Genomic DNA, 144,179 nt, shown 5'->3' with positions numbered 1-144,179 from the left:
GTCTCTCTGCTAATCCCTTAAATACCATTCTTTTAGGTTTTTCCAGAATTTCATACTTTGGTTCAGTTTTTCTTCCTCTTCTGTCCATGAATGATTTTGATGCCTTTCCTAGCTTCCAGTAGTAGCTGTGTGATGATTACCCTCAGATCTCCATTTCAGGCTCTGACCCTCACCTGAGCTTTAAAGTTAAATATCTAACTGTACATCTCACACGTAGTAGATCCAATACTGAAGTTCTTTCCTCTCTAATCCACTTCCTCCTCCTCTAGATGCAGTCTTATTTGGTGATAGTACTAATGACCTAATCACCCATTCTCAAAACCTGGGAGTCATCACTGACTTCTCTCTGATTTATCACCTTCTCCAACAAGCTAATACTGACAGTGGTGTCATGTACCATTTCTTGTTTGCTCCAAAATACTCTGTGCCTATAACCGTAATTGTACTAACCTCGTTTTTTTAATTGTCACCTTAGATTTAAATCCTAGGACCTAGCATAGTATCTGTCCCAAAGCAGATAGGCAATAATGTATGATAACTAATTGAATAGATGCATTTGTACAGAGCCACCTTTGACTCCTCCCTCTTCTTCATTTCATTTACCAATTTCTGTATTCAGTTTCCCTTGACTCCGTCATCACCCTAGTTCAGGATTACTTGGACTCCTACAAAAACATTTACTGTTACTCATTTAGCCTCCAGTCAACTAATCTTTCTTTCTTCTTTTATCTTGTCATTTCTCCTGTTCAGACAGAGTTTTTAATTTCAATTCCACTGCCTTTTGTAGTTTCTTTTCCATTTAATTTATTTTTTTTCTAAAATTATATTCCTGTCTTTGGAGTGGCACCAAAAAACTAACTTATGGGCAAGTCTGATGAGCGATTGGATGGGGTGAGTAGTGGTTGGTAGTGAAAATCAAAAAGAGAGTGGAAATAGTAAGTCAGTCACTTACAAATAATCCTGAACTAGGATTTGAAATCTAAATTCCAAGAAAATAGCTTGTGTTTTACTGTGGTAGGCCTTTATGAAGTAGTATGTGTTAAAGGTCACAATAGAAAACAACGAAGTAAAATATTTTATATATTACAGTGGTTGGAATAAAAACAGGGTTGAATGAGTTCCAGAAAGCAGGGTTCTCAAACTCGTGGACAACAATCTGCAGAAGAAGACAACTTCAAAAAACCAACTAGAAGCAATATGCAGAGAAGTAAGATGAGAGGGGCCTCCTCAGGAAAGAAGACTGCTGGTCCACAGCAGAAGAATCTGGAACCAGCTCTCCCAGGCAGATGGGGGGGTCGCTCTGCAGAGAACCCCCCTTCAGGATCAGTGAGGAAGACCAGAAAGAACAAACAGAAGACACCTGGAAATGGTGATGGTGGCAGTACCAGTGAAGCACCCCAGCCACCTCGGAAGAAAAGGGCCAGGGCAGACCCCACTGTTGAAAGTGAGGAGGCATTTAAGAATAGAATGGAAGTTAAAGTGAAGATTCCTGAAGAATTAAAACCATGGCTTGTTGAGGACTGGGACTTAGTTACCAGGCAGAAGCAGCTGTTTCAACTCCCTGCTAAGAAAAATGTAGATGCTATTCTGGAAGAGTATGCAAATTGTAAGAAGTCGCAGGGAAATGTTGATAATAAGGAGTATGCAGTTAATGAAGTTGTGGCAGGAATAAAAGAATATTTCAATGTGATGTTGGGCACTCAGCTGCTCTACAAATTTGAGAGGCCCCAGTATGCTGAAATTCTCTTGGCTCACCCTGATGCACCAATGTCCCAGGTTTATGGAGCCCCACACCTACTGAGATTATTTGTAAGAATTGGAGCAATGTTGGCATATACGCCCCTTGATGAGAAGAGCCTTGCATTATTGTTGGGCTATTTGCATGATTTCCTAAAATATCTGGCAAAGAATGCTACATCTCTGTTTACTGCCAGTGATTACAAAGTGGCTTCGGCTGAGTACCACCGCAAAGCCCTGTGAGGGTCTACTGACCACTCACTGTTATGTCTGGTATCTGTAAACACTCTTTTTGTTCTTAGTCTTTTTCTTGTATAATTGATGTTCTTTAAAATTGTTAATGTATAACAGGGCTTATGTTTCAGTTTGTTTTCTGTTGTGTTTTTAAACAGAAAATGAAAGGAGTACAAGCTCCTTTTCTCATTTCAAAGTTGCTACCAGTGTACGCAGTAATTAGACGAAGAAGAAACATTCAGTAGAACATTTTATTGCCTAGTTGACAACATTGCTTGAATGCTGGTGGTTCTATCCCTTTGACACTACACAATTTTCTAATATGTGTTAATGCTATGTGACAAAATGCCCTGATTCCTAGTGCCAAAGGTTCAACTTAATGTATATACCTGAAAACCCATGCATTTGTGCTCTTTTTTTTTATGGTGCTTGAAGTAAAACAGCCCATCCTCTGCAAGTCCATCTATGTTGTTCCTTAGGCATTCTATCTTTGCTCAAATTGTTGAAGGATGGTGATTTGTTTCATGGTTTTTGTATTTGAGTCTAATGCACGTTCTAACATGATAGAGGCAATGCATTATTGTGTAGCCACGGTTTTCTGGAGAAGTTGATATTTTAGGAATTGTATTTCAGATCTTAAATAAAATTTGTTTCTAAATTTCAAAGCAAGTATTTTGCAGCATGCCTTTAATATTATTTGAGGCTGACTAGTCGCGGGCTCAGGAAAGATCTAGGTGGTATCAGAGAGTTCTGACTCCCAGTAAAAGAATTCCTTTTTCTGTTGGGTGTGGCAGCCAGGAGTATGCTGTCATTGCCAGTTCCCCTCCTCTTCCCTCATTGTGGCTTCTCAGAGTGACTGCTTTCTAGTGCTGCTTATAAGAACTCCTTGCCCCTGTGAATTGGGCTGGCATAACAAAATATTTAGTGGATACTATAATAGTTCCTTACACTTACGCAGAGCTTTGCTCTTGCCCACAAAAGAAAATATGGGCAGCCACCTTCAGAAATACTTAACAGATTTTGGACCAAGGATGGCCACTTTACCTAGTTCCAACATTGAGGTCATGTTCTGTTTTTGTAATCCCTTAGACATAATAGTGGGAATCTAGAGTAGGGGATTTGTGGAGGAGGGTTGATGGATGTCTATGATTATAAATCCATTCTATAAGGAAATTTACCAAACCAAGTTTTGTTTCATGACAGTTTTTTTTTACTTCTATAGCAAAAACATAAATTATCATGGTTACTGGAGAGATTTTAGAAAATACAGTAAGAACAAATCTGGAAATGAGTCCTGTATGATCCTCCTAGATCAGTCAGGGTCCCAGCAGGAAATAAATTTTATTCAAAATCGATTTGAGAAGTTTAATAGAGAATTTTTTCCCAAGTTGTCAACAGAGGAGTAAAGTCATGGTGTGTATTAGTTTGCTAGGGCTGCCACATCAAGGTATCATAAACTAGGTGGCTTAAACAACAGAAATTTATTTTCTCATAGTTACAGAGTCTAGAAGTCCAAAATTAAGATGCTGGCAAGGTTGGTTTCTTCTGAGGCCTCTCCTTGGCTTGTAGATGGCTGTCTTCCTGTGACTTCACATGGTCCTTAACCTGTGTACCTGTCTGCCCCAATCTCTTCTAAGGAGGCCTAATGACCCCGTTTTAACTTAACTACCTGTAAAGATTCCAACTCCAAACACAGTCCCATTCTGAGGTATTGGGGGGTTAAGATTTCACAATACGAATTTAGAGGTCACACAATTCAGCCTGCATGCAATATGGTGTTACCTATAAGCAAAGAGTAGAGTAGGAGGGGAGGAGGGAGTGATTACTGGTTGGTAGCTGTATAGAAAGGGCCACCTGACAGTAGCTATGATCTGGAGGATGCACTTAGTTCACAAAGACCTCAAAGAATCCAGGATGGCATATAAAATACCTGAATTCACTCTTCTTGGTATTGCCCTTTAACCAAAATGGAAGCCAAAGGAAGTAAAGTCTTTGATGTGATCTATATTGGTAAGCTTGGTGGACATAGCACAGAGGAAAAATGGATCAGAGGGGACAATTAAAGATTTCTAGCACACGCATACCTGAAATAACCATAGTTCATATTTTGCCATAGTCTTAGAACTATTATATCCTCTGAGGGACCTAGGGCCTAGCCAACTAGAAGATTTCTTAAGGACTTGTAACATTTAGAGGACAGTTGTGTAATAGTTTATAACACTCACAAAACACTGTTTCCTTCGTTACTGAAACTTTGAATAGGAGGCATAGCAAACAGATGGATCTTAGCTCACACACTTGAACATGTTAGAAATACCACATTTTAAAGTTGCCTTTAGGGGTGCCTGGGTGGCTCAGTTGGTTAAGTGTCCAACTCTTGGTTTTGACCCGTCATGATCTTATGGGTTGTGGGATCGAGCCCTACATTATACTCTGCACTCAGAGTCTGAAGATTCTCACCCTCTGACCCTCCCCTGTGCACATGCATGTGCATGCATTCACATTCTCTCAAGTCTTTTAAAGATACTATTCACCAATTCATGAGACACACAGACATAGGCAGAGAGAGAAGCAGGCTCCCGGTGGAGAGCCCAATGTGGGACTCGATCCCAAGACCCAGGGATCATGCCCTGAGCTGAAGGCAGACACTCAACCACTGAGCCACCCAGGTGTCCCCAAATAAATCTTTAAAAAAATGAATTGCCTTCAAATGAACATAAATAAAATCCTGACATTCAACTGTAGCATGTTGATGAGATGTCCGCTTCAGTTGTTATTAGGGATTCCCTATCTCCGTTAGTTGTATAGACATCCGTACAACTGATCTAGCACCAAAGCTTTCGATTCCCAGAAGCTTTAAATTCCCACTGTCAGATGTCTGTACTGGTGAGGGATCAGATATTTATTTACTGAATTAGCATGATTTCTTCAGATCCCCTGCTTCTATCCAACCCTCTGGATTATGGGAAGACTAGGTCCCCAGCTTTCCTGAGCCCACCATAGTCTTCCTTGGATCCTGATATGGAAAAATACTCATGTCTCCACTACTGGAAGGACCCCAAACCCTGACCTCTCCTCTTGTTGCCTTCAGATGCCCTCCATTCCCATTCAGGGACATCTGGCTTGATTTTATCAAGTAATATAATCCTTTTCAAGACATAAAGGCCACCAGCTTCAAGCAGCTTCTACTTCCAGCTCTGCCACAAATCTCCCTCTCCTGGATCTCTGTAGGAAATGGGGTGAGAGAAAAACTTAAGATCACAATACATGTTAATATTCCAATGACTGAAAATTCAGTAATTTCCAGTTAAGTTCATATGTGATTTCTTTTTACCTTAGCTGATTTCTAATTAACTGCTTTATTTTTTAAAGGCACCACCTTAGGCATATTCAAGAGAGGCCTAAAGTACTTGATTAGGACCTAAACCAGGCCATCGCGTTTTACTGATAAAAGAGGGCGAAAAGAATTATAATAAATGTATGCAAACTATTATCAGAATCTGTTGATTTAGTGTTTCTATTTTGAAACTACACAGGTGATATAGTTTCATCTAGCCATCTTTTTTTTTTAAGATTTTATTTATTTATTCATGAGAGAGGCAGAGGCAGAGGCATAGGCAGAGGGAGAAGCAAACTCCCTATAGGCAGCCTGATGCAAGACTCGATCCCAGGACCCCAGGATCACGACCTGAGCCAAAGGCAGACTCTCAACTACTGAGTGACCCAGGTGCCCCTCATCTAGACATCTTGATGACTAAATGGCCTCCCTTCTAAAACTGAAGGGTGGATCTGAGAGTTTATCCCATGAGATTCAGCACTTAGCTAACATGGTGGTTCCATAATAGTTCTAAATGTTACTTATTTTCATCAGTATTATTATCAACATAAATAAGCCCATTTTCCATCCAGGGGAATGTATGTGGATTGGTATAGAAGCATGTTGTGAAATAACTCTCATGACACCCATAAAACACTTAGAAAGCATTGAAGGTAGCCATTATATAGAAGGCTTGTTTTGCCTAAGTCAAATTTCTGGCACAGAATAATTGTCTTTCCTTTCTCCCTTCCCAAAAGAAAAGGGTGAAGACTATATTCCTAAGATCTGTGGTTCTTAACCTGAGGTCTCTAGATATTTAAGGGACTTTAAGGATACCATTAAGAATTGAAGAGCTCATGGGCTGCCTAGGTGGTTCAGTCCACTAAGCATCTGACTCTTGATTTTAGCTCAGGTCATGGTCTTAGGGTCTTAGCATGGAGTCTGCTTAAGACTCTCTCCCTCTCTGCCCTTCCCCCTGCTCTTTCAAAAAAAAAAAGAATTGGAGAGCTGTTTTCTTGACTTTCTTCTTTTTTTCTTAATTTGTTAATTCATTATGAAGGTAACACTGAGCTTTTTCTAGAATCAAATGAAATAATATATTTAAATATGCATCATGAGCTATGAACAATAATAATGGTTAACAGTTTGTGTATAGAAATTCCAGTTATCAGAATTTGTGCCTATGTTTTTTTGAAAAAAAATTCAAAATATACAAGTGTATAAGGAAAAGGATAGAAGTTGGAGATAGTCTATATTTTGCTTAAAAATATAGTTAATTTAGAAAAAAGGTTAGGATACACACTAAAAAGTAGAATGTGCTTATCAAATTAAAAAAAATAGAATGTGTAAATTCCAAATTTCCAGAGAAAACTCCCTTGGTCCAACACAAGGCAGAAAAAGAGAGGAAGGGGGAACTGCAAAGAAAAAACATGATAAACAGAAAACACAAAATAGGAAGGCAGAAATATAACTATATCAATAATAATAATGTAAAAATAATAAATGTAGATAGATTAAACTCATAGTAAAAGAAAATCTCAGATTGGATTTTTTTCAAGGCACAGAATGTAGTTTCATGCTATTTCTCAAAGATGCCCTTAAAATTATCCAGAAAAGTTCAAAATAAAAGGATGAATATATATTAGGTAAATACTAAGCAAAAGAAAGCTAGTGTAGCAAAATTAATGCAAAAAAAACAGTAGCATGACACATCACAAACATCATACCAAGCAGTGGTAGTCAATCTACTGAGCAAGAACAACTGGTGAGATACAACCAAAATGCAACTTTACTTCTGTCTAGTACTTTAAGTTTTACCCAGGCCCCGTGGTTTTGCTGCTCACTCCAAAGAGCCCTACAGTCACTTTAAATAACAAATCAAGCTTCATTTCAGTGACTATAACCCCCAGCCTCTAATAAAAAAGAGTCCTCTGAACTCAGTTTAGGGTTAAACCTCTCCTCCCTCAGCTGGCACCAAATTCAGATGGACCTCCCACCTTGGGGTAAGGTATGTGCTCATTTTCTTTTCTTTCCCCATCCTCCCCAGCTTGTTAATTTTGACCTCAGACCTGACTAGGGTTGAAGGGAGGGAGTAGACCGCTCTTTACAGTTGTGTAGTAAGTTTGGCTTTGTGCTTTCTGGGTCTAGCTGACATTTAAAGCAGACTTACCTGAGGATCCTCCATTGCAACTCTTGTCTCAAAAGCTAAACATTCTATTGCTCTTTTCTCTTCAACTCTGGGTTTTCCAGCTGTCCATTCCATATAGTTTCTCTGGTAGAATCCATATCATCCCCAAATAATTCTCTTCAGCTGGCCCCCTAATACCAAACAGATTGTTCTGCAAGACCCACTTTTGGTATATGAGAAACACTCATATATCTTTTGCCCCCAATAAATTGGGAATATAGACATCCCAATACAGCCACCTCTCCTTTGCTCCCACCATCACAGTTGCATTATCTAGCACATAAGATTTCTCATGCTGCTAGGAGCCTGGGTGGCCCAGTCGGTTAAGCATCTGCCTTTTGCTCAGGTCATGATCTCGGGGTCCTGAGATCAAGCCCCCCATTGGGCTCTCTGCTCTGCGTGGAGCCTTCTTCTTCCTGTGCTGCTCCCCCTGCTTGTGCTCTCTCTCAAAAATAATTTTTAAAAAATAAAAATACATAAAAATAAAATCTTTAGAAAAAAAAGATTTTTCATGCTGGATTCAGATCCCATTTCACAGTGCCTCCAAACTCCACGAGATACATATCAAGTTTCTTGGGGTCCAGCTGAAGGCTGGGGTAAAGGAGAAAGCACCCCAGCTCTCCCTCTTTGGATACCCACTCCAAAGAAATCCTCACAAAAACTCCTCTTTATCTCTTCTCTCTTGACCCTTTTAGTCCTCCTTGTAAGTTTTAGAGCTGCTTAGTTATTTCCTCTGAAAATCTGGCTTTAGAATTTCTTATCTGTTAATTCTTGGTACAAAAGAGGAAACTTAAAATTTAACATCCTTCATGCATATTTAAACCAACCAATCTCCCAGTCCTGGAAGGTTAAAGGTTTAAAAAAACATAAGTGATATGAATATGGGTTTGGGAGCATGACAAACCTAGGTTAGAGTACAGACTTACTAGATTCAGGGCGTTGGAAAATATACTCCTTAAGTTGTTTCTTCTTCATGTGAGGAAATACTGCTACCTGCCTTACAGGGTTCTTATGGTTGTTGTTTTTTTAAAGATTTTATTTATTTATTTATTTATTTATTTATTTATTTATTTATTTAAGAGAGAACACAAGCTGGGGTGGGGGACAAAGTGAGAGAGAGAGAAGGAGACTCCCTACTGAGCAGGGAGTCACAACACGGGGCTTGATCCCAGGACCCTGAGATCATGACCCGAGCTGAAGGCATACATTCAACTGACTGAGCCACGCAGGTGCCCCCCTTAGTGGGTTTTAAGAGACTCAACCCAAAATACCAAACACTGCATCTGGCTCTTAGTGGGCACTCAAGCAAATGTTAGGTTTCTTCCCATCTTGCCTTTTCCCTTCCTTGAAAAACATGCCTTTGACACTCTCTACCATAAAGAACATTTGTAAATGTAACAAGGGGAGATACAGGTATGCTCTTCAGTGCCATCTCTGTAGTCCAAAATAAGGTGTCTAATGTATACAGTATAGGAAAAGGGATGATATTATCATACCACTTTCATTTTGGGAGTTATCTATCTAATGGAGTTGGAGGTAGGGGACACAATCATCATGCCATTGAACTGGATCATATGTTTTCCTGAACCTGAATTTTAACTTCTAGGTTAAAAATCAATAAAACATTCATACTCAGAGCTCCAGAACTTCACATTGAGAGTTGCCAAACTCATCAACAGCTACAGGACCTGGTAATATACTTCCCCTCTTCTGACTTCATCTATCAAAGATGGTAAAACTACTGATGTTATTTAATGTGTGAGACACTAAGTGGTCTGTATAATAGTTCACATAAACCCCACAACAACCCTAAGGAAAAGTAATGTGATTATACCCTTTTAAGAAAAGGGACACAGAAGCTAAAGACACAGAGCTAAAAGTGGTAGACCTGGGACTTGAACACAGTTAGTTAAACTCTTTATTATACTAGCCTGCATCTTGGGAAAAAAAAGGTAACTATTAAGAAATGTGAAACTTAGCAGCTCATCTATGAAAGTACTCTGACACTATTATCAGTTCAGGCCCTCCTAAAGCAAATGCCAAGACAAGAGTAGACATACAAGAGATTTATTGGGGAAACATTATGAAAGATAAAAGAGGAGGGAGCAGGAGATGGGGAGAGCCTTTAGATTGTAATCCATGTCTCACACTGGTGAAAAGAGAGGTAAGGAGGGAGGATTAGTCAGGAAGAGTACCAGACTGCAGTGCAATCATGAGAAAGTCTGTACCAGGCCAATAGAGAGTACAAGCAAAGATTAAGGAGTCCACCAATGAGCAGCAATGATCCAGCTCTAGATGTACAACTGTGCTCAGTTATAGTGTGGGATCAATCTGCAGAAAGTGTGGCCTTAGCATAAATGTCAGGGAAGCTCCAAAGGTTCTTTTGAGGAAATAGCTGTATGACTCTATGGCTATCACAGACCTGGTGAGTTTTTCCTGGTGGTCATCCACATACCTCCTACTGATTGGAGCCTGAATTTTTGCAAGGTGCCTGAAGCTGATCCCTTCTACACTAAGCCACCAGAGGGGCTGCCACTCTCAAGCACTGTCACCTAAAAGCCTGGGTATCCTGGTTAGCAGAAGGCTCTATCCAGGGTCTGGGACCCTCAATGCTTTCCTTTCTGGAGTTGGCTAGGCAAGCTGCTTCTTGGACATGTGATGGGAATACCAGCCTTCTGTGTGAGCAGGAAGTGGAAAGAACCCCGGAGAACCAGGCTGTGGAGGCTGCTGGCCATATACCACCAAGGCCCCTGGCCCCCAAATCATGGACACAGCCTGCAATGCATAGGGATGTTCACAAAGGAGGTGAAACCCCTTTTCTCCTAAGTTGTTGGACCACGTGTCTTTGCAAGTTCCCTTTACCTGGAGTCTCCTCTGATTCTGGGTCTGGGCTGACACATACATCAGAGGCACTGCATGCACAGAGCAATGTTCATTGCAGAATCACCAAAACAGGCTGGGGCACATCTGAGCCCTTCGGAGTGTCTACACAAGGTGGGTAGTAGAGGGATGGGTGAGGTCTTGTCTGATCTGAGGTCTAACTCCATTTGTGGAAAAGCTAATTCATTAAACTCAGAAAAGAGCCAGCTCCTACTTCAGCCCCAAGCTACCTGGTCAGACCCAGGTCAGACATCAGCCTACTCAAAGACTATCCCAACCAATGTTTCCAGTTAGGAATCCTTGAGACTTTTTTCTCCTCCCTACAGAAAAGGAGGGAAAGGCAAGTGCTCTGACCTGCAATGGGGACAGTTGTTGCCTCCAGGTAAGTGTGTCCAGGATAATCTGGCCATCAGTCTCAGAGGGTTTGGTGCCTGCTGCAGGCTGGAGCAGAAACCAAAATCAGAACCCCCCCTGGAGAGGAGTGTGACTTGGGTGAGCCTTTCTACATCCTACCTGAGCACCACCATTCTGAGCACCAGGGGAGTGGATTCTTCCTATCTTGTCAAACTGGCACAGTGAGCCTCTGGAAATTTATCTCACTCCAACTGGAAGCTAGCCTGACCAGCATCCATCAGGCTGCCATGACCTTGAAGAACGGTCTGGAGACATGAAGGTCCCCCCAGATGGCATCACAGTGAACATCAAAAGCCAAGGGCACATTCATTTTTCTTACTTTGCTTCACAGATAATTTTCTTATATTACACGTGTCACTTTTTCTTTACAACTTGTTATTTTTTGTTTCAGTGATTTAGAAAAGCATTCCCCCTTGAATTCTTATGAGTATTTTCTTTTAGTTTCTTTTCCTCACTTTATAGTTTACATCCTCTCTAGGCACACAGAAAACCATACTTTATATTCCCATAGCACCCCCAGCCTCTTGCTGTTGAATAAGGCCACACGACCAGTCTCAGCCAATTAGCTCTGCACAGCAGTGATTTATATTACTTCTAGACCACTATTTTAAAGAGGAGTGAGAGATATCCATGACACTCTCCACTTGCCAATGACCAGCGATGTTCCAGGTAGTGAAGCCTCTGTCACCTGGGATCCCTGACAGACTGGGAAGCAGAACCGTCTCTCGACCTTCACCAACATATGTTGGGCATTTATTGTGTGCTTGAAATAAACCTTTGCTGTGTTAAGCCACAGGGGTTTGGCATTGTTACCCCAGGATAAGTTTAGCTTAATCTGACAAACACAGCAATGGCTCTCAAAATTTAGAGTGCAATGGTCACTTGTGAAACTTGTTAAAATGCCTGTTATGTCACAAAAAAATATACTGGGGGACAGACTTATGGCTTAGTGATGATTACTTATTTAGCTGATTTAATAGATCCTTTAAAATTGTGTACATTTTCATTTTAATCTTATAGTATTTGTTACCCAGGTAGTAGAGATTCTCTTCAGAAAAACAGAAGACACAAGCAAAAAGGAAAATTAACATAAGTATCCAGAATTCTAACACACAGAAACATTGCTAACCTTCCGATGTTAACATGTCAGGAATTTTCCTGTGAAAATAGACTATTTTAGGAATGAAAAAAGAATCCATAGTACTCCTTTCAAGAGAGCTCTATCCACTCTCCTAAACAACCCCCACCCCTAAGGCGCGCGCGCGCGCGCACACACACACACAAACGGCGCAGAACACAAACACACGCACGCGCAGAAGTGTACACTTCAGGGCAAGAGTGTAGGGAATGCAGTCCCAGAAAGGATTGTCCGCCCGCCCCACCCCTGGGGGCTACATGTACCAGCCATACTCGCGCCCATCTGCTGGGATCTGGGGTGCTTACCTCACTTTCTCCATCTTTCGCTGGACAAGTCCACATCCTCCGCACTAGGAAGGTGGCACCCATGCAGGGTTCCCGCCCACCTCCCCAGCATTCCCCATTGGCCACCATTTTCTGAATCTAAATGGGTAGAGGGCGTGGCTGCGGTGTCAGAAGTGCAGAACTGGACCTGCGGGGGGGGGGGGGGCAGGAGGGATTGGTCCTCTGACCTTCCTTTTACCTTTCCAGTGACTTGCAGGTGGCTCCCACCTTCACACTGACTTGCGGGGAACCTGGGCATTTTCCTTCCCATCCTCTACCTGGGCCAGAGACCAGCTTGCTTTCAATGCAACAGGGAGTTGGTACCTAAACCTGACCGCCCATTTCCTCCCCGGAAGCCTCCCCCAAGCCCCTTATACTAGCTTTTTTTTTTTTTTAAGATTTATTTATTTATTTATTTATTTATTTATTTATTTATTTATTTATTTATTTATTTATGAGAGGGAGAAGCAGGCTCCATGCCGGGAGCCCGACGCGGGACTCGATCCCGGAACTCCAGGATCGTGCCCTGGGCCAAAGGCAGGCGCCAAACCGCTGAGCCACTCAGGGATCCCCCCTTATACTAGTTTTTAAAAATTATGTATCAGGGGGTGCCTGGGTGGCTCAGCTGTTGAGCGTCTGAACTTCGGCTGGGGGCATGATCCTGGAATCTGTATTGAGTCCTGCATCCGGCTCCCTGTGGGGAGCCTCCTTCGCCCACCGCCTGTGTCTCTGCCTCTCTGTGTCTCTCATGAATAAACAAATAAAATCCTTTAAAAAATTGTCAGTTTTGTCCTATACGATTATTATTATTACTGATAGTAATATCCACCTACATCCAGTTTGTCATTAGAAAATAGAAAAGAGGGATCCCTGGGTGGCGCAGCGGTTTGGTGCCTGCCTTTGGCCCAGGGCGCGATCCTGGAGACCCGGGATCGAATCCTACATCGGGCTCCCAGTGCATGGAGCCTGCTTCTCCCTCTGCCTATGTCTCTGCCTCTCTCTCTTTCTCTCCCTGTGACTATCATAAATAAATAAAAAAATTTTTAAAAATAATAAAAAAATAAAAAGAAAATAGAAAAGAGCTATCTGTTGTCATTTGGGAAACAGGCAGTAGATTGGACTGTGTGTGGGGGTAAACAATCCAGCCACCTGTTTTCCCTGTTCAGTAATAACACAAATATAGATCCTTTAGGCACCCACTTATTTGGAAGTTTGAAATGTACAGAGCAGCTGGAGGCTCCTCTTGTGGGGGAGGGGAGGTTGGTTTTCCATAAAGTCAGGCTCTGAGGTCATATAATCTCATAATACCAAGGACACCTTGGAATTTCAGATTTTAAAAGCTGGTCACAATGTTCTGCTCTTCAAAATTATTATTATTCAACCTCCACAGTTGATCTATCTCCCATTTCTCCACCACAATTCACATCCTTATTAACCCTTTCCAATTACAACCCAAAATGTCCTACTACTTACCACCCCAGGGATAGATCTAGGTTGTGGAGTTTGAAACTTACAATTTGAGGACCGTCTTTAAGAAAAGAAGCATTAAAAAGGCATGTGAGATGCAGGCAATTAGGTACCAAAATTAATACTTATTTGTAATGGGGATCCCTGGGTGGCGCAGCGGTTTGGCGCCTGCCTTTGGCCCAGGGCGCGATCCTGGAGACCCGGGATCGAATCCCACGTCGGGCTCCTGGTGCATGGAGCCTGCTTCTCCCTCTGCCTATGTCTCTGCTCTCTCTCTCTCTCTCTCTCTCTCTGTGTGTGTGACTATCATAAATAAATAAAAATTTAAAAAAATACTTATTTGTAATGAACAAAGAAATTATAAAATTTGGGCAGCTGACATATACGAAACATCCCAATTTCTATAGAAATGTTGACACAAAATGAACAAACGTTTTACAATTTTTAAAAGTAAAAAGTGTCTTATTCAAGCCCAAGTTAGGACAGCTGCCTGGGAAACATGTTCTTCATAGGAAAGAAAGCATTCAGGAGAATGAATAGTTTTTACAGGGTTATATACATTTTACATCTTAGAAAAACTCAAAAGACTATATCATATCGGCAGGAAATCACAAGTTTTATTGTAAAGGAATGCAGGGAGTAGGAACAATGATCAATATCTCAAGGACAAGATGGTTTTCCTTTAGGTCACTCATCCACAAAGTAGATATACAATGCATGCATGGTGGGCCATAAATCAGACTTTTGGTTTGAACAAAGTTTGTATACAGTCATGTTGACTTAGAAAGAAATCTAAAATGACTTCCCTTGTTTATCCGGCCTTTAGAACTTTTCTCTCATCCCAAATAACATTTTTATTAACTGCCTGGTACACCTCTGATTTTTCCCCCCACAATTTTTTGGCTATAAACCCTTCGATCCTCTCTTCATATGACATCTTCATAATATCATTTTTTCCTAGTGAAAATGTTAAGATAATTCAACCTTTCCTTTGCATGATTAATCAATTTATTATGATTATTGATAAAAGTTTGAACTTCACTACTTATTGTTGATAGGCAAATTTTTAGTATTGTCAAATTTCAGTAAACTGCTGTCAACTTCTATCAAGTTTCTTTCTTATGTGGGCTTAAGATTTATTTTAAATTTTATTGTGCAAATTTTTATCTTAAATATTCTTAATAATGACACAGTGCCATGTCAATGTCCTAAAGGGAGCAGAATTTGCCACCCCAAAATATGTCTCTTTGGCATATTTGGCAAGAGTTTATTTTAGGCTGATCCTCCTTTAAAAAAAAAACAACAACATCCACAGGAAAAGTTCTGAAAGCTGAATACAAGTTACCCTTTTGAAAGAAGAATTTGTGTTTATAAGGGAAATCTGAATTCGTAAGGGATCTCCCTCCATTTGCCAGGGGGAAAAAAGGATGACTAATTCTCTAGAAATTCTTGGGGTATGTCTCTGGCTGAGTTGGTGGAGCATGATCTAGGTGTCATGAGTTCGAGCTCCCTATAGCATGCAGAGACTACTAAAACACACACACACACTCTCTCTCTCTCTCTCTCTCTCTCTCTCAACTCTTAACAATGGGAAAGGCAAAGACCTAAATCTGCATAACAACCTTACGCTAGTTTACTGTGCTTTGCCTTGTAATCTCCCTTAACTGACTCCCAACATCTTCCTTTGTGTTTATCTGGAGTTGGTATATAAGATGGTGACTTGGGCCATTTTGGGGAGTTACTCAGTTTTCCTGGGTTTCTCCCATGTTATTAAACTTATTTCATTTTCTCTTGTTAATCATTTATTACAGGGAGTAGCGGAGGTCTCAGCCAAGAACCCAGAAGAGTGAAGGGAAAATTATTTTTCTTCCCCTACCCTTCAAGTTCATCCAGCTGTACTAAGAATTAGATTTACTTGAGACAGGTTAGCAGGGGTGGGGGAAGCTTTATTATGTGCATACAGAGGCCCAGTAATGAAATTGAGACCTAAAGAAATGAACAAAGCTGCTACTTTTTAGACAAAAAGATGGAATAAATCTGTGAGGAATTGATAAGACAATGAAAACTTAGCATTGGGCTTCAAATCAGCAAAGAATTCTAAACAGAATTTGGTCTGGGATAGTAAATTAGTAAAAAAAAAATAACAAGAATTGTTTCTACAGCTTTCTCAGCCATGCATTCCCTATCTCTGGTGATAAGGATGTTTCTTTTTACCTCCTGGAACAGGGAGGGTATATTTCACCTAGGAGATTTATTTTCTGATTTTAGGAGGACATAGGAGGATCTGAACATTCTTCCTGCACAGGCTGTCTCTTAAGTAACTTTTACTTAAAATAATCATATGCCAAAAATGCCTGGCTGGCTCAGTTGGTAGAGCATGCGATTCTTGATCTTAAGGTCTTGAGTTCCAGCACCATGTTGGGAGTAGAAAAATGAAATAGATAAATAAATAATAATATGCCAAAGTAGCACATTTTGGGGCAGCCTGCCCTTGGCCCCTACAACGGTATCTTGTCAATGTCAGTGTTTCATGCTGAATAACCAAGAAATTAATATTAACCTGTGTAGATATGATTGGGCAAAACCACAAGCATGGTTGGTGTAACAAAGGCAGGAATCCATTTTTGATCAATCATATTGTGCATATAGGACAGCATAGAAGTCAATACTAAAAAAATTCTTGGAATCAGGAAATGAAGTAGGAAATAGTGTCAAATGCTAGCAAGTGGCTAGTGTTAAACAATCATGCTTTTAATTTGAGCTATAAGATTTGTTCATGGTTCACTAAGCATGCGAAATGCATTAAGAATGCAGCATTAGGCTCATTAGCCTTCAACTCGCACAACCCTAGTTTGAATCCTAGAGTTTCTACTCACCACCTTATGAAGCTTACTAGTATTTACTTAATTATACCTAGAAGGCTGAGAAGCACATGGATAAATTATCCAATTAAACCTAAACTAAATTTAATTCCAAATAAACTTCCTCTTAGCTGATCCAAAACACGTCCACATTCATCTCACCAGTAAAAATGTGACAGGAAGTAGGAGTGGAAGAAGACAAAAGTCTTAAGTTGTAGTCAATATTCTTGTTTAACCTAACTTTACAAAAATATGTGGCATCTAGCATGGCCTCTATATTAATTTTCTATTGCCATGTAACAAAATACCAAACTTAGCTGTTTAAATTAACACCTATTTATTTGGCTCACAGATTGGTAAGTCGGAAGTCTAGATGTGTTATGACTGGGTTCCCTGCTCAGGATCTCTTAAGGCTGAAATCAAGGTGTCAGCCAGGCTGCATTCTCATATGGATCTTAGAGCCCTTTTGCAAGCTTACATGATTGTGGCAGAATTCAGTTTCTTGTGTTTGTAGGATTGAGATCATACTTTGCTCTTAGTAGCTGGAGCCATTCTCAGTTTAGATGTTACCCACATTCCTTGCCACATGGCCCCTCTATCTTCAAAGCCAAAAGTGGAAAAGTCCCCTGATGTTGAATTCCTTTCATGCTTCAAATCTCTCTGATATGAGGAAGGGTAATCTCTTTAAGGGTTCATCCAATTAGGTTATGTCCACTTAGTGACTGCCATTTTGATTAACTCAATGATTTGAGACTCTGATAACATCTGTAAAATCTCTTCTGCCATGTAATGTAACATAATCACAGGTGTGATACCTCATATTCACAGATTCCATCTAAAACCAAGAGGAAGGAATTTGGGAATTATATAAGTGTTAGGGTCACTGAGGGGACCATATTAGAATTTTGCCAACTATAACCCTTCCCAGAGGCTTATATGGTGCCCATATGAATCCAAGGGCCATGAAACGTAAGCTTCATTAGCTTCAAGGTGAATTCACCTCTGCATTACCTCCACACATTCTGAGTTTTTCAGTTCACCTATACAATTTTCTTCTGCTGATGGGACCCCTCAACCTCACAACCATACACAATTGTGAATCAGATACTGCTTACAGTTCTAACAGAAGTTATAAACTAAATTGGCCAACAATGATTTTGCATTTACCTAGATTGGGGATAATAGCCTTACATCTTGGGCATACAGTGAAAGGCCATCATGATTTCTTATTTATCCACCAGAGTATGTCAGATTGAGGCTAGATAGGTTGGAAGAGACACAAAGAAATGGTACTTGTTCTTTAGAGACCTTTGGGAACCTCATTACTTTGCCTGCTATGTACCCCACATGAGAATGGTTGCTTTGCATAGGATAGTGGGCTATTCCACACATGCCCTCTCAGCAGTCTGTGAGGTAGGGATTATTAGCAAGACTTCAAATAAGAATTTGGAGAGAACAATGTCCAGTGTGGATCAGAGTTATTAGAGAAAAATTTAAAAAGTAAGTGACCAAATTAATCTGCCTTATTTTCTGATTTCATGTTGTCATTCTCAAGTACTCTGGATGGTAATCCCACAATCCATTGAATAATCTTACATTCTATATCTTGACATTCAAGGCTCTTCAGGACACAACCTGAGTCACATATTCTCAGCTTTCCCAACAATTTTTCCCCTGCTACAGCCAAAAGAAACCCCAAATCAGTGTGACCCAAACATGCTTTATACTTCTCCACTTTGTGCTCTTGCTGTGTCATTATCCTAAAACAAGAAATTCCCTTATACCTGACAGTATAAAGGAATAGGAATGGCACCCAGTGCTCATCCCATCAAGTGCTGGAGAGGATGTGGAGAAAAGGGAACCCACTTGCACTGTTGGTGGGAATGTGAACTGGTGCAGCCACTCTGGAAAACTGTGTGGAGGTTCCTCAGAGTTAAAAATAGATCTGCCCTACGACCCAGCAATTGCACTGCTGGGGATTTACCCCAAAGATTCAGAAGCAATGAAACGCCGGGACACCTGCACCCCGATGTTTCTAGCAGCAATGTCCACAATAGCCAAACTGTGGAAGGAGCCTCGGTGTCCATCAATAAATGAATGGATAAAGAGAATGTGGTCAAAAAAAAAAAAGAAGATGTGGTCTATGTATACAATGGCATATTACCCAGCCATTAGAAACGACAAATACCCACCATTTGCTTCGACGTGGATGGAACTGGAGGGTATTATGCTGAGTGAAATAAGTCAATCGCAGAAGGACAAACATTACATGATCTCATTCATTTGGGGAGTATAAAAAATAGTGAAAGGGAATAAAGGGGAAAGGAGAAAAAATGAGTGGGAAATATCAGTGAGGAAAAAAAAAAAAAAAAAAAGGAAATATCAGTGAGGGTGACAAAACATGAGAGACTCCTAGCTCTGGGAAACAAACAAGGGGTAGTGGAAAGGGAGGTGCGTGGGGGATGGGGTGACTGGGTGACGGGCTGAGGGGGGCACTTGATGGAATGAGCACTGGGTGTTATACTATATGTTGGCAAATCAAACTCCAATCAAATAAATATACAAAAGAAGAAAAAGGAATAGGAATAGCAATATAAAGGAAAGTATATCTCATGAAGGAATTGTTTCTTATAGTTATGTTTCAGGAACACACAAGTAGAGTACAGGTGCTGAGAGCCATGAGAATCCAGCCCTATGACAGCAAAGCTTTCATGCCACCATTACTTCTAGAGAAAACCAAATAGTTTAGTTCGATCTAGAAAAAAGGGATTCTTTCAGAGCGCTATTTACCCATTGCTTGGTTTGTAGTCTTATGTTTGGTTTCATCACTTATGGTACATACATATTTCCTTCACTTTGAACACTTTTGATCCCTTCCTCCATCCTTTCTCATGCCTCCCCTTTTGCTATAAGTTCCTCAATTTGTTTCCATGCACTCTTTGAATAAATATTATAGAACTTTCCCTCTACCAAACTGAATGTAGTTGGAAATATTCTCCTCCCAGTGAAGTAGATCTTTAACAGCCTTGCTCTCTCTCTCTCTCTCTCTCTCTCTCTCTCTCTTTCTCTCTCTCTCACACACACCCACACCAAAAAGCCCTTAAGTGGACTTCATTGAAAACTCCTCTCAAGAGAGGCATTCTGAGTGCAATCATAGAGAAAATGTCAAAGTTTACAGCCTGGGGCACCGAGGTGGCACAGTCAGTTAAGCATTTGACTCTTGGTTTCGGGTTCAGGGCTATAAGATCAAGCTCTGTATCAGGTATGCTTAAGACTCTCCTTTCTTTCTTCCTCTGCCCCTCTGCACAGTGCACTCGCATACTGTCTCTCTCTCTCTCTCTCTCTCTCTCTCAAATAACTAAATCTTAAAAAAAAAAAAAAAAAAGCTTACAGCTTGGACATTAGGTCTTGGTGAAGTGGTTCACTGAGTAACAGATGTGTTGCCCTGTAGGTTAGTCCAAAATTCTCTCTGAAAGCTGACAGGATTGGGAGATTAAAAAGCAGTGTACCCACAGTTCTGTGCTCCTTTGACTTGGTGAGCATTTCATATTACCGATGAACACCACCAAGCTTTGGCCATACCACCATGATATACAAGGCACAGAATGGGTTGCTGCATTCACTCACATGCACTATCATCCCTTTTATATCCTTTGCATGGTATATTTGCTATCTTAGTAGTACCCAACCCCACACTACTTTGAACCAAACCCAAATCTTCCTTCTTGCACATCTCTGAATTTAGACTAGACTAAAAATTTAGAAATAAAAATTTGTAAATGCTGGGCAGCCTGGGTGGCTCAGCGGTTTGGCGCTTGCCTTTGGCCCAGGGTGTTATCCTGAAGACCTGGGATTGAGTCCCGCATCGGGCTCCCTGCATGGAGCCTGCTCCTCCCTCTGCCTGTGTTTCTGCCTCTCTCTCTCTCTCTCTCTCTCTCTCTCTCTCTTTCTCTCTGTGTGTGTGTGTGTCTCTCATGAATAAATAAATAAATAATCTTTCTAAAAGATTTGTAAATGCTATATGGATACAATTTTATAAATCTGTTTTTGACCTCATTTGCAGATGAGAAAATAGAAACAGAAGAAGATTAAATATATGGCTAAGTTCATCTAGCAAGCCAAGAAAGAGATTGGCCCTGGAACCATGTCTGTGGAATCCCAACTATTCTTACTAGATTCCTTGACTAGCCTATATAATTCAGGAGAGACTTGTTCCCCACATCTCACCTTCCAGAGTTTTTCAGAATACATTATAGGAATCTTCCCCTGGTGAAACCTGCTAACAGAAAAGTGGGCTCCGGGCGCATTTACAGGCAGCCAGGGTGGACAGTACAGGCCTTTTCACGTGGCAGGAGCTGAAGGTATCAGAAAGCAGGCAGGGCAGCCATGCAGGCAAGGGGGAGGGCAGTCAGCCCCTGGCAGCTGCTGCCATGACAGCAGTCTCCAGGGGCATGGCCTTTCTCTGGGGAATCTGAGGAAGCCAAGGGTGGGTTTCTGGGATTCCTGTTCTCTGGTGAGGCTGCACTTCTGTGGCAGAAACACAGCCCCCCTCCCTCAGAGCCTCTCTACAGCACAGATTCCATGGAGGTCAGGTTTCACTTTGCAGGGCCTGTCTGCATGGAGTTGAGGAGTAATGCCCTCTCCAGCTCAGAGGTTCCCCCTCGCCTCTGCATTCTTTCCTAATGACACCCACAGCAGTATTTTGGTCTCAAGACTAGCTGCTGTGGATTGCAGCAGGCCCCTTCTAGCCTGTAGCTCTCAGGCTCTCCCCTACTCTTGCCCCAGGGGAAATAACCAAGTGGGAAGTGCAATGACAAGAGCCTTCTCTTTTCTGCTTCTGGCCTCATCCTAACTGGGGCTTCTCTGTCTCTCTCTCTCTCTCTCTCATCTCTCTCTCACTCTCTATCTATCTCCGTCCCTCTCATCTCTCTCTCTCTCTCTCTCTCTCTCTATCTCCTCCCCCCTTCTCTGCTTATGCTCAGAGAAACAAGGAAGGGGCTCTGAGGAAAGGTAGGGTAGCAACCCAAGATACTGGGAAACACTCAGAGACTGGGAAAGCAGGTCCAACTTGGGCCAGAGGGAGGCAGTACCGGGCCCTGGGCTGGGCAGGACCCAGGCTGTCACTTGCTGGAGGGCTCTGGAGGCCTAGGAGACTTCTACCCCTCTTCAGGCCTGTGTTCATGTCCTTCTTCTCCTTAAAAGGTGGAGGAAGGAGTTATGGTACAACAATGCAGGATGTCCCTTCCAGCTCCAGGATGCTAGGAGTTCAATGCTGCCTACCATGGTGAGGAGGAGCAGTGGGGACCTCTTCAGATTGTGGGTGTGCTGTTGCTTTTCCCGGAAGCCAGACAAGGTCAGAGCCCAGAACTTGTCCTATGCTGGCCTTCCCTGCTGGGCCCCAACATATACACTCACAGCCTTACTCTTGGCCTCCAGGACTCTCAGAAGGGCCCAAGATAACCCAAGTCTGAGATATGGATGACAGGGGTTGGAATAGAGCAGATAGATTCATAATATTGGATATTTGGTCCAAAGAAATGTATATTTAATTATTGTTTTTCTGTCTTCTGTCCTGTATATGCTGATTAATAAGACACAAATGTCCCTGAGGAGTTTATTGACTTATAGGGTAGATAGATGTCTAAATGTAGTTTTAACTCATGATGATAATAAAGTCTGAGTCACCTGGTGATTTAGGAGCACCAGGAAAGGACACCTAACTCAGCTTGCTCTGGTAACTGTCAGGGAAGTCCTCTAGGAGCAAGTGATACTTTAGTTGAGTTTTAATGATTAAATAGGATTTTGCTTAACAGAGAAGGAAAGGTCAGTCTAAATAGAAGTGGCAGGAAAAGGTTTGAGGCAAAGGCATGGAGGCTTGGCCACAGAGGTCTAATTGGACCAGACTAGTCAATGTGTGACAAGAATTCAGATGACAAATGTCCATTACAGAGGCCAGTTTGGCAGTGTACCCTAAATGTACCATATAACCACACAGTCTCCTTCTCGACACTGAGAAATACTCGTACATATGCACAGGGAAGAATGCAGAAAAAAGATAGCATATTTCTTTTCTTTTTTTTTTTTTTACTTTTCTTATTATTTTATTTATTTATTTATTTATTTATTTATTTATTTATTTATTTATTTTATTGGAGTTCAATTTGCCAACATATAGCATAACACCCAATGCTCATCCCATCAAGTGCCCCCCTCAGTGCCCCATCCCCCCCCCGCCCACTTGCCTTTCCATCCCTTGTTCGTTTTCCAGAGTTAGGAGTCTCTCATGTTCTGTCTCCCTTTCTGATATTTCCCACTCATTTTTTCTCCTTTCCCCTTTATTCTCTTTCACTATATTTTATATTCCCCAAAAGAATGAGACCATATAATGTTTGTCCTTCTCCGATTGAATTATTTCACTCAGCATAATACCCTCCAGTTCCATCCACGTTGAAGCAAATGGTGGGTATTTGTCGTTTCTAATGGCTGAGTAATATTCCATTGTATACATAGACCACATCTTCTTTATCCATTCATCTGTTGATGGACACTGAGGCTCCTTCCACAGTTTGGCTATTGTGGATATTGCTGCTATAAACATCGGGGTGCAGGTGTCCTGGCGTTTCACCGTATCTGTAAAAGATAGCATATTTCTAATAGCAAAGCATTGGAAACCATCTCAATCTCTATCACTAAGGAATAAACTACAGTATGTTCGTTCATACTATGCAATATATGCAGCAGTTACATATGACCTAAATCTATAGATCTAGCATTTTTTTTGAGCACAGGACATAATGAACTCAGTTCTGACACTGAAGGAGTGTCAGATCCCACAGGTTAAGGGCTCAGTCCCACAAGACTGCACCCCACCCCCTTCAGATGCCAACCTTAAGTCCAGGTTATCATTAGTGCTTCTGACCTACTAGATCAGAGGTTCCTACGACTCCACTCCATCCTGGGATTCAATTAACTTGCTAGATTGATTCATATTTACTTATGTTTTATAGTTTATTACAAAGGATATTATAAAGGATACAGATGAATAACTGGATGTAAAGGTATAAAGGGTGAGGTCCAAAAGGGTCCCAAATGGAGGAGCTTCTGTCCTCATAGACTTGGGGTGCGCCACCTTCCCAGGATGTGGAAGCATTCACCAACAAGGAAGCTCATCAAATCTTGTTGTTCAAAACCTTTCATATAGCTTAGTCTGCAGCCTTCCCCACCTTCCCCTTCCCAGAAGTTGGTGAGAGGGACTGAAAGTTCAAGTTGGTCTTTCTAGTAACCAGTGCAATCTTGAGGCTACCAAAGGGCCCAATCCTAGATCAATTTATGAGAATAAACTCAAAAGGAGGTCTTCATGAATAACAAAAGACATTCTTTTTTTTAAGACATTCTTATCACTCCGGAAATTATAAGGGTTTGAGGAGTTTTATGCCAGGAACTGGGGACAAAAACCAAATGTATTTCTTATTATATATATCACAGTAGGTAACAACATGGATAGATTTCCAAGACACAGTTGAGAAAAAAAAAGAAAAGAAAAGAAAAGAAAGAAAAGAAAAGAAAAGAAAAGAAAAGAAAAGAAAAGAAAAGAAAAGAAAAGAAAAGAAAAGAAAAGAAAAAGAACACTTGATAGACGTTTGGGGACACCAAGGTGGCTCAGCGGTTGAGAGGGTCTTCCTTCAACTCAGGGCATGATCCCGGGAGTCTGGAATCTCCCTGTGAGGAGCCTGCTTTTCCCTCTGCCTGTCTCTGCCTCTTTCTGTGTGTCTCTCATGAATAAATAAAATCTTTTTTAAAAAAAGAACATTTGATGAATGAAATGTAAGGTACAATGCCATTTATATAATGTCATTTAGATTCTATGAACATATATATATGTGTGTACATCTGTGTGTCATTAGATTCTATGTACAATGCCATTTATATAATATCATTTAGATTCTATGAACATATATATATATATGTGTGTACATCTGTGTACAAGCATGTGTGTATGTGATTTGTGTCCTCTCATGTGAATTACCTCTTTACATACTTTGCTCATCTTCCATTGGGTGAGTAGAGATTTGTATTTTTCAAAGACATCTATAAATCTGTAATATGTTTTAAATATTTCATCCCAATTTCTCTTGTGCCATTTAATATTATTTGAGATTTTTCTTAAAAGATTTTGAAAGACATAATTCCTTATTATTTTTTAGTTGCAAAAGCATGCTTGTAGGGGCAGCTGGCTGGCTCAGTTGGAAAAGCATGCAACTCTGGATTTTGGGGTCGTGAGTTCCAGCCCCACATTGTGTGTAGAAATTACTAAAAACAAAACAAAACAAAAAACCTTAATTTTTTTTTTTAAAGCATGCTTGTAGCAAAAAATTCAAGCTCAACAAGAGTGGGGCGTGAGGATGGAGGAGTGTTCCCAACTTCTCTGAACTCCAAAGATGAATATCCTTATACTCAACAATAAGAAAGAAGGTATGAAATTTTAGAAATAAGGCATAATGGTTAAGAGTTCTGACTTAGGAGTCAGACAAATTTGAGTTCAAATCCAAATTCCTCCACTTACTGGCTGTGTGATACTGTACAAGAAACCCAGATTTTTTTAGCTTCAGTTTCCTCATATATATTAAGGATATATACTAAAGTAATAATGCCTTCCTCAATGAGTTGTAATGATTAAAGAAGATCCTAAATATAAAGTACTCGGCCAAAAGTAGTTTCTTGATCATTTTGAATTTCTTTCCCCAACTCCGAACAAAGCTGGTGTTCTTTCCTCAATCTTCTGTTCTTTGGGGGATCTGTCCATTCATGTGGCCTTCAGACATAGGCCTCTGAGATCAAAGAGAACAAGTTTTTCTTCACTATAGACATCACCATCAAGGGGTATGGTTGATGGAATACCCATATAGAAGAATGTCATGGCATATGTGCTAAGAAAAATAAATAATAAATAAGAATAAATAAAATATATGCTATAAGATATAACTACAAATATATAAATAACACACAAAAGTATTTGAATATATGTTTTATTAACATAAAAGGAGATATACACACAATGCTAAGCACATACATGTCAATATTAACAATTATCTTCTCTAGGTAGAGGAACTATAGGTAATTTAAATGTATTATACCTTCATACATATGCTGATTTTTCTGGTAGAAACATAACTTCCACAATCAGAAAAAATTCAAAATAGTATAAGACCTTTCAGTTTAAACATACACACATAGGCACACACATACTTATCTTGACTTTAGACAGGGAAAAATCCTCTAAGTATACTTCGCTTCTTGTGCTGTCTCAACCCCCAAGAAGAGATTGATACTGTGTCAGTCCAATGTGAGTCAGGGTTGAGGTATTCTCCCCAGTATCAAGTCGTCTTCTTCCCCCACCCTCCCGTAGTTTCACTACTTTCCTTTGTTAGCTGTGTTCAAATCATAGTTCTGGCTCTGGTCACCAGATGGCGTGCTTACTTCTAGTTTCTAAATACTATTTATGTATTTATTTATGTATTTATGTATTTTTATTTTCTTTTTTTTAAGTTACTAGCTTTTTATTTCCAGCAGCTGAAACAACTTCTTTGTACTCCAGTTTCCTCATCTTGTTAGAAGCGAAAACTCCTCTCTGTAGCATTCCAGCTGTTCTCTCTTTAAATCTCCGTCGGATTCGTAGGTTTTCAGGATGATTTGAAAGTTATCTAGGTAAGTTGGTGGGGATGGATGACTTGGGGACCCTACTCCTCTGCCATATTAACCCGCCTCCACTATTTTTTATTTTCTAAACACTATTTAAAAACCACTATTGTCTTGGTAAACAAGTTTAAAGAAAAACTTAATTTTTTTACACATAGGTTATGAATCAGTACATTTAGTACAGTCCCACTTTTGTTTGAAAAATACATATTCATAGAAAAGGGTAGAAGGGTATACAGTTGGATTCTTCATTCATTTAATTCAATAAGTATTCAAAGGGTCCTTCCCACATGTCAGATACCACCAGCCACAATACATATTTTCATGCCAATCTCTTTTCCCAACTCTAGATGCTTAAATTGAACAGCCTACCAGACATCTCTGTCTGGAGAAAAATATGTAAAAACTCACCCAAATGCACAAACCAACAAGGACATAATACATCATGAGTCTAAATCAATTGTTCCCTAAGACCCAAAAATCTACAATCTAAATTGGAGGCAAAATAAATAAATAAATAAATAAATCAAACAAATAAATAAATAAATAAATGTGGAGGCAATGTGGGATGCCTAGCTGGCTCAGTCTGGGAGCATATGACTCTTGACCCCAGAATTGTGAGGTTGAGCCCCAGGTTGGGTATAGAGCTTACTTTTAATTAATTAGTTAAATAAATAAATTGGAGTGTGTAGAGTGGGGAGAACCCAAAATCTGATTCAGACAAATCTGAATTAGAACACATGATGTGTGTCTTATTTATCTGTATAATTTTATTCTTTATTCATGAAAATAATTGAGTTTGGGTTAGTATTTCTGAATGGGAGAGGAAGGAATCTCAGGGTATTTTATTTTATAAGGAGCCAGAACCTGATCTCTCAGGTATGCTACCTCATACTGAGTGGCTCTCACTCTCAAGCACTGTCACCTAAAAGCCAGATCATTCTGGTTAAAAGAGGGCTTTCTTCAGGGTCTGGGACCCCAAATGCTTTTTGCTCTGGCATTGACGAGGCAAGCTGCTTCTTAGACATGTGATGGGAATACCAGCCTTCTGTGTGAGCAGGAAGTGGTAAGAGCCCCAGAGAACCAGGCTGTAGAGGCTGCTGGCCATATACCACCAAGGTCCCTGGCCCCCAAATCATGGACACAGCCTGCAATGCATAGGGATGTTCACAAAGGAGGTGAAACCCCTTTTCTCCTAAGTTGTTGGACCATGTGTCTTTGCAAGTTCCCTTTACCTGGAGTCTCCTCTGACTCTGGGTCTGGGCTGACACATACATCAGAGGCACTGCATGCACAGAGCAATGTTCATTGCAGAATCACCAAAACAGGCTGGGGCACATCTGAGCCCTTCGGGGTGTCTACACAAGGTGGGTAGTAGAGGGATGGGTGAGGTCTTGTCTGATCTGAGGTCTAACTCCATTTGTGGAAAAGCTAATTCATTAAACTCAGAAAAGAGCCAGCTCCTACTTCAGCCCCAAGCTACCTGGTCAGACCCAGGTCAGACATCAGCCTACTCAAAGACTATCCCAACCAATGTTTCCAGTTAGGAATCCTTGAGACTTTTTTCTCCTCCCTACAGAAAAGGAGGGAAAGGCAAGTGCTCTGACCTGCAATGGGGACAGTTGTTGCCTCCAGGTAAGTGTGTCCAGGATAATCTGGCCATCAGTCTCAGAGGGTTTGGTGCCTGCTGCAGGCTGGAGCAGAAACCAAAATCAGAACCTCCCCCCCTGGAGAGGAGTGTGACTTGGGTGAGCCTTTCTACATCCTACCTGAGCACCACTACTCTGAGCACCAGGGGAGTGGATTCTTCCTATCTTGTCAAACTGGCACAGTGAGCCTCTGGAAATTTATCTCACTCCAACTGGAAGCTAGCCTGACCAGCATCCATCAGGCTGCCATGACTTTGAAGAATGGTCTGGAGACATGGAGATCCCCCAAAATGGCATCATACAGTGGAAATTAAAAAAATATATAGGTCAAGAGCACAGGACTGGCTTACAATTTTGTGAGATGATTACTAAAAGACTTTAAATTTATTTCTGATCCATTTTACTAACTGGAAGGAAGGAATGAAAAGCATTACATAATATTAGTTGTGGAAAATGTATCTTGCTTATTTTATTATCCTCTTAGCTTTTTATTCTGTGTATGGTCTTGCTTCACTGCAAGAAATCTAAATTTTATGTAGTAAAATGGATGACATTTTTAGTTTCTTATAAATGTGCTTGGACAAGACTTTCACTTTTTAAAAAAGATTTTATTTATTTATTCATGAGAGAGAGAGAGAGAGAGGCAGAGACATAGGCAGAGGGAGAAGCAGGCTCCCTGTGGGGAGCCCGATGTGGAACTCAATTCCAGGACCCCAGGATCACTACCTGAGGTAAAGGCAGACGCTCAACCACTGAACCACCCAGGCATCCCAGACTTTCACTTTTTTAAAAAAGTTAATTCTACACCCAGTGTAGAGGTTGAACTCAGAATGCCCAGGATCAAGAGTTGCATGCTTTATGGACTGAGCCAGCCAGGTGACCCAAGCCTTTCACTCTTTTAAATTCTGATACAGTCATCTGCATCTTCTTCGATTTATGTCACAATTTGTTTTTACTAAAACCAGAAGTATACTTAATATAGCAGTGGATGTCTAACTTGTGTGCTAATTGACAGAAAAGGAAATTTAATGGGTTTGGGGTAGAGCCCAGGTCTTTGCATTTTTTATAAGACAAATGCTGATATAGAGAATTTGTAAATAATTTTAATGTTGAATTTGGGGAAACAATTCCTCCCCCCAGTAATCCTGAAATCGCAAATCATACATTTTAGAGAGGTAAACACACTGAAGCTACATAGTTAATCAAACAAACTCACGGTTCATGACTGGGTCATAATTTCCAAAATCATTAATCACTATCCATGTTTCTAGAATTAATAGGATAAATAAAACAAAATCTTAGGTGTTATAGGTGTATTTTGAGAAACCATAATATCTGATACACACATACATATGTATGTATGTGTATATACATACATAGTAGTTTCATGACTTATAAAGTACTTTTGAATGTTTCTTGGTGATGAGGGGCAGGGTAAAGAGAAATGTCCTAGCTTGATCTAAGTCTGACTTTCCTCTTTAATTTATACAGGGTGAGCAAATATGCCAGAAAACCCTTGGGAGAGAATTCACCCTAAGGCAAATATTAGGCACCTAAAACCATAGCCATTTTTTGAAATTGTTTGGTTGGGAGGTTCCAATCCTGAATACACAGCATTATAGCTGGCCACAGATCTGTCTTGTAGCCCAGATCTCAGTGAATTCATGTTTGAATCCAGTGGGGGAAAGATGAGGCCTTCAGGAAAAAGGGGACTATTTTGCCAAGAATTCTTTAAGACATTGAGGTTTAAGCAGCACTGGGATGATATGCACCTGGGTAAGTATAATATTAAAACTGACGGAGAGGCATTCTCCATTTATCTGTAGGAGACACAGTTCAGCTTTGGTCCAGAAGGGACTCCAGAGCAATCAGTGAAGCTTTGCAACTGGAGGACCCAGGCACCTTGGCTGTGGGGAGTGGGCATGGAAAGAACAGGACCCAGAAGAAGGGGCTGCTGTGCCCAGCAGATGTGCCAGTATCCAAGAGAAGAGAATAGCAGGATAGAAATAGAATGTGGCAGTCACCTGGAATCTCACAGCAATTATTTGTGAGTTTAAGTGAAACCTCCTTTGGGTTCTAACCCCTGTATTTGAAAGGTATCTATAGGGGTTGTGAGTCCTATGTGTACAAGTGGGGGAAACAAGGCAGCTCTAGGATCTTCACTTTATTAGGCTCCACAGCAGCTTTTAAGTCAAACATTATTCCTCTTTAAACGGGAAAAGAGTGACTATTAAATATAAGTACCAAGTTTGTTTCTCTGCATGAGATTTAAAAGAATCATGGAATTAGGGCATGCATTAAGCATGTAGCTCTGGATCTTAGCTTAGATCTTGATTTCAGGGTCTTGAGTTCAAGCTCCCATTGGGTTCCATCCTGGGCATGGAGCCTACTTAAAAACAAACAAACATGAGATTTACTTTTCTTTAAAGTTCTGACAAGTATTTATTAAGTGCCACATTGTCTTTATAAGCTGATTGACAGGTTTTTGTTTTTCCCATTATATTTTTTGCAATGAAAGTAACATGTTTGTCTTTAAAAATTAGTTCTGATGAAGCAAAAATGAAAAAACAAACCAAAACACCTATTACCGCATAGATAGCCACTGTTAAGCCATTTAAGTATATACTTTTTCTTTGCATATTAATATATAAATATACATTTTTTTACAAAAATGAGATGCAACATATACTTTTTGAAAATTGTTTTTTTCACTTCACAATATATAATGTACATCTTTTCATGCAAATGGGTGAGACTCATGATTGAAAAAGGGAGACTTGCAGCTTGTGGGTGGGGAAAACCCAATTTTATGCCAGTTACAAGTGAAATACCTAAACTAAAGACACACGAAAAGTTAAAAATGAGATGGGGAAAGGTATACGAGAAAATGCAACGTTCAGGTGGCAATACTTGTATCAGGCAAAACAGAATTAAAGCTGAACACATTAAATAGGATAAGGACGGTTCCGTCTTGCCTTCCAATGCATGACCATCAGTTTGTTCCGTACTCTTTTCATTTCTTCCATCTCCTCTGCTACCTTTATCATCTCCTCATTGCTTAAATTTCTGCCATGTATGTCCCCTCTAAATTGCGGGCGAGAGCGAGCCAGCCTCTCTTTAAAGCTTCCTTCTTCTAGCTTATGTTTTCCCACTCCACAAGGAGGCTGCTCCATGGGAGGGCGCTCCTCAAAAAGGTCCCTTCTAGAAAGGCGCTCCTGAGGAGGGCGCTCTTCGGACACGAGCAGCTCGGGAAGGAGCTCGGGAAGGAGCTCCTCAGGAAAGAACTCCTCCTCCGACGACTGCTCCTCGGAAGACGGTTCCTCCGGAGACTGCTTTTCAGGAGAGAGCTCCACAGGAGGTCGCTCCTCATCAGTCTTGGGTGCGCTCTGTGGCTGTTCATTTTCTTTGCAGGGTTTTTCCATGTTGAGGATGGTCTTTATCTACAGTTATTCATAGAAGACAAGGAAGGCAGAGTCGAGTCAACACACTTGGCGGCTGCATCAAAACCCCAGCCCCGGGTTCTCATACCTGCCTTTTCCCGAGTCGAGGCCCAGGTTCCCCCACCCTACGCTGGTCGAGGGGCTCTCCGGCCCTGGAGACCCCGCTGCGTCCCACCCTGCCCTCAGCCTCCCTAGCCCCCAGCCTCCCTCGCCCCTCCTTTCCGAAAGCCCACCATTTTCCCAGCAGGCCTTGCCACAGGCCTCTCCCGCAGTGGCAGGGGCGGGGCGCGCGGGCGGTGCTGCCGACTCGGTTCCCTTCAGCGTCCTCCCACACACCCCATCCCAGGTCACTGCCCAGCCCTTCCCCGACCTGGACCTCTCCTGGCGGTTTTTTCTAGGCGCCCTCTTCTCGAGGCGCGCCCCTGTGACCTGCAGACCTGCAGACAGACGCCAAGACAGGGTAGGGGGCGGGGAGTGGGGAGGAGGGAAGGACTGACTGACACACCGTCCCTTTCCGGCCACTAGCCGCCGCTCCCACGCCAGCCCCCTCTGTTTCCCCTCCCCCATGCTCCACCTTAAGCTTCGTCCTCCGAGCCCCACCACCCCGCAGTGCTCGTCATTTCTTTTCCAAGCGGCAAGTGAAAGCCAAAGATTACTTAGAAACTGTTTCTAGATATCTGTGTCTCCCAGGGCCCCCCCACTCATCTCTCCACCTCACCCCAAGACCACCATTTTCTGCACCGAAATGTGGGCGCGGCGGGGCGGGGCTGGATATAGGGAAAGGCCTGGTACTCTCTGCCATCCCGATCCCAGAGGTTACTGGGCAGCACCGACACATACCGATTTCAGAAGACCAAGGGGACTTACTTCCTTCTGCTTTTCCCCTCAATCAAAGGGCAGTAGGCAGACGGTGTCTGGACAGGCAAAAAGGACCAGGAGAGAGGGACTTGGGCAGACATAGGCTCCTGGTCACGTGAGGGCCTCGCGTCACCGCCGAGCTCAGATCCCCAGTTACCACTTTGACCGCCGGCGGCCGTGCTGCAGCCTTGCCAGTATTTTCCTAGCTCATAACACATCAGGCATCGTCACTCACCTCTTTGTTTATATTTGCTTTTTCCTGGTTACCAGAGACAGCATCCAGTCTTGGGAGTTACTGCCTTTTCTTCTCTGCCGCTTACTCTGATATCACCTCTCTCCCTTATTCCATATTCTCCCGTTGTCAGCCACCAAGGTCCAGTATTTCCCCTGTAGTCCAGATCCTGCACTGAAATTTGACTATTTTCCCCTAATGAATTCCACCTTTCCCAGCTTTAATCCACATCCCTAACTCCATCATGTCCATGTAAGCTCTATGAACATGATTTACATCTCTTGTCACTTTTATGGATGATATGCTTTCACTTTGCCATGACTTTAAGGATTTTTTAAAAAGATTTTATTTATTTCACTCAGCATAATACTCTCCAGTTTATTAATGAGAGAGGCAGAGACCCAGGTAGAGGGAGAAGTAGGCTCCATGAAAGGACTCTGACATGGGACTGGATCCTGAGTCTCCAGGATCAGGCCCTGGGCTGAAGGCGGCGCTAAACTGCTGAGCCACCGGGGCTGCCCAACTTTAAGGATTTTTTTGAGCCCCCCCCAAACTTGCATCACAGATAGAGGCTCCAGTCTAAATTAGTATTCAGTTCTAGAACTTTGCTTGTGAAGTATGTAAATTAAAAACATGATTTTCGTAAGTCAAATTATACATTTGTCCATCTAAGTACAAATAATTTAAAAACTTATCTGTAATGGAAGCATTTTTTGTGGAGAGTGTGGCATTATTATATATGTGTATATATATATATACACACACTATTTTTCTAAAAAATTAAGTAAACTCTGCACCACATATGGGGCTTGAACTCATGATCTCAAGGTCAAGTGTCACATGCTCCACTGACTGAGGCAGCCAGGCACCTCTATATACATTATTATGTGTGTGTGTGTATACACACATGCACACATATATAGCATATATATGTATACATATGTGTATTCTGTGTGTATATATATATATATATATATGCTCTTCAGTAGTTATTCATAATAAAGAGATTTTTCTGGTACTCTAAATTCTTACTTAACCAGCCACCTCTTGGTGTTGCTGGTTAAGAAAGTGTATCTTAATTCATTAAATCAGCAAATACCTGGATCCTGGGACTGCTGTACCCAAAAGATTCAGTACAGAAGATATTCATATCCAACTATGCATTAATTCTGTTGACCACACACTGAGTAACAGGATTAAAATCATATTAATATACTCAATTGTCATTACAAGTATGTATGTTTGGATCTAATGGTGTTTTATTATCTTCAACCTCATGCCTGCATCTTCTCTACTCATATCAGCCTGGATGCTACTTTCTCATGCAGGTGTCTTTTCTTCCAGAGAGCAGACTATACCTCTCCTCTCTGTATTTTATACTTTTAGGGTTAGTGGCTATCAGATCTGTAAGGATTATGGGATCTTTTTTTTTTCAAACCCAGGCTGTCTAGTAAGTTTCCAAACAGAAATTCATATGGGAATTTTCCTCTTTTAAGAGCTTTCTGTCACTTTTCTCCAACATCTAATTTACTTTGTGTTGAGATAGCAGCAAGACAAATATTAGTTCACTTTTGTATCTTTTCCTTAACTGTTTTACATTTCAGTTTTTCAGTGTGTCTTTTAAAATCCAAGTTTCACTATACCGTCTTTATTCTTTTTACCAAAGGTTGGCTTCATCATTTGTATAGTTTCTTTCCAAGAGAGGACCCCCATTTTATTCGTTTCTTCATTTCTATCCTTTTCCCCCCTTACATCCTGTGATGGAGAACTCACTACCTTAAAAGACAACATTGAAATTTCATTCAGTTTTAATCATTCAGAGTAGTTTTTTCTTTTTAAATTTTTAATGTATTTTTTAGGAACGCCTGGGTAGCTCAGTGGTTGAGCGTCTGCCTTCAGTTCACAGCGTGATCATGTGATCATGAGAGGCAAAGAGAGGCAGAGACATACGCAGAGGGAGAAGCAGGCTCCCCACGAGGAGCTTGATGGGGGACTTGATCCCAGGACCCCAGGCTTACAACCTGAGCCAAAGGCATATTCTCAACCACTGAGCCACCCAGGTGTTCCCAAAGTAGTTTTTTCCTTTTATTGAGCTGATACCTGCCTCCCAGTAGTTTACATATATTGGTATTGGTTCTGCCCTCTGGAGTAGTATGAAACAAAAATAAAGTAACAAAAGTGCCCTTTATCCTTGATAGTCTGACACTGCCAGAGTTAATATTCTAGTTCTTTCCCCTTTCCAGCTGTGAGACACACTGGGCAATCTACTAGAACTTTCTGTGACTTAATTTCCTCTTCTGCAAAATTGGATACATGATAGTACCTACCTCATGCGATTGGTAAAATGAGTAAATGAGTCTATATGAAAAGGACTTGGAAAGGTGCCAGTACATAAAAAGCACTCTATAAGCATTAACTATAATAATAGAAATAGTAATAATAATAATGCTAGTATGACTTAATGCTAATAATACTAATTATTGTTTTTTAATTTTTTAAAAAATTAACGTTGATTGAGCACTTATGCCAGCTATTGTGCTAAGCATTTTCAATATGCTGTCTCATTTAATCCTTAAGCAATTATGTTCTCACCAAGATTTTCTTATTTAGGCTTTAACCTCCCCAGTTATTTCAGTTCTTTCTGATATGGTATACTTTATCACAGTCTCTCACCATCCTACGTGTTCCTGAATTTGTAAATGCCTCTGAAAATACTGACTGTTCTGCCTAGTGTAGAATGGAATGGTCTTATCACACCTTAATTCTAGGATAGCCATTATACATCTGTAGATGCATCCTAAGATCATAGATTTTGTGGATGCCATATCACATGGTTGAATCCACTTTAATTGCAATCACCTGACACCCCCAAATCTGTTCCACACATCCCTGTTAATAAACTTATATAAATCATTTTAATTTAAAAGACTTTAATTTAAAAAAAAGACTAATTTAGTAAACATTCAGTGTAAAATTACTTTCAGCTGTACAACATAGTGATTCAACAATTCTATTACTCAGTGCTCATCAAGATAAATATACTCTTAATCTCTTTCACCTATTTCAACCATCCCTTCACCCACTTCCCCTTGTTTATTCTCTATAAGAAGAGTGTGTTTAAGAGTGTGTTTTTTGGTTTATGTTTTTTTCTTTGTTCATTTGTTTCTTAAGTTCTACATATGAATTAAATCATATGATATTTGTCTTTCTCTGACTGGCTTGTTTCACTTAGCATAATACTCTCTAGTTCCATCCATGTTGCAAATGGCAAGAACTAATTTTTTTTTATGGCTGAATAATACACACACACACACACACACCATGTCTTCTATATCCATTAATCTATTGATGGACACTTGGGCTGCTTCCATAGTTTGGCTATTGTAAATGATGCTGCAAAAATACATAAGGGTGTATATATGTAAATGATTTTAATTTTATCCCAAATATAGAAACTTCTGTTTTTCTGGGTTAAATGTTGTCTATTAGATTCACTCTCTAATTCTTTGAATCTAAATTTTATCATTCAGTACATTAGCTACAAAATATTAATTTAAAGTATGCCATTAGTACTGAATAGGATGATAAATTCAGCAAGGAGATCTAACTACAAATGAAAAAATTACTTTCCTCTGTTGGGTTTGGCAGCCAGGAGTGTCCCTGCCAGCCATCTTTCCTCTCTCAGTGTGACTTTGTAGGTGGGATTACTTTCTAGTGCTGCTGATAGAAGACACAGTTGCCCCTGAAAGCTCCCCAACTGGTATAAATTAAACCTTGTTGAGGATTTGGTAAACATGGGGGTCAGACAAGGGAGGTATAGAGAACTAGAATGAGGAACGGAAGGAAGAATGAAGACAGTGTCTGCATTGGCTCTAAGTCTCTGTCTGACAGTAACTGATTTTGGTTCCCTTGAGAAGAAGGGCACTCAATAGGAAATAGAGTGAAGGTGGTTCTGCCATGGTGGCAACCATTTGTTCCAAAGGAATGTGGTCTGCTCTTTGTGTGTGGTTGGGGTGGGTGCTATGAAATAACCCTTCTTATGGATTTGATTTGATACTGCTGACATAGGGTCCTATGAGGACATGTTGCTTGGCTCACAACTGCTAGAAAGGAGTTAAGTCCAAGAAATGCCATTTTAAAGGTGAGATAATAAATACTCTGGGAGATTACAAATTATTCCGATGGAAACGCAGATGGTAGTTGCCAAGATAGGACTGAAATCCTGGCAGTATGATGTAAGAGATGGAACCTTTAAACACCTTGTAAAACTGCGCCTGGTCAGTGGGCTTCAGGCGCATTTACATGTAGCCAGGGTGGACAGTACAGGCCTTTTTGTGTAGCAGGAGCTGAAGGTATCAGAAAGCAGGCAGGGCAGCCATGCAGGCAAGGGGGAGGGCAGTCAGCCCCTGGCAGCTGCTGCCATGACAGCAGTCTCCAGGGGCATGGCCTTTCTCTGGGGGATCTGAGGAAGCCAAGGGTGAGTTTCTGGGATTCCTGTTCTCTGGTGAGGCTGCACTTCTGTGGCAGAAACACAGCCCCCCTCCCTCAGAGCCTCTCTACAGCACAGATTCCATGGAGGTCTGGTTTCACTTTGCAGGGCCTGTCTGCATGGAGTTGAGGAGTAATGCCCTCTCCAGCTCAGAGGTTCCCCCTCGCCTCTGCATTCTTTCCTAATGACACCCACAGCAGTATTTTGGTCTCAAGACTAGCTGCTGTGGACTGCAGCAGGCCCCTTCTAGCCTGTAGCTCTCAGGCTCTCCCCTACTCTTGCCCCAGGGGAAATAACCAAGTGGGAAGTGCAATGACAAGAGCCTTCTCTTTTCTGCTTCTGGCCTCATCCTAACTGGGGCTTCTCTGTCTCTCTCTCTCTCTCTCTCTCTCATCTCTCTCTCACTCTCTATCTCCGTCCCTCTCATCTCTCTCTCTCTCTCTCTCTCTCTCTATCTCCTCCCCCCTTCTCTGCTTATGCTCAGAGAAACAAGGAAGGGGCTCTGAGGAAAGGTAGGGTAGCAACCCAAGATGCTGGGAAACACTCAGAGACTGGGAAAGCAGGTCCAACTTGGGCCAGAGGGAGGCAGTACCGGGCCCTGGGCTGGGCAGGACCCAGGCTGTCACTTGCTGGAGGGCTCTGGAGGCCTAGGAGACTTCTACCCCTCTTCAGGCCTGTGTTCATGTCCTTCTTCTCCTTAAAAGGTGGAGGAAGGAGTTATGGTACAACAATGCAGGATGTCCCTTCCAGCTCCAGGATGCTAGGAGTTCAATGCTGCCTACCTTGGTGAGGAGGAGCAGTGGGGACCTCTTCAGATTGTGGGTGTGCTGTTGCTTTTCCTGGAAGCCAGACAAGGTCAGAGCCCAGAACTTGTCCTATGCTGGCCTTCCCTGCTGGGCCCCAACATATACACTCACAGCCTTACTCTTGGCCTCCAGGACTCTCAGAAGGGCCCAGGACAACCCCAGTCTGAGGTCTGGATGACAGAGATTGGGGTGGAGGCACGGTAGGCTACATAATTTGTGAGGCCCTTATTCAAAGAGCAAGGGAAAAAGTACCTTTAAAGGGACTAAAATATAAGGCTTTTCTTTCTCCTGTGGTCTCTCTTTTGACTTTTCCTTTATTTTCAATAGATTTCACTTTTTAGAACAATTTTAGATTTGCAGAGAAATTAAGAAGATATAGAAAATTCCAATATATTCACACCCAATAGCACCTTACATTAATACGGTACATTTGTTATAACTAATGAACCAATATTGACATATTATCATTAGTTGAAGTTTATACTTTATTAAAATTTCCTTTGTTTTTTACCTAATGCCCTTTTTCTACTTCTGGGCCCCATCCAGAATGTCACATTACTTTTAGCTGTCATATCTCCTTGGGCTCCCCTTGGCTATAACAGTTTCTCAGACTTTCTCTGATTTTGATGCTATTTACAATATCTAATGGGATTTGGCTAATGGTTTTCTCTTGGTTACACTGGGATTATGGGTTTGGGGGAGGAACATCACAGAGAGAAAGTACGATTTCATCACATCATATCAAGGCTACATGCTGTCAATAGGATTTATGACCATGGATATTGACCTTGACATGGTGCTTTGTATTTATTATATACAATTTTGGGGATGCCTAGGTGGCTCAGTGGTTGAGTGTCTGCCTTTGGCTCAGGGCATGATCCCGGAGTCCTGGGATTGAGTCCTGCATCAGGTTCCCTGCATGGAGCCTGCTTCTCTCTCTGCCTGTGTCTCTGCCTCTCTGTGTGTGTCTCTCACGAATATATAAATGAAGTCTTTTTTTTTTTAAAGAATTCTATAGTTCATCATTGTATTCTTTAATGTCAGTTTTTTTAAAAGATTTTATTTATTCATGAGAGGAGAGAGAGAGACAGGCACAGAGACACAGGCAGAGAGAGAAGCAGGCTCCATGCAGGGGGAGCGTGACGCGGGGCTCGATCCTGGTCTCCAGGATCACACTCTGGGCCAAAGGTAGCGCCAAACCACTGAGCCACTTGGGCTGCCCTAATGCCAGTTTTAAATGCAAGCACAAGAGCATTTCACTCATATACAGAATCACCAAAATAGCACAATTCATCTTTTATAGTTTGTACATGCATATGTATTTGCTTCTTACCAGAATAATGGAAATGCACGAAACTAAACTTTTTATTTCTTTTCTTGATGCATGCATGTATGCACATTCTCTGAAAGGACTGAAGGGAGAAGGAGCTCTGGGTTGCTTTTCTGTTTTAAATATTTTTTTAAATTTATGTACTCTGTACAACCAACATGGGGCTTGAACTCACAACCGTGAGATCAAGAGTTGCAGGCTCTTCTGACTGAACAAAACAGATGCCCCTCCCTTTCCTTCTTTGTTATCATTTTCAATAGAAGTGGTTGGCAGATAACAGAGAAGTTACACATGCAAAAATGAATGTGATTGGGTTTCTTTTTTTTTTTTTTTTAATTAATTTTTATTGGTGTTCAATTTACCAACATACAGAAAAACACCCAGTGCTCATCCCGTCAAGTGTCCACCTCAGTGCCCGTCACCCATTCCCCTCCAACACCCACCCTCCTCCCCCTCCACCACCCCTAGTTCGTTTCCCCGAGTTAGGAGTCTTTATGTTCTGTCTCCCTTCCTGATATTTCCCAACATTTCTTCTCCCTTCCTTTATATTCCCTTTCACTATTATTCATATTCCCCAAATGAATGAGATGGAATATTACTCAGCGATTAGAAACGACAAATACCCACCATTTGCTTCAACGTGGATGGAACTGGAGGGTATTATGCTGAGTGAAATAAGTCAGTCGGAGAAGGACAAACAGTGTATGTTCTCATTCATTTGGGGAATATGAATAATTGTGATTGGGTTTCTTAGTCATTTGTGTTTCTTAGAATGTATTCTGTGTTGGAAGTAAGTTCTGAATGAACCAAAAGGATAGCCTCTCTTGGCAATTAGCAGTCATAGAATTGACGTGCTCACCATTTACTTGTTCCAATGCATCACGGAATATCTTTGTATGGTTTTGGTAACAGGATAATAGTGGCCTCATAGAATAAGTGGGGAGGTATTCACTTCTATTTTTTGGAAAAGTTTGTGAAGCAGTGGTACTCATTTTTGTCTTTATATGTTTGTTAGAATTCACCAGTGAATTCTGGAACTAGTCTTTTCCATATCAGTAGCTTTTTGTTTACTAATTAGTTCTCTTATTATAGGTGTGTTCATATTTGCTATTTCATTTGGAGTGCGTTTTGGTAGTTTGTGTCTTTCTAAGAATTTGTCCATGTCATCTAAATTAATGTATTGGCATACAGTTATTCATAGTATTCCTTCATAGTCCTTTTATTTCTATAAAGTCAATAGTAATGTCCTCTCTTTCATTTCTGACTCTAGTAATTTGAGTTTTCTTTCTTTCTTTTTTCCCCTGAGTAATTATTCTAAAGGTTTGTCGATTTTGTTGATATTTATAGAGAATCAGTTTTTGGTTCTATTGATTTTCTCTATTTTTTTTTCTATTCTTTGTTTCATTATCTCTCTAGTTTTTTTTAATGTCCTCCTTCTATTCACTATAGTTTTAATGTTTTCCTTCTATTTGCTTTAGGTTTAGTTTGCTCTTTTTCAGAGTGTTTAAGGTAGAAGGTTAGGTTATTGATTTATGATGGTTCTCTTAATTTTTTTTATTTTTTTAAAGATTTTATTTATTTATTCATGAGAGACACACAGAGAAAGAGGCAGAAACACAGGCAAGGAAGAAGCAGGCTCCATGCAAGGAGCCCGATGTGTGACTTGAACCCAGGAATCCGAAATCACACCCTGAGCCAAAGGCAGGCACTCAACTGCTGAGCCACCCAGGTGTCCTGGTTCTCTTCTTTTAAAATATTTTATTTATTTGACGGAGAGAGAGAGCACAAGTGGGGGGAGTGGCAGGCACAGGAAGAGGGAGAAGCAGGCTCCCAACAGAGCAGGAAGCCCAATGCAAGACTTGATCTCAGGAACCTTGGATTATGACCTGCACCAAAGGCAGACACTTAAAGATCAGGAGCCCAAGATATTTCTTTTTCTTTTTTTTTAATATTTTATTTATGTATTCATGAGAGACCCAGAGAGAGAGAGAGAGAGAGAGAGAGAGAGAGAGAGAGAGAGGCAGAGACACACACAGGCAGAGGAAGAAGCAAGCTCCATGCAGGAAGCCCGGCGTGGGACTGGATCCTGGGTCTCCAGGATCACACTGGAGTGATCAGTGTGAAGGCGGCACTAAACCACTGAGCCACCCGGGCTGCCCGATATTTCTTTTTCTTTAAGATTTTATTTATTTATTTGAGAAAGAGAGAGTGAGTGAGTGAGAGAGAGAGTGCATGCACATGAGTGGGTGAGGGACAGAGGGACAAGCAGACTTTCCACTGAGCATGGATCCTGATGTGGCGCTTGATCCTAGGACTCTGAGATTGTGACCTGAGCTGAAGTCAGATGCTTAACTAACTGAGCCACCCAGACACCGTTTTCTTTTTTTAATAGGTATTTACAGCAATAAGTGTTCATCTAAGCATGCTTTGGAGGCATCCCATAAGTTTTGGCATATTGTATCTTCAGTTGCATTCATCTCAATATATTTTGTAATTTCCCTTTTGATTTCTTCTTTGACACATTGGTTATTTAGGAGTAGTTGTTTAATTTCCACATATTTGTGATTTTCCTAAATTTCATTCTGTTTTTGTTTCTACTTTTATTCTGTATTAGCAGAAAACATATTTAGTATTATTTCTAATCTTTCAAATTTATGGTGGTTTGTTTTGTTGCCTAGCATATGGTCTATTCTGGAGTATGTTGTTCCATGTGCACTTGAGAAGAATATATATCCTCTTACTAGTGGGTGGGGTATTCTATAGATGGTGATTAGTTCTAGTTGGTTTATAATGTTGTTCAAGTCTTCTATTTTCAGGGCAGCTGGGTGGCTCAGTCAGTTGAGCCTTTGGCTCAGGTCATGATCCCAGGCCCTGCATCAGGCTCCCTGATCAGTGGTTAGCTCCCCCTGCTTGTGCACTCATTGTGTGTGTCTCTCTCTGTCAAATAAATAAAGTCTTTTTTTTAAGTCTTCTATTTTCTTTCTTAAAAAGTAATCTCTGCCCTCAATGTGACTTTGACCTCATGACCCTGAGATCAAGAGTCTTATGCTCTATCACCTTAGCCAGCCATGAGCCCCAAGTCTTCTATTTTCTTGTTGATCTTCTGCCTAATTGTTTTATCCATTATTAAAAGTTGAAAGGTGAATGGGTGACTCAATGGGTTAAGCATCTGCCTTCTGCTCAGGTCATGTTTCTGGGGTCCTGGGATGGTGTCCTGCATCAAGCTCCCAGCTCCATGGGGAGGCTGCTTCTCCCCCTCCCTACCACTCCCCCTGCTTGTACTCTCTTTCTCTGTCAAATAAATAAATAAAATCTTTAAAAAAATAAAATAAAAATTGAAAGTTTCCAATTTTTATCATTGAATTGTCTATTTCTCCCTTCATTTTTGTCAGTTTTTCTTCATGTATTTTGATGTATTAAGTGCATATATATTTATAGCTATTATAGCTTTCTAATATATTGATCCTTTTATTATTATTATACATCTCTCTATAAAATTTTTTTTGTTCTAAAGTCTATTTTGTCTGATTATTGCTATAGCTACTCTAGCTTACTTGTGGTTGCTGTTTGTATATCATTTTTATCCTTTTACTTTCAATCTATTTGTATTTTTTAATTTAAAATGTGCCTCCTGTAAATAGCATATTATTAGGTTTTGGGTTTTTTATATTCAATCTGACAACGCTGCCTTTTTTTTTTTTTTGATAGTTCAATCATACTTCATTATCAGTTAAATAGTTGAATTTACATCTGCAATTTTACTTTTTGTTATCTATATGTCACATACCTTTTTGTCCCTTTATTCTTCTTTTCCATTAAGTGAATGCTTTCTAATGTTGCATTTTAGTTTTATTAATGATTTATATATATATATATATATATATATATATATGTTGTCTTTAGTGTTTACTGTTGTGCTTACCATATACATATCAAATTATCAAAATCAGCTTCAGATTTATACTAATTTAATTCTAGTGAGATCCGGAAATATTACTTCCATGTAACTCTATTCCACTGATTTTATTGTTATGTATAATACACCTATACATCTTGTAAACCCAACAATACACTGTTATAATTATTACTTTGTGTAATTTTATATATTTTAAAGACTCACAAAGAAGAAAAGAAAGCAAGTATATATTTATAACTTTTTTTGTGTTAACCTTATATATAATTTCTGGATCTCTTCACTTGGTTCCTAGGGATTTGAGTTACCATTGGGAGTCATTTTCTTAGCCAATATAGCACTTAATTGTATGTCACATTTCTCTGAGGCTTTGTATATTTTTCTTCAGCCCTTTTCTGTCTGTTGTTCAGATTGCTTAATCTCTATCAGTCTATCTTCAAAGTCACTATTTACTCTTCCAGTTCAAATATACTGTTGAATTTTTCACTTCAGTCATTGTATATTTTAACTCCTGAATTTCCACTTGTACTTATTTAAAAAATAATTTTTTATTGATATTCTATATTTGATTACACATTGTCATATCTTCCTTTCTTCAATCTGGAATCACATTTATAGTGGCTGCTTTATTTTTTAAATATTTTATTTATTTATTCATTTATTTATTTATTCAGACAGAGAGAGAGAGGCAAAGACAGAGGAAGAAGCAGGCTCCTGATGGGGAGCCCAATGCGAGACTCATCCCAGGACCCTGGGATCACACCTGAGCCAAAGGCAGATACCCCACCACTGAGCCAACCAGGCGCCCCTTAGTGGCTACTTTAAAGTCTTTTAAAATATGATATCTGAATTAAAAAAAATATATATGATATCTGGTCACTCTTACAGGCAGTTTCTGTTGCCTAATTTTTTTCTGATATATGGGTCATACTTTCCTGTTTCTTTGTAGATCTCATAATATTTTGTTGGAAACTGGACATTTTAGATAATATTTTGTAGCAGCTCTGGATATCGGCTCCTCCTCCTCCCCATTTGGGGCTTTTTTGTTGTTGTTGTTATTTTTATGTTTGTTTAGTGGCTAGCTGGATTATTTTAGATAACTTATCTTAGATAATTCAGCTAGTAGCTAAACAAATAATGCCTGTGTCCACACAGTGTGAAACCTCTAACATTGTTCCTTAGTGGGCATAGTTTAAGGTATGCTACAGTCACCGTGGGATGACAGTGGTTTTCACAGGGCTCTCTTTGTCTATTTCCCTGACCACACAAACCTGTCAAGCACCACTAATTGTGTGCTGATTGCTCTATTGTTTTCAACAATGCCCTGAGGCATAAATTGTTCTACAGACTGAGATTAGTTCTGCTTCCAGGTCTTCTCCTAGCTCTCTCTTTCACAGGTTTTCTCTGGTAAATGAGCTGACCTACAGTTTAGTCTCTATCTCCGATGAATCTACCATGTCCTCTCAATTGCTTTTCACCATATGTGGTGTTACCTGGCACTACTTCTGACACCAAAGGCAATGTGTTTTTCAACACTAACGGATTCTGTGATTCTTCAACACCAACTGACTTTCCTACAATTCAATCCAGTTCTCGCACTAAGTCACCATTAAGCACAGACCTCATAGGTTAAGGGCTCAATTTTGTAAGAATGCCCCCACTTAGACACTAGCCATAAATAGGGTGCCCAGGCTACCCACACTTCTGCCCCGCCAACTACAAATTTGTAGATTCCCATGAACCCCTCTTCAGTTTCAGTACTTACTAGAACAACTCACGGATCTCAAGAAAGTGCTTTAGTTGCTGGTACTGGTTTATTTTAAAGGGTACAACTCTGAAACAGCTAAAGGGAAGAGAAAGAGAGGACGAGGTATTGGGGGGTAGGGAGTGGTGCAGGATTTCCATGCCCTCTCCAAGTACACCATTTCCCAGCACATTGATGTGTTCACCAACCTGGAAGCTCCCCAGACCCTGTCATTTAGGGAAGTTTGTGGATATTTCATTATGTAGGCATGATTGAATAAATCATTGGTCATTGGTAATTGAATTCAATCTCTAGCCTCTCTCCCAAGGAAGTGGGGAGGTAGGACTGAACATTCCAACCTTTTAATAATTTGTTTGGTCTTTCTGGTGACCAGCCCCATTCTGAAGATATCTAGGGGCCTGTGAGTCAGCTTTAGGCTTGATCTCCACACACTGTTGCAAATGAAGTCATCTCTTTTGGGAAGAGATTTAAAGTTCTCTGTTAGACAGCCTGCTTCTCCCCCCAGATAAAATACCTGAGCCATGGCTCTGGAGTTTGCAGTGTTTATTTATTTTATATTAACACAAAATATACCTTCAAATAATATTATATGACTTCATGGATAATGGAAGAAGTTTACAACCATGTATTCCCCCCTCATCCTTTTCTCTATTGTCTTATTTTTACTTCTACATATGAGTACACAGTACATTGTTATTTTTATTGTATAATCATTTCTCATTAACAGTGTGCTTGAGATATAGTTTATATGCTATATAATTCACTCATGTAAAGTGTGCAAATCAGTGGTTTTCAGTGTATGCATAGGGTTAGCAACCATCATCTGATCTAATTTTACAATGTATTTATTTTCTCAGGGCACCTGAGTGGCTCAGTTGGTTAAGTATCTGCCTTCAGCTCAGGTCATGATGGGATAGAGCCTTACAGCTCTGCATCCTTGGGCCCTCTGCTCAGTGGGGAGCCTGCTGCTCTCTCTCTCCCTCTGCTGCTCCCCTGCTTGTGCTCTTGCACTCTCTCTGTCAAATAAATAAATAAAATCTTTAAAAAGAACATTTTTATTATTCCTAAAAGAAACCTGGTATTCATCACCGATCATTTTCTTTCACTACCCTACTGCCAGCCCCAAGCAACCACTAATCTACTTTCTATCTCTACAGATTTGCTGATATGGCAATTTCTTAGAAATTGAATAATACAATACAGGGCTTTTTGTGACTGACTTCTTTCACTAACATATTGTTTTCAGGGTTTATCCATGTGGTAGCATGTATTAGTACTTCTTCCTTTTATTGTCAAATATATTCTATTATATGATATACCATATATTTAATCCACTCATCAATTGATAGACATTTGCGGTTTTTCTAATTTTCCTCTTGGCTGTTATAAACAATGCTGCTATGAACAGTTGTGTTCATGTTTTATGTAACCATATATTTTTATTTTTCTGGGGTATATACCAAGAACTAGAATTGCTGGGTCATATGATAAGTCCATATTTAACATTTTGAAGTATTACCAATCTGTTTTCTAAATTGGGTGCAGCATTTTACATTCCCATCAGCAGTGTTTAAGGGATCCAGTTTCTCATCATCCTTGCCAAAACTTTTCATTTTGCCATCATGTTGTAAATGAATTGTAATCTCCTTTTGGTTTTGATTTGCATTTCCCTAATGATTAATGATATTGAGCTTTTTTTTAATGTACCTATTAGTTATCTATATATCTTTGGAGAAATGTCTATTCAAATAATTTGCCCGTTTTTAAATTGTGTCATTTGTCTTCTTATGGTTGAATTTCCAGAGTTCTTTATATATTCTGGAAATTAGTTCTTTATCAAATATATGATTTGCAAGTACTCTTTCCCATTCTTTGGGTTGTCTTTTCACTGTCTTAATGGTATTATTGGAAGCACAAAACTTTTTTTTTTTAAGATTTTATTTATTTATTCATGAGAGACACACAGAGAGAAAGGCAGAGACATAGGCAGAGGGAGAAGCAGGCTCCCCACAAGGAGCCCAATGTGGGACTCGATTCCAGACGCCAGGATCATGACCTGAGCTGAAGGCAGATGCAACCACTAAGTCACCCAGGCATCCCAAGCACAAAACTCTTTTATTTTGATAATGTCTAATATATCCCATCTTTTGTCACACATACTACAAACATTATGAAACCCAAGGTCATGAAGATTTCCTCCTATGTTATTTTAAGAGTTTTATCATTTTAGCTCTCGTATAAATATTTATGACCCAGATTGAGCGAATTTTTGTATATCTGTGATGTAGTGGTCTAAATTAAATCTGTGGCATGTGGCTATCCAATTGTCCCACCACTTTAGTTTCAAACTATTCTTTCCCTTTCAATTATTTGGCATATTTGTCAAACACTAATTGACCTGCTTTTCCCTCTCTCTCCCCTCTCCTCCCCTCCCCAACTTGTTCTCTCTATCAAATAAATAAATAAATAAATAAATAAAATCTTTTAAAAAAAACCAATTGACCTTCAGTATGAGGGCTTATTCTTAGGCTCTTGGTTCTTTTTCATTGATCTACATATCTGTAGTACCTCATTGCAGTACCACACCATCTTAATTACTGTTATTTTGTCATAAGTTTTGAAATTAGGAAGTGTGAGCTAGCCAATGTTATTTTTTCTTAGGTTATTTTGTCTGTTCTGGATCCCATGAATTTGGAATTATTTTGTCATTTTCTACATAGAAGCCAGATGGGATTATGATAGATTGCACTGAACCCGTAGATAAATTAGAGAATATTGCCGTCTAAACAATACTGTCTTTCAGTCCTTGAACATGGGATTTCCCTTCATTTAGGTCTTCTTTATTTTTTTAGTTTTTAAAAGATTTATTTATTTGAGAGTGAGAGAGCCTGAGACAATCCTGGGCAGATTCCCTGTTGAGCGTGACCCCCGTGCCCACCACCCCTCTCCCACACCCTGAGATCATGACCTGAGCCAAATCGAGTTGGACACTTAACTGACTGAGCCACCCAGGCACAGTTCTTTATTTTCTTTTAACAACATTTTGTGTTTTCAGTTTGTAAGTCTGGCATTTCTTTTGTTAGATACATTCCTAACAATGTTTTGTTTTGTTTTTGATGCCACTGTAAATGGAATTATTTTCTCAAATTCACTTTCAGATTGTTAATTTCTAATGTAAAGAGATGCAATTGACTTTTATATATTGATATTGTATCCTGCCACAGTGTTCCTCTAATATATTCATTCTAATAGTTTTTTTAATGGATTCCTTAGGATTTGCTATATATGATTATGTTAGACATTTGGGGTTTTTCTAATTATTCTCTTCAAATAGGGATCCTTTTACTTATTTCCTAACTGGATGCCTTTTTTTTAATAAAGTTTTTATTTATTTATTCATGAGAGACAGAGAGAGAGAGAGGCAGAGGGAGAAGCAAGCTCCATGCAGGGAGCCTGACGTGGGTCTCCACTCGATTCTGGGTCTCCAGGATCATGCCCGAGGCGGAAGGCAGCGCTAAACCACTGAGCCACCCGGGCTGCCCCTGGATGCTTTTTTATTTCTTTTTCTTGACTAATTGCCCTGGCTATAATTTGTAGTACAATCTGTAGAAATGGCAAGAGAGGACATCCTCATCGTTTCTGTTCTTATAAGGAACATTTTTAGTCTTTCTCCCTTAAGTGCGATGTAAGCAGCATGTTTTTGTTAGATGTCCTTTATGAAGTTGAAGTTCTTTTGTATTCCTAGTTTGTTAAATATTTTTAACATGACAGGGTGCTGGATTTTGTCAAATATTTTTTCTGCATCTATTGAGATGATCTTGTGGTTTTTGGCTTTCATTCTGTTAATATGGTGACTTGTATTGACTTTTGTGCATTATACTAAATTTACATTTCTGGGATAAATTCCACTTGGTCATTGGGTATAATAATTTTTATATATTGCTAGATTCAGTTTGCTAGTAATTTGTTGAAGATTTTACATCTAATTTATGAAAGGTATTGGTCTGTAGTTTTCTTATTATATCTAGTCTTGTTTTGATATCAGAGTGCTACTAGTCTCACAGAATTAATTGGAAAATGTTTCTCCCTCTTCTGTATCATTACTGTAATCATAATCATATTGAAAAATTTACTATGAGGAAGAATACATGTCTAGAAATTATGAAATATATTTATAAACTTCCCAATCCATTACAGTGTTAGTGTAATAAGCAGTCTACAATTGCTTCTTAATTTTTATTAGAAATTACTGTTTCTGGGGCACTTAGCTAGCTCAGTTGGTTAAGCATATGCTTTGCACTCAGGTTATGATCTATGGGTCCTGGGATTGAGCCCCACATCAGGCTCCCTGCTCAGTGGGTACTCTGCCTCTCTCTCTAACCCTCCTCCTGCTCGTGCTCTCTCTCTTGCTCTTTCAAATAAGTAAAAATATTTTAAAAATTACTAAAAAGAGAAATTATAATTTCTAAGGATTAAGAATGCTAATCAATATATGTAAATTAAAACTACTAGAAATATTAAGGGTGAAAGGAAACAACTGTGTATGAAAAGTAAGTAAGGAAAATAGAGTGTTTTTAAAATTTTTTATTTAAATTCAGGTCATCTGGGTGGCTCAGTGATTGAGCATCTGCCTTTGGCTCCGGGGTCCTAGGATAGATCCCTTCCCTGTAGGAAGCCTTCTCCTCTCTCTGCCTATGTTTCTGCCTCTCTATCTGGGTCTCTCATGAATAAATAAATAAAATCTTTAAAAAAATTTTTTATTTGTATTCAATTTAGTTAACATATAGTGTATTATTAATTTTGGGGGTAGAATTTATGGATTCATAAGTTGCATATGACACCCAGTGCCCATTATATCAAGTGCCTTCCTTAATGCCCATCACTCATTTACCCCATCCCCCCTTCCACCTCCCCTCTAGCAACTCTGTTTGTTTCCAATAGTTAAGAGTCTCTTCTGATTTGCCTCCCTCTCTATTCTTATTTTATTTTTCCTTCCCTTCCCCTAAGTTCATCTTTTTTGTTTCTTAAATTCTATATACAAGTGAAATTGATGGGGGAACAGAGGACTAGCTGAGGACAAAGCAGGAGCCCTGGGGCGGGGGGGGGGGGGGGGGGCGGGCAGCATATTGACAAGTTCTTGAAATGGGCAAAGGGACATTCCTCTACAATGTTAATACTTTGCTAAGGGCAAAAGGCAATCTTAGCCTGACCTCCAGGATCCTGTAAGTCTACTTTAACACATAAAAATTCCTTTAGAAATTTCCCTTTATCTCTAAACCACCAAGATACATGTTGGCAAACATCCTCCAAGCACATGGCCCACTGATATATATCTGAAGGGTCTAATGACTCAGGTTTTATTAGATGCTGATAAGTTTCCTTTTCCCAACAATAGCTAGCCCCTTCAACGTCCTGGAAACCTTGCTTCCAAAATTCCTTACACAGTACGCTATCCTCAAACCCCTCCCAACTCCCAGGTTTATTATCAACCACCCCTCACAGGCCCAGGGCCGTAGCTTTTCCTGTCCACAGGTCTTGTCCTGCGTGCTTTAATAAAACCACAATTTTGCACCAAAGACATCTCAAGAATTCTTTCTTGGTCGTTGGCTCTGGACCTCACCCCACCAAACCTCACCTATATTCCAAAACTTCATCAAAATCATTTGGTATTTGACTTTTTCTCTGACTTATTTATTTCACTTAGCATAATATAGGGTGTGTTTTTCGATTAAGGAAAGGTATGAAGGACTTGTTTTTGCTAAGGGAAAAAAGAGAGTAATTTTGTCCTAAAGTAGAATGACTGGTGGTTCCAGAATGAGAAAGAGGAAAATACAGGACAAAAACTGAATGGATAGGTTTGTGCAAAAGGAATCTTGAGAAACAAATTTTATGTGTGGTCAAGCTGGCTAAGATTAGAATAGATTTATTTATAGGTTTTTAAAGAATGAGCCTTAATATCAAAAGTACACTGGTGCAAAATTAGAGTTTGTTTTTCTCTCTGTTAAAAAGATAAAGTTTTCTGGACTATTGGCTGGCTCTTGATAAGAGATTGTGAAATGTTTTTCTTTACCTTTTGGGTAACCTGCCTGGGAAGCTAAGATTTTGTCTTGCCAAAATAATTTCTGTTGTCTTTATCAAGGTCTTTGATTACAGGAGAGAACTGAGTCTTCTCAATATGAAAAAGAATTATATTTTATTTTTACATTGTAACCTTCTGTATTTGCCTTGGAAATCTCTTATTGTCACTTTGATTAAATAAATAAATATGGTTTCATAATGATCTGTAATCCTATTTAATAAAATTTTCAAATATTTTTACATTTCTTTTTGTTTTTAAAGATTTTATTTATTTCTGAGAATGCACAGAGAGGAGAGAGAGAAGCAGAGACACAGGCAGAGGGAGAAGCAGGCGCCATGCAAGGAGCCCGACGTGGGACTCGATCCCAGGTCTCCAGGATCAGGTCCTGGGCCGAAGGCGGCGCTAAACCACTTGAGCCACCTGGGCTGCCCTATTTTTACATTTCTGACAACTTTTCAAAATAAAATGTTAAATAGAATCTTTTTTACCTCAAGCTTACTTTGAGATTTCCTAGAGGTCCCTGGAAAAATCTCAAAATATTTTTCTCTCATCTTGTAAAAGAGAGATGTTAAACTAATTAGGCTTATTTGGTATGTTAAGTTACATGGACAGCATTGCCAAATAAGAAGGGATGATAAGCCCTCTATATATATAACTATTATAAATATTCTAGAATTGTTTGAAGTTCGTAGAAATTTGTCAATATGGTCATTGTTCAGTTTTTATCTTAAATTGCCATATGCCACAGAAAAAACTAAATTTCCTTTTCAAATAAACTCTCATCAGATCTTTGACCATAGTCATTTTTTAAGTCATTTTATCATTTGCAGACAATTATTATTTTACTCTGATGCTTTTGCAGAAGTGTTTCATCCTCAGAGAGATTCAGGATAGGACTCTGACAAGTACCCTAGAATACATTGTAAGATCATACCACTAACTAGATAAGAATTTCTAGACTCTAATGGAAAAATTAGATCCAAGTAGAACAAGAATTAACATGGTATTTAATGAGCTGGTGAGGATTATAATTTTTATGACTTTTTGTTTGAAACAATTCTGGTTCTTTAATGTTTTGTTTTCCAGATTTTTATGTTTTCTTTTAAGCTCCATAATTTGGTAAATTATTCTTTTATAAACAGAATAAAAATATTTATCTTTTCTCCCTACTTGACTGATCCTTCCAGAAATTGGAAATGCTTAGTGGGTTTTTTGTGTTTTGTTTTGTTTTGTTTTGTTTTACTTCTGTGGCAATAAAACAACTTGCATACGTTCAACAAAAATCTGTTTTCCTTGTAACAGAACACAATTGAAAACATTGGTTATATTACCAAGGCTTTGACTAGAATGTCATAGTTGAGAATGATCTGCACAAAACCAGATATGACCAAACAGCTTCAAAAAACCAGATATGACCAGACAGTTTTAAGAAACTAAGATTGACTTTATGGACCCAATGAAGCCCCTTGGAAAGACTGCCTGATACCTTCCTTACAGGGTTCCTAGCTATATCAGGTAATAAAGATCACATCTTGAGGCTCCAGAAATACCAGGATATTTAAGGGACCTTTAGGGAAGAGAGGAATTCACCCAAATCTATAGGTTATTTCAGATGACATCTGGCAAATACTTGGTTTGGCTTTCTAACCTTGAGAGGCTTTTAAAAGTTCAATCTAATCCAGCAATTGCACTATTAGATATTTACCCAAAGAGTACAAGAATACTAATTCAAGGGATACATGCATCCTGATATTTATAGCAGCATTATCTACAACAGCCAAATTATGAAAACAACTCAAGTGTCCATCAACTAATGAATGGATAAAGAAGATACGTTAATACATATACAATGGAATATTAGCCATAAAAAAGAATGAAATCTTGCCATTTGCAATGTCATGGATGAAGCTAGAGAGTATTATGTTAAGCGAAATAAGTCAGAGAAACACAAATACCATAAGATTTCACTTATATGTGGAATTTAAGAAATAAAACAAATGAGCAAAGGGAAAAAAGGAGAGGCAAACCAAGAAACAGGCTCTTAACTATAGAGAACAAATTGGTGGTTGCCAGAGGGAATGTGGGTGGGGGAATGGGTTAAATAGGTGATAGGTATTAAAGAGAGCACTTGTGTGTTGTATGGAAGTGTTGAATCACTATATTGTACAGCTGAAACTAGTATTACACTGTATGTTAACTAACTGGAATTTAAATAAGAACTTTTTAAAAAGTCCAATCTGAGATTCATTATTTTTAAGTTTTTATTTATTTATTTATTTATTTATTTATTTATTTATTTATTTATTTAAAAGAGAGAGAGAGAGAGCATGAGCAGAGCATAGGAGAAGCAGACTCCCTGTTGGCCAGGGAGCCTGATGTGGGGCTTCATTCCAGGACCTTGAGATCATGGCCTGAGCTGAAGGCAGACATTTACCCAACTGAGCCACCCAGGTGCCCCTGAAGTTCCTTACAAATAGTTTTAGCAGGGAGACTTAAAAATAGCCTATATGGTCAATCACTATTCTTGCTGTACTTCTATAAATAATCAGGCCAATTTTAATAAGACTAGACTTATTTTTGAAACAAATTATTCTGTGATTATCTTTCCTAGAAATATTGGTAAATGTAGAGAGAAAAGTTTTGTTTCATAGAAAACTATAACATTTTTGTGAATATTAGATTCTAGTTTTATTTATCTTTTTTGAGGTTTTGTTATCAATCTGTAAACTGACTAATTGATGAATTTTTCTAATTTTTCTAAATATCTGGCTACAGTTCACCAAACTAATGTTTACAACTTTCTCCCATCTTTCTGACCTGGAATCACTAAGAACAGAGTGCCCTGGATTCTTGTTGAAAGAGATCATACTAGGTCTTCTTCACTACCCACATGGCACCAACTTCAGGGCTTTGAACCTTAGGTCAACATTTCCCAATTAAAAAGATCTCTTCCAGGAGCTTCGTGGTTGCTCAGTTGGTTAAGCGGCCGAATATTGTTGGTCTTGGCTCAGGTTGTAATCCCAGGGTCATGAGATTCACCCCAGTGGAGGACTCTGCACTCAATGTGCAGTCTGCTTGGGATTCTATCCCTCTTCCTCTCTCTCTCCCCACTCTCTCTCTCTCTCTCAAACAAATAAAATTAAATAAATAAATAGGATATCTATAGACTTTTTCAATTGCACACCAGCTGGAGATCTAAAATTAACTAGGGAAGTTCTCCCCAGAAGCACATGGCATCTTGAGGTGGACAACTCTCCCAATATCATGGATCAAGATATTATTTTATTTTTTAATACCTCTTTTTTTAAGATTTTATTTTATTTATCTGTCAGAGAGAGAATGCAGGCAGAGGGAGAAGCAGGCTCCCCGCTGAGCAAGGAGCCTGATGCAGGACTTTTTTTTTTAAGATTTTATTTATTCATGAGAGACACATAGAAAGAGGCAGAGACATAGGCAGAGGGAGAAGCAGGCTTCTTGTGGGGAGTCCGAGGCAGGACTCGATTCCAGGAGCCCGGGATCAGGACCTGAGCGAAAGGTAGATGCTCAACCACTGAGCCTCCCAGGTTCCCCCTGCTGCAGGACTTAATCCCAGGACCCCAGGATCATGGCCTGAGCTGAAGGCAGACACTTAACTGACTGAGCCACCCAGGTGCCTGCTTTGGTAGTTTTAGATAATAGATTTGCTTTAGATTACTTGTTGTCTGAATAAGGAGGAGTTTGTGCCATAGCAAATGAAGTGGCACTAATGACTTGGTAGCCTAATTAACCAAACTAAAACCTAAACCAGAGTCAATTCCTATAAATACCTCAAGATTAAGAACAACCAATCACAAATAGCCAATTAGGCTTCCCAGATAATGCAACCACTTAAGATATCCAATTAAATAATTTCCTCACTTTGCTTCTGCATCTTCTCTAAAAATCCTGCCCCTAGCTCATGTCTGTGGAGTACTCCTAACCTCTTCCAATTTGGCACTGTTTGATTTGAGTTGATGTGTTCTCAAACTTTTAAAGATGTGTTCTCAAGCTTTTAAAAAATGTTACTATGCCTCAGTTTATCTTTTAACGATACATTGGGAGGTTTGTAAAGTATTGGCATTTACTGTTCTTTAATCGTTGTTAGATGTAAAGAAAAAAATGCATTCTTGTGTGTCTCCTCTACTCTCAGTATTCCACTATGACACTATTTCACTCTGACATATGCGTGGGTTTCTATGCATCAAGCAGTTCTGCAACAGCTGCTGGGTGCCCTATGTGTTAACTACTCAATTCTGACACTGTCTACCAGGAGATAGCATCATATCCCACAGGTAGTGTAGTTCTACAACCCTGCACCCATCCCCACTTCAGATGCCAGTTCCAAGTCCAAGATACCATGCTTCTGACTGACTGGCTATAGATTGGAGGCTCCCATGACCCCCACCTCAGGTTTAATGAATTTGCTAGAGCAGCTCATAGAACTCAGGAAACCATTTTACTTACTAGATTACCATTTTATTAAAAAAGGATATAACTCGGGCAGCCCCAGTGGCTCAGTGGTTTAGCGCTGCCTTCTGCCCAGGGCCTGAGCCTGGGGACCCGGGATCAAGTCCCATGTCAGGCTCCCAGCATGGAGCCTGCTTCTCCCTCTGCCTGTGTCTCTGTGTCTCTCTTTCTCTATGTCTCTCGTGAATAAATGGATAAAAAATAAAATCTTTTTAAAAAAGGATATAACTCAGGAACAGCCAAATAGAAGAGATGCATAGGGCAAGGTATGTGGGAAAGGATGTATAGCTTCCATGCCTTCTCTGGGAAGAGACTCTACCAGAACCTCCATGTGTTTGCCAACTGGAAAGCTTCTTGAATCCCATATTCAGGTATTTGTTTGGAGGCTTCGTTACAAAGGCATGATTGATTAAATTATCAGCCATTGGCAATTAACTCAACCTCTAGCCCCCTTTCCTTCCCCTGAAGTGAGATAGGGAGAGGATGAGCTGAAAGTTCCACCCCTCTAATTACAGTTGGTTCTCTTGGCAACTAGCCTCCATCCTTAGGTTACCTAGGGACTTTTCAAAGGTCGCCTCATTAATATAAACTGATATGGTTGAAAAGGACTTGTTATGAATAATAAGACACCTTTATCGTTCTCATCACTTAGGAAGTTCAAAGGGTTTTAGGAGCTCTGTGCCAGGGGCAGGATAGAGACCTGCTATATTTATTTCTTATTATAAACCACAATATCACAGTAGAGTTCCCCAGTACAGCTTTCTGATCCTGGGCTTTTCTTTGAAGGAAGTTTTTGGAGTTTTGCTTTGTTTTTTTAAATAACAAATTCCATCTCTTGTTATAGGTCTATTCAGTCTTTGTATTTCTTCTTGACTTGGTTTTGGTAGTTTAAGTCCTTCTAGGAATGTCCAGTTCATCTAGGTTATGTAATTCATTTTCATACAATTATTTGAAATATTGCCTTACAATCTTTTTCAGTTGTACTAGGTTGATAGTGGTGTCCTTTCTTTCATTCCTGATTTTATTAATGTGAATCTTCTCACTCTTCTCTTTTTGTTGTTCAGTGCAGTTAATAATTTGTTGCTTTTGTTCTTTTCAAAGAACCAAATTTTGGATTCATTGATTTTCTTTACTGTTTTTGTGTCCACTATCTCATTAATTTCTACTCTAATCTTTTAATTCCCTGCCTTCAACTTGCTTTGTATTCAGTTTGGTATTCTTTTCATAGCTTCTTAAGGTGGAAGATTAAGTTATTGAGATTTTTCTTCTTTTAAAAATATGAGTGTTTATAGCTACAATTTTTTTCTCTAGGTTTTGCTTTAGCTGCATCTCATAAGTTTTGGTATCTCGTGTTTTCATTTTCTTTCATCTCAGATTATTGTGTAATCCCCTCCCTTTTTGACCTATTGGTTTTCTAGGAGTGTGTTTTTTATTCCTGAATATTTGTGAACTCCCCACATGTACTCATGTTATTGATTTCTAATTTCATGCCATTTTGGTCATAGAACATGTTTGTATGATTTTAATACATTAAAATATTTTGAGACTTATCCTATGGTTTAACATAAATATTGGGATAAAAGTAGAACTAAACCAAAGCAAACAGAAGGAAGGAAATGATAAAGATTAGTGTGAAAATAAATGTAATAGAGTACAGGAAAATAAAGATGATGAAACCAAAATTAATTCTTTAAAAAGATCAACAAAATTAACAAACTGTTAGCTACACTTACTAAGAAAAAACAAGAAGTTTCTCATTACTAAAATCAGGAACATTTTTAAGTAGGAACATCATTGCTGACTTTACAGAAATGAAGAGGATTATAAGGGAAATCTATGAACAATTACAAGTCAACAAACTAGATAATCTATAAGAAATAATCTATAAGAAATAATCTATAATCTATAAGAAATGAACATTTTTCTAAAAAGATATACTGTACTGAAATTGATTCAAGAAGAATTAGAAAATCTGAATAGACCTATATCAACTAAAGACCTTGAATTAGTAATACAAATAACTTCACAAAGAAAAGTCCAGGCTGAAACAGCTTCCTCGGTTTATTCTACAAATTTTTAAAGAAAAACTAATAATAAACCTTTAATATTCTTCCAAAAATAGGAGAGAGGACACTTTTCAGCACATTCAATAATGTAGGGATTACCCTGATACCAAACCAGATAAAAGTATCAAAAAAGACAACTATAAATCAATATCCCTTATGGATATAGACACTAAATACTAAAAAAATAATCCAGCATCGTATACAAAGGTTACCATGACCAAGTGGAATTCACCCCAGGAATGCAAGCTCATTTGACATGTGAAAATCAATCAACATAAAATGCCATATCAATACATTAAAGAAAAAAATCACGTGTCATCTCACTAGACACAGAAAAAGCATTTGACAAAATGAGAACTCCTCAACCTGATAAAGATATAATGTAATTACATCTTACATTATACTTATGGTGAAAGATTTAATGTGGGGCTCCATCTCAGGACCCTGAGATCATAACCTGACCTGAAACCAAGAGTTGGATCCTTAGCCGTCTGAGCCACCTGGGTGCTCTGAGTCTGATCTTTTCCTATGCTGCCTCTGACAAATAATATTTTCCTAAGAGCCTGTGAAAACTGGTTAGCATAAGGCACTCTCTCTCCAGGTCCTGAACCCTAAATTTCTTTGGTGTTAGATGGACAAGTCCCTCCTTGAAAAAGTAATTGAGATAACTAGAATTCTGTACAGACAAGGAGGGGCTCAGAGAGTCAAGATTCGAACAATTTTGACCATGTGCCAATGAGTAACAATCAGGATGCTATAACCTTGAAGAACAGTCAGCAGGCATAAGTAGTCCAGAAAATAAAACCAAAAGCAAAAAAATAATTGTTTTAGAAATGAAGCTTTTAAAATTTATTTAATTTTAAAGAGGGAGAGAAAAAGAGAATTCATGCACGCGCTTGGGGGAGAGGAAGAGGGAGAGAATTTTTCACGCAGACCCCTCGCTGAGTGAAGAGCCCCACTCCAGGCTTGATCCCACAACCCATGAGATCATGACCTGAGTCAAAACCAAGAGTCAGATACTTAACTGACTGAGCCACCCAAGTGCCCCCTCCCAAAAATTTTTAATGAGGGCACAGTTTGGCTCAATCTTTTTGTGAGTTGATCACAGAAAAAGAACTTCGAATTTCAGACAAATTTCAGTAAAATTGTATGGAGGGAATGCAAGGCATTAGATGTTCAGTTACTTAGTTACAAGCTACAGAAAGCAACTCTGGCTAACTTAAGCAGAAAGAGAATTTATTAAAGGGTGTTGGGCCTTGGGATGGGGATGGAGCTAGAAGAGACAAATGATAAGGCTTAAAGTTCCTATAACTAGGAACAACATCCAGAAAAACATGTGAGAATCAATCTGATTACCATCTCTATAGTTTTGTTTTTTCCAGAATGTCTTATAAATGGAAGAAAACTAGAGTATAGCCTTTTTTTGGTCTGGCTTCTTTCACTTAGCCTAATGAATTTGAGTCATTCATGTTTTTGCATGAACCAGTAGTTTTTCCTTGTTATCCATTCACCATTTGGGGGATATCTGGATTGTTTCCAGTTTTGAGCTCTTATGAATAAAGTTACTAAAGTTTTTATTTCTCTTAGGTAAATACCTAGTAGTGAGATTACTGGGTCATATGGAAAAATGTATGGCTGTCAAACTTTTCCAAAGTGGCCATACCATTTTTTTTTTCAATTTAAAAAATAAACTCTAGAGCCAACATGGGGCTCAAACTCATGACCCCAAGATCAAGAGTGCCATACTCTACTGCCTTGAGCCAGCAATGCTCCCCAGGCCATGCCATTTTGTATTCCCACTAACAGTGAGAATTTCAGTTGCTCCATATCCTTGCTAGGAAGTTTTAATAACAGCTTATTTTGTTTTTGGTTTTGTTTAGTTTAGCCACTCCAAGAGGTGAGTAGAGATATCTCATTATGGTGTTAATTTTCATTTCCCTGAAAATTAATGTTGAACATATTTTATCTTCTCACTTGCCATCTTCATATTTTCCTTGGTGAAGTGTCTATTCAAATCTTTTGGCTATTTTTAAATTGTATTATTTTCTCGTTATTTGTCTTATTACTGAATTGTAAGAGTTTTTTGTATATTCTGAAGACAGATACTTTATCAATTATCTTCCTCCAAGTGGAAGCTTGTCATTTCATTTTCCTAACATTTTGGTGGCTTTTGAGGAGTTGTTTAAAAATATTTTAATATTTATGTGGTCCAGGGGCACCAAGTTGGCTCAGTCGGTTAAGTGTTTGCCTTTCGGCTCAGCTCATGATCCCAGGGTCCTGGTATGGTGCCCCACATCAGGCTTCCTGCTCAACGGGGAGTCTGCTTCTCCCTCTCCTTTTGCCTGCGACTTCCCCTGTTTGTCCTTGCTTGCACTCTTTGTCAAATAAATACATAAAAACTTTAAAAATATATGTATTTATGTGGTCCAATTTATAAACTTTTTTGTTAGCACTTACATCCTCTTATGAAAAGTTTGCCTAACCCAAGATAACCCCTTTATTCCTATTTTTGTAACAATATTTTATTTAAAATATATTTTACATAGTCTCCACACTCATTGTGGGGCTTGAATTCACAACCCCTTGGGCTCTGGATCCCAAGATCAAGAGTTGCATGCTTCACTGACTTAGCCAGCTTGACACCCCTCTACCAATATTTTAAGTTTTATTGTCTACATTTAAATGTTTTATCATTAGCGTTTGATTTTTCCATTTCTTAGTAGGAAAAACTGGAACTTATTAAGTAGGTGGTGGCAGAAAAATAATACCAAAGTATATAAACCATTACAACATTAAATAAGCAATATTTTATTTTGCAACTACAGATTATTCCATATTTTTTACTATTTTTAAATGAAGCTTTAATAATTTTTGTTTTTGCATTTTGATTTATGAGCCATTTTGAATTCATATTTTGCATATGGTGTGAGGCAAGGGTACTTTTTTTATATAGATGTCGGCTATAGACTGAATGTATAATCCCAAAATTCATATGTTAAAAATTCTAACATCCAATGGTATCTGGAGGTGGGATCTTTGGGGAGTGATTAGGCCATGTGGTGGAGCTGTCATGAATGGGATTAGTTCTATTATAAAAGAGACCCCAGAAAGCTCCTTTGCCCTTTTTGTCATGTGAATATATCTCTTTATGAACCAGGAATCAGGCCTCACCAGACCCCAAATTCATTAGTGCCTTGATCTTATACTTCACAGATTCCAGAACTGTGAGAAATAAATGTGTGTTGTTTAAGTCACACAGTCCATGTACCAGAACTAAAACAACATCTAATTGTTCCAGAATCATTGTTGAAAAGTCTATTTTTCTCCATTAAATTACTTTCGGATCTTTAAAAAAAATGAATTGATTATATACCTGTACACCTATTTCTGGAATGTCTGTTTTATTCCATTGATCTATATATCTGTCCTTATGCCAATACTACACAGTCTTGATTACTGTAGCTTTATAGTTAAAGTCAGGCAGTGAGTCCCCCAACTTTGTTCTTCATTTTCAATATATTTTGGCTATCTTATGTCCTTTGCTTTTCCATGTAATTTAGAATCCCAGTTTGCTGAGATTTCTATTGGGATGGCATTGAATTTATAGATCAATTTTGGAGAGAATTACCATATTAACTTTATTGAGTCTTCTAATCCATGAACAATTATCCTCTAAATTCAAGGATCCTGATTCAGTCATAATTTATTAAGTATATGTGTCAAGGACAGTGTAAGGTATATCAGGATGAATAAGAAAGTGCTTTGATAAAGGAAAATACTAGTGGGTTAAATAAAATGCCTAACATCAAGTTAATATTTTTAAGAGCACCCTTTTCAGTTGGAATTGGCTTGCAATGGAAAGGGGTATTTTCAGCTTGAAACTCAGTTGTGTAACCTTCTGTGATTACGTGTAGACAGGTCCCTTGATTTTGTATGGCAAGCCAGCCAAGGTACTTTAGAAAATTCACACTAAGAAAGGTATATAAATTGGGGTGCCTGAGTGGCCCAGTCAGTTAAGCATCTGCCTTCATCTGCCTTCAGATCAAGTCATGATCCCAGAGTCCTGGGATCTGAGCCCTAGTCTGGCTCTCTGCTTGGTGGGAAGCCTGCTTCTCTCTCTCCCTCTGCCTGCTGCTCTGCGTACTTGTGCTTTCTCCCTCTCTATATCAAATAAATAAATAAAATCTTAAAAAAGAAAGATATGTAAATTTATATATGGTTTCCTTGGGGTACTGTGGTGTAGTGTTCAATTCAAATCACCATCCATTGTCTGGTCCATAGATTAGTCTCAGGACAGACCCCAGTGTACCCCAAATATCCGAGTCCTCTGAAGAGAAAACAAACTATAAGCAAATATAAAATGAACTAAAAGTGGTAATGCCTATACTAAGAACTATGGAATACAGGACAGCCCAAACAGCTGTGGGGCAATACCACCTGAGTAGCACAACGTTGAGGCTGGGAGAGGCTTTATCCACACTCCTATTGCAGTCAAGTAGGGGCTTTGGCCCTCTAGGGATGATAGGGAATCAGAGGGTCTTTGTCATGACTCCATATCAATAACTGTTAGTAGAGGATACAGGGCAGAGCTTGAACAGGAATGCCCAGCAGATATGGTAGTACCCAGAGAAAGGTGGCACCCTCTTCTCAGCTGCTTGATCTTGTTCCTAGGCACTGATGAGACCTACCTTCAGTCTTCCCCTGGGTATTTGACTGTCTAGGGTCCTAGCAAAGGTGCCAGCCCAACATAACCCACATACTCAGTATCCCATCTGATCCACTCAGCAGTATGTGAAGTTAAGTTTTATTCCCATTTCACAGATGACAAGACTGATGCTTACAGCACTGGATCTGTTGTTATAACCACCGGGTCGATTTCTCTAGCTATGAGTCCCAGAGATAATGTGAGTTTTATGTATCATTTTACATTCGGGCAACAGGAATTTTAAGTGTCTTCATTGCCCTCATAAATTCACTGAACATTTCAGTTTATCATGTATTGATTTCTAGATTTTTTTTATTATGACAAACAACCATCCTTTAGGAAGAAGTGGTTAGTGAGCAAAGCAAATAAAAAGAATCACACATGGTGGGAACCATAAGATGGTATTGGACTCTGAAGGAGTGGCAGTGCCCACTGACATGATTATAGCTAGGGGGAGGCATGGGAATGAGTAACATTCAGAGGAATGGCACGGAGGTACCTAACCATCAGGTGATTGGACTCCTGTTTGAATACAAATGAGACCTTTTTTGGCTACCATACAGGAAAAACCATCATTTACTTCTTTTTTTTTTTTTTTTTTTATTTATGATAGTCACAGAGAGAGAGAGAGAGGCAGAGACACAGGCGGAGGGAGAAGCAGGCTCCATGCACCGGGAGCCTGACGTGGGATTCGATCCCGGGTCTCCAGAATCGCGCCCTGGGCCAAAGGCAGGCGCCAAACCGCTGCGCCACCCAGGGATCCCCATCATTTACTTTTTAGTGTATACATTTTCAGAGCTTTCTCTGTGCACAAATGCATTATGCAAACATATTTCTACAAAAATGTTCTGATACTGTATATGTGGTTCTGAAAACTTTTTTTATTGTTATTTTACAGTGTACCATGAATAGTTCTTCCATGCACATGGGTTAAAATCCCCTACTGAAAGACAGAGAACACTGTAATTGGATCAAAAGGCTGCTGGTAACAAAAGTGACACCTAAAGCAAAGTATCAGCTTAAGGTTAAAGCACATAGCCTGGCAAATGCCTGCCAGGGAAAGCAGGGTCAGCAATATTCTCATTAGAGAAGTTAGAATTGAAGGCCAAATGCATTAAAGATATGGGATATCATGTAAACCCCTTTGGCCTCTACCTCCGCCCCTCACTCCCCTGACACCTCGTTGCCCCCTTGGGGCAAACGGATCCTGTACATCTCTTTGCATCCAATGAAAACCACCCATTCTCTGTTTTTTCCTTAATTCTTCCTGAGCCCTTGACATATCTCCACATTCTCTCATCATCTCCTCACTTCCCAGGTGCTTTTCCTGTAAGTCCTCTTGATAGTCCTTGGGGGAATCGTCCGTCCCCCTGTCCGTTTTTCTTTTTGCTTTCCTCGGCACATAATCTTCAGCTGGGCGCTTTTCGGCAGCCCGTGGCTCACCCTCAGGCTTTGCCTGGGATCCTGGCTTGCCCTCACCATGTGGTTTTCCCTCATTTTCAGACTTGCCCTGCTTTTCTTGCTTTCCCTCATCATCTGGCTGTCCCTTATTCTGGAGCTTTCCCTCATGCCCTGGCTTCCCTTCCTCTTCCAGCTTTTCTTCCTCATCTGATTTTCCTTCATCTTCAGGCTCTACTTCATCTTCTGGCTGTCCCTTGATTTCCAGCTTTCCTTCATTTTCATTGTAGAGTTTTTCCATGTTGAGATTTCCCCTTCTTTTCCTTGTCCTAGGGGGTGGGGTGGGGTGGGGTAGGAGGGGCAAGAGAAGACAAAGGAGACAAGGGAGACTGAGGGCTTGGAGGTGGAATGCAGGTGCTGATAGTATTAGCATCCTTCCCTTGGCTGGGTTCTCTTGACCTGGCCAAGCCGTCCAAGTGTGCCTTCTGCCCACCTTTTACCCTACAATTCCTCCCACATGTGAGAGCCAACCATTTCCCTGGCAGGCCCTACCACCTTCTGTACCATCCTTCAGCGTGGTATGGAGGATGGGCAGTGGGGACCTCAAATTCTGCATTCGGTGTGCCCTCAACACCCTCCCCACACTGTTTCTGTCCAGTGCCCTTCCTCCCTTTCACTCACCTGCAGGGATTCTGGACAGGTTCCTCCTCCTTTTCTAGCCTTGTAGAGTGCTGGGGATAGACACACAGACCTGCAGATAGACAGGAAACAGGGGCAGGGCCTGTGCACTCATCCAACTGAAGTTTCTTTCCTGAATCAGCCCTACTCAAGGAACATTTCCCTCTCCTACCTCCCCTGCCTCCCAGCCGCCATTACTTTTCAGGCCTCAGGATCCAGACCAGGATGCTTTCCAAACTGTTTAGGTCTGGGTCCCCCTCCCCTGCAGGCAAGCCACCCACTCCCACCCCCTTTCCGCTGAGGTCAGTATTTCATTTTAGGTACAGAGTGTGAGAAGGGGTTATTTCTAGAATATGTCTACATTTCACTGTCGCACTGCGGGGCGCTCCCCCCCCCCCCCCATTTCAGGTTCAAAAACGGATGGAGGGCGCAGAGGAGGGGCTTGGAGGAGGCAGCAGTGGGGCCTGCTATGGGGTGCTCCTCCCCACCTGCCCACATCTGCGCTGCGCCCCTCCTCCTCACCAACCTCCCGGACCCCTTCCTGCTCCGTGCTGCTCCCGGTTTGTACTCCCATCCACCTCCACCCTTGCTCAGGGTTGCCCGCAGCGCCCACCTTCACACTGACCTGCCGGGCCCGGGCAGGCCTGCGCCTCCTCGGGCTCGCCGAAGCCCGCTCGCCCCTCGTCAGCCGCCCGGGCAGCTTAGGTAGCTGGTTCCACACGGGCGACGCGAGCGGACAGAGCAGGGACCGGACCGCGGGGCGAGCAGGCGAGCGGGCGGGAGCGGGGGCTGCTGCCCACGTCGGCGCCCGGTTGGTCACGTGAGCGCCGCGTCAGCCGAGCTCAGTCCCCCAAACCGCCCCCTCACCCCCATCCCCAAGGGAATGAGCAACCACACACGGTGGGGGTCGGGGTGGCAAAGAGAGAATCAAGAAGAGCCAGGCGGCTTCCCAACGGCAGGTGCTTTACCTGGCGCATCGCAGGTCCTCGTACAGCATCCCTCTGAGATGCACGTCATTGCTAGGTGTGACTGCTGATCACAGGGAGGGTACGGGACTTTGCCAGGAGCGCTGAGCAACTGCGTCCCACAAGCAGCTTTCAAGACCCGTTATGACTCCAGAGCCCAGGTAGTAGTGCCGGCCAGGAAGCAGCCCTGCCACCTTGAGTAGCTGTGTTCCTGGGCCTCCTATCTCCTCAGTCCACAAGTTCTCTCTCCTGAGAGATTTCTGTTCATTTCCCTTTAAGCACAGATGATTCTCAAATCTCCATCGCCAGGATGTTCCCTCTCCTTGAGCCCTTTTGGTTTCCCATTGGCAGTATAAGAGAGTGCTGGTCTCTTCACACCTTTCCTGTTCACACCTGTTCCCTCTCCTTGAGCCTTTTGGTTTCCAATTGGCAGTATAAGAGAGTGCTGGTCTCTTCACACCTTTCCCAGCATGGGTTGAAATACTTTTTAATTTTCATTAACATGATAGGTAAGTAGTAGTGTCTCAATGGCATTTTATTTTGCATGTTTTTGGGACAAATTTAATACCATTGTAAATTGTTCATGTCTTTCCACATTTTTGTTGGGTTATTGGTCCTTCTCCCTCATCTTTCAGTATTCTTTATACATTAACTATATTAGGATTTTATGTTACAAATACTTCCAGATTGTTAGTTGCTTTTCTACTTTGTATATAGTGTATTTCTATCATGCATTAAAACGAATAGTCAAAATTTTTAATAGTTTTATTTTTAGGATTGTATTTATTTATGAGAGAGAGAGAGACAGACACAGGCAGAGAGGCAGGCTCCACGCTCCCTGTGCGACGCTGGATCCGGGGTCTCCAGGATCTCGCCCAGGGGCTGAAGGCGGCGCTAAACCGCTGAGCCACCCGGGCTGCCCACGAGTAGTCCAATTCATCAAACTTTTATTTTATTGCATCTAGATTTTGATTCATAGTCAATAATGCTTTTCCTACTTGAGGTCAAAGAGGAATTTACCCATGTTTTCTTGTAGTATTCATATGATTAACTATTTGTCCCGAAGGCATCTGTGATTAGGAATAGAGGTTAAGTAATACACCAATGCCAAACTGAGTTGAATCTACAGCTGACTCAAAGCAGCAAATCAAAGCCCAAGACTCATTACAAGGGGAGAGATTTCCTAACAAACCATCACCCATAGGATGCTGGGAACCTCAAATGTTTCAACTTAAGTGTAATTATAAACTGGAAGTAAACTAGCTCTCACAAAATCTTTTACTTTGGCCTTGCAACATCTAGGTGAACTAGTAAACTTTAAACTTTGAACATAGATTATGGTGTTTCCAGACAGGAAGAACCCTTATAAACCCTGACCAATGCAAGCAAAATCTTCTCTGGAGTTAAGTGTCCATTATCTTAAGCCCCAAATTATTTCAACAAACAACTGTTCATGTACAATGCCCACACAAAAAGATAACCAGGAATACAAATAAAAAAGACATCAAAAGTAAGTAGTAGACAAAACAGTAAACGCAAACAGGTCCATTAACTTTGAATTATCTGAATCATCAGATTGTTAAACTACAATGCTTAGTATATTCAGATAAATAAAATCCAATCTTGAAAATTTCAACAGGGTGCTAAAAATCAGAAACGAGTGAAAAAAAATGGGAATTCTAAATTTTTTTTTTAATTTTTATTTATTTATGATAGTCAGAGAGAGAGAGAGAGAGAGAGAGAGAGAGGGAGAGGCAGAGACATAGGCAGAGGGAGAAGCAGGCTCCATGCACCGGGAGCCCGATGTGGGATTCGATCCCGGGTCTCCAGGATCGCGCCCTGGGCCAAAGGCAGGCACCAAACCACTGCGCCACCCAGGGATCCCAAAAAATGGGAATTCTAAAACTACAAAAAACTCAGCTGAAATTAAACTCAATGGATAGCTTTAACAGATTAGATGCAGCTCAAAAGAGAACTAAAGAACTACAAATTATGTTCAGATGAAACTATCTATAAGGCTGCACAGGTAGTCAAAAAGATGGAAAACTCTGATAGGAGGGCATGATAAAATCTAACAAATGTTTACTTGGAGTTCTAAAAGAAAAGAGAAATGGAAGTGTTCAGAGGCAACCTTTGAAGATACAACTGAGGATTTTTCAGAACTGATGAAAGACACTGATCCATAGATCCATGAAGTCCAAGGTATCCCAAACAGAGTAAAAAGAAACACACATAGATGCATAATAGTGACCTTGCAGAGAATCAAAGAGAAAAAGAAAATCATAAAAGTGGCCAGAAAAATAAGAGTATGCCTTGAAAGGAACAAAAGTTAGGTTGATTGATGGCTTCTCAATAGCAACAATGGAGATATGAAGACAGTAGAATGCTATCTTTAGTAACTTGAAAGAAAATAACCGCCAGCCAAAAAAATTGACAACCAACATAAATACCCTTCAAAATTAATGGTGAAATAAAGACCTTTGCAAATAAAATGAGAGCTTTCCATCAGCAGGGAAGAACCAAAGGAAATAGTGAATGCTAAAGGGCATTTTTCAGATAACAGGAAAATGATCCCAGATGGAATACTGGATATAAGAAAGGGAAAAACAACAATTAAAAAGATAAATATGTATGCAAACTTGAATCAATACACTACATAAAACTAGTAATATCTTGTTAATTCATATCAACAAATAACATGAGTCAAGAGGGCTGGAGTAAAAGTATTTAAAGTTCTGGCATGGAACACCTGGGTGACTCAGTAGTTTAGCATTTGCCTTTGGCTCACGTTGTGATCCTGGAGTCCTATGATCAAGTCCCATATCAGGCTCCAGCAGGGAGCCTGATTCTCCCTCTGCCTAGGTCTCTGCCTCTCTAAAAGTGGGTCTCTCATGAATAAATAAATATAATCTTAAAAAAATTAAGTTCTGGCATTATCAGGGGAGTCTGTGAAAGTACAGAATTAGTATTAGCCTTTGATAAGTCGACTGTATGCTCTAATTGCCAGAAAACCATTAAGGCAGAGTAAAAGTGTAAAACTTCTAAACAGAGGGGGAAAATAAAATAATCCTAAAGAAGAGAAAACTAACATAGATCAGATGGGACACAGAGAAGGAACTTGATAAAATGGTTAACATATCTATTAATATCAGTAAGTACATTAAATGTAAATGATTTATATGAAGCAATTAAAAGACAATGATTTTCAGACTGAAAACACACAATGTTATATTGTTTATAAGACAAATATAAAAATAAAGACTGAAAGTAAAAGTATAGAAAAAAATTATAAAATGAAAACAGTAACCAAAAAATCCATTATGGCAAAACAACAAAATAGACTTCAAAGCTAAAAACATTACAAAACCTAAGGAGTGTCACTTTATGGTATTTTACAATTTGTATGCACTTATGAAATTGACCTCAAAATAAATAAATCAAAATTCGACAGAACTATAAGGAGAAATAACTAATCTTCCATTTCAGCATTAACAGTCCTATCTATGCAACTGTGGAAATAAAGTGTTGAAAGAAAAAACTCCATCAAATTAAAATTTTTATAACCAGCAAAATTATCCTTCAAAGGTGGAGAAATAAAAATTTTCTCAGACAAGCAAAAACTAATGACTAGCAAACCTTCCCTTAAAGAAATGTTAAATGATTTTCTCCAGGCAGAAGAAAATTGATCACCAACTCAAAATAGGTCAGCAACTCCAATCTTCATAAAGAGAAGCGGAAGTGGAATAACTGAAACTACAATGAAATTTTTTTTCTTATGCTTAAATGATACAAAAGACAAATGTCTAAAATAATAATATTAACAATATAGTGATTATAGCATATGGATAAGTGAAATGAATGATGAATACCCTGTAATAAGGTACCTATACTACATATCAGTGAAGCAGAAGAATGCTCTTTGAAAGTGATCCTAGTTAAAATTATGTATTGTAAACTTGAGGGATATCACTAAAATTTTTTTAAAGAAATATAACTGATACACTAAAAGAAGACAAATGGAATCACGTAAAATACTCAAAACTAGAGAAGGCAGAAGCAGCAGCCAGCCTTGGAAATAAATAGAAAAGTTATAAACATGGTTGATATTAATCTAAATATATATCAAAAATTATTTTTAGTATGAATGCTCCTAATAGACCTATTCAAGACAGAAATAGTCAGAATGATCAAATAAAATCGTTTTTGGACAAAAGGCCCACTTTAAAAATAAAGACTTTGAACGGTTACAACTAAAGCAATGGAGAAAGATTTATACCACCATATATACTAATCAAAAGAACAATGAACAAAAAAGGATGCTGGAGTTCAGTGGGTAGAGTATTTGGCTCTTCTTGGGGCCATGAGTTCAAGCCCCACAGTGAGCGTAGAGCCTACAAAACCAACCAACCAACCAACCAACAATGCTGGAATAGCTATATAACTTCAGATAAAGCAGACTTGAGAACAATTAAAGTTTCAGAGATTAAAAAAAAAAGGCACTACATAATAATAAAGGGATTAATTCTGGAAAAAAAACAAACATATAATAATCCTAAATATGTATGCATCTAACAAAAGTGTCAAAATATAAGAGGCAAAAACTGACAAAACTGAAAGGAGAAACAAATCTATTATTAGAATTACAGACTTCAAACACCCCCAGTCAGTAATTGACAGATTAGGCAGGCAAAATATCTACAAGGATATATTGACCTGAACAGCACTATCAATCAATATGATCTAAAATGTCATTTATAGAACATTCCATCCAATATCAGAACATGATTATTTCAAGTTCACAGAGAACATTCACCAAGAATCCATATTCTAGACCATTAAATACACCTTAACAAATTTAAAAGAATAGAAATCCCAAAGATATGCTCTCAATGGAATTAAAGTAGAAATCAACAGAAAAATGGAAAAACACAAACATTTGGAAATTAACACATAACTAAACATTCTAAACATGAGTCAATGAAGAAGTCTCAATAGAAATACAAAAATATTTTGAACTAAATAAAAATAAAATATAACCTATCAAAATTTGGGGGTGTAGAAAAAGCAATGCTTAGACGGAAATTTCTTATGTGAGAAAAATGAAAAAGATCTAATATTGATTAACATAAGTTTTCTCCTCAGGAAAGTAAACAAAGAAGAGTCATTTTAAGCATAGTGCATGCAGAAGAAAAGAAATTAATAATTAGGAATCAATACAAGTAAAAAAGGAAGAAAGTAGAAAAAAAAACAAAACCAAAAGGTGATTCTTTGAAAAGATTTTAAAAAATTGTTAAATCTCTTGCCAGGATAATCAAGAAAAAAGATCCAAATTAACAAAATCAGAAATGAAAGTAAGGTTATCACTAGTGATTACATGAACATTAAGAAGATAATGAAGAAATCCTATGAACTCTATGCCTACAAATTTGATAACTTAGATACAATGAACCAATTACCTTCAATAAGGCAAACTGCTAAAACTCACACAAGGAGAAAAAGATAACCTGAATAAGTCCTGTATCTATTAAAGAAATTAAATCAATAATCCATAACCTTCCAAAGATACAAATAACCAAGACCAAATTCTACCAAAGTTTAAAGGATCACCAGTGAACATTTAGAGGTCATCAGGGAATTCTACCACACTTCTGAGTAAGAAATAATACCAATTCTCCACAATGTCTTCCATAAAACAGAGAAGTAGAGAGGGATGCTTGGGTGGCTCAGCAGTTGAGCATCTGCCTCTGGCTCAGGCATGATCCTGGTCCCAGGATCAAGATCCATACTGGGCTCCTTACAGGGAGCCTGCTTCTCCCTCTGCCTATGTCTCTGCCTCTCTCTGTGTGTGTCTCATGAATAAATAAATAAAATCTTAAAAGAAAACAGAAGTAGAGAGAATGCTTGATGTACTCTCTGAAGTAAATTCACTATTACTCTAATTCCAAAAACACACAGAAGACATTACAAGTAAGGAAAACTACAGACCAGTATCTCTCATGAACACAGACACAAAATCCTCAATAAAGTATCAGAAAATTGAATGCAACAATGTTTTAAAAATTATGTACCTAAAAAGTGGAATTTATTGTAGGCATGCAAAACTGATTTAACATTTGAAAATCAATTAGTATAATCCACCACAAACACAGGCTAAATAAGATATATGATCTTATCACTTGATACAGGAAAAGTATATGACAGAATCCAACATCCATTTATCATAAAGGTTCTCAGAAGGGAACACCTCAATTTGAGTATCTATAAGAAATCTGTAACATCATACTTAATGGTGAGGAGAACACTTCACTCTAATATCAGGAACAAGGCTAGGTACTCTTTTCTCATTGCTCCTATTAAACATCTGGAAGTCTTAGCTAGTGCAGTAACACAAAAAAGGAACTAAAACATATACAGATAGGAACAGAGGAAATAATACTGTCTCTTTACAGATGACATGATGGTCTATGTAGAAATGCCACAGCACTGACAAACTGGCTACAAGGTCTGTAAAGCTGTAAAACTAATATACAGAAGTATTCAGAAGTCAATTGCTTTCCTATATACTGGCCAATGAACAACTGGAATTTTAAATTTAAAGATACCATAAATTACAGGACTCTCAAAATGCAGAATGTGCCTACAGAAACTAAGTGTATTACAAATGTATGAAACAACCCCACTGAAAGGGATGGGGGAATAAGGTGTTGACACAGATAACTTTGTAGGTGAGTGGAGTCTATAAAACTAAGGGAAATTTTTTCTCTATATATAAATAAATATATAAAAATAATTAAAGATGGAAACATATATAAACACGCATCTATACATATGGGTTATTTCTTATTAACAGATCTCTTTGCTCTGTCAGCTGTGAGGGCCTAGAAGCAATGATACCCCAATAGTAATGAGTACTCTTGGCACCCAGATCTTGGTTTTGATACCATTCTCTAACCAAAGGTATCAAGGCCCCTTGGAGAAATGGCTTGGACAAAAAATATACAGGACTACACCATCTCGTAGTGCCAGAAAGTGTTAAACACTCACATATATGGGCACACATGCACACACACAGTGATGGAAGGAGGTACATTAAATAAACACAAGAGCCAAGTGAAAGAGCTCCCAATGGCCAAAGTTGGAAAATATGTGTAGTATTAGATTATAATACAAAATTATAAAATACTGATTACTGGACCATAAGGTAGTTATATTTTTAACTTTTTGAGGGACAGTGGAATATTATTTAGCCATAAAAAACAATAAAATCTTGCCATTTGCCACCTAGAGTATAATGCTAAGTGAAATAAGTCAATCAGAGACAAATACCATATGCTTTCACTCATATTTGGAACTTAAGAAACCAAAAAAATAAGAGAGAGACATAGCAAGAAACAGACTTTTAATTATAGAGAACAATCTAATGGTTACCAGAGGGGAGGGTGCTGTAGGGATGAGTGAAATAGGTGATGGGGATTAAAGAGTGCATTTGTCATGATGAGCACAGCGTGATGTATCAAACTGTTCAATCACTATATTTGTACACCTGAACTAATATTACGCTGTATGTTAACTAGAATTAAAATAAAACCTTTTTTAAAAAGAGTCCATACTGATATAAATAAAATACATTAATAGGTGGGAGAATAGTCAAATACTTTATAAATTACAAATAAATCTGTAGATACTTCACCCTCAGGTAGGTGTAACCTAACATCACTCAGTCCTTAAGTGTGGACTATGCAGTGACTTTCTTCTAAAGAGTACAGTATGGAAAGGGAGAAATAAGAGTAATTTTGCCATAGAAAATACTAAAACTACCTCACCCAGGTGATTAAAGTTAACATCAACAGTGTAATATTGATAGTTTTGATAGTATGTACTTTTTTTTAAAACACCCAACATGGGGCTTAAACTCATGACCTCGAGATCAAGAATTTCATATTTTTTTACTATGCCAGCCATGCACCCTGTAACATGTACCCTTTACATGATGTGGTGAGTATGGCACTTCCTTCCTGGTGTTCTTCCCAAAAAGCATTTAATGCTTATGTAACCACAAGAAAAAAATCAAGCAAACCAAAACTGTGGGACATTATACAAAATGCCTGACCAGTACTTCTCATAAGTGTCAAGGGCATCAAAAACAAGGAAAGTCTGAGAAACTGTCACAGCCAAGAGGAGCCTATGGACAAGATGACTAAATGTAAGGTGGTAACCTGTATAGGATCCTAGAACAGAAAAAGGACATTAAATAAGATGTATCAATATTGGTTCATTGTAACAAATGCACCATGCTAACATAAGATGTGAATAGATACTGGGTATGAAGTATACAGAAATTCTGTACTATTATTGCAATAATTCTGTAAATCTCTAACTCCTAAAATGAAAGTTTATTTAAAAAACACTAAAAGTAAAAGGCTAATGAAGAGTTGGAGGTGGGGCAGGGATCACATAGATAGATGGATCTGTTGAAATGGTAAGGCAGGGCTTAATACAAACTTCTTGAGACCATTCCTCCTAAGAGAAGTATCAGTAGACAAGAGATTAACAGGTGAGAACAGTACAGCATCTGGTCAGATTTTTCTGGCTCAATCTCCAGTATCTAAATCCAGTGGAGATGGCTATATGCAAAAGCACACACAAATCAACAAAAAGTCTGGAAAGGAATGTTTTCTAAAAACTTTATAAAACAATCAGGTAATACCCACCTGGGTTAGGATAACTGTTGTAGGTAGAGAATTCTCCATCTTTCTGTTGAGACACCGTTGCTTTAGTCCATTGTGGTCTCCAGCCCACCAGTAGCAGCTGGGGCTTCAGGAGGGTACAGAGCCCCTGAGAAGGAGCACAGTGCCCAAGAGACATGGCATTACCCTGGGGACAGTGATACCCACTTTTGATCTGACTTACTCCTGGACACAAGTGAGATGTCTTTTATAGCTCCCCCAAATATATGACAGAGTTCTGGTTCTGCTACTGCAAGGTGAAGGGTTGGAGCCAGATCAACACAGCTCCTATTATTACCTCATCTGATCTTCTCTACAGCCCTGGAAGGCAAGTATTATCCCATTTGATAAGATGACAAGACTGTTACAGCAATGGATCTGTAGTAACGGCCAGGTTGAGTCTTCCAGCTTCCAATCTCAAACATGAATTTTACAAAACATTTTATATCCTGACCAAGGATTTTTGGTGTCTCCACTGTATTCATAAGCTAAACAAACAGTTATTTTGATTGCTTGGTATATATTGTTTTCATAATGAAAGTAATCTATGTTTTTTAGGAGAAAATATACAATGAACAAAAAAGAACAGAAAAAAAAATCAGCCACAGATAACCAGGACACAGCTTTCAGTTTCCTCTGTACATAAATCACTAAGTAAATACCTTTGTAGTTTACAAAAATGGACTGATGCCATATATATGGTTCATCAAACTCTTCTTTTTAATTTTACAATATGCCATAAACATTTTCCCATGCAATGGACAAAAATCTACTGAAACATCAAGGGTTGCAGTTGGATAACAGAGTGATAGCTAAAGCAAGTATTAGCATAAGGTTAAAGCACAGGGCAAATGCCTGCCAAGGGCACTACACAAAAGGAATGTCTTCAAAGCCCCTCTGTGGGGCCCTGCACCCACCCCTCAGTTCCCTTGGGCCCCTCGGGTGGAAGGGGTCCTGTAAACTTTTTTGCATCCACATAAACCCCCCCAATTTCTGTCTGGTTTTCTTCACCTCATCCTCTACCCTAGCCATCTCATCAAATTCTCTTATCATCTCCTCATTGCTCAAATGCATATCGTGTATGGCCTCCTTATATTCCTTGAGGCACTGAGCCAGCCCCTTGTTGGTTTTTCTTTTGGCCTTCCTGGGTACATCATCCCCAGCTGGGCGCTTTCCTGCAGCCCTTGGTTCGATGGCTGGCTTTTCTTCTTTTGGCTTTTCCTCATTCACTGGCTTTCCCTTACTCTCTAAGTTTTCTTCTTTTGGCTTTCCCTCACTCACTAGCTTTCCTTCTTTTGGCTTTCCCTCACTCACTGGTTTTCCTTCTTTTGGCTTTCTCTCACTCACTGGTTTTCCTTCTTCTTTTGGCTTTCCCTCGCTCTCCGCTGGCTTTCCTTCTTCTTTTGGCTTTCCCTCGCTCTCCGCTGGCTTTCCCTCGCTCTCCGCTGGCTTTCCCTGGCTCTCCGCTGGCTTTCCCTCGCTCTCCGCTGGCTTTCCCTCGCTCTCCGCTGGCTTTCCTTCTTCTTTTGGCTTTCCCTCGCTCTCTGCTGGCTTTCCCTGGCTCTCCGCTGGCTTTCCCTCGCTCTCCGCTGGCTTTCCCTCGCTCTCCACTGGCCTTCCCTCGTTCTCCGCTGGCTTTCCATCCTTTGGCTTTGTCATACTTTCTGACTTTTCTTTATCCTTTAGTATTTCCTCATCTTCTGTCTTTCTCTCATTTTCTAACTTTTCCTGGTCTTCCAGAGTACAATCTACTTTGGGCTCTTCCACATCCTGTGGCTGTTCTTTGTATTCCATCTTTCCTTGGTTCTCAGTCATTCCTTCATTTTCATTGCAGAGTTTTTCCATGTTGAGACTTCCCCTCCTTTTCCTGTCCTAGGGTGGGGAGGAAGAGGAGACAAAGAGGAGACAAGGAAACAGGGCTTGGGGGTGGAATGCAGGTCTGGATAGTACTGGCATCTTTCCCCTTGTCAGGGTTCCCCTGACCTGGCCTGGCCTTTCCATGTGCCTTCTGCCCACCCTCTCCCCTCACACACATGAGCCAACCATTTCTCTGGCAAGCCCAGCCATTTTCTCTATGCTTGTTCAGCACAGCAGCGTGTATAAATGTGTTAGGAGGTGGGCAGTGGTGCCCCATATTCTGCTGGTGCTCTACCCTCCACACTCCTCACCCCCCTGGATCCCTGCCCAGAGACCCCTTTCTTCACTGACCTGCAGGAATTCTGAACAGATTCGTCCTTTTCTAGCCTTGCAGAGTGCTGAGAACAGACACGCAGACCTGCAGATAAGACAGGACACAGGGGCTGCGCATTCGGGTGGATGCACAGGGACTCAGAGCCCCTTTCCAGAATCCCGGCCCTTCTCATCCAACGTTTCCCTCCCCCACCTCCTCCGCCCCCCACACCCCAGCCGCCATTTCTTTTCACGCCTCCGGCGCCAGACCAGGATGTTTTCCAAACTAATTTTGTATCTCTGTGTCCTTCTTCCCCGGAGGCAACTCGCCTCCCCACTCTCGAGGTCAACTTTTTTTCTCTACGCATGGAGTGGGAAAGGGGGTTTATTTTTACTGTCTCACTGGCGGGGCGCCCCCAAGCTCACCAGCTCCGGCTCCAAAATGGACGGAGGGCAGCGAGGAAGTGAGGAGAAAGGGGACACGGGTACTAGGGGTGTCCGCTCTTCCGACCCTCCGCCGATTGGTCGCTAGCTCACCCTTTAGCCATTTTCCCACCGCCATCTCTACCTACACTCTCGCCAGCTTCCCTCAACACGGACCCCATTCCCACCCTTTTTCTTCTCCGTGTCCGTGCCTCACCCCCCCCCCCCCCCCACCAATCCAGGGTTCCGCAGGCAGCGACGAAGGCCCTCACACTGACCTGAAAGAACCTGGAGCAACAATTAAGAGCTAGCAAACCGCTCCGGATCCGACCGCAAGGAAGAGGGCGGGCCCCCGGACTGGTGCCCAGATCAGCGCCGGGTTGGTCACGTGAGTGTCGCGTCACCGGAGCTCGCCCCCCTCCCCCCTGCCGCCCCGCCCAGCAGCCAGGGCGGGGGGCGTTGCGGGTCACCCCGCCCTTCTCTGGAGCGCTTTCCTTCTCACCTCTTTGGACAGTTTTGTCCTTTTTCTCTTCTTGAGGTGATCCAAGGAATAAATTTAATAAAAACCTCAGAGGCTTTTTTAATGGCTTGAGAGGTGCGGGGGAGGAGTCTTGACCAAATTGCTCTTAATTTCCATTGAAAGAACTAGAGCCAACCAATGAAATCGTATGAATGTGAACTTTAATGTCGTACATAGAATATTGCACTTTTATTTTCTAAAGATTTATTTTTTTATTTTAGAGAAATAAAGGGGAGAGGGGCATCCAGCGACTCCCATTTGAGCTCGGAGCCCCTACTGGGCTCCATCCCAGGACCCTGAGATCCTGACCTGAGGGGAAATCAAGAGTCTGAGGCTCAACCGACAGAGCCACCCACGTGCCCAGAATATTGCACTTTAGAAAAAAATTAGGAAACTGTTCCCCTCAAAATGAAATTATTCCTTTTTCCTGACATGCGCACATACATTTTCTAATTATTGAAATCTAAAAATAAAATTATATTTGAAGCAGAATAAAAGAACAATTTTTTTTTCTAAGTGAGAGACTAAATATACAACAATGACCTGATCGTACATGACAATAGAACTGAGAACCGCAACCTCTGCAGAAAGCAGCCCTTCAGGAAGCCAAACCACAGCCTCTGATCAACGATTGACAACCTCCCTATTTTTTGAACCCCTCTCAACAAGAGAAATCCACATATGCTCCCCAAACCAATCACATAAGATGTCCTCTTAGCCTGCTTCTAGCAACCCTATGCCAACAATCTCCAATCCGAGAATAATACTTAGTCTTCTCTTTTGTTTGAGCTAAAGTTTTTCCACTCTCTAGAGACTTCCAGTCTCTGCCAAATAAAAGTAATGGTGGCTGACTGCCTTGTTATAACAAGTTCTGAATAAGTAGTCTCTGTTTCCACTTAAGCTTTTTGTGTAGAAGGCCTTTAAAAATAAGATAACAAAGACATGAACAATTAAGGAAAACCATTGATCTATCTGAAAATGCATACCGAATTCTTAAGGGATTGGGGACATATGCACTCTTTCCTGCTCTTGAGTGGTATGGTAAAAAAAATGTTCTGAAAAGTAAGCTGGTAAATTGTTTTAAAATAAATATGACATTTTGGTTTAGTATTTCCACTTCTAATATTTACCCATGGAGAGAATTACTAATGTGCTAAAAATAATCTTATGTTTTAAAAAATGCTTTATATTTTTTAAATTCCCATAATAACTGTTTGTTATGTGTTTATTCTTTGCTGGAACTGGGAATACAGTATCAATTATGTAGGCTTTGTATGTAATGGAAAAGTGGAATATCACAATTGTCCATCAGTACAGATTTAGTTACGTATCTTCTTAATACATTGTTTACCCTGGTTATCCTTGGATGTTTGGTTAAGGAAAATAATTAAAATGTTGGGCTCTAGATACACAGTAAAAATTATTAACTATTTATAAATCACAATTACTATGAGTGGTGGGACACAAAGGATAACCAAAGGATGTGGTATTGCCCTCTAGAGAATACCACCTAAGTGCCAGGCACTGTGTTGGCTACTTTATCTTACCTAGTGTGGATTTCATTTATACCTGATAAAGGAACTCACACTTCAAGGAAGCAGAATGATTTATAAAGCTACAAGCTAAACTCAATGTGGTATTGGAAAAAGCATAGCAGGAGGAGTAAAACACAGAGATACCACTAACATACCCAAGTATAAAAGTATTTAGTATGTGATAAGAATCCATCTCTGGTTAGTAGTGAAAAATAGGTTATTATGGAAATTATATTTGTATAATTAAATAGTTAAAAAGTGAAGATTCTTATTTTCTGACATAATCAAGTACTTATAAGTAAGTACAATGAAATAAAAGGCATCCAGATTGTAAGGGAAAGAAATAAAGCTTCCTTTATTTGCAGATGACATGACCTTATATACAAAAAAAATCCCAAAAAATCCACTAAAGAGCTATGAGAACTAATAAATGAGTTCAGTCAATATATAAGTATCAATTGCATTTCTATATGCTAGCAGTAAAAATTTGAAATGGAATGTAAGAAACTGTTTCCATTTAAAATAGCATCAAAACAAATAAAACACTTAGAAATAAATTTATTTAAAAGTCTAAGACTTGTACATTGAAAACTATAAAATACTGTTCAAAGAAATTAAAGAATACTTAAATAAATGGAATGACATCTTATGTTCATAGATTGGAAGACTTAATATTGTTAAGATAGGTAATATTTCTGGGCACCTGGGTGGCTCAGTGGTTGAGTGTCTGCCTTTGGCTCAGGTCGTGATCCTGGGGTCCTGGGGTCCTGGGATGGAGTCCTGCATCAGGCTCCCTGCAGGGAGCCTGCTTCTCCCTTTGCCTATGTCTCTGCCTCTCTCTCTGTCTTTCATGAATAAATAAAAGCGTAAAAAAAAAAGACAACCTATAGAATGAGAAAAAAAGGGGGATAATATCTGAAAAATATCAAGAACTCATACAATTCAAAAACAAAGAAACTCCAACAAACCTATTTAAAAATGGACAGAGTGGGTCATCTGGGTGGCTCAGTCTGTTAAGTGTCTGCCTTTGGCTCAGGTTATGATCCCAGGGTCCTGGAATTGAGCCCCACATCGGGCTCCCTGCTGAGGAGGGACCCTGCTTCTCCCTCTCCTTCTGCTTGCCACTCCCCCTGCTTGTGTGCTCTCTCTCGCTCTCAAATAAATAAATAAAATCTTTAAAAAAATAAAAATGGACAAAGGAAATTAGACATTTTCCCAAAGAAAATGCCCAAATGGCCAACAGATACATGAAAAGATGCTCAGCATCACTGTCATGGAAATGCAAATCAAAACCACAGTGAGATATAACCTCACACCTGTTACAATGTGAAGGAAGATAGGGAGGAATCAGGAAGATAGGTAAGTGATGGTGAGGATGTGGAGAAAAGAAAATCCTTGTACTCTGTTGATGGAAATGTAAATTGGTTAAGCCACTATGGAAAACAATGTGGTGGTTCCTCAAATATTTTCTAAAAAATTAAAAATAGATCTGCCATATGATCTAGCAATTCCATTTCTGGGTATATACCTAAAGAAAATGAAAAGATATTAAAGAGATATCTGCACACACTTGTTTATTACAGTATTATTCACAATAGCCAAGATATGGCAACATCCTAAGTGCCCATCAACACAATTTTGAAATGGGCAAAGGATCTAAATAGATATTTATGCAAAGAAAATTTACAAATGGTCAATAACCATGATGTTCAATCTCATTAGCCATCAGGGAAATGCAAATCAAAACCACAAGGAAATAACACTTCATACTCAGAAAAAGACAGATAATAGGTGTTGACAAATATGTAGAGAAATTGGAACAATAACACACTGATGGTGGAAATGTCAAATGGTGAAGGCACTGTAGAAAATGATAAAAGAAACCAATCAGAAAAGACTAAATATCATGATTTCACTCATATGTGGAATTTAAGAAACAAAGCAAATGGGACGCCTGGGTGGCTCAGTGGCTGAGCGTCTGCCTTCAACTCAGGGCATGATCCCAGAGTCCCACATTGGGCTTCACTCGGGGAACCTGCTTCTCCCTCTGCCTGTCTTTGCCTCTCTCTGTGTCTCTCATGAAAAATAAATAAAAAAAGAAACAAAGCAAATGAAAAAAGAAAAAAAAGACAAAAAACAGGCACTTTAAAAATATTTTTAAATTATTTATGCCAGAGAGAGAGAGAGAGCGCGTGCGAGCACAGGAGCAGGGGCAGAGGGAGAGGGAGAAGCAGATTTCCCTGCTGAGAAGAGAGCCTGACACTGGGCTCAACCCTAGGACCTTGGGATCATGACCTGAGCTGAAGGCAGACACTTAACCAACTGAGCCACCCAGGCACCCCTAGACCCTTAGATATATAGAACAAACTGGTGGTTACCAGAGGGGAGGTAGATGGTTGGGCAGGTAAAGGAGATTAAAAGTACCTTATCATGATGAGCACTGAGTAATGTATAGATTTGTTTAATCACTCTATTGTATATCTGAAACTAATATAACACTGCACGTTAATTATACTGGAAATAGGTAGATAATTGTAACTTCCCAGACATTCTACACTAAAAAATAAAATTAAAAAGACTACATATGGTATGATTCCATTAATATGAAACATCTAGACTAGGCATATTTTTAGAGACAGAAAGATTAATAGTTGCTTAGGGCTTGGTTGGGGGAAGTTAGTGGAAAATGAGTAGTTACTGCTAATGAATATAGTTTCTTTTTGGGGTGATGAAAATGTTCTAAGATACATAGTGGTGATGATGGCACAACTCTGTGAGTAACTAAAAACCATTGAATTATGCATTCTAAATGGATGAATTATATGCTATGAGAATAAAAACTGTTATAAAAACCTGTCATAATTTTGATAATTTCAAAGTATTTTATTATATAGATTTTTTGAAAAAAAATATTTTATTTATTCATGAGAGATACTGAGAGAGAGGCAGAGACATAGGCAGAGGGAGAAGCAGCCTCCCTATGGGGAGCCCGATGTGGACCCAACCCCAGACTCAGGATCACACCCTGAGCCAAAGGCAGATGCCCAACTGCTGAGCCACCCAGGCATCCCTATTATATAGATTTTTTATTCAGCAAATTGAACGAAGTTCACATAATTTTTTCCTCTATTAGGGATGTTTTGTATTTATATGTTAGTGTGTTTCGTCATTTTCTTTGGATTTATTCTTCAGTGTATAAATGTCTAGTAGTATTGACATCTTAGCAATATTAAGCCTGTCATACCTGATTTGTATGTATTGATTTCATATCTTACAACTTTGCTGAATTACTTTATTAGTTCTAACAGTTTTTTTGTGTGTGGAATCTTTATATTTTTCTATATATTAGAGTATGTCATCTGTGAACAGAGATAATCTTTCTTCCTTTTCAATTTGGGCTTTTAATTTATTTTTCTTACCTAATTGCCCTGGATAGAACTTTCAGTACTATGTTGAATTAAAGTGGTAAAAATGGGCAAACTTGTTTTGTTCCTGATCTTAGAGGAAAGATTTTAGTCTTTCACCATTGAGTATGATGTTAGCTGTGGGATTTTCACATTGTACTTTTTTAAAAAGAGATTTTGTTTATTTATTTGACACAGAGAGAGAAAGAACACAAGCAGGGGGAGAAACAGAGGGAGAAGGAGAAGTAGGCTCCCCGCTGAGCAGAGAGCTGGACTTGACTTTGGCAATCCCAGGATCCCGGTATCATGACTAAGCCAAAAGCAGATGCTCAACTGACTGAGCCACCCTTCACATTTACTTTGAAAGCTTCGTATTATTGGGGTGCCTGGATGGCTCAGTTGGTTACCCATCTGCCTAGAGCTCAGGTTGTGGTCTTGGGATCCTGGTCCTGGGGTCCTGGGGTTGAGTCCCACATCGGGCTCCCTTCTCTGCCTGCAACAGTGGCATCAGCAAGATACAGGCCTCCAAGTCCTCAATCTGCAGTCACCTTTCTTTGTGGTTCCACTTCATTTTGCTCTAGTATCCTAAGAGCAATGTCCCAATGCCCACAGCAAACATGCTGTAGTCTGACAGGCTCCACTTATAATTGATGGGGTGATAGCCTCCACTCTGGGGCATGTCCTATTTTATTGGACATCTTCATCATCTTCATTGCTACCATGCTCCAAGGAGCACACATTTTTACTGAATCTATGCACATCATTCTATTGCAATGGAAAGTAAGAAGATCCAATTAGAGTTTGTAAATTCTACAGAGGGTTAGGGGTCAGTGAGAAAAAAAGTCAGTAACAAATGTTTTATTTCAATTTACAAATACATTATGTAGTAAATTGTTACGGGTTACAGATAATGTCATAAAGATGTGGGGCCACATTATATACCCAGAATATAGATTAAACAATATTCCAAACAAAAACTACAATCATCCCTCATCAGGTCAATTCAATCCTATATAATTAACTCTTGTTCTGCTGGATCTTGGGTTAGTAGTCTCATGGACCCATCTACTGAACGAAAAAAGCATCCTGGAAATCATGACTAAGTTCATTGGTATGGTTTAAGTTGCTGAGGCAAAGACTTCAGAAGTCCATATCCACAAATGTACTCTTTCAAGTGTCAGTAGGGTAAAATACCTCGCATAGTCTTTTTTGGGGAAACATCTCCTTTCTAGCACTGCAGCAACTTTGCATCAGTCCACATTGGCCATGTAGGCTAGACTTGAATCTCAGCTCATCTGAGTCATGAAAGAATGCCTTTTGTTGGTTTTCCAGAGCATGAGAGCACAGAAGCCTTCTGAGAAGCTGTTACCACAGCATTTCCCACTTGCCTTTTATCTAGCAGGAAGTTATCATAAGAGCTTCTTGTTGCTTCCTGGAATCTGATGAAGTGTGAGTCTTTCTGCCTCTCTTTTTTGAGGTACTATAGGCCATAAAACTGTTTAGCTCCAGGACAGTATTGACTCCCCAGAAATAGGGTGTCCTATAATCCATGTTGCAGTCTTCTGGCTCCTTTTGCATTTTTCCCCCAATGCTAAGGTAAGAGGAACTGTTACCTTTGGCTACTCATCCTTTTAATATATATGTAAATAATGTAAAGGGCTCGCTCATTGATTTCTTTACTAGACAAATTCTCAACCTCTTTGTATTGACATGGATTTCCACAGCGTTCTGAAGCAGTTCTTCTTTCCCAAAGACATAAACTCTGTCATGTAGCTGATTTCAGAGACTTTGGGCAAGCATCACAGTAAAACAAAACCTATTTATTAAAAAAACTCTATTTATAGATATGACATTTTGGTTTATAATAAGAAATATATATTTGGTCTTTGTCTCTGTTCCTAGCACAGAGCCTCCTAAAACACTTAGAATTTCCTAAGTGAAGAGAACAATAATATTATCTTTTGTTATGCTAATGAGGCAATTTGTAAAGGCCTGAGGTAACCTAAGATTGGGCTGGTTGCTAGGGGAAACAATCTTGCAATTAGAGAGTTGGAACTTTCTGTCCGATCCCGCACTACCCTTTGGGGAAGGGAGAGGGGCTGGATACAGAGTTCAATAACCATTTGCAGGAGCTCCTGGCTAGCTCAGTCAGTAGGGCAAGGGATTTTTTTTTTTTAGATTTTATTTATTTATTCATGAGAGACAGAGAGAGGCAGAGGCAGAGGGAGAAGCAGGCTCCCTGCAAGGAACCTGATGTGGGATTCCATCCTAAGGATCCTGGGATCACGCCCTAAGCCAAAGGCAGATGCTCAACCACTGAGCCACCCAGGTGTCTCAGGGCAAGAGATTTTCGATCTTGGGGTCATGAGTTCAAGTTCCACATTGTGCATAGAAATTACTGGGGAAAAAACCCCACTTAAAATAAGCAATGGTCAATGATTTAATCAATCATGCTTACATCATGAACCCTCCATAAAAATCCAAAAACATGGGGCCCAGAGCCATTCTGTGTTGGTGAACATATGGTGATTTGGGGAAGGTGGTACACTTGTAGATGGTATGAAAGCTATGCACCCTTTTCCCTATACCTTCCTTTATGCATCTATTCCGTCTGGAATTTGGAAGAGTTATATCTTTTTATATTAAACCAGTAATATAGTAAGTACAATGAGTGAGTAAAATAAGTAAATAAAATGTTTCTCTGATTTCTGTGATCCATGGTAGCAAATTAATCAAACCCAAGGTGGGGGTGATTGGAACTTTCAAATCTATAGCTTATTAGTCAGAGGCATAGGTGAAAACCTGGACTTGAGATTGATGTCTGAAGTTAGTGGTATCTACTCTAGGTAGATAGTGTCAGAATTTGTTGAAATGTAGGACACCCAGCTGATGTTGGAGAACTGTTTCATGGTGTGGAAAAACATGGGAATCGTGTCAGAATTGGAATAGATTACAGAGGCTTAAAATAGCTGTGGTTAATTTATTTTATTTATTTATTTTTTTAAAAGATTTTATTTATTTTAGAGAGAGCACAAGTGGGGTGAGGGGCAGAGGGAGATGGGACAGAGAGAACCCCAGGCTGACTCCACACTGAGCATAGAGGCCTGATGCAGGGCTAAGATCAGGACCTAAGCTGAAACCAAGAGTTGGATGCTCAACCAGCTGAGTCACCCAGACATCCCTGTGGTGAACTTATTGATGGTAATTTTCTAAAGTGAAAAAGCTGAGGAGCTTATAACAAGAATAATATAATTGACAAGGAAATCTTGTTTCTATGGCATGCAAAACAATGATAAAAAAGACAATCCACAAAGTTTTAGACAAAATGTGTTTAAGGATCATTATTATGCATATTTTCAATGAAGACATGAATATTACATCTGATTTGCAAAAAATAGATGAACATAATTTTTAAAAGGGAAATTTAAAAAAAATTCAAGATATATAATAAACCAGGGCACCTAGGTGACTCAGTCATTAAGTATCTGACTTTTGATTTCAGCTCAGGTCATGATCTCAGGGTTGTGAGATCAAGCCCATGTTGGGCACCATGCTGGGTATAGAGTCTACTTGGGATTCTCTTTCCTTCTGCTCCTCCCCCATACCCCCACTCCTGCTAGCACATGAGTTCTCTCTCTCTCAAAAACAAAGATATATAATAATCCCAGGACATAACATACACAATATACCATGAATATACCAAGCATGCAGTAAGAATATACTTCAAGGGGATGTCAAATAAAGAGAAAGATTTGTTAAGTCTAGAGTATGTCCTAAACATCTATATTTTAATAGAACTTCATAGGATAGTCATATTCCTCACTATATGTGAGGCCTGATGTTTAGTTCCTAGACCTGTTTTGAAAGCATAAGCAGAACTATAGTTACATTAGTTCCATTATTAACTTAGCTCCACATTGTTTTGTTCCCTACATACGCTTTATTCACCTCTCAATATCATGCATGATCATTAATTTTGCCTTTTTACCCCTAATGCCTGTTTACCCACTGATCATAGAAACCTAGTGGGGACTGGACAGCAACATCTTTCTTTTTGAATCTGATCATACCAGGTCCCAAATATCACCTCATTGTCTGGAAAAGTGCTTACCTCTAGATTGTTTCAAGGTCTCCCCACCCAAAGTTGCAAGAAATCCTCTACCATCCTATTAGCTGTCCCTAGTCTTGGGGCAAGGCAGCTTTAGGAATGAACCCCTGCCTTCTCATTGGGCTGCCCTTCTGATAATAAAGTTTTCTTTACTTCAAAACTGGTGTCTCAAATATTGGCATACTGCATATTGGGTATACAGACAGATTTGAGTTTGGGTCACATATCTACATGGGTTTACCTAGGTATCATTGTATAGCTTGCAGGTTCCATCACATATTTTGTTTCTGAGATTCATCTACATTTTGTTTTGGACTGGTATGTTGTATTTCACTGTATGGTTGTACCATGATTTATTTATCCAGAATAATCTGTTAATGAATGTTTAAGTTATTTTCAGATTTGTGCTTTTAAAAAGGGTGGTATAAAGGCCTTTCCTGTATAGGCCTCCTTGGGCACACCTGACAGTGGCTCTGAGTATTTACTTATGGGTCCATTTGAGGTATCATCGGATAGGCACAAACTGCTAGATATGATCAAATTACTCTGTAAGTTGATATAAAGTTACAATCCAAAAAAATGTGTATGAGTCCCCATTACTCTGCTTTTTCCATCTAAAGAGGAAGTGAAGTGCCTGGTTCCAAACACAGGACTTTGAATCAAGCACATCTGGATTATGATAGCATTTCTTTATCTTAATAGTTGTGTGACTCTGGCCTGTACTTTAACCTCTCTGAGCCTCACTCTTATAATCTGTAAAAGCATATCTTGATACCAAACAGATTATCTAAAATGTATGGAAGAGACTGATAGCAAATATTGATTTCCTTCTCAGTCCATCTTTTCCCTTCCTTAAGAGAAATTTCATTTTCCTCAAGATCGTCACTATGTCTTAGAATTTTGAGAATGCTAAAAGAAAAACAGACACCCTAAGCTACATTATATAAGAGATTTAGAGTCATTTCTGTGACAAAGAATGCTATAGAATGAATTGTCTGATGGAATGGGGTGGGAGAAAAAGACTTAGCATTTTCTACTGAATGATTATGCCTTTGCTGTGGCCTTTTTGGGTCTAGTAGGTTCAATTCAGGTGTATTCATGAGCTGGGAGGCTGGGACCTTCTTGGAGCTCCAGAAAGAGGAGGCATTTGCTGACTGTGGATTTATAGGGAGGGACACTGAAGCAAAAGTCAGAAGTGCTGCCTGAGTCTCAGTGCCTGAGCCTTCACTGTTGACAGGATCTTGGGTGAGTCATCTCTTCTCTTCTCTCCTCAGCTATCAAAGATAATTGTACCAGGGAGCCAGGTCAAAGAGGGTATGGTACCTGGATAGAGTAACAACTATATTCCAGGGACTATGCCATCTACTTTACTTGTATTTTTTCCCTTTTTGTCAAGCACTTTTGCTCAAGTGGCCTTCATGGTACAAAATCAGTATCCTGTGAAAGAACAATATTGGGAATCTTATTTAGATGTTAAGAAAGTAAAGAAATCTTCTCTGAGAAATTACATTTAAAGGGTAACCTGAAGTGTGAGCAGGAGAGAGCTAGGGTGGGAGAGCATCCCAGGCAGCAAGGGTAGCATGTGCAAAGGCCCTGTGGTAGGAAGCAGTTTAGCCTTTTTGTAATGGAGTGAGGCCAGTGTAGCAGAGTGAGTGTGAGAGAGGGAGTGGTCCCAGGACTAGTAAGGAAGGCAGGGGCCAAAGCACACAGAGGTCTCTAGGCCACGGTCAGGAGTTTGCATTTTACCTGCAGAGCTCTGGCAAGGCAATGGAGAGTTTACAACCAGGTGAAAGTCTACTTGCTTCTTGTAGCCAGGAAGGTGTTGCCCTCTGAAAGTAGAAATATCTCACTTCCTTGCAAACAGAGTGGAGCAGTCAGAAAAGCAGCCTTGTGGATGGAGCCTCTGTTGCTGAGGTGACAGGACTGTGTCCTTGTTACTTTGGAAACCTGATGTATGGCTAGTGACTGATGATGACATATGACAGGCCTTGGGCTAGGAAGTGAGACTCCTGATTCTCCCACCCCTGTGAATGTATTACACAAGGTAAAGAGGGTTGGGGGGCAGCTGATCCTTCAATAGTTTATAGCTCTTGCTAAGGGAAGAAAAAGGTCATTGAGACACACAGTCCACTTTCCTTTTCTGGGTCTGAAAGACCTAGAAATTCTTTTTTCAAAAAAGATTCATTTATTTATTTGAGAGAGACAGAGAGAGAGGTGGGGAGGGGCAGAGGCAGAGGCAGAGGGAAAAGGAGAGGGAGAATTCCCAAACAGACTCCCTGTTGAGTGCAGAGCCTGAAGTGGGGCTTAAGCCCGGGACCCTGAGATCATGTCCTGAACTGAAATCAAGAGTTTGAGGCTGAACCATCTGAACCACCCAGGCACTCCTGAAACATCAAGAAATTCTTATGTTCATGACAAGAGACCCATATTCCTCTTTGACATTTTTTCTTTTTATTTTATTTTTTTTTTTTGACATTTTTTTCTGTTATTATAATACTCAGACTCAGGTCCTGATCATTTGATGTTCTTTAAAAGATATTATTGGGATGCCTGGGTGGCTCAGTGGTTGAGCATCTGCCTTTGGCTTAGGGTGTGATCCCGGGCTCCAGGGGCTCCTGGATCGAATTCCACATTGGGCTCCTTGCAGGGAACCTGCTTCTCCCTTTGTCTATGTCTCTGCCTCTCTGTGTATCTCATGAATAAATAAATAATCTTAAAAAAAGATATTATTATTATTCACTCAGGGCATAACATTTTCCCTTAATGAATTATAATTCAGAAGGAATATAGATCACATTTATTTAAATTTTAGTTGTATCCACTGAGCATTCTATTTTTTTGCATTTTTTCTATTATAAACAAGAAGAAGCTAGTTATCATTCCCACATTAATTTTAGTGGAACAAAGAGTTAGACAAATGTTTTAAATGTTTATTGAATATCATTTTTATACTTCTCCTCAGTACTGTTATTATCAGAATATCTTCCATATATGCTATTTCATAATGGATTATAAATAGAAATAATTTATGTGTAGTTTAAAATGCCCTCCAGCTATAGTGAAAGTCTTTTTCCTTTTCCATTTCTTTTTTTTTTTTTAATTTTTATTTATTTATGATAGTCACACAGAGAGAGAGAGAGAGGCAGAGACACAGGCAGAGGGAGAAGCAGGCTCCATGCACCGGGAGCCTGACGTGGGATTCGATCCCGGTCTCCAGGATCGCGCCCTGGGCCAAAGGCAGGCGCCAAACCGCTGCGCCATCCAGGGATCCCCGAAAGTCTTTTTCCTGATCAATATTTCTCCATCCTGTTTCCCAAAGGTAACCAGTGCTATCATTTGATTTTACTTGGCATTCATTTTTCTATGCATATTGAAATATACATACATGAATAGATACATTGCTCTTTTCATCAACTGATTTTTCAGATATGACATTGGAATCACAGAATAACACTTAAATTCTTCATTTTTAAAATGACTATTTTAAAAATAATTTTCATTAGGTTATAATTTAGAAAAAAATTAATTCCTTTTAGTATACAGTTCCATGAGTCTTGAAAAATGCATACAGTTGTATAACCACTACCACAATCAATATATACAAGAGTTACATCTTGGAAAAAATTCCCCTGTTCCCTTTGTAGTCCCATTCTCCCCATCCCAATCCTGGCAACAATTTGTTTTCTGACCCTGAAATTTTGATAGCTGTAGGTTTTCATTTTGTCTTTTCATTTAAATTGTGTTCTATGGCTGGAAAAACTGGACAGACTCATGCAGAAGAGTGAAACTGGACCATTCTCTTACACTATACACAAAGATAAACTCAAAATGGATAAAGTATCTAAATGTGAGACAAGAATCCATCAAAATCCTAGAGGAGAACACAGGAAACACCCTTTTTGAACTTGGCCACAGCAACTTCTTGCAAGATACATCTATGAAGGCAAGGGAAACAAAAGCAAAAATGAATTACTGGGACTTCATCAAGATAAGAAGCTTCTGCACAGCAAAAGAAACAGTCAACAAAACTCAAAGACAACCTACAGAATGGGAGAAGATATTTGCAAATGACCTATCAGATAAAGGGCTAGTATCCTAGACCTATAGAGAACTTATTAAATTCAACACCCAAGAAACAATCCAATCCTGAAATGGGCAAAGGACATGAACAGAAATTTCACAGAGGAAGACATAGACATAGCCAACAAGCCCATGAGAAAATGCTCCGCATCACTTGCCATCAGGGAAATACAAATCAAAACCACAATGAGATACCACCTCACACCAGTGAGAATGGGGAAAATTAACAAGGCAGGAAACCACAAATGTTGGAGAGGATGTGGAGAAAGGGGAACCCTCCTGCACTGTTGGTGAGAATGTGAACTGGTACAGCCACTCTGGAAAACTGTGTGGAGGTTCCTCAAAGAGTTCAAAATAGAACTGCCCTATGACCCAGCAATTGCACTGCTGAGGATTTATCCCAAAGATACAGATGCAGTGAAATGGCAGGACACCTGCACCCCAATGTTTATAGCAGCAATGTCCACAATAGCCAAACTGTGGAAGGAGCCTCGGTGTCCATCGAAAGATGAATGGATAACGAAGATGTAGTCTGTATATACAATGGAATATTACTCAGCCATTAGAAACGGTGCATACCCACCATTTGCTTTGACGTGGATGGAACTGGAGGGTACTATGCTGAGTGAAATAAGTCAATCGGAGAAGGACAAACATTATATAGTCTCATTCATTTGGGGAATATAAAAAATAGTGAAAGGGAATAAAGGGGAAAGGAGAGAAAATGAATGAAAATATCAGTGAAGGTTACAAAACATGGGAGACTCCTAACTCTGGGAAACGAACAAGTAGTGGTAAGGTAGTGGAAAGGAAGGTGGGCGGGGGATGGGGTGAGGTGACGGGCCGGGCACTGAGGGGGGCACTTGAGGGGATGAGCACTGGGTGATATGTTATATGTTGGCAAATATTTTCTTGAGACTTCTTGTTTGACCCATCTGTAAAATGGGATGAGAATGCTTCACCCACAGGATCACTGAGAACAGTCACTGATACACACGAGCAAGCCTATGGCCCTGAGGTTGCTGTGGAATCATGAATGTCGATATGAATTCAGGTGAATTCTTACTCCTTTTCAACTTTGTTGTTGGAGGATAAACCAGGAAAGGAGGAGAAAAAGGCTCTGTGAGAAGCCCATTAAATCGTGGTTGTTATGATTACGATCCAGTTGTATTAGTGTGATTGCCACTAACCCAGGGCCTGGCATGGTGCTGAACAAATACGCCAGTAAATCATAGTGATTCCTGATCCGTCTCTCCCTGTGTAGCTCTTCATGCCGGTGGCCCAACTCACATCAGGTACTTGAAGAAGGCAGGTTCTGAGGATTTGTGTCCTGATAGCTGCTGAAGCTTCTACTCCAGATTCAAGAACAGCAGTCCTCAGAAGACTCCAACACTTCACTCTCCTGGTGGAAATTGATGCCTGGCTCAAGTTTGTTCATAGATTTGAACAAAAGTGTGATGTGGAATAGCTCTTGTGAGGTTCATAGACTAGTCTAAAAATAGAGAGCTATTTTGATCTCATTGTGGGAGAAGAGGTTTAGCAGGTGGAATTTTATTCCTTCAGTGTCTACATGCTGTGTAGTAACTATTGAGGTTCATCTTAGGGAAGCCTTTTTTTTCTGAAACATAATTGTCTAGTTGGTAAAGGAAGTTGGTCTTTTTTTTTTCAAATTTTTATTTAAATTCCAGTTGTTAACATATAGTGTAATATTGATTTCAGGAGTAGAATTTAGTGATTCATCACTTACATACAACACCCAGTCCTCATCATAACAAGTGTTTTCCTTAATACTCATCACCCATTTAGCCCACCCCCGACCCACAGCCCTCCAACAACCTCAGTTTGTTTTCTGTCCTTAAGAGTCTCTTATGGTTTGCTTCCCCCTCTCTTTTTTTCCCCTTCCTCTATGTTCATCTGTTTTGTTTCTTAAATTCTACATATGAGTAAAATCATATTGTATTTGTCTTTCTCTGACTTATTTTGCTTAGCATAATACATTGTAGCTCCATCCAGGCCATTGCAAATGGCAAGATTTCTTTCTTTTTGATGGCTGAGTAATATTCCACTGTATGAGTATGTCACATCTCTATCCATTGTTAGTTGATAGACATTTGGGTTCTATCTATAGTTTGGTTAGTGTTGATAATGCTGCTATAAACATTGAGGTGCATGTACCTCTTTAAATCTGTATTTTTGTATCCTTTGGGTAAATACCTAGTAGTGCAATTGCTGAATCTCAGGGTAGTTCCATTTTTGAGGAACTTCCATCCTATTTTCCAGAGGGGCTGTACCAATTTGCATTCCCACCAAAAGTGTAAGAGGATTTCCCTTTCTCTGTATGCTCACCAACATCTACTGATTCCTGTGTTGTTAATTGTAGCCATTCTGACTGGTGTGAAGTGATATCTCATTATAGCTTTTTAAAATTTATTTTAGTTTATTTTTATTTTTGTCTTTAAAAAAGATTTTATTTAATTATTCATGAGAGACACAGAGATAAGGCAGAGACATAGGCAGAGGGAGAATCAGGCTCTTCGAAGGGAGCCCGAAGTGGGACTTGATCCCAGAACTCCGGGATCACACCCTGAGCTGAAGGCAGACCCTCAACCGCTGAGACACACAGGCGTGCCTATAGTTTATTTTTTTTAAGATTTTTATTTATTTACTCATGAGAGACACACAGAGAGAGGCAGAGACATAGGCAGAGGGAGAAGCAGGCTCTCTGTGAGGAGCCTGGTGTGGGACTCGATCCCAGGACCCTGGGATCATGCCCTTAGCCAAAGGCAGACGCGCAACCACTGAGCCACCCAGGTGCCCCTCATTGTAATTTTGATTTGCATTTTCCTGCTGATGAGTGATGTTGAGCATCTTTTCATGTGTCTGTTGTCCATCTGAATGTCTTCTTTGGAAAATTGTCTATTCATGTCTTCTGCCCATTTCTTAGCTGAATTATTTGTTTTTTGGGTGTGGAGTTTGAGTATTTCTTTACAGATTTTGGATACTAACACCTCATCAGAAATGTAATTTGCAAATACCTTCTTCCATTCCATAGGCCACCTTTTAGTTTTGTTGATTGTTTCCTTCACTTCAGCTTTTTATCTTTATGAAGTCCTAATAGTTCATTTTTGCTCTTGTTTCTCTTGCCTCTGGAGATGTGTCTAGTAAGAAGTTGCTACAGCCAAGGTCAAAGAGGTTGCTACCTGTGTTCTCTAAGATTTTCATAGTTTCCTGTTTCACAATTAGGTCTTTCATCCATTTTGAACTTAGTTTTGTGTATGGTGAAAGAAAGTGGTCCAGTTTCATTCTTCTGCATGTAGCTGTCCAGTTTTCCCAACACCATTTGCTGAAGAGCCTTTTTCCATTGGATATTCTCTCCTGCTTTGTCAGAGATTACTTGACCATATACTTGTGGGTGGAAGTTGATCTTTAACATGCATTTGCAAAAAGCAAACATGTAGTTTTCTCATCATATAAATAATAATTGGCAATTCCCATGTACCTCATAGCTGGGTGTGGAGATATGCAGTTGTTAGATCTTCATAGCAATTTGACATTGTAATATAAATTTTTCCCCTGGTGACTATATGCTTTTTACCATTATATAATGACACTTTTTAATGGGCCAGAATCCAGAAATTTTCCAAGTGTTCATTTAAAATGTCAGTGACTAGAATGTAATATTTTATTTTTTGTATGTGTTTTGTTTTTGAGAGAGAGAGAGCATGAACAGGGGGAAGGGCAGAAGGAGAGAGAGAATCTTAAGCAGGCCCCACTTCTAGTGTGGAGCCTAATATGGGGCTTGATCTCATGAGCCTGAGATCATGACTTGAGCCAAAGTCAAGAGTTGTATGCTTAACAGACTGAGCCACCCAGGTGCCCCTATTTTGCTTTTTAAGGAGGCTCCAAACCCAATCTGGGGCTGGAACTCATCACCCCAAGATCAGGAGTTGCTTGCTCCACTGACTTAGCCAGGTGGGTGCCCCTAGAAATTAATATTTTAATAATTATTTGTTATCCTATAGTTTGCCCTATTATAATGATACTTAGCAGTGCCATGTTCCCTAAAATAACCAGTTACTCTTAAATATCACTATGATCAGTTTCCTAACATATAATACTTTTTTTTTTGAATCAACTTTCTCTTAATATTTGGATATATTTCATTGGAACTGATTATTTCTGTTTTAGTTCTTTTTTTAAAACAGATTTTATTTATTTGAGAAAGAGAGAGAGATAACAATAGAGATAGCAAGAGAGAGCATGAGCAGGGAGGAGGAAAAGCAGGTTTCCCGCTAATCAGGGAGCTTGATGTGGGGCTCGATCCCAGGACCCTGGGATCATGATCTGAGCTGAAGGCAGACTCTTAACCAACTTAGCCACCCAGGCACCCCTCCGTTTTGGTTCTATGTACCGTGGACCAATTTGACAAGACATAGTGTGGATCTGTTAATACTGTAAGAATATAATGGTGGGAATCTTTCATCTAATTAATTGCATCATACAATTATGAATATATAAATACTCTACAAATACTTTATTCAGGGTATTATTAACATGCAATATACTCTACAAATTTAAAGTTTTTGCTTTAATAGTTTTAATATGTATACACCTGTAAATCCAATACTACAGTCAAGATAATATCATCACCTTAAAAAGCTTCTTCATACCCCTTTGTAATGCCCCATCCATCTCTCTCCAGTCTTTTTCTCCTTGTTACTCTACCACATTCCCAGGCAACCACTCATCTTCTGTACTATGGATTAGTTTTCTTACCCTATAATTTTATGTGGATATAATCATATATTGTGTATTCTTTTGTGATAATCTTTCCTTCAACCTAATTATTTCTATATTTATCCATTTGTTACACGTGTTAATATTTCCTTCTTTTTTGTTGCCTAATATTTCACTTTATGGATATACCACTATTTATTCTATCTGTTCATCTGGTATTGGATATTTGGATTATTTTCAGTTGTATAAATAAAGCTGCTATGAATATTTGGGTATAAGTCTTTGCTTGGACATATGTTTTATTTCTCTAATACTGAGGTGTATTTACCTAGAGAATTTGTAAAATTAACTTTGTAAGAGTGCTAAACTGTTTTCCCAACATGGTTGCACAATGTTTCATTGTCACCAGTAGTGTATGAGTGTTCCATCCTCCACAACTCTGTCAGAACTTGGTATGGTCACTGTTTTTATTTTAACCATTTTCAGAGGGGTATAGTGAGATTACATTTCCCTAATGACTAGTGATGTTCAACATCTTTTAATTAATTAATTAATTAATTAATTAATTTTTACTTACAAATTTATTTTTATTGGTGTTCAATTTGCCAACATATAGAATAACACCCAGTGCTCATCCCGTCAAGTGCCCACCTCGGTGCCTGTCACCCAGTCACACCACCCCCCACCCACCTCCCCTTCCACTACCCCTAGTTTGTTTCCCAGAGTTAGGAGTCTTTCATGTTCTGTCTCCTTTTCTGATATTTCCCACTCATTTTTTCTCCTTTCCCCTTTATTCCCTTTCACTATTTTTTCATTAGCTTTTTTTAAAAAAAGACTTTATTGATTTATTTGACAGAGAGCACAAGCAGGGAGAGTGGCAGGCAGAGGGAGAGGAAGAATCAGGCTCCCCTCAGAGCAGAGAGCCTGATCCCAGAGTGGGGCTCTAACTCTGGGATCATGACCTGAGCTGAAGGCAGATGCTTAACTGCCTGAGCCACCAAGGCACCCCTTATTTGCTTATTTGACATTTGTATTCCTTCTTTGGTGGAGCATCGTTTTGTATCTTTTGCCCACTTATTTATTGGAGTGTCTGTTTTCTTCTTATTGACTTTGCAAGATTTTTTATTATGGATACAAGTCCTTTATGAGATAAGACTTGCAAATATTTTCTTGTGGTCAGAAGCTCGTGTTTTAATTCAACAATGTCTTTGAAAGAACATAAGTTTTTAATTTTGAGGATGTCTAATTTTTCATTTATGGTTTTGATTTTGCTTTTGATATCATATCTAGGAAATCTTCTCTTAACCTATGGCCATAAGAATTTTTTTTGTGTTTTCTTCTAGAAGTTTTATGGTTTTAGCTCTTGTAATTTTATTAGTGATTCATTGTGAGTTCACTTTTGCATATGGTACCATATATAGATCACAGTTTATGTTTGAGTATATGGATACATACTTGTCCCAGAACCATTTGTTGAAAAGACTATTCTTTCTTCACTGAATTGCCTTTGTAGGTTAGTGAAAAAGCAGTTATCTATATATGTGTGGGTATTTGTGGATTCTTCATCTTGCTTTGTTATATATTTCTACCTTTGTCCTAATATCACACTATATTGATTGCTTTAGATTCATCATGAGTCTTGACATAATGTAGTACTTATTTTCTAACTCCTCTTTTTCGCATTAACACATGACGTTTAGAAAATGCCTACCAAAACAAAAACAAAAACAAAAAACAAAATAAAAAACAAAACAAACAAACAAACAAAAAAACAAAAAAGAAAATGCCTGCCAATTTCTTCTAAAAAAATGTATGCTAGGATTTTTTACAATTGCATCGAATCTATAGATCACCATGAGAATAGATATCTTAACAATACTGAGTCTTCTGACTCCTGAAGAAGATATGTCCTTCCTTTGTGTAGGCTTTAATTTGTCTCAGCCATGTTTTGAACTGTTCAGAGTATGGTCCTTACACATCTATGGACATAGCTGTACTACATAGATTACCTCTGTGTAGTTTAGTTCATACTTTATGATGGTGTGACAGTAGCAGTATTTCTTTTAACCAATTTTGCCTATCCCCTCATCCCTCTTCCCTCTGGCAACCACCAGTTTTTTTCTTTGTATTTATGGGTCTGTTTATGCTTTGTTCATTTTTTTATTTTCCATATATAAGTGAAGTCATATGTTATTTATCTTCCTCTGACTTATTTTACTTAGCATAATATTCTGTAGGTCCATCCATGTTGTGACAAATGACAAGATCTCATTCTTTTTTATGGCCGAGTAATATTCCATTGAGTGTGTATTTGTGTGCATGTTTCTGTATAGCACATCTTCTTTATCCATTCATCTATCAGTGAACACAGGTTGCTTTCATATCTTGGCTATTGTAAGTAATGCTGTAGTAAATATAGAGATGCATATCTTTTCAAATTAGTGTTTCTGTTAAAGGGCATAAATAACCAGTAGTGGAATTACTAGATTATATGGAGGTTCTGTTTTTAATTTTTTGAGGAGCCTCCATACTGTTTTCTACAGTGGCTGCACCAATTTACATTCCCACCGACAGTGCACAAAGATTCCTTTTTCTCCATATCCTTGTCAACACTTGTTATTTCTTGTTTTTTTGATACCAGGAATTCTGATGGATGTGAGGATACCAAATTGTGATTTTGATTTGCATTTCCCTGATGATTAATGATTTTAAGTATCTGTTTGTGTGTCTATTGGTCATCTGTATGTCTTCTTTGGAAAAATGTCTTTTCAGGTCCTCTGTCCTTTTCTTAGTTGATTTGTTTTTGTTTTTGTTTTGTTTTGCTGTTGAATTGTATAAGTTCTTTAGATATTTTGGATATTAACTCCCTATCAGATATATTATGTGCAAATATCTTCTTTCATTCAGTAGGTTGTCTCAATGGTAATATATTTTTTAAAAGATTTTATTTATTCATTTAAGAGAGAGGGTGAAGAGAAAGCGTGAGAGAGCACAAGCCAGGGGGAGGAGCAGAGGAAGAGGGAGAAGCAGACTTCCCATTGATCAGGGAGCCCAATGCTGTGCTCCATCCTAGGACCCTGGGATCATGACCTGAGCCAAAGGCAGATGCTAAACAGACTGAACCACTCAGGCACCCCTCAATGGTAATCTTTTTATTACACTTTTCAAGGATTTTTAAAAAAGATTTTATTTAGTTATGAGAGAGAGAGAGAGAGAGAGAGAGAGAGAGAGGCAGAGACACAGGCAGAGGGAGAAGCAGGCTCCATGCCGGGAGCCCGACATGGGACTGGATTCCGGGTCTCCAGGATCACTCCCTGGGCTGAAGGCGGCGCTAAACCGCTGAGCCAACCGGGCTGCCCTACACTTTTCAAGTATTATATTTTCACTGCACTGCCAGTAGCCAAATGTTGCCAGGATTTTTTTTAGTTGAAAGCACAAGTTACTCTGGGACAGAAAAAATACTTGATGCTTAACACCTGTATTAGTCAGTGCTCTCCAGAGGAACAGAACCATAGCATATTTATATAGAGAGATTTATTTTAAGGAATTGACTCATGAGATTGTGGAGGCTTGGCAGGTCCAAAATTTGATAGGGTAGGCTGGCAGGCTAGAGACTCCGGAATGAGTTACAGCTGGAGTCTGAAGGCTGTCAGCTAGAGAAACACAAGATGCTGATGTTGTGGATAAATTCCAAATGCAAGTCTCCTGGCAGAATTCCCTCTGGCTCAGGGAAGATCAGCCCTTTATGTTTTTCAGACCTTCAAGGGATTGAATGAGGACCACCCAACCACCATATGGCTTGCTGCTTTACTGAAAGATTACCCATTTAAAATGTCTATCTCATTCAAATGTAGTCTCACAGAAACAAGCAGAATTATGTTTGATAAAATATTTGATCATTTTAGCCCTGCCAAGTTGATGCATAAAGTTTATCATCATGATATTCATTTGCCTAGATTTCCATATTGGCTTTTAGGTATTATTGGCAAAGTACTTAAACTAGGGAGAAAAATGTTCCAGAGAAAATTCTATAGGTCATCTCCAGAAAATCAGTTACTAAAATTAAATAGATTCGTAGCATTCAACTTTATATGTGGTTAAAATTGAATTGTGAAATTTTTCTTCTTTATCCCCAAATAAATCAACCCATCAATGAATTCCTGGGTTCTTGGGTGGTAAGAAAAAGAGGGAGAGAGTATGTATAACTCTGTGTGTGTGCACACACATGTGTATATGAGTGTATTGTTGAAGCTGGTAGGAATATTTATTGTGAGGAGTATGTGTGGTAAGTTACTATCAATTATGTCAATCCTCCTCAGTTTCTAGCACTTGTTAGGAGACAAATCAAGATGACTGCTATATGTTTTTTCCTAGCTTTCCTTGGCCAGCATGGTTACCATGGTGATTCTGACTGCTGTGGGACTTGGTACAGCCTGAAAATCTGTTTATGATTCTTGCTTAAATCACTCATTACTATGATAGTTGTTAAGTGTTGCTTTTATAATTTTGTCATTCCTTTTAGATTTATTAATTGATATTCAAATGTTGGGTAGAGTGTCCCACTCTTCCCTATACTTTTATTTATTTATTCATCCATTTATTTACTATGACTTATAGATTCCTATTTTGCTGAAAGGGTTACCATCTAACATTATAATTATTTATTTTGTTGGTCACCTAGTCACAGAATTGGCCAGTGTTTGTCACTTCAATTTGGCTTCTATGTCTGTCACCTCCCTAGAATTCTTTGAGCATGGACTTGTTCTGTGAGCTTGAGTATCTCCCAGTCACAGAAAGGAGGTAATTATGTTCCTCAGATTACATTTTCCCTCAATTACATTGCTTTGAAGATTTAAAGAAAAAAGTAGGAAAATAACATCCTATAGCATCTGGCATCTAGTAGGCCCTCAAAATATTAGCTCCTCATTCTAATTTGGCCCCCTACATTCTGTCAATGTAATGCCTGTGACATGAACATCATAGCATGACTATCAGATAGAATACTTGGACATAGAACAGCAAGCAGGGATGAGCCCACATTTCCATGATGTGCGACCTTCAGTTTCACTGCTGTGTGCGGGAGGGGGCTGTGGAATGGAGCTGGGGAAGAGGCACAGTGTTACTGTACAGCTTCCAGTAACCTGAGTGAGGACAGGCAAGCACGCTCACCCATTCCCCTGTATAATGTGCTTTCCATTCCACTCACTTTCCTCTCTATTCCATGTGCTGTCTGTCAGGCATTGTCAGCATGATCTACCCATTATTAAATTTCCAATCCACCTCAGGTTTTTGTAGCTTCTTAAAGATAATTGTGTAGGTTTACACGTCTTTAAAATTTTTTTTAAATTTTTATTTATTTATGAGAGAGAGAGAGAGAGAGAGGCAGAAACACAGGCAGAGGGAGAAGCAGGCTCCATGCACCGGGAGCCCGATGTGGGATTCCATCCCGGGTCTCCAGGATCGCCCCCTGGGCCAAAGGCAGGCGCCAAACCGCTGCGCCACCCAGGGATCCCGGTTTACATGTCTTTAACAGATGTAAGGAGTGATGTTTTAATTCTTTAATTTCTTCTGCATTTATTAGTTAGAATTCTTCTATAAAACAAACTTCCTCTTATCAACTACATGATTACATTGAGTGTGGTCCAGACAGAAGGGAAGGATGAATGCTTACTTCTTTTGCACTATTTCCACTTTTAAAATAACGAATTGTTTCCTTTGGATCCTCCAAAGATGAACTATGAGTTTGTTCTTGTGTTTTTTGTTTTTCTTTAAGAGTGTCATCATGAGATCTAGATGTTTATATACTTGAGCCTGTAATCTACTGCGGCCATTAATGTTTTCAGTGTTCAATTGGTCTTAGGTTTGTGGGAGTCCCTTTGTGTTGGCTTTTGTGTCTTTGATATGCTTTCTACTTTGAACTGTTTAGTCCAGGGTCATCTGGTACAGTCCCTACTCAGCCCCTGGAATTAGCTGTTTTTTAAAGGAAGTCTGGTTCTTTTAGGGGGAAATATTTTTTTTAGAGGATTCAGTCTGGGAACTAGAGATGCTCATTGCTATTGGGTTGGTCACTGTTGATTGTCCTTTTTACTACCTGGTGCCTGTAAATATGTATTATATTTTTATGGGAATATATGTTATTATATACATGTTCATTTGTAAAAGGTGGGATATTCTATACCAGTGCTCTGCAATAAAAATTTCTGCAGAAATGAAAATGTTCTGTATCTGTGCTATCCAACTTGGTAGTCACTAACTACATGTAGGTGTTCAGCATCTAAAATATGGCTACTGCAACAGAAGAACTGAATTTGTTATTTCATTTAATATAACTAATTTAAATTTAGGGGTGCCTGGGTGACTCAGTTGGATAAATGTTCCACTCTTGGTTTTGGCTCAGGTCATGATCTCAGGGTCCTGGCATCAAACCGCAGGTCCCCAGGGTCTAGCTCCACGCTCAGTGGAGAGTCTACTCCCCACCACCTCGCCCCTCCCCTTGCTATTGCTCTCTCTCAAATAAATAAATCTTAAAAAAATAAATAGTCCTGTGTGTCTATGAATATTGTATTGGACAGAAACAGCTCTATACTTTTTTTGTACCTTCCTTTTTTCAACAAACAATAGTCATAGCAGTACAGAAAGGGAGTCCTCATTGCTTTTCTTTTTTAAATTCTCATTGCTTTTCCAGCCGCAGCATATGCCAGGATATAGATGTGCATAGCTTATTCATCCAGCCTCCTATTGGTAGACAGCTATCTCGTTTCTAGTTTTCTACTGATGAATTTTTCTTTAAAGAATTATCTTGTACTTATGATTTTTCATTTTTGTATTATTTCTTTAGGATAGATTCTTAAAAGAGAGATTACTCGTTCCAAAAGGAAATACATATGTAATTTTACTAGATAGTATCAAATCCCATACACAAGGTTTGAACCATTTTATATTACTTTCAGTGATGCATGGGAATGCTAATTTGCTCACAGGCTATCTAATTAGTGAGCAGTAGGAATTTTTTTCTCTGAATTTCTTATCATGAGTTAGGCTGAGCAATTTTTACAAGATTAAGGTACTTTTTTGGGGTGAAATACTTTTTTTTGTATGAATTGCCCCTTTTTCTTTCCTGGTGTTTTTTGGGGAGTATTTTTGCATGACTATATATATTATAACCACCTGTGATGTAAGTTGCAAATATTTTTTCCAGTTTGTAATTTTTAATTTTTCTTTGCTTATTTTTTTGGTTTTGTCATGTAATTTTTAAATGGAATTACATACATCACTAATTCCCTAATTGCTTCTAGATATCTAGGCATAATTGGAAAAGTTTCCTCCACCTCTAGGTTATAGAGATATTTCAATAGGTGTCCTTCTGTGGATAGGAGAGAGATAAAGAGCAGTAGATCATACTAGGGTGTCAGGCATGGGAGGAACATTTGGAGGGGTGACTATATTGTAAGAAATCTGTGAAAACCATGTCACTAAGTCAGGAGGATTAGATGGTGAGGTCTGGATCCCAGTCTTGGGCTTGTTTTTGAGAACTCAATCTCTTCTCTTTTTCCTGTGGATGCTAGTCCAGACCCACACAAATGGGAAATGAGGTCTTTAATGAAGTGGAAACTCCCTGCCACTTTAGATGGATCCCTCACAGGTCTCAGTGAGAGGACCATCTTCCTAGTGATAGAGACACAAAATCATTTCCTGAGTCTTCCACATAACTTGGCCACAGACTAAAGGGAAAGTAAAACCTTTAGTTTGCAACCATGAGAGAGCCAAGACTGAAACCACCTTGCCTTTCACTCTCTTTCTGGGAATGAGGTCTCCTCAGGAGAAGGTTGTAGCCTCTGAGTGCTATTCAATGGAGGAGGTGTTATAAGTTGCCTCAGCTTCCCAGGGGATAGCACCTCACTGCTCAACTAACTTATTTCCTGTTCAGATGATGGGTTTCCATCTTGACTCAGAGTCAAGCTTGGGCTAAGGTTACTTGGAGTGGAGTCCACTTGAGGTCATACACCACCATCCCTGGGCCGGACACTAATACTCATCTTTTGGCCTATGGATATTTCTAGATCTCCAGTCTAGATATCAAGAGAGGGAAGATGTGGATGCAGATGTGGAATTGGACTGACAGTACTTGTCACACAGAAGACATCTGATTTACATGTAATAAACCTGATATGTAGATGTAGGCATAAGTAGGATATAAAATGATGTATATGTCCTTTCATTGTTTTTCTATAAATATTTTTCAAGGAGCATTGGGATCATAGCACAGTTACTGATTTTGTAATCTTCTGTGAAGAAAACATTTTGTTTCTGTTTCTAAAAATTAGGTCTTTTCATTGGGAAAAAATAACCTGTAGAAAATGAAGAAAGATGTCTCTAAGTAGATGCATGTGATCCTGTAGCATGTCATCTGTAAAGTGGGCAAGTTGGTGCTTACCTCACAGAGCTGCTGTGAGGAGAAATGAACAAACCAACAGGAAATATCTGACATTTAATACTGTAAAACTTTGATGTATATGTATCATCTCTCCTCTGTTCTCTCCCCAACAGAGGAGATACCTTTACCATGAACAACTCATAGAGATCACTGGGATCTGAAGGAGCAGGAAAGCAAATATATATGTTACAAGGATATATCCCATATGTATTCTCTTACAGAACTTCTAAAATAGACACACCCATTTTCTCACTTTACGTGCTGTAGGAGCTCTAACAGAATTGGCAGATATGATACTGTTTTCAGTAACTTTTAAAATCAACTATGTTTAGTCTTAGAGTTCCCAGGTTCCTGCTAGCCCAAAACATTATCAGGTATCTCATGAACATGAAACATCTTCCCTTTATCCAGGCCTAATTTTCTGGCTTTTATTCACACTGTTACTCATCTAGGCCTGTGCATCAGGAACCTGATCTGGGCCATCCTGGTAAGAGATGACAATGACTGCAGGGAGATCATTTTCTTGTGTCCAGACTACATCCACATCCCTATGTTCATTAAGGAACTCATTCCACTTTGAACTTGAACTGATTTCTATGACAAGTGCTGGACTGTGTATGTATATTCCTTTCGTTTTACTATTTTAGTTGCATAAGGAAGGTGCCTTAGAGATGTTTTAATCCACATGTGTTGGTTGGGCTGGGCCTTAGGCTGAAGGAACCTGTGACTAAGTTTCCCCCCCGAATCCTACTGTTAAAGCATCTCCCCTCTGGAAGCTGTGAGCTGAGAGCACTGGGTGATCTCATGTACCCTCCTGCATTCCCTCCACTGTAGCTTCCCTGCTTGGCTAACTGGGAGGTTAGACCCAAGAGAATGCTTTCAGTCCAAGGGGCTTTATTTGGAGAGAAGAGAAAAAAAGCATGCTGTGAAAGTACTTTCCTCTCATGACCTTTTTAAAAAAGATTTTATTTATTTATTCATGAGAGACACACACAGAGAGAGAGGCAGAGACACAGGCAGAGGGAGAAGCAAGCTCCATGCAGGGAGCCTGATGTGAGACTCGATCCCGGGACTCCAGGACCATGCCCTGGGCCGAAAGCAGGCACTAAACAGCTGAGCCACTCAGGGATCCCTCCTCTCATGACCTTTACTAAGTCCTGGGGAGTGGAGACATCAGAGGACTTCTCCAATGTAAGATTTATTTGAGCAGCATGTTTGTTCTTCCCCTAGGCATCTATAGTGTCCCTGATACTGTCATATAAATTCAAAAGTTAGGTCTGAGACCATCTAGTACTTAATTCCCTTGGCTTAGTGATGTTGCCCATTCTGTTGCTGAGCCACTTTCCTATGGTGAGGTCTAGGGATATTTTTTCATTTTTTTTTAATTTTTTATTTATTTATGATAGTCACACACACACACACACAGAGAGAGAGAGAGAGAGAGAGAGAGAGAGAGAGAGGCAGAGACACAGGCAGACTCCATGCACTGGGAGCCTGATGTGGGATTCGATCCCGGGTCTCCAGGATTGCGCCCTGGGCCAAAGGCAGGCGCCAAACCGCTGCGCCACCCAGGGATCCCCATGTTTTTTCATTCTTACTATTTTTTCACCTTCAAAGCGAAGACACCTTTATGATAGTTAAAAATAGATAATGCTCAAAGAAAAAAAATCATTAAATATCTTTGAAAGTCTATTTCCCATGGATAAACACTGTGATCATTTGTATATTTTTTCAGAAATTCTACTATACATGTATAATCATGCATTTTTAAGATTAGCAATGACATGACCATCTACTTATAGTTATGCAAATTACTCTTTTTATGATAAACATCATATTATTAAAGTCAATTCAGGCCAATCAATATAAGCCCACATAATAATAAAAGTTACCTTAAAGGGACGCCTGGGTGGCTCAGCAGTTGAGCGTCTGCCTTCGCCTCAAGGCGTGATACCAGGGTCTCAAGATCGAGTCCCGCATTGGGTTCCCTGCATGGAGCCGGCTTATTCTTCTGCCTGTGTCTCTGCCTCTCTTTCTCTCCGTGTCTTTCATGAATAAATAAATAAAATCTTTTTAAAAAAGTGACCCTAAAATCTCTAATGATCCATTCTCGTTTGATAATAATGATAAGAAAGGTCAATATTATTACTGACTCCCTTTGTGCCCCATACTGTTGTATGTGATAAACCTATACTTACTCAGTCATCACCACAGCCTATGAATTGGAGCTATGGTTGCCTCATTTTATTTATTTATTACTTATTTATAATTTATTATTATTCTTTTTTGTTGCCTGACTTTAAACATCAGAGAACTGAGGGCAGGGCTAGCAAGTCACAAGACCAAGATTTGAACAGATTCTCTTTGGCTGCTGAGCCCCTATATTTAACCAGCATGCACTGACCCTCAGTCTTACTGTCCATTACATTTAAATGGCCATTGAATAGTCACACTACATGCCGTATACTCTAGGCAGGTTTTCTTACTCATTGGGACAGCTCCGTGACGAAGGTATGGTAAATCTCATTTCACAGGTGACCAAGCTCAGATTGACAGAGCCTACCTAAGTCACCTCTCTAGATAAGTGGCAGAATGGGAATGAAGTTCTATCCTGTGCCCTCCCTAGAGAACAGAGCAGTCTCCCTTTTAGAAGATGGGCTTCTAGAGCTGGAGAACTGATTGGATCAGCTCTCCTACTATTGTGGCCCTGCAGGTACTCACTAAGCAACCTCTCTGATGAAGATAACAGATGAAATCTCACCCTTTGTGCTAAGACACCTGGGTATTGGGCCACATGTGTTGGCTGATCCTCAAAGTGCTGAATTAGGCTAAGGCAGAAGCACAGATCAGACAGGTGATCTAGAGGGAAGGAAAGCAATATGTACAGAGCTACTTTAAGCAAATGCATTTTATATTTAATCTCCTTTTTTAAAAAAGATTTTTTTATTCATTTATTCATGAGAGACACATAGAGAGAGGCAGAGACATAGGCAGAGGGAGAAGCAGGCTCCCAAGCCTGATGTGGGATTCGATCCAGGACCCCAGGATCACGACCTGTGCTGAAGGCAGGTGCTCAACCACTGAGCCACCCAGGTGCCCCTAATCTCCTTTAGTCTTAATAGCTATTCAAAACATACATTATTCAAATCAGGGTGCTGACTTTAAGGAGATTTAAATAAACTAGGGAAACAACTTTTCTTTTTTTTGTTTATTTTATTTTATTTATTTATTCATGAGAAACACAGAGGGAGCGGCAGAGACATAGGCAAAGGGAGAGGCAGGCTCCCTGTGGGGATCCCGATACAGAACTCCATCCCGGGACCCCAGGATCATGACCTGTGCCAAAGGCAGGTGCTCAACCACTGAGCCATCCAGGTGCCCCAACAACTTATTTTCTTAGGATCAACAGCTAACTGTGGTATTATTTTTTTTTAAAGATTTTATTTATCTGACACAGAGAGAGCACAAGTCGGGCGTTGGGGGGAGCGACAGGCAGAAGGAGAGGGTGAAGCAGGCTCCCTGCCAAGCAGATAGCCCGATGTGGGGCTTGATCTCAGGACTCCAGGATTATGACCCTAGCCAAAGGTAGACACCTAACCAACTGAGCCACCCAGGCACCCCGGCTGTGGTATCATTTTTCAAATTTTCACTTTTTGTCTTGAATGCTCCTGGGCTCTGAATGACTTAAATCCTAGGGGCTACCTTACATGGTCTCTGTGTGTTACTCACTTAATTTTAGAATTGTCAGCAATTATGATATTACTGAAATTTAAAACACATTATAAATGGAGAATATACTAAGAATTGTGTGAAAACAAGGGAGAAATCATTTGCAAACTATAACTCATCTACTGGATTAGTATCCATGGTTTGTGAAACACAGTAACAAACAAAAATTGGCTTGTAATTTAAACAGCAAATTCATGTAAAGTTATAAATGAACAATAAATGTCAAAATATGCCCAAACCACAAACATTAGTAAGATCCAAGTATAAATGCTTAGATTCAATTTGAGTGGGAAATATAGTATGCAAAAGATGAGAAATGTGATTCCTTTTTTTGAAAAGACCCTGTGTGTATTTATGTGTGCAATTGTCTATTTTCACATACCCTTCATCCACAGGGACACCTCTGGAGAGAAGGCACCATTCAATGACAACAGACCCCTTTGAGACGGGGTAGGAGTGTGGCTGGTGAGGGATGCAAGACAATTTCAGTTTATAAATGTACTTTCATATGTTGTTTGAGATACTGTACTCAGGAAAATAGTATTTTGATGAAGATTTGAAAGCAGAATATACTTATGAAGAGATTTAGAAAAGTAATGTACATATGTATTCATTACTTTGGAAAAATGAAGTAGGAAAAAATATAATTGAAAGTGTTTCTCCCTATATGTGTGTTTATAGGTCTCTTCTTGCTGTATCACCCAAAATACTCATATTCACAAGTGCAGCTTTATCTCCAGTTCAGACCAAAGCTGGACAGCCAATTTCAGGTTTAGACAATTTAGAAAATGATGATGGTATAGCTGGATGGCTGCTAGTGGGTAAAAAATTCCATTAAATTCTGGCTGAAACCATTATACCAAGATACAGACTTCCATCCCTTTCTTCCTCTTGCTGAGCCCACAGGTTTGAGACTCTCAGAACTGACATTCTGGATCTGGCTACCTGGTGGCATCCATCTCCAATTTTTTCTTCTTTAAGGAAAGGAGTGCATTTAGTAAAGGAGAAGAAATATCAGATGGTAAGACACACCAATTCTGTTTGGAAAATTAATATGAATATTAAAGCAATTCCATCCACAGTTGACCCTAAATCTACTTCATGTTCACTGATGTTTTTCTTCCCTCCCCAACGTGGGTTGATGTGTCCACACTGTAGAAGATCTCTTCCAGAGAGCAAGGTATTCATCCTCCACTATCCCGCCCCTGTACAGGCCACCCAGACCTTCTCCCATCCCATCTGTCATCTATCCATGACACAGCACGCAGCTGTCCAGACCCTGCGCGGATGCCAGTTCCTCTCAGTCCCTCCTTCCCCAGCTGCCTCTTCATGTGTTGTCCACTGCCAAGGCATGCTACTGTCACCTAGTGTTTCATCATCTGCAGTCCCCAGAGTATTTTTTTTTGAGTATATGTTTTTAGAATATTTTACACCCATTCTATTTTCTCAGACAGAATCAGAATCATTCTGAACAGGGGTTCAAAGGCTGTATTTTAAATGAGAGGGCATTGTGGGGTTTTTTTGCTTAGATGACTTTTCTTTGTAGAGGTTTAATGATGGTGGTGAGTTAGTGCCATCTTGTGACAAAAATGTGAACTGCACATGGAACTTCCCTGAGCAGGAAGGTGGGAGGGAGAGGCTGTGGCACAAACCAACCAGAGCCTTCTGGAAGTCTGGGTGGAAGGGGACATTTCCAAGATACTGAGTACCTTTGGACAGAAAGTGTAGCCTCCTGTGTTGAAGAAAAAGCTCTATGTGAGTGGAGGTAAAAGATCCTTTTAATTTTTGTTGGCCCATGAATTGACAGAAAGATTAATTTAACCATAGAAAATAGTGACATAAGCCCAATTACATTAAAAAAATTAGAATATGACTAAAGCAGCATTTCAAATAAGTGGAGATACAATGGATGATTAAGAAGTGGTATTGATATAGCTAAATAACTAGAAGTTAAAAAATACGTAGGGGCCCATTTCTCTATCTTAAAACAGGAGGATAATTTCCAAATGGTTCTGAATGAAATGTGAAAAAAAAAAAAAAACCATGCAAGTACTAGAAGAAAATATAGGTGAATTATTCTATAACCTGGAAGTGGAAGAAAGTTTCCTCAATATAAAACAATATCCAGAAGCATTAAGGAAAAAGATTGATATATTTGACAACATAAAAACAATGACAACTCTGCACGGCAAAAACATGCTAGCCAATTAAAGACACAGGAAAAAACATTTGCAGCTAACATCTTTAACAAAGAATTGATATCCCTCCTATTTAAATTATCAACATAGAGGCATGAAAAAACAACAGCCCTATCAAAGACATAAGAAATTGACAGTTAACAGAAAAGTTGTCTTTAAAGATATGAAGTCTCCAGCTTGCATTAAGAGAGATGCAATTAAAACTGCACTAATATATTGTTTCTTAACTATTAGGTTAGCAAAGATACAAATGTTTTGTCACTATACTTAGTTGGTGAGAATGTGGAAGAACATGTCCTGACATGTTTTTTTCACACCATGCTCACAGGGGGGCAAAATGGTATAATCACTGGGGTAGGCTTAGTAGTGGTCCCCAAAGATACTAGATCCTAATCCGTGGAGCCTATAAATATTGCTTATATGGAAAAGGTTCTTTGCAGATGTAAGTAAGTTGATGATTTTAGATATAGTAATAAGTATAGATATAGCTATTCACTCTGGCATTATTTGAATAGTAAAAGAATGTGAACAACCTAATACAGAAGTTATCCTGGATTATCAAAATGAGCCCTAAATGCAAACTCAAGTGTCTTCATAAGAGAGAGGCAGAAGGAGAGTTGACACAGACAGAAGAAGGGAAGGCAATGTGACCAAGGATGCAGAGGTTGGAGTCATGAAGTCACAGCTAGAGAATGTTGGTAGATATCAAAAGTTGAAGGAGACAGGGAAGTTCCCCTAGAGTCTCTAGGAGTGAAGCCACTGCTAGCACCTTGATTTTGGCCCAGTGAAACTAATTTTGGACTTTTAGCCTCCAGAACTGTGAGAAAATATTTCTATATAATGACACTGGATATGTGGTAATTTATTGCACTAATATAATCATTATGGTGAGAAATTTGAAAATATCTAGCAATTTTATATACAGCCTTACTTTTTGACTCAGAAACCCTATTTCCAGAAATGTTCTAAAGATATACTGGAAATGACACAAAAATATATTTTTTTAAAATTTTATTTATGATAGTCACACACAGAGAGAGAGAGAGAGAGGCAGAGACACAGGCAGAGGGAGAAGCAGGCTCCATGCACCGGGAGCCCGATGTGGGACTCGATCCCGGATCTCCAGGATCACGCCCTGGGCCAAAGGCAGACGCCAAATCGCTGCGCTACCCAGGGATCCCCCAAAAAGATTTTTAAAAAAGATTTTATTTATTTATTCATGAGATACAGAGAGGGAGAGGCAGAGGCATAGGCGGGGGGGAGGAGCAGACTTTTCGTGGGGAGCCTCATGTGGGACTCAATCCTGGGTCCCCAGATCAGAACCTGAGCCGAAGGCAGACGCTCAACCGCTGAGCCATCCAGGCATCCCACAAAAAGATTTTTGATATAATAAATATAGATATTCATTCTGATACTATTTGAATAGCAAAAGAATGGGAACGACTTAAATATTCATCAATTGTGTAATGTATGAATAAACTGTCACACAGTCATACAAAGCATACACTAAGTATGGTGTAAAGAATGATGAATGTCTCCACATAGGCCTGTGGAGGGATCTCCAGAACATAATGTTAAGTGAAAAAGTCTGTGTGTTTATTTTTTTAAAGATTTATGTAAAAGAAAATAAAGATTTATTTATTCATGGGGGGGGCAGAGATACAGGCAGAGGGAGAAGCAGGCTCCCTGTGGGAGGCCTGATGTGGGACTTGATCCCAGGACCCCAGGATCACAACCTGAGCCAAAGGGAGACGCTCAACCACGGAGCCACCCAGGTGCCCCAAGTCAGTGTATTTAAAGATGTAAATAACATGATACCTTTTATCTAGGAAAGGGGAAACACAAATATAAAAATGTTTCATTTGTATTAAAAGTACAAGGACTTCTATTTTGGGGACCAAAAGGAGTAGATACACTTCTCCCTGTTACTCCTGCTAGGTGCAGCTGAAATCTCTGGATATTGTATGAGCAACAAATATAAGGCTCTGAGAGGTAGAGAGGAAAAAGGCAGACTGGTTTGGGACTTTGGGACCCAAGTAATGACACACAGTGAATTCTATTGGTTGTATCTTGCCTCATATGTCCCAGACTGGGTGCTGGAGGAGTAGGGAACAAAAAATGCCAACAAGAAAAGACAAGAAGAGAGGGGAGGGGCAAGATGGCGGAAGAGTAGGGTCTCCAAGTCACCTGTCCTCAACAGATTACCTAGATAACCATCCAATCATCCTGAAAATCTACGAATTCGGCCTGAGATTTAAAGAGAGACCAGCGGGAATGCTACAGTGAGAAGAGTTCGCGCTTCTATCAAGGTAGGAAGACGGGGAAAAAGAAATAAAGAAACAAAAGGCCTCCAAGGGGGAGGGGCCCCACGAGGAGCCGGGCTGAGGCCGGGGCGAGTGTCCCCAGGACAGGAGAGCCCCGTCCCGGAGGAGCAGGAGCTGCACCAACCTTCCCGGGCGGAAAGGGGCCCGCAGGCAGGTGGAGCAGGACCCAGGAGGGCGGGGATGCCCTCGGGCTCCCTGGGACACTAACAGGCACCTGCGCCCCGGGAGAGCGCCCCGAGCTCCCTAAGGGCTGCAGCCCGCACGGCGGGACCCGGAGCAGCTCGGAGGGGCTCGGGCGGCGGCTCCGCGGAGGGGGCTGCGGGGCGAGAATCCGACAGCGCAGGCCCCGGAGCACAGGGCGCCGGGACACAGCCCAGGATCCGGCCTCCCCCACGGACAGGCAGAGGCCGGGTGGGCCCAGGACAGCGAGGACGCTCCTGCCTGGAACTGAGCAGATCAGCGGCCGCGCCCCTGAGCCCCCAGGCCCTGCAGACGGAGAGCCCCGGAGCTATTGCGGGGGCTGACTCCAGGGCTCCAGAGCTGGCCCCGCCACTGTGGCTTCCTCACGGGGCCTCACGGGGTGAACAACCCCCACTGAGCCCTGCACCAGGCAGGGGCAGAGCAGCTCCCCCAAGTGCTAACACCTGAGAATCAGCACAGCAGGCCCCTCCCCCAGAAGACCAGCGAGACGGACAAGTTCCAGGGGAAGTCAAGGGACTTAAAGTATACAGAATCGGAAGATACTCCCCCGTGTTTTTTTGTTTGTTTGTTTTTTTGTTTTTGTTTTTTGTTTTTGTTTTTGTTTTGTTTTGTGCTTTTTTTTCTTTCTTTCTTCTTGATTTCTGATTGCTTCCCCCACCCCACCCCACCCTTTTTTTTCTTTTTTCTCCTTTCTTTCTTTTTCTTTCTTTTTCTTCTCTTTTTCCCCTTTTTTTCTTCTCTTTTTTCTTTTTCTCTTTTCTTTACTTCTCTCTCTTTTTCTCCTTTTCCCAATACAACTTGTTTTTGGCCACTCTGCACTGAGCAAAATGACTAGAAGGAAAACCTCACCTCAACAAAAAAGAATCAGAAACAGCCCACTCTCCCACAGAGTTACAAAATCTGGATTACAATTCAATGTCCGAAAGCCAATTCAGAAGCACTATTTTACAGCTACTGGTGGCTCTAGAAAAAACCAGGACTCAAGAGACTACATGACTGCAGAATTTAGATCCAATCAGACAGAAATTAAAAATCAATTAAATGAGATGCAATCCAAGCTAGAAGTCCTAACGACGAGGCTTAACGAGGTGGAAGAACGAGTGAGTGACATAGAAGACAAGTTGATGGCAAAGAGGGAAACTGAGGAAAAAAGAGACAGGCAATTAAAAGACCATGAGGATAGATTAAGGGAAATAAATGACAGCCTGAGGAAGAAAAACCTACGTTTAATTGGGGTTCCCGAGGGCGCCGAAAGGGCCAGAGTGCCAGAATATGTATTTGAACAAATCCTAGCTGAAAACTTTCCGAATCTGGGAAGGGAAACAGGCATTCAGATCCAGGAAATAGAGAGATCCCCCCCTAAAATCAACAAAAACCATTCAACACCTCGACATTTAATAGTGAAGCTTGCAAATTCCAAAGATAAGGAGAAGATCCTTAAAGCAGCAAGAGAAAAAAAGTCCCTCACTTTTATGGGAGGAATATTAGGGTAACAGCAGACCTCTCCACAGAGACCTGGCAGGCCAGAAAGGGCTGGCAGGATATATTCAGGGTCCTAAATGAGAAGAACATGCAACCAAGAATACTCTATCCAGCAAGGCTCTAATTCAAAATGGAAGGAGAGATAAAGAGCTTCCAAGACAGGCAGGAACTGAAAGAATATGTAACCTCCAAACCAGCTCTGCAAGAAATTTTAAGGGGGACTCTTAAAATTCCCCTTTAAGAAGAAGTTCAGTGGAACAATCCACAAAAACAAGGACTGAATAGATATCATGATGACACTAAACTCATATCTGTCAATAGTAACACTGAACGTGAACGGGCTTAATGACCCCATCAAAAGGCGCAGGGTTTCAGACTGGATAAAAAAGCAGGACCCATCTATTTGCTGTCTACAAGAGACTCATTTTAGACAGAAGGACACTACAGCCTGAAAATAAAAGGTTGGAGAACCATTTATCATTCAAATGGTCCTCAAAAGAAAGCAGGGGTAGCCATCCTCATATCAGATAAACTAAAATTTACCCTGAAGACTATAGTGAGAGATGAAGAGGGACACTATCTCATACTCAAAGGATCTATCCAACAAGAGGACTTAACAATCCTCAATATATATGCCCCGAATGTGGGAGCTGCCAAATATTTAAACCAATTAATAACCAAACTGAAGAAATACTTAGATAATAATACACTTATACTTGGTGACTTCAATCTAGCTCTCTCTATACTAGATAGGTCTTCTAAGCACAACATATCCAAAGAAACGAGAGCTTTAAATGATACACTGGACCAGATGGATTTCACAGATATCTACAGAACTTTACATCCAAACTCAACTGAATACACATTCTTCTCAAGTGCACATGGAACTTTCTCCAGAATAGACCACATACTGGGTCACAAATCGGGTCTGAACCAATACCAAAAGATCGGGATAGTCCCCTGTATATTCTCAGACCATAATGCCTTGAAATTAGAACTTAACCACAACAAGAAGTTTGGAAGGACCACAAACACGTGGAGGTTAAGGACCATCCTGCTAAAAGATGAAAAGGTCAACCAGGAAATTAAGGAAGAATTGAGAAGATTCATGGAAACTAATGAGAATGAAGATACAACCGTTCAAAATCTTTGGGACGCAGCAAAAGCAGTCCTGAGGGGGAAATACATCGCAATACAAGCATCCATTCAAAAACTGGAAAGAACTCAAATTCAAAAGCTCACCTTACACATAAAGGAACTAGAGAAAAAGCAACAAATAGACCCCACCCCCAGCAGAAGAAGACAGTTAATTAAAATTCGAGCAGAACTAAATGATATCGAGACCAAAAGAACTGTGGAACAGATCAACAGAACCAGGAGTTGGTTCTTTGAAAGAATTAATAAGATAGATAAACCATTAGCCAACCTTATTAAAAAGAGGAGAGAGAAGACTCAAATTAATAAAATCATGAATGAGAAAGGAGAGATCACTACCAACACCAAGGAAATACAAACGATTCTAAAAACATATTATGAACAGCTCTACGCCAATAAATTAGGAAATCTAGAAGAAATGGATGCATTCCTGGAAAGCCACAAACTACCAAAACTGGAGCAGGAAGAAATAGAAAACCTGAACAGGCCAATAACCAGGGAGGAAATTGAAGCAGTCATCAAAAACCTCCCGAGACACAAGAGTCCAGGGCCAGATGGCTTCCCAGGGGAATTCTATCAAACGTTTAAAGAAGAAATCATACCTATTCTACTAAAGCTGTTTGGAAAGATAGAAAGAGATGGAGTACTTCCAAATTCGTTCTATGAGGCCAGCATCACCTTAATTCCGAAACCAGACAAAGACCCCACCAAAAAGGAGAATTACAGACCAATATCCCTGATGAACATGGATGCAAAAATTCTCAACAAGATACTAGCCAATAGGATCCAACAACACATTAAGAAAATTATTCACCATGACCAAGTAGGATTTATCTCCGGGACACAAGGCTGGTTCAACACTCGTAAAACCATCAATGTGATTCATCATATCAGCAAGAGAAAAACCAAGAACCATATGATCCTCTCATTAGATGCAGAGAAAGCATTTGACAAAATACAGCATCCATTCCTGATCAAAACCCTTCAGAGTGTTGGGATAGAGGGAACTTTCCTCGACATCTTAAAAGCCATTTATGAAAAGCCCACAGCAAATATCATTCTCAATGGGGAAGCACTGGGAGCCTTTCCCCTAAGATCAGGAACAAGACAGGGATGTCTACTCTCACCACTGCTGTTCAACATAGTTCTGGAAGTCCTTGCCTCAGCAATCAGACAACAAAAAGACATTAAAGGCATTCAAATTGGCAAAGAAGAAGTCAAACTCTCCCTCTTCGCCGATGACATGATACTCTACATAGAAAACCCAAAAGCCTCCACCCCAAGATTGCTAGAACTCATACAGCAATTTGGTAGCGTGGCAGGATACAAAATCAATGCCCAGAAATCAATGGCATTTCTATACACTAACAATGAGACTGAAGAAAGAGAAATTAAGGAGTCAATCCCATTTACAATTGCACCCAAAAGCATAAGATACCTAGGAATAAACCTAACCAAAGAGGTGAAGGATCTATACCCTAAAAACTATAGAACACTTCTGAAAGAAATTGAGGAAGACACAAAGAGATGGAAAAATATTCCATGGTCATGGATTGGCAGAATTAATATTGTGAAAATGTCAATGTTACCCAGGGCAATTTACACGTTTAATGCAATCTCTATCAAAATACCATGGACTTTCTTCAGAGAGTTAGAACAAATTATTTTAAGATTTGTGTGGAATCAGAAAAGACCCCGAATAGCCAGGGGAATTTTATTTTATTTTATTTATTTTTTTAAAATTTTTATTTATTTATGATAGTCACAGAGAGAGAGAGAGAGGCAGAGATACAGGCAGAGGGAGAAGCAGGCTCCATGCACCGGGAGCCTGACGTGGGATTCGATCCCGGGTCTCCAGGATCGCGCCCTGGGCCAAAGGCAGGCGCCAAACCGCTGCGCCACCCAGGGATCCCCGCCAGGGGAATTTTAAAAAAGAAAACCATAGCTGGGGGCATCACAATGCCAGGTTTCAGGTTGTACTACAAAGCTGTGGTCATCAAGACAGTGTGGTACTGGCACAAAAACAGACACATAGATCAATGGAACAGAATAGAGAACCCAGAAGTGGATCCTGAACTTTATGGTCATCTAATATTCGATAAAGGAGGAAAGACTATCCATTGGAAGAAAGACAGTCTCTTCAATAAATGGTGTTGGGAAAATTGGACATCCACATGCAGAAGAATGAAACTGGACCACTCTCTTTCACCATACACAAAGATAAACTCAAAATGGATGAGAGATCTAAATGTGAGACAAGAGTCCATCAAAATCATAGAAGAGAACACAGGCAACACCCTCTTTGAACTTGGCCACAGTAACTTCTTGCAAGATACATCCACAAAGGCAAAAGAAACAAAAGCAAAAATGAACTATTGGGACTTCATCAAGATAAGAAGCTTTTGCACAGCAAAGGATACAGTCAACAAAACTAAAAGACAACCTACAGAATGGGAGAAGATATTTGCAAATGACGTATCAGATAAAGGGCTAGTTTCCAAAATCTATAAAGAACTTATTAAACTCAACACCAAAGAAACAAACAATCCAATCATGAAATGGGCAAAAGACATGAAGAGAAATCTCACAGAGGAAGACATGGACATGGCCAACATGCACATGAGAAAATGCTCTGCATCACTTGCCATCAGGGAAATACAAATCAAAACCACAATGAGATACCACCTCACACCAGTGAGAATGGGGAAAATTAACAAGGCAGGAAACCACAAATGTTGGAGAGGATGTGGAGAAAAGGGAACCCTCTTACACTGTTGGTGGGAATGTGAACTGGTGCAGCCACTCTGGAAAACTGTGTGGAGGTTCCTCAAAGAGTTCAAAATAGACCTGCCCTACGACCCAGCAATTGCACTGTTGGGGATTTACCCCAAAGATTCAGATGCAATGAAACGTTGGGACACCTGCACCCCGATGTTTCTATCAGCAATGGCCACAATAGCCAAACTGTGGCAGGAGCCTCGGTGTCCATTGAAAGATGAATGGATAAAGAAGATGTGGTTTATGTATACAATGGAATATTACTCAGCAATTAGAAACGACAAATACCCACCATTTGCTTCAACGTGGATGGAACTGGAGGGTATTATGCTGAGTGAAATAAGTCAATCGGAGAAGGACAAACAGTGTATGTTCTCATTCATTTGGGGAATATGAATAATAGTGAGAGGGAATATAAAGGAAGGGAAAAGAAATGTTGGGAAATATCAGGAAGGGAGACAGAACATAAAGACTCCTAACTCGGGGAAACGAACTAGGGGTGGTGGAAGGGGAGGTGGGTGGGTGTTGGAGGGGAATGGGTGACGGGCACTGAGGTGGACACTTGACGGGATGGGCACTGGGTATTTTTCTGTATGTTGGTAAATTGAACACCAATAAAAATTAATTAAAAAAAAAAGAAAGACAAGAAGAGACCCAAGAAAATCTTTTCCCTGGACAAAGAACCCGAACAGGGGAAACCTAGCAAGAAAGAAAGTTTTTAGCCAACAACTGCTCTAACACCACATAATGAAGCACAGCTCTACCTCCACCATGCCAACAAAGGCTGAGTGGGGAGCATAGATTCCATGCCCACATGATTGTAACTAGGCACCCATCTCCTCACCCTTGGAGGATATGAAAGAAGACTGCATGTAGAGCAATGACTTTCATTCTAGTGTGGGGGAAATAAGCAGTGGAGACCATGTGGGAGCCTCCTTCTACCCACACTCCTTGATAATGAGGTACCTTCCCTTCTTCTCCAGGCTGGTTCAGTAAGCTGACTGGCATGTTGGAAGTTTCACGAGGAGGAAGCCTACTCCCCTCCACAGTGTCAGGGGAGACCACATGGAAGACAGTAAGGAAGTATCTTCCCCATCTGCCAGAGTGGTGTCAGTGGAGGCCTGGTGGCAAGTGAAACTCTACTTCTACCAAGCAGTAACAAGGCACCCACCTCCCCCATGTTAGTGGAGGCTGAGTGGGGATCCTGGACGTTTATCTTCCTTGTCAACTGACTCTGGTTATGAATGCATGCTTGGAGTTGCAAACATCGATGAAGAGAGGATAGCAATACCTCGTAGCAAATTTGTGGTGAAGACTAAATCTAGCAAACAACATGAATAACCTATCTATAGGCCCTGCTTAACTAAATGCTACATAAATATTAGGTGTCCATACCCCCCAGATCAGATAACTCATGTAGCTCGTTTATCTGCCCCCTTAGATAGGGCCCCTGAACCTGGACACAGGTCAGAATCACCTTGAAATCCTTTTCTTTCTTTCTTTCTTTCTTTCTTTCTTTCTTTCTTTCTTTCTTTCTTTCTTTCTTTCTTTCTTTCTTTTTTTTGAAATCCTTTTCTAAACTCTCACTTGAAACTCTTGTTAGGGGAAATGGGACTTCTGTATCAAAGGCCATTCAAATTATTCAGCTGTAATAACATGGACCTTACAAAAGAGATATGCCCATTTGACATAACACTGTATGTGAGAGTCTATTTCCCCTTTATTCCTCCAACACCAGGTATTACCATCTTGTGTATTTATTGCTAATTTGGTTGCTCATTTCCCCAGACTTGCTCCACTGGAAGGGTGATCACAGGCAGCTAGTGGTAGTGGTCTGAAGAGTGAAAGTGTTTTGATTTTGGTGAAAGGGGATATAGTATTAGGCATATAGTTACTCCAGTAAAATACAGTGATTGCTGGATCTATCTCTCCCTGTGTAGCCCTTCATGGCGGTGGCCAAATTCATATCAGGTGCCTGAAGGAGGCAGATTCTGAGGATCAAGTCATGAGGGCTGCTGAAGCTTCTACTCCAGATTCAAGGGCAGCAGTTCTCAGGAGTCCTTAACACTTCACATCCCTGCTTGCATATAAATCCTGGATGAAGTGAGTTCACAGATCTGAACAAAATATTGTTGTGGAATAGCTTCTGTGAGGTTCACAAACTAGCCTAAAAGTAGAGAAGCTGCTTTGATCTCATCATGGGAGAAGAGGTTTAGAAGGTAGGATTTTATTTGATCAGCAGCTATAGGCTGTGTAGTAGCCCTTGAGGCCCATCATAGAGACACTTTTTTCCCCTGAAAAGCAATGAATCATCCAGTTTAGGAAGGAACTTACTTGGTCTTTAACATACATTTGCAATAAATATACCTAAGTTATTCTTACCATATAAATAATAATCATCAATTCCCAGGTCTTTCAGATGAGTGTGGAAACATGCAGTTGTTAGATACTCCTGGTGATTTGACATTGTAATATAGATTCTTCTCTGGTGCTCATGATTTTTTCCCATTATATAATGAAATTTTTTAAAGAGCCAGATATTTTTCAAGTGTTAAAGTTACCAGCGACTATAAATTATTATTATTATTAAGATTTTATTCACTTATTCCAGAGAGAGGGAGAGCAGGGGTAGAACAGAGGGAGATTGACAGACTCTGCACTGAACATAGAGCCTGATGTGGGGCTCAATTCTAGGACCCCAAGACCAGGACCCCAGCTGAAACCAAAAGTCAGACGCTTAACTGACTGAGCCACCCAGGTGCCCCTAGAACTTAATATTTTTAAAAAAAATTACCGTAGGATTTGCCCTCTTATAATGATACTTAGCTACATTCCCTAAAATAAGCAGTTACTCTTAAATATCATTATGATTATTTTCCCAGAATAGAATATTTTTATTTCCATACTTTATTTTTTTTATTTTTTTTATTTCCATACTTTAAAAGGAAATGGACATCACCTTTCCCTAAATATTTGGATATACTTCATTAGAAGTGATTATTTCCATTTTGGTTATATGTAGCATGGACCAATCTGATAACACATAGTGTGGATCTGCTAATGCTACAAGAACACAATTGTAGGAATCTTTCACTTGATTTATTTAATTGCATAAAATTATGAATATATAAACATGTAAAATTCTTTATTGATATATGGTCGACATACAATACACTGCATATTAGAAGTATGTGCTCTGATAGGTTTTGATATATGTATATTTCTGTGAATCCAATAGTATAGTCAAGATAATGAACATATTCATCACCTTAAAAACATTCTTTGTGCCCCTGGTTAATGTTCCATCTACCTATCTTCAGCCTCTTTCTCTCTACATCACCCTACCCCATTCCCAGGCAACTACTGATCTTCTGTCACTATGGGTTAGTTTTCTTTTCTTATAATTTTATGTGAATCGAATACACAGTGTACATTTTGTGTGTCATGATTCCTGTAAAATAATTATTTTTAGATTTATCCATTTATTGCATATATGAATACTTCCTTCTTTTTTAAATAATTGACTAATATTCCATTATATGAATATACCACAATTTGTTCTATCCATTTACCTGGTCATGGGATTTAGGTTGTTTCCACTTTGAGACTCTTATAAATAAAGCTGCTATGAATATTTGTATATGAGTCTTCATTTGGACATATGTTTTCTTTCTTTTTTGATCCTCTAACGTCATCCTTTTTTTTTAATTGAGTAGTTGATACACAATGTTACATTAATTTCAGATGTACAACATCGTGGCTCGAGAAGTTTACACATTATGCTATACTCATCACAAGTATAGCTACATCTGTCACCATAACACTTTACAAAGCCATCAACTATATTTCCTATGCTATGCCTTTTATTCCCATTTCATAACTGGATGCCTATATCTCCCATTCTCCTCCACCCATTTTGCACATCCTGTAGCCCTCTCCCCTCTGGCAACCATCAGTTTGTTCTTTGAATTCATAGGTCTGATTCTGCTTTTTGTTTATTCATTTGCTTTTTTAGAATCTACATATTAGTGAAATCATATGGTATTTGTCTGTCTTAGTCTGACTTATTTCACTTAGCATAATAACCTCTGGGTCCATCCATGTTGTTGCAAGTAGCACAATAAAATTTGTTCTTTTTCAAAGTTGTTTTTATAATCTAGGTCCTTTGCATTTCAACATGAATTTTATTTTATTTTTTACATTTTTAAAATTTAAATTCAATTTGCCAACATATAATAACGTGAATTTTAGAATCAGCCTCTCAGTTTCTTTCTTTTTTAAAAAAATAATTTATTTTTATTTTATTTATTCATGAGACACACACACACACACACACACACACACAAACACACACACACAGAGGCAGAGCAGGCAGCCCGACACAGGACTTGATCCCCAGATCTCCAGGATCATGCCCTGGACTGAAGGCGGCACTAAATCGCTGAGCCATCTCGGCTGCCAGTCTCTCAGTTTCTTAAAAAACAAAACGTGTCATGTGCTTGTTGGCCATGTCTATGTCTTCCTCTGTGAAATTTCTGTTCATGTCTTTTGCCTATTTCGTGATTGGATTGTTTGTTTCTTTGCTGTTGAGTTGAATAAGTTGTTTATAGATCTTAGATACTAACCCTTTATCTGATATGTCATTTGCAAATATCTTCTCCTATTCTGTAGGTTGTCTTATAGTTTTGTTGACTGTTCCTTTTGCTGTGTAGAAGCTTTTTATGTTGATGAAGTCCCAATAGTTCATTTTTGCTTTTGTTTCCCTTGCCTTCATAGATGTATCTTGCAAGATGTTGCCGTGGCCAAGTTCAAAAAGGGTGTTGCCTGTGTTCTCTAAGATTTTGATGGATTCTTCTCTCACATTTAGATCTTTCATCTCTTGCCATCAAGGAAATACAAATCAAAACCACAATGAGATACCACCTCACACCAGTTACAATGGTGAAAATTAACAAGACAGGAAACAACAAATGTTGGAGAGGATGTGGAGAAAGGGGAACCCTCTTGCACTGTTGGTGGGAATGTGAACTTGTACAGCCACTCTGGAAAACTGTGTGGAGGTTCCTCAAAGAGGTAAAAATAGAACTGCCTTACAACCCAGCAATTGCACTGCTGGTGATTTACCCCAAGAATACAGATGCCGTGAAATGCTGGAACACCTGCACCCCAATGTTTATAGCAGCAATGTCCACAATAGCCAAACTGTGGAAGGAGCCTCGGTGTCCATTGAAAGATGAATGGATAAAGAAGATGTGGTGTATGTATACAATGGAATATTACTCAGCCATTAGAGACGATAAATACTCACCATTTGCTTCGGCATGGATGGAACTGGAGGATATTTTTATTTTTTAAAGATTTTATTTATTTATTCACGAGAGACACACACAGGGAGAGAGAGAGAGGCGCAGAGACACAGGCAGAGAGAGAAGCAGGCTCCATGCAGGGAGCCCGATATGGGACTCGATCCCGGGTCTCTTGGACCATGCCATGGGCCAAAGGCAGCGCTAAACTGCTGAGCCACCCGGAACTGAAGGGTATTATGCTGAGTGAAATAAGTCAATTGGAGAAGGATAAACACTATATGGTCTCATTCATTTAGGGAATATAAAAAACAGTGAAAGGGAATAAAGGGGAAAGAAGAGAAAATGAGTAGGAAATATCAGTGAGGGTGACAGAACATGAGAGACTCCTAACTCTGGGAAATGACCAAAGGGTAGTAGAAAGGGAGGTGGGCGGGGGGTTGGGGTGACTGGGCGACGGGCACTGAGGGGGGCACTTGATGGGATGAGCACTGGGTGATATGGTATATGTTGGCAAATTGAACTCAAATTAAAAAAATAATTTAAAAAGTGTGCTATGATTTTTATTAGGATTACACTGAATCTGTAGATCAGTTTGAGGAGAACAGGCATCTTAACAATACTAGCGTTCTGAGACTTGAAGATGGTATGTCCCTCCATTTAGTTAGATCTTTAATTTCTATCAGCATGTTTTATAGTGTTCAGTGTATCTACCTTACATACATGTGGAGAGATTACTCCTAAATATTTTATACTTTTAAACATTTTGGTGCTATCATGAATGACAGTATTTTTTAATTGCAATTTACACATATATCTTCAGTAAACTGTCAGCAGGCAGAATGTTAAAAAATAGCCATTGACTCTTTCTTGGTTGAACGTTCAGGCTACTTACTCTATAATGGAAAAGGTACTTGATACTTACCATGCATTTGTTTAAAAGTCGATATCAGCTTTTAGAGGTTATTGGCAGTGTATTGAAACTAGGGAAAAATGTCCCAGAGACAAGTTTACAGTTCATCTAAAAAAATCCATCAATAAAATAGTTTAGTAGTTTTCAAGTTATATGTGTGTTTAGAACTGAATCCATTGGATTGTAGTGTTTTTCTTTTTTACTCCCCAGCTATTCCACTATAATGAGTTCCTGGGATCTTGAGTGGGGATAGAAGAGGGAGAAACACATATGAATGTGGGTATGTATGCATGTATGTATATATAGCTAAAGCTGCCAGGAATATATTTTCAGGAATACTTGAAATTAATTATTGTTTGTTATGTCAGTACTGTTCAGTTCCTAGCACATGCTAGAAACCAAATCAGGGTGTTGGCTGTTTGTTCTTTCTTAGCTTTCCTTGGCCAGTATGTTTACCTTGGTGACTTGCTGTGGGATTTGGTGCAGACTGATGCACTCAGATATGTTGCCTAAATCATTTGCTTCTATGATAGTTATGTATGTCTTTGGAGAAATGTCTATTCATGTCTTCTGCTCATTTTTTAATTGGATTATTTGTTTTTTGGGCCTTGAGTTTTATATGTTCTTTACATATTTTAGACACTATAAAACATTTGGATACTAATAACATTATATACTTAGGACACTTTATCAGAGATATCATTTGCAAATATCTTCTACCATTCCATTGGTTGCCTTTGAGTTTTGTTGATTGTTTCCTTCACTGTGCAAAAGCTTTTTATTTTGATGCAGTCCTAATAGTTTATTTTTTACTTTTGTTTCCCTTGCCTCTGGAGATCAGGACGGAAGTTGCTACAGCTGATGTCAGAGAGGTTTGTTTCTGTCTGTCTTCTCTTCTAGGATTTTTATGGTTTCAGGTTTTCATCTAGGTCCTTAATCCACTTCAAATTTATTTTTGTGTATGGTGTAAGAAAGTGGTCCAGTTTCAATTTTTTGGATATTGCTGTCCAGTTTTCCCAACACCATTTGTTGAAGAGACTGTCTTTTTCCCATTGGATATTCTTTCTTGCTTTATTGAAGATTGATTGACCATGTAATTGTGTTTTTTTTCCTGAATCTTCTATTCTATTCCTTTGATCTATGTATCTATTTTTGTGCTAGTGCCATACTGTTGTTTCTTTTTTTTTTTAAAGTAGGCTCCATGCCCAACATGGGGCTTGAACTCATGACCCTGATATCAAGAATCCCACACTCTACTAAGAGCCAACTATGTGCTCACCAGTACCATGCTGTTTTGATTAGTATAGCTTTGTAATATAGTTTGAGGTCTGGCATTGTGATGATTTGCTTTTCTTTTTTTTTTAAATAAATTTATTTTTTATTGGTGTTCAATTTGCCAACATATAGAATAACACCCAGTGCTCATCCCGTCAAGTGCCCCCCTCAGTGCCCGTCACCCAGTCACCCCCACCCCCCGCCCACTTCCCCGTCCACCACCCCTAGTTCGTTTCCCAGAGTTAGGAGTCTTTCATGTTCTGTCTCCCTTTCTGATATTTCCCACTTATTTTTTCTCCTTTCCCCTTTATTCCCTTTCACTATTTTTTATATTCCCCAAATGAATGAGACCATATAATGTTTGTCTTTTCTTTTTCAAGATTGATTTGGCTATTTGGGATCTTTTGTGTTTCAATACAAATTTTAAGATTATTTGTTCTAGTTTTGTGAAAAATGCTATTGGACTTTTGATAGGGATTGCATGAAATGTGTACATTACTTGGGGTAATATAAACATATTAACAATGTTTGATTTTGCAGTCCATGAGCATAAAATGTTTTTCCATTTCTTTCTGTCTTCTTCAATTTTTTTTTTCATCAGTGCTTTATAGTTTTCAAAGTACAGATCCTTTACCTATTTGGTAGGTTTATTTCTAGGTATCTTATTATTTTTGGGTGCAATTGTAGATGGTATTGTTTTCTTAAATACTCTTTCGACTGCTTTGTTTTTGGTGTATAAAAATGGAATGGATTTCTGTACATTGATGTTGTATCCTGTGACTTTACTGCATTCATTTATCAGTTCTAGCAGTTTTTTGGTGGAGTCTTTATAGTTTTCTATCTATAGTATCATTTTGTCTGCAAGTAGTGAAAGTTTTACTTCTTCTTACCAATTTGGATGCCTTCCAATTTGGATGCCTTTTATTTCTTTTTATTGTCTGATTGCTGTGGCTAGGACTTCCAGTACTACGTTAAATACCAGTGGTGCTAGTAGACATCCTTGTATTGTTCCTGACCTTAGGGGGAAAGCTCTAAATTTTTCTCCATTAAATATGATGTTAGCTTTGGGTTTTTCTTTGGTGGCCTTTATTATGTTGAGATGTGTTCCCTCTCAACCAACTTTTGCAGTATCCCAAAGATTTTGAATGGTTGTATCTTCATTTTCATTAGTTTCCATGAATCTTTAATTCTTCCCTAATTTCCTGGTTGACTCTTTCATCTTTTAGCAGGATGGTCCTTGACCTCCACGTGTTTGAAATCCTTCCAAGCTTCTTCCTGTGATTTAGTTCTAATTTCAAAGCATTATGGTCTGAAAATATGCAGGGGATGATCCCAATCTTTTGGTATTGGTTAAGACCTGATTTGTGACCCAGTATGTGGTCTATTCTGGAGAAAGTTCCATGTGCACTTGAGAAGAATGTGTATTTAGTTGCATTTGGATGTAAAGCTCTGTAAATATCAGTGAAATCCATCTGGTCCAGTGTGTCATTTAAAGCTCTTGTTTCTTTGGAGATGTTGTGCTTAGAAGATCTGTCAACTGTAGAAAGTGCTACATTCAAGTGAACAAGTATCAGTGTATTATTATCTAAGTATGTCTTAACTTTGGTTATTAATTGATTGATATACTTGGCAGCTCACACATTCGGGGAATAAATATTCATGATTGTTAGGTCCTCTTGATGGATAGATCCTTTAAGTATGATACAGTGTCCCTCTTCATCTCTTACTACAGTCTTTGGGATAAACTTTAGTTTATCTGATATAAGGATGGCTACCCCTGCTTTCTTTTGAGGACCATTTGAATGGTAAATGGTTCAACAACCTTTTATTTTCATGTTGTAGGTGTCCTTATGTCTAAAATGAGTCTCTTGTAGACAGCAAATAGATGGGTCATGCTTTTTTATCCAGTCTGAAATCCTGCATTTTTGATGGGATCATTAATCCCTTCACATTCAGCGTTACTATTGAAAGAAAAGAATTTAGTGTCATCATACCTGTTCAGTCCCTGTTTTCCTGGATTGTTTCCTTGGACTTCCTCTTTCTTTTACAGAGTCCCCCTGAATATTTCTTGCAGAGCTGGTTTGGTGGTCACATATTTTTTCAGTTTCTGCCTATCTTGGAAGCTCTTTATGTCTCCTTCTCTTCTGAATGAGAGTCTTGATGGATAAAGTATTCTTGGCTGCAGGTTCTTCTCATTTAGGACCCTGAATATATCCTTCCAGCCCTTTCTGGCCTGCCAGGTCTCTGTGGAGAGGTCTGCTATTAACCTAATACTTCTCCCCATAAACCTTAGGGATCTCTTGTCTCTTGCTTCTTTAAGGATTTTCTCTTTATCTTTGGAATTTGCAAGTTTCACTATTAAATGTCGAGGTGTTGAGCGGTTTTTATTGATTTTAGGGGGGTATCTTTTTATCTCCTAGATCTGAATGCCTGTTTCCCTTCCGAAGTTAGCGAAGTTCTCAGCTATGTTTTGTTCAAATACACTTTCTGGTCCTCTCTTTCGGCACCCTCTGGAACCCAAATTAAACGTAGATTTTTTCCTTCTGAGGCTGTCATTTATTTCCCTTAACCTATCCTCATGATCTTTTAATTGTGTTTCTCTTTTTTTCTCAGCTTCCTTCCTTGCCATCAACTTGTCTTCTATGTCACTCACTCATTCTTCTACCTTGTTAACCCTTGTCATTAGGACCTCCAGTGTGGATTGCATCTCATTTAATTGATTTTTAATTTCTGCCTGATTAGATCTAAATTCTCAGTCATGAAGTCTCTAGAATCCTTTATGCTTTTTTTCTAGAGCCACCAGTAGCTTTATAATTGTGCTTCTGACATTGAATTGTATTCCAAATTCTGTAGCTCTGTGGGAGAGAGTACTATTTCTGATTCCTTCTTTTGTGGTGAGTTTTTCCTTGTAGTCATTTTGCTCAGTACAGAGTGGCCAAAAACAAGTTGTACTGGAAAAAGGAGAAAAAGAGAGAAAAAAAGCGGGGGGAGGGGGGGAAGAAACAAAACAAAAAACAAGAGGGGAGTATCCTCTGATTCTATATACTATAAATCCCTCAACTTCCCCTGGAACTTTCCAGCGCTACTTGGTCAATAACTTGCTTTTCCCCTGTCCTTCCAGCTGGTGTTCTGGGGGAGGGGCCTGCTGTGCTGATTATCAGGTGTGTGCACCTGGGGGAGCTGCCCAGCCCCCTGCCAGGTGCAGAGCTCAGTGGGAGATGTTTATCCTGTGAGGCCCTGCTTAGTCCCAGGTACAAGATGACACGAGGAGGAACAACAGGGGGCCTGTTGCATTGATTCTTATGTGTCTTTGCCCCAGTGGAATTGCAGCACCCTTGCCAGGGATCAAACTAAGTAAACTAATCCAGATTGTTAATGTGGCTTTTGTTCCCTGAAGACTTTCTGTGCTGCTTTAGGGGATGAGAATGAAAATGGCAGCATCTCAATGTCCAGCTCTGGAGCTGGAGCTGAAAGTTCAAGGTGCACTCCTCAGTGCACCCTCAGGGAAAAGCAGTCAGTCAATCACTCCTGTTTCCCTGGTCTTGGTCCACACTCTGTGTTCATCCAGCCTGTGACTGAGCATTTCTGTCCCAGGCATTTCGAGTCCCCAAACCCTGCAGACTCCTGCTGCCTGCCCCTGCCTGCCATTGCTCCTGGGAGAGGAAGGGTGGTCCCACTGGTTTTGCTGCTTGCTGGGCCCCTGCTCAGAGAGCAGTAGTAATGACTGAACCTAGTTAATGGTTTATGGCAACCCTGAGCTGGGAGCCCTCTCCTGGGCTTGCTGATGGCAGCCAGTGGGCTTCCCCACTCCTGATGTCTGAGAAATCTGTCACACTCAGGCACCCTCGGTCTTCCTGTGGCCCCAAGGATCCTGAGACCAGGCTGTCCTGTCTAGGATTCCACCCCCGCTTCACCTCCTTAGCACCTTTCAGGCAAGGAAGTCTTACAGGAGCCGACTTCTAAAAGTTTCAATTTTGCACTCTGTTGCAATATCACTTTCCAGTAGCTGGCTGATGGAGGCTCCATCCCCCTATAGTTTATCTTCCTTTGTATTGCGCCAGAATCACTTGTCCGTACCTCCTACCTTGCAGAAAGTGGTCGCTTTTCTATTTGTAGAGTTGCAGCTATTCTTTTCTTAGATCTCTGGTTGAGTTCACAGGTGTTAAGTGTGATTTAATAGATATATAGCTGAATTGCTGGGACCAGACAAATCTTAGGTCTTCTACCCCTCCACCCTCTTGGACTCTCTCCTGAGAGTGCAACTCTTGATCTCAGGGTTGTAAGTTTGAGCCCCACATTGGGTGTAGAGGTTATTTAAAAATAAAGTCTTAAAAAATAACCACTTATAGGGAAGGGCTTACTGTTGCCATTTTGTTAATTGTTTTCTGTGTGTCTTACATTTATTATGTCCCTCTTTTCCTCTCTTCCAGGCTTTATTTTTGTTTTATTGTTTTTTTTTATTGTGATATGCTTTCTTTTGTCCTTTTTTTTTAAAGATTTTATTTATTTATTTATGAGAGACAGACAGACAGAGAGAGAGAGAGAGAGAGAGAGAGGCAGAGACACAGGCAGAAGGAGAAGCAGGCTCCATGCAGGGAGCCCAATGTGGGACTCGATCCCAGGACTCCAGGATCATGCCCTGGGCTGAAGGCAGGCACTAAACAACTAAGTCACCCAGGGATACCCCTCTGTTGTCCTTTTGTGTATGTTCTGTAAGTATTTTCTTTGTGTTCACTATGGAGATTATTTACAACACCTTACAGTTATAACAGTCTATTTTAAACTGGTAAAAACTTGACCTCAATTGCAGATAACAACTCTGCTCCTTTACATCACCCCCTTTGTTAATGGTGTTACAAATGACATCATTTTATATTTTGTATCCATTAATTCAGTTTCAAAGTTACAATTATTTTTTTGCTCTTATCTTTTAAATACTATGCTAGAATTAAACGAGATTTTGCAATACTGTAACAATATTACAGGATTTTGTATTTGTATACCTACCTTTACAGGGAGCTTTATCTTTTCATATGTATTTGTATTGCTGTCTTTTAGACTTTTAGAATTTCTTGTAGGTCTAGTTGTGATAGACTCTCTCAGCTTTTGTTTATCTCTAAAGTCTTTATTTCTTCTTCATTTTTAAAGGAAAGTTTTGCCACATATAGTATTCTTGGTTTTATTCATTTTTTTCCCTTTCAACATTTGAATATATCCTTCCACTCCCTTCTGGCTTATAATGTTTCTTCTGAGAACTCCACTGATAGTCTTTTGAGGGCTCCCTTGTAGATGATGATTGACTTTCCCTTGCTGCTTTCCAGATTTTTTTGTTTTGACTTTTGACAATTTGATTATAATGCCTTTTTGCATTCATCCTAGTTGAAGTCTTTTGAGCTTCTTGAATTTGGATGTCCATTTGTTGGACAGATTTGAGAAAATTTAAGCCATTGTTTATTCAAATTAACTGCCCATTTCTCTCCTTCTCTCCTTAATGGAATCCCATACTATATATATATGTATATATGTATATATATATATATACACACACACACATATATATACACACACATACACACATATATACATATATTTATATATAAATATGCATTTATATATTATATTTATATTGTAAATATTTATATATATTTATATATAAATATATATGTTATATATTTGGCTTCTTGTTGGTATTCCATAAATCCTTTAGGCTTTCTTCACTTTTATTCATTCTTTTTTCCTTTTGTTTCTCTGACTTGGTGATTTTAAATGACCTATTTTTGAGTTTGCTGATTCATTCTTCTGCATGATCAAATCTTTTCTTGGACTCTTTTAATGAATTTTTCAATTCAATTAAATGTGTTTTTCAGCTGTAGAATTTGTTTGGTTCTTTTGTGTAGTTTCTATCTCTGTGTTGATACTCTCATTTTGATCATGTTTCTTTTTCTGATTTTATTTAGTTGTCTGTTTTCTCTTGTAACTCATTGAATTTCCTTAAGATGAGTATTTTGAATTTATGTATTTATGATTGGTTTCCAAGATTTATTTTGTTCCTTTGGGTTATATTTCTCTGTTTCTCTGTATGCCTTGTTACTTGTTGGGATTTATACATTTGAAAAAGCAGCCTCCTTTCCCAGTCTTTATGGACTGGTTTTGTACAGAGGATGACCTTTACTAGTTAGCCTGGCTAGAGATAGTGGGGGACCTCCCAAATCTTTTTAGGGGATGCATGTTTTCTGGGCTTGTTCATGTAATTTCCCAATCAGAGTGATTTGTTGGCTTTTCCCCCTGAGCTCTGAAGATCTTGTTCCTTCTGTTTTGTGATACTGCAGGTTTTCTGATTCTTCAATAGGCTACAGAGCTCTCATTTGCTCTCATTGGCCCTGTCAGCATTTTGGGTCAGGTAAGAGAGAAATAAATCCATTGGGAAGCCCCTAAAAAGCCAGAACCTTGGATATACGTATCACTCTTCTTTTGCTCTTAAAGGAAAAACTGCAAATTGGTTATTTTCCCCATTTACTCTGAGCTGTACTAGGCTTGGATAAGGGGCTAATGTGGGTGAAGTGCAGTGAATTTTCTTACCTATATTAATGTAGCTCTGCGTGGTTTTGTGCTTGCTAGGGTATGACAACTTTTTAACTGGTTTCTACCATTCTCATTAAGGTCTTTTGGACTGTATATTGTTACATTATTGTCTCTGTGGAGAAACAAAGTCTGGGGCTTTGTATTCTGTTATCTTTCTCCAGGAGAAATCCCTCATGCTTTTTTATTTTAATTTTTATGTAGTTTTAATTTTAATTCCAGTTAGTTAACATATAGTGTTATATTAGTTTCAGTTGTACGGTATAGTGATTCAACAATTCCACATATCACCCACTACTCATCATGACAAGTGCCCTCCTTAATCCCTATCACCTATTTCACCCACCCACCCCCATCTCCCTTCTTGTAACCATCAATTTGTTCTCTATAGTTAAGAGTCTGTTTCTTTTTTTTTCCTCTCTTTCTTTTTTCCTTTGTTCATTTGTTTTGTTTCTTAAATTCCACATATGAATGAAATATTCCTCTAACTTATTTTGCTTACTGTAATACTCTAGCACCATCCATGTCATTGCAAATGGCAAGATTTCATTCTTTTAAAAAATATTTATTTATTTTAGAGAGCATGGATGGGAGAAGGAGAGAGAGAGAAATCTGAACCAGACTCTGTTGAATGTGAACCTGATAAAAGAGTTTTGTCTCATGACCACAAGATTACAACCTGAACTGAAACGAAGTGTCAGATACTTAAATGACTGTGCCAACCTGGCTCCCCAAGATTTCATTCTTTTTTATAGCTGAGTAATATTCATATATATATATATGATATATATATATCACATCTTTCCCTCATGTTTTTTATACTTGCATAGTATTCTAGGATGTAGATGTACTATAGATTATTCAACTAGTACCCTATTAATAGACATTTGTCTTGTTTCTTGTCTTCTACTATTATGATTGTTTTGCTACTAATGGCCTTGTACTTATGCTTTTTTTTTGGTCTTTTTTTGCATTGTATATTTGGGATAGAGTCTTAGAAGAGAAATTGCTCATTCCAAGAGTAAATATTCTAGTAATTTTACTGGATAGTATCAAATCCCCTTAATATGAATTATAATATTTTACATGGCTGTTAGCCTTTATTTCTTCAAATATTTTTCATCTGTACATCATTTCTCCTTTCTAAGATAATCATGTCACTAATTTCAGATTTTTGATATAGTCCCACAGGTCCCTGAGTCGTCATTGTCTTTTTTTAAAGTCTATTTTCTCTCCATGGCTCAAATCGGGTACTTTCTGCTCTATTTTAAAGTTCATTGATTCTTTTCTTTTAATTTTTGAAAAAAATATTTTTAACATTTATTTGACAGAGAGAGAGAGAGCACAAGTAGGCAGCATGGCAGGGAGATGGAGAAGCAGGCTCCAAGGAGCCTGATGCGGGGGGGGGGGGGGGGGTTGATCCCAGGACCGTGGGATCATGACCTGAGCCAAGGGCAGATGCTTAACTGACTGAGCCACCCAGGTGACCCTGATTCTTTTCTTTTTCTTCTCCATTCAGTTGTTGGAGTCCATCTGCTGAGTTTTTAAAAAGATTTTATTTATTTATTTATTTGACAGAAAGAGAGCACAAGCAAGGGGAGCAGCAGAGGGAGAAGCAGTCTCCTGCTGAGCAGGGAACCCAATATGGGGCTTGATCCCAGGATCCCAGGATCATGACCTGAGCTGAAGGCAGATGCTTCACTGACTGAGCCACCACAGTGCCCCCATATACTGCGTTTTAACATTTTCATTTATTGTGTATTTCAGGGCTAAAATATTGATACTGTTCTTTTATATATCTTCTTTTTCTTTCCTGAGAACTTCTGTTCCTTACTTTATTTCAAGTATAATTGTAATTACTCTTTGAAGCATTTTTAGAATGACTACTTTAAAATCTTTGTCAGATAATTCCAACATCTGTGGCATCTTGTTATTTTTATATGTTGACTGTCATTTCTCATTCAAGTTGAGCTTTTAATGGTTTTTGAAGTGTTGAGATACTTTTTATTTTCTTTATGTGTTATTTAGGATTTGGTACCATTTCTTGTAGGTTGAGATACCTGGGGATGATGGGAATGAGGAAGCAGATAATCTTTTCTTTACTTGTTACTTGATCTTCTCATCAAATTTTTATTTGATCTTTACTATCCAATCTTTTTTATTGTCTATTTTGACAGTGGAATTGCAACCCTCATTGATCTCCTGAAAGGAAACAGTACAGAATAACAGAGTATGAAGATGGTTCTACTATACAACCGACTGGGAATAGGAGACCTGCATCCAAAATATCAGATAAATTCTTGCCTACAGGATCGTGGGTAGTCACTTTCTCTGCTGGCCTCAGCCCTGACACAGAAAAAGATTATATATCCAAATGGATAGGGACATGGGCTTTGTAGAGTATGATGTAAGCTTGAGCATGTTTAACTGATGGTTTCATGATCTTTATAAAGCAAAATATGAGTTTTCAGGTATATGAAAGCCACATGTGATATATATACATTATATATGTATGCATAGAGAATATAATGGGAGGAAATGAACAAATGTTACAATATGTTTTTTTAGAGAGGGAAGGGGAGAGAGAGATGGTGGGGAGAGAGGCAGAGAGAGAATCTTAAGCAGGTTTCACAACTCCAGCATGGAGCCTGATGTAGGGCTCAGTCTCACAATGCTGAGATCATGACCTGAGCCAAAATCATGAGTCAGACACTTAACTGACCAAGCCACCCAGGTTCTCCCTGACAATATTTTTTATATAATGGGTGGTTGGTTTTCTCACTAATTATGTATATATCACTGGAAATTATTGCTTTCCAAAATTTTCAAATTAGTATGGATCATTGCTTACAGAATATATAAACTCAACAAACAGTAATTGTTACGGTATTTCACACATACAAAGAGAGAAATTATATAATGGAGTTCAATATACTCATATTAAGAAATAAAACATTACATATCTCATTCAAATTCTTTTCTGATTTAATTAGCCTCCTTCTTACCCAGGGGTAACCACTAATAAAACATTGAGTTTTTCATTCTTAATACATTTCTCTATAGTTTTATTACATATGTATATATTTTCTATAAAAATATGGTATTATTTTGGTGCATATGTTTATCCATAGATGCCTGGCTGTGTCATGGAAAGTAAAAAGGAAGAAAAATGAGAAAAACAAGTCCACACTTACTTTTTAACAGTGTGACCTGCCGTATAAGCCTCCTTGTTATCTGTATTCTCTTTCTGAGCTTCTAAAATAGACACACCCATTTTCTCATTTTTTTATGTTATAAGGAGCATGAACAGATTTTGGACATACTATTTTCAGTCACTTTTTTTTGTGTGTTATGTTCAAAGTCTTAGAGTTTGTTAGTTGCCAACTACTGTGAAGCAATACCTGAATGTATCATAAATGCAAATCATCTTCCCATTTATCCAGGCCCAATTTTCTGGCTTTTATTCAATGCTTATACTCATCTAGGCCTGTACATCCAGAATCTAATCTGAGCCACTTTGAAGAAAGAAGACAATGATCATAGGGAGTTTTTTTTTTTCCCTGTGTACAAACTAATGACCAAATTGCTAGGTTGGTTTAGGGATGTATCCCATTTTGAACTTGAGCTGATTTCTATTACAAGTGCTGGACAACTGTATATTTTCCTTTCCTTTTACTATTTAAATGCTTGGCTAACTGGGAGGTTAAACCCATGAGTCTGCTTTCCACTCAGGGGGCGTTATTTGGGAGAGAACAGAAGCATGTTGTGAAAATACTTTTGTCTCCTGACTTTTGCTAAATCCTGGAAAGTAGAAACATTGTGTGTGTAGAACATAAGGTTTATATCAACAACATGCTTGCCCTTCCCCTAGGTATCGGTAATTTTCCCAAAGACACCCAATTGGGACTGTCACATGGTAGATTACTTAATTAGTTCTATTACCTAATTCCTTTGGCTTAGTGATATTACCCATTCTTATCCTGAACCATTTTCTTATGGGAAGGGCTAAAGATATATATTTCTTTTACTTCCAAAATCAAGACTTAAAAAAAGATTTATTTATTTGAGAGAGAGTGTGGGTGGAGGGCTGGGTAGAGGGGAGGGCAGAGGGGAAGGAGAGAGAGCAGATTCCTTGCTGAGCGTGGAGCCTGACCTGGGGCTCAATCTCAGGACCCTGAGATCATGACCTGAGCTGAAATCAAGAGGTAAATGCTTAACCGACTGAGACACACAAGTGGCCCTCAAGACATTTTTGTTGTAGATAAAAATGCAAAATGCAGGAGATAAAAAGTTGCTAAAAACTCTTAAAAGTCTACTAGCAATGAGTAACGACTGTTATCATGAATATGTTTTTTTCAGAAATTTTGTGATATGTCACTGTATATAAGAACAGAAAAAAAGAACAGAAATGAAATATTATCCTAATTAACAGTTTTATAAACTGCTTTTTTTACAACAAATATATTATGAAGATCAATTCATGCCAAGCAGTGCACATTCATGTAGGAATAAAAATGGCAGTAGAATCTCTAATGCATTCTGGTATGATAATAGTGATAAAAAAGTTTAATATTTCTGACTCCCCAGTGCCCCACACTGGTGTCAGTGCTAAACTTTCACTTATTTCATCCTCACCACAGCCTATGGAGAGGAGCTATTGTTGCTGGACTTTAAAATCAGTGACTCCTGAGTCACTTCGTCTAACCAGTGTATGATACTGCCTCTCAGATTATAAGACTGTCAACCTTTCTTTTAATCAGGGTAAAGAAAAATGAAACAAATTAAGGTACCATGTTTTTCTCCAGTTAACTAAACAGAGAACTAAAATATTGGTAATGATTGTTGTAGTTTGGAATTAGGGGAACTGTGTTCTGTTTTACTGTAGAAGGGGCTCCCCCAGTATCTTCTTTCCCTTCCTGTGCCTCGGATATGTCCCTGTTCAAAAGCTGATGGCTTTCTTATAGGTGGGCTGAGAACACTTGAATTTTAGTGCTCTTTCATTGTTTTGCATATTTGCAAGAATATTTATTGCAAGGTGTTTAGTATAGTAAAATTTAGATAACATAAAAAATACTAAAAATTAACTAACATAAAAGGGAATAATTTTACCCTCAAACATAACCACCAGAAGAAAAGACCTGTTAAGTTTTTATCTGCAAAAAAAAAAAAAACCCCACAAAAAAACAAACAAAAAGTTTTTATCTGCATTATATCCTTTTAGAAATTTTCTTATGCTGGTACTTATATGTTTATTTATATATAGGTGTATTTATATACAAAAGATAAGGTCTTATCCTACATTTAGTTTCCTGACCTGCTTACCTTCTAACAATGTACCTCTAAGGTCACTGATTGTGAATAAACATTAGTGTATATCATAGGGATAGTAGAGATACTAATGGCCAATAAAGATAGAGGCAAAGAAATAAAATGACTAAAAGGTATTATGTAGCAACTACTTTATATGTATTGAGTCACTTATGCTCACAGAACTATTATGAGTTAGATATGGCATTGATCTCCATTTTACAGATGAAAAGCTGAGGTACAGAGGGAATAAGGATTTGGCTTAGGACTGTACCATAGGGAATAGGACAGCTTGGGTTTGTACCTCATGATTTAGAGCCTGGAAACTGTCAGATTTGTCATCAAGCAACAGAAGCAAGTTTGCACAAGCATGAGTGTTATTAGTGGTCATTAAAAGTAATATTCATATATTTATATTTTTATACAAAATTAGTGGACGTAGTGAAAAAAAGTGGCTTGTGACCTTGATGAGACCATGTTCATTGCAATCATGGGGACAGAGCCATAGTGCAGTGGAAGGAGGAGTTAGTGGGAAGTAAAGAGTGTTAATACGGGATGTAGGAAACTCTTTCTGGAACTTTGGTGAGGAGACCAAGAGGTATTTTTAAAAATCTTCAATTCCTTGAAATTTGAGCAAATTTAAAAATTAATTTGAAGGAGTTATCTCATGTGAGATTTAACCCTTGAGTTTGCCCATATACTCATAAGCTCAATGTATATTTTTTAGTTATTAGTGAATAGAGGAATGGATACTTGTGTGTCAAAGAAATGCTAATAATTCTTGGATTTTTGTCTCCTAGGAAAACAGTAAATGGCTGATATCTTGGTAGGGAGTGGCTGAATAATGCATTAGTAACTTCAAGATGGGTCTAGAATTTTTCTATAAATGTATTAGGCTATGGAGCAGTCTGGGAGCAGCAATTGGCAAACGCCACAGCTTACTGCCCTGGCATCATCTTCCACTGAGCTTACCACGTGAATCAAAGACAAGCCTGTTTTCCCAGCATGGGAGCTGCATTAGGTTTTGCCCATAAGCATGATGTTGAGCAGCTGTTATGACCTTCAGAAACATCCAGGAAAGTAGAGCACCTTCTCTCCCCAAACCTTTAAACTCAAGCCATGTCAGAGGCACATTTGCTCCTCTCCTCTACATGTCTGTAACCTAATTAGGGTAAACAATGAGAAACAACTTTTCATGAAGTCTGTCTTAGCCTCTCAGCCAACCCCTACTGCCAAATCACAACATTTAAAGGGCCAAGAAATCCCACTACGTGTTGTATTCTCTGGGCAGGTTTTCTGACCCCTTAGGACCACTCTGTGAATCAGGTATCATGAGTTTTATTTCACAGATGACCAAGCTCAGGCTGACAGAGCATAAATCATCACTCCAGATAAGTGGCAGGGTGGGAATGAAGTTATATCCCTTGGGACACTCAGGTGGCTCAGCAGGTTGAGCATCTGCCAACGGCAGATGAGCATGATCCGGGAGTCCCAGGATTGAGTCCCACATAGGGCTCCCTGCATGGAGCCTGCTTCTTCCTCTGCCTGTGTCTCTGCCTTTCTCTCTGTCTCTCATGAGTAAATAAAATCTTATAAAAAAGAAGTTATATCCCTTGCTCTGCCTAAAGGACACACAGCAGCCTCCTTCTCAGAAGTTAGGCTTTTAGGGCTAGAGAAATGATTGGTCACAATTCCCTGCTATTGTGACCCTTGGAGAACCCAATCAGCAACCCTTTGCGTTAATGAAAATGAGAGGAGTTGAAATCCTATCCCTTGTGCCCACAGATCTGGGTGTCAAGCTACATGCATTGGCTAATCCCTGAAAGCTGAATCAGGCTGGGGCAGAAGCATAGGTGGGACAGGTGATCTAGAGGGAAGGAAAGTGTTATATATGGAATTGCATTAAGCAAATACATGCTATATTTCATTTTCTTTAATCCTAACAGCTACTCAAGTTACTTGTCATTATGATCATTATTCAGATCAGAGGACTGACTTTGGGGAATCAGGGAGATTGATCAGCAGCTCACTCTGGAATTAAACTATTTTCCCATTTTGCCTTGAAGCCCATGGGAAGTATAAATGGTTGGTTAACTTTACATATTTTTTCTGTACTGATGGACATTTAGATTGCATATTTTTTTTTCTTTTCCATTTCATGCAATGCTGTAGCAAATAATCTCTTACCTGCTTACTTTTGCACATATGAAAAAATTTCTCTGCATTACATGCTTAATGATCTTCCCTGGGACTTGATTGCGGTAGTTTAAACCCCCTCAAAAAGAGTCTGAGTGTTCTCACTTCTTATTTTTTTTAAGATGTATTTATTTATTTATTTATTTATTTGAGGGTGAGCACATGCCTGAGGTATAGGCAGAGGGAGAGGGAGAGAGAATCTCAAATAGACCTGCACAGAGCCTGACATGGGGCTCGATCTAATGACCCTGAGATCACAACCTGAACTCAAAACAAGAGTCAGAGGCTTAACCAACTATGCCATCCAGGCACCCCAAGTGTTCTCCTTTCTTACTCACCTCTATACTTGTTCATAATATTTAAATTGGTCTTTATGTTTCCATTTTCTTGACTCCTACTGAAGTTGCCTCTCCCTCTGTCTCTACCTCATACACATGCACATACACAGAGACAGTTTTCAAATTTTCATTTGTGAATTTTAAATTTTTATTAATTTTTCTCTATATGTTTTTACTTTTAATTTTGATTTATTATTGAAGCAAAATTGATATACAATGTTATATTAGTTTCAGTTATGCAACATATCGATTTCACAATTCTATACTCAGTGCTTACCACATTAAATGTAGTCACCATTTGTCACCATACAATGTTATTACAATATTATTGATTATATTCTCTATACTGTACTTTTCATATCTGTGACTTTTATTTTTTTATGTTTTATCCTGCAAATTTTTATTTAAGTTCCAATTAGTTAACATGCACTGTAATATTAGTTTCAGGTGTAGAATTTCATGATTCATCACATACAACACCGCATGCTCATCACAAGTGGATTCCTTAATCCCCATCACCTATTTAACATGTCCCCCCCATCCAGTAACCATCAGTTTGTTCTCTGTAATAAAGCCTGTTTCTTGTTTGCCTCTCTTCCCCCTCCATGTTCATTTGTTTTGTTTCTTAAATTGCACAAATGAGTGAAATCATATGATATTTGACTTTATCTGACTGATTTCACTTAGCATAATAGTCTCTAGCTTCAAACACATTTTCATAAATAACAAAATTTCATTCTTTTTGATGACTAATATTCCATTATATATACCACGCCTTCTTTATCCATCAGTCAAAGTACATTTGGGCTCTCTCCATAGTTTGGCTAGTGTTGATAATGCTGGTATAAACACCAGGGTTCATGAAGCCCTTCAAATATATATTTTTTTATCCTTTGGTTAAATACCTAGTAGTGCATTTGCTGGATCTCAGGGTAGTTCTATTTTTTAGCTTTTTGAGGCACATCCATCCTGTTTTCCAGAGTGGCTGCACCAGTTTGCATTCCCCCCCCCAACAGTATAAGAGGGTTCCTCTTTCTCTGCATCCTCACCAACACCTATTGTTTCCTGTGTTGTTAATTTTAGCCATTCTGACCAGCATGAGATGATATGTCATTGTAATTTTGACTTGTATTTCTCTGATGATCAGTGATGTTGAGCAACTTTTCATGTGTCTTTTGGCCATTTGTATGCCTTCTTTGGAGACATATCTGTTCATGTCGTCTGCCCATTTTAAAAAATGGATTGTTTTTACAGTGTTGAGTTTTATAAGTTCTTTATTATATTTTGGATACTGACCCCTTATCAGATATGTCATTTGCAAATATTTTCTCCCATTCTGAAAGCTGCCTTTTAGTTTTGTTAGTTGTTTCCTTCAGTGTGAAGAAGATTTTTATTTTGATGAAGTCTTAATAGTTTATTTTTGCTTTTGTTTCCCTTGCCTAAGGAGACATATCTAGTAAAAAGTTGTTGTTGCCGAGGTCAAAGAGGTTACTGCCTGTATTCTCTTCTAGGATTTTAATGGTTTCCGGTCTCATATTTAGAATATTTTGTAACTGGAAGTTTGTAATTGTGCTTGAGGAAATGGGTAGAATAGATGAAGGGGATTAAGAAGTACAAATGATTTTTTAAAATATTTAATATATTTCAATTGGTAGGTAATAAAAGGATATTTAGATGATTTCATTTGCATTCTTTAAAATATTAGTGATTTAGAACATATTTTCTTGTGATTATTGATTATTTGCATTTCTTCATCTGTGAACTATTTATACATTTTGCTATTTTGTTATAGGAGGTCTATATGCATTAGAGGTAATACTCTACTAACTCATGGATTTGTGATTTCAGTAAATTTTTATTGGGTGAACACTGCCAAAAGTTCCAATGAAACTCCATGTCTCACATACTTCATCTAAGTGCTTATATTTACTGGAAATGTCCACTTGGAAAAAGTATTAGTGTCTATCCATATGTACACAACTTGTCAAGGAGAGCATCTATAGACAATTCAGAAAGTTATGTCTAAGCTTTGCATTGCTACAAAGTAAAAAAGATGCATTATGTTACATGAGAATACCTCCTCAGGTTTAGAATTTCTGTAATATTTGCACTTATGGCAAGATTTTTAGAAATTATCAAATATTTCTGAGTTTGCCTTTTCTCATTTATAAAATGGAAAGTGTTTATAGCTGAGAAAATTGTTGAGGAGCAAAAATCAAAATCAAAGCCATCACTCCATTTCCCTTTATTTCATATACTTTCCCATCCCACCTTTTTTTAGAGAGGGATAGGGGGAGGAAGAGAGAATCTGAAGCAGACTCCGCACCCAGCATGGAGCCAGATGTAGGGCTCAATCTCATCAACCCTGAGATCATGATCTGAGCCAAAATCAAGAGTCTGATGCTTAACTGACTGAGCCACCCAGGCATCCCTCCAATTCCACTTTTTACTTTCTGTGTTTGTCAAAAATAGTATGAACTCTGAAAGAAGAGACTCTACAAAATAACCCTGTAAAATAACACTGGAAACTCTTTGGGTAAGTCATTTCCCCTGTGCTGGCTTTTTTTTTTCTTTTTTATTTGTTAAGATTTTATTTACTGGGAGAGAGGGGCAAGATGGCGGAAGAGTAGAGGCCCTCAACTCACCTGACCCCACAAACTTACCTAGATAACTTTCAAAACATCCTGAACACCTACGAATTTGACTTGAAATTTAAAGAGAGCAGCTGGAATGCTACAGAGAGAAAAGTTTTCACTTCTAACAAAGTAGGAAGTCGGGGAAAAAATAAAAAAAGAATTTTTTTCTGTTCTTTTTCTTTTATTTTCTGGTCTCTGACCTCTTTAAAATAATCTAGGGTGTATTTTACTTACATTGTGGTTGATATTTTTGACTCAGCCCAGTCATACAGGCACTCTGCACTGAACAAAATGACTAGAAGGAAGAAGTCACCACAAAAGAAAGAATAGAAACAGTACTCTCTGCCACAGAGTTATAGAATTTGGATTTCAATATAATGTTAAGAAATTCAATTCAGAAGTACAATCAAAGCTACTGGTGGCTCTGGAAAAAAGCATAAAGGACTCTGGAGACTTTGTTACTGCAGAATTGAGATCTAATCAGGCTGAAATTATAAACAGATTAAATGAAATTAATCCAAACATGATGTTCTAATTGCTATGGTTAATGAGGTGGAAGAGAGAGTGAGTGACATAGAAGACAAGTTGATGGTAAGGAAGGAAGCTGAGGAAAAAAGAGATAAACAAGAGCCCATGAAGAAAGGCTTAGGGAAATAAACGATAGCTTGAGAAGGAAGAATATACGTCTAATTAGGATCCCAGAAGAGGCTAAGAGAAAAGACCACAGAGTACATTTGAACAAATAATAGCTGAGACTTCCCAAATCTGGAGAAGGAAACAGGCATTCAGATCCAACAAAAATCAATAAAAACCATTCAACACCTAGACATTTAATAGTGAAACTTACAGATTTCAGAGATAAAGAGAAAAATCTTACAGCAGCATGAGACAAGAGATTCTTAACTTACATGGGGAGAAATATGAGATTTACAGCAGACTTCTCCACAGAGACCTAGGAATCCAGAAAGGGCTGGCATGGTATATACAAGGTACTATATGAGAAGAACATGCAGCCAAGAATACTTTATCCAGCAAGGCTCTCATTCAGAATAGAAGGAGAGATAAAGAGCTTCCAGGATATGCAGAAACCAAAAGAATATGGGACCACCAAACCAGTTCCACAAGAAATATTAAGAGGGACTCTGTAAAAGAAAGAGGAAGCCCAAAGGAATAGTCCATAAAAACAGGGACTGAAAAGGTATTATGATGACACTGAATTCATATCTTTCAATAGTAACTCTGAATGTGAATGGGCTAAATGATCCCATCAAATGATGCAGGGTATCAGACTGGATAAAAAAGCAAGACCCATCTATTTGCTGTCTTTAAGAGACTCATTTTATTTTATTTTATTTTAAAGATTTTATTTATTTATGAGACAGAGAGAGAGAGAGAGGCAGAGGGAGAAGCAGGCTCCATGCAGGAAACCCAGCGTGGGACTTGATCCCCGATCTCCAGGATCACACCCTGGGCTGAAGGTGGCGCTAAACCGCTGAGCCACCCAGGCTGCCCTGACGCTCATTTTAGACCTAAGGACACCTCCAGCTTGAAAATGGAGGGGTGGAGAACCCTTTACCATTCAAATGGTCCTCAAAAGAAAGCAAGGGTAGCAATCCTCACATCAGATAATTAAAGTTTATCCCAAAGACTGTGGTAAGAGATGAAGAGGGATACTATATCATACTTAAAGGGTCTATCCAACAAGAAGACCTAAGAATCATGAATATTTATGCCCCTAATGTGGGAGCTGCTAAGTATATCAATCAATTAATAGCCGAAGTAAAGATATACTTAGACAATAATACACTAATAGTAGGAGATTTCAACACAGCACTTTCTGCAAATGACAGATCTTCTAAGCAGAACATCACCAAAGAAACAAGGGCCTTAAATGATACACCGGACCAGACGGATTTCATAAATATATACAGAACTTTCCATCTGAACACAACTGAATACACATTCTTCTCAAGTGCACATGGAACTTTCTCCAGAATAGACCACATACTGGGTCACAAATCATGTCTCAACCAATACCAAATGATTGGGATTGTCCCCTGCATATTTTCAGACGACAGTGCTTTGAAACTAGAACTCAGTCACAAGAAGAAATTTGGAAGACACTCAAACACATGGAGGTTAAAGACCACCCTACTAAAAGATGAATCCATCAACCAGGAAATTAGAGAAGAATGAAAAACATTCATGGAAACTAATGAAAATTAAGATACAACCATTCAAAATCTTTGGGATACAGAAAAGCATTCCTAAGAGGGAAATACATCACAATACAAGCATCCCTCAAAAAATTGGAAAAAAAAAACAATACACAAGCTAACCTTGCACTTAAAGGGACTGGATAAAGAACAGCAAGTAAAACCTATGACAAGTAAAAGAAGAGAGATGATAAAGATTCGAGCAGAACTCAATGAAATACAGACTAGAAGTACTGTAGAATAGATCAACAAAACCAGGAGCTGTTTCTTTGAACGAATTAATAAGATAGATAAACCCCTA

General features: G+C 39.3%; 4 protein-coding genes and 2 long non-coding RNA genes across 13 annotated transcripts in view; 3 read left to right on the top strand and 3 right to left on the bottom strand.

Annotated features, from left to right (window-relative positions):
- The window catches only part of MORF4L2 (mortality factor 4 like 2), an 11,646-nt gene extending 9,006 nt beyond the window's left edge, over nucleotides 1–2,640 (top strand). Inside the window, exon 4 of the mRNA XM_025988118.2 lies at nucleotides 1,090–2,640. Coding sequence (XP_025843903.1) covers nucleotides 1,114–1,980 — 867 coding nt within the window. The 5' untranslated portion in view covers nucleotides 1,090–1,113 and the 3' untranslated portion in view covers nucleotides 1,981–2,640. The remainder of the gene's footprint in view (nucleotides 1–1,089) is intronic.
- Nucleotides 2,641–30,320: 27,680 nt separating this feature from the next.
- TCEAL1 (transcription elongation factor A like 1) lies at nucleotides 30,321–32,584 on the bottom strand. Of its 5 annotated transcripts, none has more exons than XM_072744336.1 (2): nucleotides 32,437–32,584; nucleotides 30,321–31,343 (listed from the first exon to the last, which is right to left on the bottom strand). In XM_072744336.1, the coding sequence occupies exon 2, from the start codon at nucleotides 31,323–31,325 to the stop codon at nucleotides 30,849–30,851; it is 477 nt and encodes a 158-aa protein (XP_072600437.1). In that variant the 5' UTR covers nucleotides 31,326–31,343; nucleotides 32,437–32,584; the 3' UTR covers nucleotides 30,321–30,848. The 5 variants fall into 5 exon arrangements, with proteins under 5 accessions (XP_072600437.1, XP_025843900.1, XP_025843901.1 ...); XM_025988115.2 differs by lacking the exon at nucleotides 32,437–32,584 and adding an exon at nucleotides 32,184–32,385; XM_025988116.2 differs by lacking the exon at nucleotides 32,437–32,584 and adding an exon at nucleotides 32,211–32,354.
- On the top strand, nucleotides 31,709–122,824 carry LOC140596224 (uncharacterized). The gene is made up of 7 exons (XR_011998260.1): nucleotides 31,709–31,803; nucleotides 76,673–76,818; nucleotides 107,373–107,442; nucleotides 107,884–107,998; nucleotides 111,376–111,484; nucleotides 119,056–119,218; nucleotides 121,892–122,824. It is a non-coding gene; the product is annotated as an uncharacterized lncRNA (long non-coding RNA).
- Nucleotides 62,933–66,254, bottom strand: TCEAL3 (transcription elongation factor A like 3). 3 transcript variants are annotated; one of them, XM_072744333.1, is made up of 3 exons: nucleotides 65,116–66,254; nucleotides 64,151–64,220; nucleotides 62,933–63,798 (listed from the first exon to the last, which is right to left on the bottom strand). In XM_072744333.1, exons 1-3 carry the CDS (start codon nucleotides 65,162–65,164, stop codon nucleotides 63,186–63,188), a joined length of 732 nt encoding a protein of 243 aa, XP_072600434.1. In that variant the 5' UTR covers nucleotides 65,165–66,254; the 3' UTR covers nucleotides 62,933–63,185. The 3 variants fall into 3 exon arrangements, with proteins under 3 accessions (XP_072600434.1, XP_072600435.1, XP_072600436.1); XM_072744334.1 differs by lacking the exon at nucleotides 65,116–66,254 and adding an exon at nucleotides 64,761–64,971; XM_072744335.1 differs by lacking the exon at nucleotides 65,116–66,254 and adding an exon at nucleotides 64,773–64,971.
- On the bottom strand, nucleotides 74,536–76,837 carry TCEAL4 (transcription elongation factor A like 4). Of its 2 annotated transcripts, none has more exons than XM_025988109.2 (3): nucleotides 76,709–76,837; nucleotides 76,047–76,113; nucleotides 74,536–75,710 (listed from the first exon to the last, which is right to left on the bottom strand). In XM_025988109.2, exon 3 carries the CDS (start codon nucleotides 75,681–75,683, stop codon nucleotides 74,706–74,708), a length of 978 nt encoding a protein of 325 aa, XP_025843894.2. In that variant the 5' UTR covers nucleotides 75,684–75,710; nucleotides 76,047–76,113; nucleotides 76,709–76,837; the 3' UTR covers nucleotides 74,536–74,705. The 2 variants fall into 2 exon arrangements, with proteins under 2 accessions (XP_025843894.2, XP_025843895.2); XM_025988110.2 differs by lacking the exon at nucleotides 76,709–76,837 and adding an exon at nucleotides 76,434–76,705.
- A 334-nt stretch (nucleotides 122,825–123,158) lies between the features above and the next one.
- LOC140596297 (uncharacterized) lies at nucleotides 123,159–134,158 on the top strand. Its single transcript, XR_011998334.1, has 2 exons — nucleotides 123,159–123,611; nucleotides 133,363–134,158. It is a non-coding gene; the product is annotated as an uncharacterized lncRNA (long non-coding RNA).
- Nucleotides 134,159–144,179: the final 10,021 nt, after the last annotated feature.

The sequence above is a fragment of the Vulpes vulpes genome, chromosome X, assembly GCF_048418805.1.
Source record: "Vulpes vulpes isolate BD-2025 chromosome X, VulVul3, whole genome shotgun sequence".
Lineage (NCBI taxonomy): Eukaryota > Metazoa > Chordata > Mammalia > Carnivora > Canidae > Vulpes > Vulpes vulpes.
Note: the sequence above shows the minus strand (reverse complement) of the source record. Positions and strands in the feature narration are given on the sequence as shown.

Coding starts and splice junctions, on each gene's coding strand:
- TCEAL3 (XM_072744333.1), bottom strand. CDS start 65,164: ATGACGTGCATCTCAGAGGGATGCTGTACGAGGACCTGCGATGCGCCA. Junction 64,221..65,115: donor GAGGACCTGCGATGCGCCAG/GTAAAGCACCTG, acceptor GTCTATCTGCAG/GTCTGTGTGTCTATCCCCAG. Junction 63,799..64,150: donor CCTGTCCAGAATCCCTGCAG/GTGAGTGAAAGG, acceptor CCCACCCCCTAG/GACAAGGAAAAGAAGGGGAA.
- TCEAL4 (XM_025988109.2), bottom strand. CDS start 75,683: ATGGAAAAACTCTGCAATGAAAATGAAGGAATGACTGAGAACCAAGGA.